This window comes from Triturus cristatus, chromosome 6 (genome assembly GCF_964204655.1).
Source record: "Triturus cristatus chromosome 6, aTriCri1.1, whole genome shotgun sequence".
NCBI lineage: Eukaryota > Metazoa > Chordata > Amphibia > Caudata > Salamandridae > Triturus > Triturus cristatus.
In genome coordinates, this window is record NC_140589.1 from 1,107,180,859 (window position 1) to 1,107,325,037 (window position 144,179).

Below are 144,179 nucleotides of genomic sequence, written 5' to 3' on the forward strand. Positions count from 1 at the left end.
ATGGGTACGCTGTCACTTGGCTTGCTAAAGAGATCTTTCTATCTACCTCCTCGTATAGGTGCTAGAGTTGTGTAGAGAGTGGTAGCAAATGAGGCATAGGAGTGAGAGAAGTGTGCTAAGTTGAAATTAAAATGGAGAATAGAATTTTTAGTGAACTTTGAATTTTCACAAGATTACAGACTCTATTGTACTAATTAACGCTTTATGAAAATTATTTTATTTGGTAGTGTTTTCTTTAGTTTGGAAATGTTCAAGTTATAATAATGGACTAACGGTGGAGTTTTCCATCTGCAGATTATATTGCATGGCCAGCAGAGGCAGTGTTACAGAGGAGAATCTCTCTGCGTTGCTGAGGCATAAAGAAAAAATCAAATTCATCAGCCTTCTGCATGCCTCTATCAATTTATATGGTAAGTCAAACTCGCTTTTGATCGTTTTGCTCTCATTAAAAGAAGCTCATAACATCTGAAGGCTCTCAGGACCTTTTAGTGGGGTCTTACGCATAAATATAACTTTTCAAGACGATAGCAATATTGGTTAACAGATAGGGATGTGCTTAAATGAAGATGTTAGAATCTGTTACTCATAGTTTTGATTATTTCTACTAACTGTAGCATAAACCTTCCTCCCTTAACTTATCAGATCACTGAAGTGCTATTGGTGTCCCATAACCTAAAAGAATTCCACTGAGAAGGGTACGCTGTCACTTGGCTTGCTAAAGAGATCTTTCTATCTACCTCCTCATATAGGTGCTAGAGTTGTGTAGAGAGTGGTAGCAAATGAGGCATAGGATTGAGAGAAGTGTGCTAGGTTGAAATGAAAATGGAGAATAGAATTTTTAGTGAACTTTGAATTTTCACAAGATCACAGACTCTATTGTACTAATTAACGCTTTATGAAAATTATTTTATTTGGTAGTGTTTTCTTTAGTTTGGAAATATTCAAATTATAATAATGGACTAACGGTGGAGTTTTCCATCTGCAAATTATATTGCATGGCCAGCAGAGGCAGTGTTGCAGAGGAGAATCTCTCTGCGTAGCTGAGACAAAAAGAAAAAATCAAATTCATTAGCCTTCTGCATGACTCTATCAATTGATATGGTAAGTCAAACTCGCTTTTGATCGTTTTGTTCTCATTAAAAGAAGTTCATAACATCTGATGGCTCTCAGGACCTTTTAGTGGGGTCTTCCGCATAAATATATCTTTTCAAGACGATAGCAATATTGGTTAACAGATAGGGATGTGCTTAAATGAAGGTGTTAGAATCTGTTACTCATAGTTTTGATTATTTCTACTAACTGTAGCATAAACCTTCCTCCCTTAACTTATCAGATCACTGAATTGCTATTGGTGTCCCATAACCTAAAAGAATTCCACTGAGAAGGGTACGCTGTCAATTGGCTTGCTAAAGAGAGCTTTCTATCTACCTCCTCATATAGGTGCTAGAGTTGTGTAGAGAGTGGTAGCAAATGAGGCATAGGATTGAGAGAAGTGTGCTAGGTTGAAATTAAAATGGAGAATAGAATTTTTAGTGAACTTTGAATTTTCACAAGATTACAGACTCTATTGTACTAATTAACGCTTTATGAAAATCATTTTATTTGGAAGTTTTTTCTTTAGTTTGGAAATATTCAAGTTCTAATAATGGACTAACGGTGGAGTTTTCCATCTGCAGATTATATTGCATGGCCAGCAGAGGCAGTGTTGCAGAGGAGAATCTCTCTGCGTTGCTGAGAGAAAAAGAAAAAATCAAATTCATCAGCCTTCTGCATGCCTCTATCAAATGATATGGTAAGTCAAACTCGCTTTTGATCGTTTTGCTCTCATTAAAAGAAGTTCATAACATCTGATGGCTCTCAGGACCTTTTAGTGGGGTCTTCCGCATAAATATAATTTTTCAAGATGATAGCAATATTGGTTAACAGATAGGGATGTGCTTAAATGAAGATGTTATAATCTGTTACTCATAATTGTGATTATTTCTACTAACTGTAGCATAAACCTTCCTCCCTTAACTTATCAGATCACTGAATTGCCATTGATGTACCATAACCTAAAAGAATTCCACTGAGAAGGGTACGCTGTCACTTGGCTGATAAAGAGATCTTTCAAGCTACGTCCTCATATAGGTGCTAGAGTTGTGTAGAGAGTGGTAGCAAATGAGGCATAGGATTGAGAGAAGCGTGCTAGGTTGAAATTAAAATGGAGAATAGAATTTGTAGTGAACTTTGAATTTTCACAAGATTACAGACTCTATTGTACTAATTAACGCTTCAGGAAAATAATTTTTTTTGGTAGTTATTTCTTTAGTTTGGAAATATTCAAGTTCTAATAATGGACTAACGGTGGAGTTTTCCTTCTGCAGATTATATTGCATGGCCAGCAGAGGCAGTGTTGCAGAGGAGAATCTCTCTGCGTTGCTGAGACAAAAAGAAAAAATCAAATTCATCAGCCTTCTGCATGCGTCTATCAATTGATATGGTAAGTCAAACTCGCTTTTGATCGTTTAGCTCTCATTAAAAGAAGTTCATAACATCTGATGGCTCGCAGGACCTTTTAGTGGCGTCTTCCGCATAAATATAACTTTTCAAGACGATAGCAATATTGGTTAACAGATAGGGATGTGCTTAAATGAAGATGTTAGATTCTGTTACTCATAGTTTTGATTATTTCTACTAACTGTAGCATAAACCTTCCTCCCTTAACTTATCAGATCACTGAATTGCTATTGGTGTACCATAACCTAAAAGAATTCTAGTGAGATGGGTACGCTGTCACTTGGCTTGCTAAAGAGATCTTTCTATCTACCTCCTCATATAGGTGCTAGAGTTGTGTAGAGAGTGGTAGCAAATGAGGCATAGGATTGAGAGAAGTGTGCTAGGTTGAAATGAAAATGAAGAATAGAATTTTTAGTGAACTTTGAATTTTCACAAGATCACAGACTCTATTGTACTAATTAACGCTTTATGAAAATTATTTTATTTGGTAGTGTTTTCTTTAGTTTGGAAATATTCAAGTTATAATAATGGACTAACGGTGGAGTTTTCCATCTGCAAATTATATTGCATGGCCAGCAGAGGCAGTGTTGCAGAGGAGAATCTCTCTGCGTTGCTGAGACAAAAAGAAAAAATCAAATTCATTAGCCTTCTGCATTCCTCTATCAATTGATATGGTAAGTCAAACTCGCTTTTGATCATTTTGTTCTCATTAAAAGAAGTTCATAACATCTGATGGCTCTCAGGACCTTTTAGTGGGGTCTTCCGAATAAATATATCTTTTCAAGACGATAGCAATATTGGTTAACAGATAGGGATGTGCTTAAATGAAGGTGTTAGAATCTGTTACTCATAGTTTTGATTATTTCTACTAACTGTAGCATAAACCTTCCTCCCTTAACTTATCAGATCACTGAATTGCTATTGGTGTACCATAACCTAAAAGAATTCTAGTGAGATGGGTACGCTGTCACTTGGCTTGCTAAAAAGATCTTTCCATCTACCTCCTCATATAGGTGCTAGAGTTGTGTAGAGAGTGGTAGCAAATGAGGCATAGGATTGAGAGATGTGTGCTAGGTTGAAATTAAAATGGAGAATAGAATTTTTTGTGAACTTTGAATTTTCACAATATTACAGACTCTATTGTACTAATTAACACTTTATGAAAATAATTTTATTTGGTAGTATTTTCTTTAGTTTGTCAATATTCAAGTTCTAATAATGGACTAACAGTGGAGTTTTCCATCTGCAGATTATATTGCATGGCCAGCAGAGGCAGTGTTGCAGAGGAGAATCTCTCTGCGTTGCTGAGAGAAAAAGAAAAAATCAAATTCATCAGCCTTCTGCATGCCTCTATCAAATGATATGGTAAGTCAAACTCGCTTTTGATCGTTTTGCTCTCATTAAAAGAAGTTCATAACATCTGATGGCTCTCAGGACCTTTTAGTGGGGTCTTCCGCATAAATATAATTTTTCAAGATGATAGCAATATTGGTTAACAGATAGGGATGTGCTTAAATGAAGATGTTATAATCTGTTACTCATAATTGTGATTATTTCTACTAACTGTGGCATAAACCTTCCTCTCTTAACTTATCAGATCACTGAATTGCCATTGATGTACCATAACCTAAAAGAATTCCACTGAGAAGGGTACGCTGTCACTTGGCTGATAAAGAGATCTTTCAAGCTACGTCCTCATATAGGTGCTAGAGTTGTGTAGAGAGTGGTAGCAAATGAGGCATAGGATTGAGAGAAGTGTGCTAGGTTGAAATTAAAATGGAGAATAGAATTTTTAGTGAACTTTGAATTTTCGTAAGATTACAGACTCTATTGTACTAATTAACGCTTTATGAAAATTATTTTATTTGGTAGTGTTTTCTTTAGTTTGGAAATATTCAAGTTATAATAATGGACTAACGGTGGAGTTTTCCATCTGCAAATTATATTGCATGGCCAGCAGAGGCAGTGTTGCAGAGGAGAATCTCTCTGCGTTGCTGAGACAAAAAGAAAAAATCAAATTCATTAGCCTTCTGCATGCCTCTATCAATTTATATGGTGAGTCAAACTCGCTTTTGATCGTTTTGCTCTCATTAAAAGAAGTTCATAACACCTGATGGCTCTCAGGACCTTTTAGTGGGGTCTTCCGCATAAATATATCTTATCAAGACGATAGCAATATTGGTTAACAGATAGGGATGTGCTTAAATGAAGATGTTAGAATCTGTTACTCATAGTTTTGATTATTTCTACTAACTGTAGCATAAACCGTCCTCCCTTAACTTATCAGATCACTGAATTGCTATTGGTGTACCATAACCTAAAAGAATTCTATTGAGATGGGTACGCTGTCACTTGGCTTGCTAAAGAGATCTTTCTATCTACCGCCTCATATAGGTGCTAGAGTTGTGTAGAGAGTGGTAGCAAATGAGGCATAGGAGTGAGAGAAGTGTGCTAAGTTGAAATTAAAATGGAGAATAGAATTTTTAGTGAACTTTGAATTTTCACAAGATTACAGACTCTATTGTACTAATTAACGCTTTATGAAAATTATTTTATTTGGTAGTGTTTTCTTTAGTTTGGAAATGTTCAAGTTATAATAATGGACTAACGGTGGAGTTTTCCATCTGCAGATTATATTGCATGGCCAGCAGAGGCAGTGTTACAGAGGAGAATCTCTCTGCGTTGCTGAGGCATAAAGAAAAAATCAAATTCATCAGCCTTCTGCATGCCTCTATCAATTTATATGGTAAGTCAAACTCGCTTTTGATCGTTTTGCTCTCATTAAAAGAAGCTCATAACATCTGAAGGCTCTCAGGACCTTTTAGTGGGGTCTTACGCATAAATATAACTTTTCAAGACGATAGCAATATTGGTTAACAGATAGGGATGTGCTTAAATGAAGATGTTAGAATCTGTTACTCATAGTTTTGATTATTTCTACTAACTGTAGCATAAACCTTCCTCCCTTAACTTATCAGATCACTGAAGTGCTATTGGTGTCCCATAACCTAAAAGAATTCCACTGAGAAGGGTACGCTGTCACTTGGCTTGCTAAAGAGATCTTTCTATCTACCTCCTCATATAGGTGCTAGAGTTGTGTAGAGAGTGGTAGCAAATGAGGCATAGGATTGAGAGAAGTGTGCTAGGTTGAAATGAAAATGGAGAATAGAATTTTTAGTGAACTTTGAATTTTCACAAGATCACAGACTCTATTGTACTAATTAACGCTTTATGAAAATTATTTTATTTGGTAGTGTTTTCTTTAGTTTGGAAATATTCAAATTATAATAATGGACTAACGGTGGAGTTTTCCATCTGCAAATTATATTGCATGGCCAGCAGAGGCAGTGTTGCAGAGGAGAATCTCTCTGCGTAGCTGAGACAAAAAGAAAAAATCAAATTCATTAGCCTTCTGCATGACTCTATCAATTGATATGGTAAGTCAAACTCGCTTTTGATCGTTTTGTTCTCATTAAAAGAAGTTCATAACATCTGATGGCTCTCAGGACCTTTTAGTGGGGTCTTCCGCATAAATATATCTTTTCAAGACGATAGCAATATTGGTTAACAGATAGGGATGTGCTTAAATGAAGGTGTTAGAATCTGTTACTCATAGTTTTGATTATTTCTACTAACTGTAGCATAAACCTTCCTCCCTTAACTTATCAGATCACTGAATTGCTATTGGTGTACCATAACCTAAAAGAATTCTAGTGAGATGGGTACGCTGTCACTTGGCTTGCTAAAAAGATCTTTCCATCTACCTCCTCATATAGGTGCTAGAGTTGTGTAGAGAGTGGTAGCAAATGAGGCATAGGATTGAGAGATGTGTGCTAGGTTGAAATTAAAATGGAGAATAGAATTTTTTGTGAACTTTGAATTTTCACAATATTACAGACTCTATTGTACTAATTAACACTTTATGAAAATAATTTTATTTGGTAGTATTTTCTTTAGTTTGTCAATATTCAAGTTCTAATAATGGACTAACAGTGGAGTTTTCCATCTGCAGATTATATTGCATGGCCAGCAGAGGCAGTGTTGCAGAGGAGAATCTCTCTGCGTTGCTGAGAGAAAAAGAAAAAATCAAATTCATCAGCCTTCTGCATGCCTCTATCAAATGATATGGTAAGTCAAACTCGCTTTTGATCGTTTTGCTCTCATTAAAAGAAGTTCATAACATCTGATGGCTCTCAGGACCTTTTAGTGGGGTCTTCCGCATAAATATAATTTTTCAAGATGATAGCAATATTGGTTAACAGATAGGGATGTGCTTAAATGAAGATGTTATAATATGTTACTCATAATTGTGATTATTTCTACTAACTGTAGCATAAACCTTCCTCTCTTAACTTATCAGATCACTGAATTGCCATTGATGTACCATAACCTAAAAGAATTCCACTGAGAAGGGTACGCTGTCACTTGGCTGATAAAGAGATCTTTCAAGCTACGTCCTCATATAGGTGCTAGAGTTGTGTAGAGAGTGGTAGCAAATGAGGCATAGGATTGAGAGAAGTGTGCTAGGTTGAAATGAAAATGAAGAATAGAATTTTTAGTGAACTTTGAATTTTCACAAGATCACAGACTCTATTGTACTAATTAACGCTTTATGAAAATTATTTTATTTGGTAGTGTTTTCTTTAGTTTGGAAATATTCAAGTTATAATAATGGACTAACGGTGAAGTTTTCCATCTGCAAATTATATTGCATGGCCAGCAGAGGCAGTGTTGCAGAGGAGAATCTCTCTGCGTTGCTGAGACAAAAAGAAAAAATCAAATTCATTAGCCTTCTGCATTCCTCTAACAATTGATATGGTAAGTCAAACTCGCTTTTGATCGTTTTGTTCTCATTAAAAGAAGTTCATAACATCTGATGGCTCTCAGGACCTTTTAGTGGGGTCTTCCGAATAAATATATCTTTTCAAGACGATAGCAATATTGGTTAACAGATGGGGATGTGCTTAAATGAAGATGTTAGAATCTGTTACTCATAGTTTTGATTATTTCTACTAACTGTAGCATAAACCTTCCTCCCTTAACTTATCAGATCACTGAATTGCTATTGGTGTACCATAACCTAAAAGAATTCTATTGAGATGGGTACGCTGTCACTTGGCTTGCTAAAGAGATCTTTCTATCTACCTCCTCATATAGGTGCTAGAGTTGTGTAGAGAGTGGTAGCAAATGAGGCATAGGAGTGAGAGAAGTGTGCTAAGTTGAAATTAAAATGGAGAATAGAATTTTTAGTGAACTTTGAATTTTCACAAGATTACAGACTCTATTGTACTAATTAACGCTTTATGAAAATTATTTTATTTGGTAGTGTTTTCTTTAGTTTGGAAATGTTCAAGTTATAATAATGGACTAACGGTGGAGTTTTCCATCTGCAGATTATATTGCATGGCCAGCAGAGGCAGTGTTACAGAGGAGAATCTCTCTGCGTTGCTGAGGCATAAAGAAAAAATCAAATTCATCAGCCTTCTGCATGCCTCTATCAATTTATATGGTAAGTCAAACTCGCTTTTGATCGTTTTGCTCTCATTAAAAGAAGCTCATAACATCTGAAGGCTCTCAGGACCTTTTAGTGGGGTCTTACGCATAAATATAACTTTTCAAGACGATAGCAATATTGGTTAACAGATAGGGATGTGCTTAAATGAAGATGTTAGAATCTGTTACTCATAGTTTTGATTATTTCTACTAACTGTAGCATAAACCTTCCTCCCTTAACTTATCAGATCACTGAAGTGCTATTGGTGTCCCATAACCTAAAAGAATTCCACTGAGAAGGGTACGCTGTCACTTGGCTTGCTAAAGAGATCTTTCTATCTACCTCCTCATATAGGTGCTAGAGTTGTGTAGAGAGTGGTAGCAAATGAGGCATAGGATTGAGAGAAGTGTGCTAGGTTGAAATGAAAATGGAGAATAGAATTTTTAGTGAACTTTGAATTTTCACAAGATCACAGACTCTATTGTACTAATTAACGCTTTATGAAAATTATTTTATTTGGTAGTGTTTTCTTTAGTTTGGAAATATTCAAATTATAATAATGGACTAACGGTGGAGTTTTCCATCTGCAAATTATATTGCATGGCCAGCAGAGGCAGTGTTGCAGAGGAGAATCTCTCTGCGTAGCTGAGACAAAAAGAAAAAATCAAATTCATTAGCCTTCTGCATGACTCTATCAATTGATATGGTAAGTCAAACTCGCTTTTGATCGTTTTGTTCTCATTAAAAGAAGTTCATAACATCTGATGGCTCTCAGGACCTTTTAGTGGGGTCTTCCGCATAAATATATCTTTTCAAGACGATAGCAATATTGGTTAACAGATAGGGATGTGCTTAAATGAAGGTGTTAGAATCTGTTACTCATAGTTTTGATTATTTCTACTAACTGTAGCATAAACCTTCCTCCCTTAACTTATCAGATCACTGAATTGCTATTGGTGTCCCATAACCTAAAAGAATTCCACTGAGAAGGGTACGCTGTCAATTGGCTTGCTAAAGAGAGCTTTCTATCTACCTCCTCATATAGGTGCTAGAGTTGTGTAGAGAGTGGTAGCAAATGAGGCATAGGATTGAGAGAAGTGTGCTAGGTTGAAATTAAAATGGAGAATAGAATTTTTAGTGAACTTTGAATTTTCACAAGATTACAGACTCTATTGTACTAATTAACGCTTTATGAAAATCATTTTATTTGGAAGTTTTTTCTTTAGTTTGGAAATATTCAAGTTCTAATAATGGACTAACGGTGGAGTTTTCCATCTGCAGATTATATTGCATGGCCAGCAGAGGCAGTGTTGCAGAGGAGAATCTCTCTGCGTTGCTGAGAGAAAAAGAAAAAATCAAATTCATCAGCCTTCTGCATGCCTCTATCAAATGATATGGTAAGTCAAACTCGCTTTTGATCGTTTTGCTCTCATTAAAAGAAGTTCATAACATCTGATGGCTCTCAGGACCTTTTAGTGGGGTCTTCCGCATAAATATAATTTTTCAAGATGATAGCAATATTGGTTAACAGATAGGGATGTGCTTAAATGAAGATGTTATAATCTGTTACTCATAATTGTGATTATTTCTACTAACTGTAGCATAAACCTTCCTCCCTTAACTTATCAGATCACTGAATTGCCATTGATGTACCATAACCTAAAAGAATTCCACTGAGAAGGGTACGCTGTCACTTGGCTGATAAAGAGATCTTTCAAGCTACGTCCTCATATAGGTGCTAGAGTTGTGTAGAGAGTGGTAGCAAATGAGGCATAGGATTGAGAGAAGCGTGCTAGGTTGAAATTAAAATGGAGAATAGAATTTGTAGTGAACTTTGAATTTTCACAAGATTACAGACTCTATTGTACTAATTAACGCTTCAGGAAAATAATTTTTTTTGGTAGTTATTTCTTTAGTTTGGAAATATTCAAGTTCTAATAATGGACTAACGGTGGAGTTTTCCTTCTGCAGATTATATTGCATGGCCAGCAGAGGCAGTGTTGCAGAGGAGAATCTCTCTGCGTTGCTGAGACAAAAAGAAAAAATCAAATTCATTAGCCTTCTGCATGCGTCTATCAATTGATATGGTAAGTCAAACTCGCTTTTGATCGTTTAGCTCTCATTAAAAGAAGTTCATAACATCTGATGGCTCGCAGGACCTTTTAGTGGCGTCTTCCGCATAAATATAACTTTTCAAGACGATAGCAATATTGGTTAACAGATAGGGATGTGCTTAAATGAAGATGTTAGATTCTGTTACTCATAGTTTTGATTATTTCTACTAACTGTAGCATAAACCTTCCTCCCTTAACTTATCAGATCACTGAATTGCTATTGGTGTACCATAACCTAAAAGAATTCTAGTGAGATGGGTACGCTGTCACTTGGCTTGCTAAAGAGATCTTTCTATCTACCTCCTCATATAGGTGCTAGAGTTGTGTAGAGAGTGGTAGCAAATGAGGCATAGGATTGAGAGAAGTGTGCTAGGTTGAAATGAAAATGAAGAATAGAATTTTTAGTGAACTTTGAATTTTCACAAGATCACAGACTCTATTGTACTAATTAACGCTTTATGAAAATTATTTTATTTGGTAGTGTTTTCTTTAGTTTGGAAATATTCAAGTTATAATAATGGACTAACGGTGGAGTTTTCCATCTGCAAATTATATTGCATGGCCAGCAGAGGCAGTGTTGCAGAGGAGAATCTCTCTGCGTTGCTGAGACAAAAAGAAAAAATCAAATTCATTAGCCTTCTGCATTCCTCTATCAATTGATATGGTAAGTCAAACTCGCTTTTGATCATTTTGTTCTCATTAAAAGAAGTTCATAACATCTGATGGCTCTCAGGACCTTTTAGTGGGGTCTTCCGAATAAATATATCTTTTCAAGACGATAGCAATATTGGTTAACAGATAGGGATGTGCTTAAATGAAGGTGTTAGAATCTGTTACTCATAGTTTTGATTATTTCTACTAACTGTAGCATAAACCTTCCTCCCTTAACTTATCAGATCACTGAATTGCTATTGGTGTACCATAACCTAAAAGAATTCTAGTGAGATGGGTACGCTGTCACTTGGCTTGCTAAAAAGATCTTTCCATCTACCTCCTCATATAGGTGCTAGAGTTGTGTAGAGAGTGGTAGCAAATGAGGCATAGGATTGAGAGATGTGTGCTAGGTTGAAATTAAAATGGAGAATAGAATTTTTTGTGAACTTTGAATTTTCACAATATTACAGACTCTATTGTACTAATTAACACTTTATGAAAATAATTTTATTTGGTAGTATTTTCTTTAGTTTGTCAATATTCAATTTCTAATAATGGACTAACAGTGGAGTTTTCCATCTGCAGATTATATTGCATGGCCAGCAGAGGCAGTGTTGCAGAGGAGAATCTCTCTGCGTTGCTGAGAGAAAAAGAAAAAATCAAATTCATCAGCCTTCTGCATGCCTCTATCAAATGATATGGTAAGTCAAACTCGCTTTTGATCGTTTTGCTCTCATTAAAAGAAGTTCATAACATCTGATGGCTCTCAGGACCTTTTAGTGGGGTCTTCCGCATAAATATAATTTTTCAAGATGATAGCAATATTGGTTAACAGATAGGGATGTGCTTAAATGAAGATGTTATAATCTGTTACTCATAATTGTGATTATTTCTACTAACTGTAGCATAAACCTTCCTCTCTTAACTTATCAGATCACTGAATTGCCATTGATGTACCATAACCTAAAAGAATTCCACTGAGAAGGGTACGCTGTCACTTGGCTGATAAAGAGATCTTTCAAGCTACGTCCTCATATAGGTGCTAGAGTTGTGTAGAGAGTGGTAGCAAATGAGGCATAGGATTGAGAGAAGTGTGCTAGGTTGAAATGAAAATGAAGAATAGAATTTTTAGTGAACTTTGAATTTTCACAAGATCACAGACTCTATTGTACTAATTAACGCTTTATGAAAATTATTTTATTTGGTAGTGTTTTCTTTAGTTTGGAAATATTCAAGTTATAATAATGGACTAACGGTGGAGTTTTCCATCTGCAAATTATATTGCATGGCCAGCAGAGGCAGTGTTGCAGAGGAGAATCTCTCTGCGTTGCTGAGACAAAAAGAAAAAATCAAATTCATTAGCCTTCTGCATTCCTCTATCAATTGATATGGTAAGTCAAACTCGCTTTTGATCGTTTTGTTCTCATTAAAAGAAGTTCATAACATCTGATGGCTCTCAGGACCTTTTAGTGGGGTCTTCCGAATAAATATATCTTTTCAAGACGATAGCAATATTGGTTAACAGATAGGGATGTGCTTAAATGAAGGTGTTAGAATCTGTTACTCATAGTTTTGATTATTTCTACTAACTGTAGCATAAACCTTCCTCCCTTAACTTATCAGATCACTGAATTGCTATTGGTGTACCATAACCTAAAAGAATTCTAGTGAGATGGGTACGCTGTCACTTGGCTTGCTAAAAAGATCTTTCCATCTACCTCCTCATATAGGTGCTAGAGTTGTGTAGAGAGTGGTAGCAAATGAGGCATAGGATTGAGAGATGTGTGCTAGGTTGAAATTAAAATGGAGAATAGAATTTTTTGTGAACTTTGAATTTTCACAATATTACAGACTCTATTGTACTAATTAACACTTTATGAAAATAATTTTATTTGGTAGTATTTTCTTTAGTTTGTCAATATTCAAGTTCTAATAATGGACTAACAGTGGAGTTTTCCATCTGCAGATTATATTGCATGGCCAGCAGAGGCAGTGTTGCAGAGGAGAATCTCTCTGCGTTGCTGAGAGAAAAAGAAAAAATCAAATTCATCAGCCTTCTGCATGCCTCTATCAAATGATATGGTAAGTCAAACTCGCTTTTGATCGTTTTGCTCTCATTAAAAGAAGTTCATAACATCTGATGGCTCTCAGGACCTTTTAGTGGGGTCTTCCGCATAAATATAATTTTTCAAGATGATAGCAATATTGGTTAACAGATAGGGATGTGCTTAAATGAAGATGTTATAATCTGTTACTCATAATTGTGATTATTTCTACTAACTGTAGCATAAACCTTCCTCCCTTAACTTATCAGATCACTGAATTGCCATTGATGTACCATAACCTAAAAGAATTCCACTGAGAAGGGTACGCTGTCACTTGGCTGATAAAGAGATCTTTCAAGCTTCGTCCTCATATAGGTGCTAGAGTTGTGTAGAGAGTGGTAGCAAATGAGGCATAGGATTGAGAGAAGTGTGCTAGGTTGAAATTAAAATGGAGAATAGAATTTTTAGTGAACTTTGAATTTTCGTAAGATTACAGACTCTATTGTACTAATTAACGCTTTATGAAAATTATTTTATTTGGTAGTGTTTTCTTTAGTTTGGAAATATTCAAGTTATAATAATGGACTAACGGTGGAGTTTTCCATCTGCAAATTATATTGCATGGCCAGCAGAGGCAGTGTTGCAGAGGAGAATCTCTCTGCGTTGCTGAGACAAAAAGAAAAAATCAAATTCATTAGCCTTCTGCATGCCTCTATCAATTGATATGGTAAGTCAAACTCGCTTTTTATCGTTTTGCTCTCATTAAAAGAAGTTCATAACATCTGATGGCTCTCAGGACCTTTTAGTGGGGTCTTCCGCATAAATATAACTTTTCAAGATGATAGCAATATTGGTTAACAGATGGGGATGTGCTTAAATGAAGATGTTAGAATCTGTTACTCATAGTTTTGATTATTTCTACTAACTGTAGCATAAACCTTCCTCCCTTAACTTATCAGATCACTGAAGTGCTATTGGTGTACCATAACCTAAAAGAATTCTATTGAGATGGGTACGCTGTCACTTGGCTTGCTAAAGAGATCTTTCTATCTACCTCCTCATATAGGTGCTAGAGTTGTGTAGAGAGTGGTAGCAAATGAGGAATAGGAGTGAGAGAAGTGTGCTAGGTTGAAATTAAAATGGAGAATAGAATTTTTAGTGAACTTTGAATTTTCACAAGATTACAGACTCTATTGTACTAATTAACGCTTTATGAAAATTATTTTATTTGGTAGTGTTTTCTTTAGTTTGGAAATGTTCAAGTTATAATAATGGACTAACGGTGGAGTTTTCCATCTGCAAATTATATTGCATGGCCAGCAGAGGCAGTGTTGCAGAGGAGAATCTCTCTGCGTAGCTGAGACAAAAAGAAAAAATCAAATTCATTAGCCTTCTGCATGACTCTATCAATTGATATGGTAAGTCAAACTCGCTTTTGATCGTTTTGTTCTCATTGAAAGAAGTTCATAACATCTGATGGCTCTCAGGACCTTTTAGTGGGGTCTTCCGCATAAATATATCTTTTCAAGACGATAGCAATATTGGTTAACAGATAGGGATGTGCTTAAATGAAGGTGTTAGAATCTGTTACTCATAGTTTTGATTATTTCTACTAACTGTAGCATAAACCTTCCTCCCTTAACTTATCAGATCACTGAATTGCTATTGGTGTCCCATAACCTAAAAGAATTCCACTGAGAAGGGTACGCTGTCAATTGGCTTGCTAAAGAGAGCTTTCTATCTACCTCCTCATATAGGTGCTAGAGTTGTGTAGAGAGTGGTAGCAAATGAGGCATAGGATTGAGAGAAGTGTGCTAGGTTGAAATGAAAATGGAGAATAGAATTTTTAGTGAACTTTGAATTTTCACAAGATCACAGACTCTATTGTACTAATTAACGCTTTATGAAAATTATTTTATTTGGTAGTGTTTTCTTTAGTTTGGAAATATTCAAGTTATAATAATGGACTAACGGTGGAGTTTTCCATCTGCAAATTATATTGCATGGCCAGCAGAGGCAGTGTTGCAGAGGAGAATCTCTCTGCGTTGCTGAGACAAAAAGAAAAAATCAAATTCATTAGCCTTCTGCATTCCTCTATCAATTGATATGGTAAGTCAAACTCGCTTTTGATCATTTTGTTCTCATTGAAAGAAGTTCATAACATCTGATGGCTCTCAGGACCTTTTAGTGGGGTCTTCCGCATAAATATATCTTTTCAAGACGATAGCAATATTGGTTAACAGATAGGGATGTGCTTAAATGAAGGTGTTAGAATCTGTTACTCATAGTTTTGATTATTTCTACTAACTGTAGCATAAACCTTCCTCCCTTAACTTATCAGATCACTGAATTGCTATTGGTGTCCCATAACCTAAAAGAATTCCACTGAGAAGGGTACGCTGTCAATTGGCTTGCTAAAGAGAGCTTTCTATCTACCTCCTCATATAGGTGCTAGAGTTGTGTAGAGAGTGGTAGCAAATGAGGCATAGGATTGAGAGAAGTGTGCTAGGTTGAAATGAAAATGGAGAATAGAATTTTTAGTGAACTTTGAATTTTCACAAGATCACAGACTCTATTGTACTAATTAACGCTTTATGAAAATTATTTTATTTGGTAGTGTTTTCTTTAGTTTGGAAATATTCAAGTTATAATAATGGACTAACGGTGGAGTTTTCCATCTGCAAATTATATTGCATGGCCAGCAGAGGCAGTGTTGCAGAGGAGAATCTCTCTGCGTTGCTGAGACAAAAAGAAAAAATCAAATTCATTAGCCTTCTGCATTCCTCTATCAATTGATATGGTAAGTCAAACTCGCTTTTGATCATTTTGTTCTCATTAAAAGAAGTTCATAACATCTGATGGCTCTCAGGACCTTTTAGTGGGGTCTTCCGAATAAATATATCTTTTCAAGACGATAGCAATATTGGTTAACAGATAGGGATGTGCTTAAATGAAGGTGTTAGAATCTGTTACTCATAGTTTTGATTATTTCTACTAACTGTAGCATAAACCTTCCTCCCTTAACTTATCAGATCACTGAATTGCTATTGGTGTACCATAACCTAAAAGAATTCTAGTGAGATGGGTACGCTGTCACTTGGCTTGCTAAAAAGATCTTTCCATCTACCTCCTCATATAGGTGCTAGAGTTGTGTAGAGAGTGGTAGCAAATGAGGCATAGGATTGAGAGATGTGTGCTAGGTTGAAATTAAAATGGAGAATAGAATTTTTTGTGAACTTTGAATTTTCACAATATTACAGACTCTATTGTACTAATTAACACTTTATGAAAATAATTTTATTTGGTAGTATTTTCTTTAGTTTGTCAATATTCAAGTTCTAATAATGGACTAACAGTGGAGTTTTCCATCTGCAGATTATATTGCATGGCCAGCAGAGGCAGTGTTGCAGAGGAGAATCTCTCTGCGTTGCTGAGAGAAAAAGAAAAAATCAAATTCATCAGCCTTCTGCATGCCTCTATCAAATGATATGGTAAGTCAAACTCGCTTTTGATCGTTTTGCTCTCATTAAAAGAAGTTCATAACATCTGATGGCTCTCAGGACCTTTTAGTGGGGTCTTCCGCATAAATATAATTTTTCAAGATGATAGCAATATTGGTTAACAGATAGGGATGTGCTTAAATGAAGATGTTATAATCTGTTACTCATAATTGTGATTATTTCTACTAACTGTGGCATAAACCTTCCTCTCTTAACTTATCAGATCACTGAATTGCCATTGATGTACCATAACCTAAAAGAATTCCACTGAGAAGGGTACGCTGTCACTTGGCTGATAAAGAGATCTTTCAAGCTACGTCCTCATATAGGTGCTAGAGTTGTGTAGAGAGTGGTAGCAAATGAGGCATAGGATTGAGAGAAGTGTGCTAGGTTGAAATTAAAATGGAGAATAGAATTTTTAGTGAACTTTGAATTTTCGTAAGATTACAGACTCTATTGTACTAATTAACGCTTTATGAAAATTATTTTATTTGGTAGTGTTTTCTTTAGTTTGGAAATATTCAAGTTATAATAATGGACTAACGGTGGAGTTTTCCATCTGCAAATTATATTGCATGGCCAGCAGAGGCAGTGTTGCAGAGGAGAATCTCTCTGCGTTGCTGAGACAAAAAGAAAAAATCAAATTCATTAGCCTTCTGCATGCCTCTATCAATTTATATGGTGAGTCAAACTCGCTTTTGATCGTTTTGCTCTCATTAAAAGAAGTTCATAACACCTGATGGCTCTCAGGACCTTTTAGTGGGGTCTTCCGCATAAATATATCTTATCAAGACGATAGCAATATTGGTTAACAGATAGGGATGTGCTTAAATGAAGATGTTAGAATCTGTTACTCATAGTTTTGATTATTTCTACTAACTGTAGCATAAACCGTCCTCCCTTAACTTATCAGATCACTGAATTGCTATTGGTGTCCCATAACCTAAAAGAATTCCACTGAGAAGGGAACGCTGTCAATTGGCTTGCTAAAGAGATCTTTCTATCTACCTCCTCATATAGGTGCTAGAGTTGTGTAGAGAGTGGTAGCAAATGAGGCATAGGATTGAGAGAAGTGTGCTAGGTTGAAATTAAAATGGAGAATAGAATTTTTAGTGAACTTTGAATTTTCACAAGATTACAGACTCTATTGTACTAATTAACGCTTTATGAAAATAATTTTATTTGGAAGTGTTTTCTTTAGTTTGGAAATATTCAAGTTCTAATAATGGACTAACGGTGGAGTTTTCCATCTGCAGATTATATTGCATGGCCAGCAGAGGCAGTGATACAGAGGAGAATCTCTCTGCGTTGCTGAGGCATAAAGAAAAAATCAAATTCATCAGCCTTCTGCATGCCTCTATCAATTTATATGGTAAGTCAAACTCGCTTTTGATCGTTTTGCTCTCATTAAAAGAAGCTCATAACATCTGAAGGCTCTCAGGACCTTTTAGTGGGGTCTTACGCATAAATATAACTTTTCAAGACGATAGCAATATTGGTTAACAGATAGGGATGTGCTTAAATGAAGATGTTAGAATCTGTTACTCATAGTTTTGATTATTTCTACTAACTGTAGCATAAACCTTCCTCCCTTAACTTATCAGATCACTGAAGTGCTATTGGTGTCCCATAACCTAAAAGAATTCCACTGAGAAGGGTACGCTGTCACTTGGCTTGCTAAAGAGATCTTTCTATCTACCTCCTCATATAGGTGCTAGAGTTGTGTAGAGAGTGGTAGCAAATGAGGCATAGGATTGAGAGAAGTGTGCTAGGTTGAAATGAAAATGGAGAATAGAATTTTTAGTGAACTTTGAATTTTCACAAGATCACAGACTCTATTGTACTAATTAACGCTTTATGAAAATTATTTTATTTGGTAGTGTTTTCTTTAGTTTGGAAATATTCAAATTATAATAATGGACTAACGGTGGAGTTTTCCATCTGCAAATTATATTGCATGGCCAGCAGAGGCAGTGTTGCAGAGGAGAATCTCTCTGCGTAGCTGAGACAAAAAGAAAAAATCAAATTCATTAGCCTTCTGCATGACTCTATCAATTGATATGGTAAGTCAAACTCGCTTTTTATCGTTTTGCTCTCATTAAAAGAAGTTCATAACATCTGATGGCTCTCAGGACCTTTTAGTGGGGTCTTCCACATAAATATAACTTTTCAAGATGATAGCAATATTGGTTAACAGATGGGGATGTGCTTAAATGAAGATGTTAGAATCTGTTACTCATAGTTTTGATTATTTCTACTAACTGTAGCATAAACCTTCCTCCCTTAACTTATCAGATCACTGAATTGCTATTGGTGTACCATAACCTAAAAGAATTCTATTGAGATGGGTACGCTGTCACTTGGCTTGCTAAAGAGATCTTTCTATCTACCTCCTCATATAGGTGCTAGAGTTGTGTAGAGAGTGGTAGCAAATGAGGCATAGGAGTGAGAGAAGTGTGCTAAGTTGAAATTAAAATGGAGAATAGAATTTTTAGTGAACTTTGAATTTTCACAAGATTACAGACTCTATTGTACTAATTAACGCTTTATGAAAATTATTTTATTTGGTAGTGTTTTCTTTAGTTTGGAAATATTCAAATTATAATAATGGACTAACGGTGGAGTTTTCCATCTGCAAATTATATTGCATGGCCAGCAGAGGCAGTGTTGCAGAGGAGAATCTCTCTGCGTAGCTGAGACAAAAAGAAAAAATCAAATTCATTAGCCTTCTGCATGACTCTATCAATTGATATGGTAAGTCAAACTCGCTTTTTATAGTTTTGCTCTCATTAAAAGAAGTTCATAACATCTGATGGCTCTCACGACCTTTTAGTGGGGTCTTCCGCATAAATATAACTTTTCAAGACGATAGCAATATTGGTTAACAGATAGGGATGTGCTTAAATGAAGATGTTAGAATCTGTTATTCATAGTTTTGATTATTTCTACTAAATGTAGCATAAACCTTCCTCCCTTAACTTATCAGATCACTGAATTGTTATTGGTGTACCATAACCTAAAAGAATTCTAGTGAGATGGGTACGCTGTCACTTGGCTTGCTAAAGAGATCTTTCTATCTACCTCCTCATATAGGTGCTAGAGTTGTGTAGAGAGTGGTAGCAAATGAGGCATAGGATTGAGAGAAGTGTGCTAGGTTGAAATGAAAATGAAGAATAGAATTTTTAGTGAACTTTGAATTTTCACAAGATCACAGACTCTATTGTACTAATTAACGCTTTATGAAAATTATTTTATTTGGTAGTGTTTTCTTTAGTTTGGAAATATTCAAGTTATAATAATGGACTAACGGTGGAGTTTTCCATCTGCAAATTATATTGCATGGCCAGCAGAGGCAGTGTTGCAGAGGAGAATCTCTCTGCGTTGCTGAGACAAAAAGAAAAAATCAAATTCATTAGCCTTCTGCATTCCTCTATCAATTGATATGGTAAGTCAAACTCGCTTTTGATCATTTTGTTCTCATTAAAAGAAGTTCATAACATCTGATGGCTCTCAGGACCTTTTAGTGGGGTCTTCCGAATAAATATATCTTTTCAAGACGATAGCAATATTGGTTAACAGATAGGGATGTGCTTAAATGAAGGTGTTAGAATCTGTTACTCATAGTTTTGATTATTTCTACTAACTGTAGCATAAACCTTCCTCCCTTAACTTATCAGATCACTGAATTGCTATTGGTGTACCATAACCTAAAAGAATTCTAGTGAGATGGGTACGCTGTCACTTGGCTTGCTAAAAAGATCTTTCCATCTACCTCCTCATATAGGTGCTAGAGTTGTGTAGAGAGTGGTAGCAAATGAGGCATAGGATTGAGAGATGTGTGCTAGGTTGAAATTAAAATGGAGAATAGAATTTTTAGTGAACTTTGAATTTTCACAAGATTACAGACTCTATTGTACTAATTAACGCTTTATGAAAATAATTTTATTTGGAAGTGTTTTCTTTAGTTTGGAAATATTCAAGTTCTAATAATGGACTAACGGTGGAGTTTTCCATCTGCAGATTATATTGCATGGCCAGCAGAGGCAGTGTTGCAGAGGAGAATCTCTCTGCGTTGCTGAGATAAAAAGAAAAAATCTAATTTATCAGCCTTCTGCATGCCTCTATCAAATGATATGGTAAGTCAAACTCGCTTTTGATCGTTTTGCTCTCATTAAAAGAAGTTCATAACATCTGATGGCTCTCAGGACCTTTTAGTGGGGTCTTCCGCATAAATATAATTTTTCAAGATGATAGCAATATTGGTTAACAGATAGGGATGTGCTTAAATGAAGATGTTATAATCTGTTACTCATAATTGTGATTATTTCTACTAACTGTAGCATAAACCTTCCTCTCTTAACTTATCAGATCACTGAATTGCCATTGATGTACCATAACCTAAAAGAATTCCACTGAGAAGGGTACGCTGTCACTTGGCTGATAAAGAGATCTTTCAAGCTACGTCCTCATATAGGTGCTAGAGTTGTGTAGAGAGTGGTAGCAAATGAGGCATAGGATTGAGAGATGTGTGCTAGGTTGAAATTAAAATGGAGAATAGAATTTTTAGTGAACTTTGAATTTTCACAAGATTACAGACTCTATTGTACTAATTAACGCTTTATGAAAATAATTTTATTTGGAAGTGTTTTCTTTAGTTTGGAAATATTCAAGTTCTAATAATGGACTAACGGTGGAGTTTTCCATCTGCAGATTATATTGCATGGCCAGCAGAGGCAGTGTTGCAGAGGAGAATCTCTCTGCGTTGCTGAGATAAAAAGAAAAAATCTAATTTATCAGCCTTCTGCATGCCTCTATCAATTGATATGGTAAGTCAAACTCGCTTTTTATCGTTTTGCTCTCATTAAAAGAAGTTCATAACATCTGATGGCTCTCAGGACCTTTTAGTGGGGTCTTCCACATAAATATAACTTTTCAAGATGATAGCAATATTGGTTAACAGATGGGGATGTGCTTAAATGAAGATGTTAGAATCTGTTACTCATAGTTTTGATTATTTCTACTAACTGTAGCATAAACCTTCCTCCCTTAACTTATCAGATCACTGAATTGCTATTGGTGTACCATAACCTAAAAGAATTCTATTGAGATGGGTACGCTGTCACTTGGCTTGCTAAAGAGATCTTTCTATCTACCTCCTCATATAGGTGCTAGAGTTGTGTAGAGAGTGGTAGCAAATGAGGCATAGGAGTGAGAGAAGTGTGCTAAGTTGAAATTAAAATGGAGAATAGAATTTTTAGTGAACTTTGAATTTTCACAAGATTACAGACTCTATTGTACTAATTAACGCTTTATGAAAATTATTTTATTTGGTAGTGTTTTCTTTAGTTTGGAAATGTTCAAGTTATAATAATGGACTAACGGTGGAGTTTTCCATCTGCAGATTATATTGCATGGCCAGCAGAGGCAGTGATACAGAGGAGAATCTCTCTGCGTTGCTGAGGCATAAAGAAAAAATCAAATTCATCAGCCTTCTGCATGCCTCTATCAATTTATATGGTAAGTCAAACTCGCTTTTGATAGTTTTGCTCTCATTAAAAGAAGCTCATAACATCTGAAGGCTCTCAGGACCTTTTAGTGGGGTCTTACGCATAAATATAACTTTTCAAGACGATAGCAATATTGGTTAACAGATAGGGATGTGCTTAAATGAAGATGTTAGAATCTGTTACTCATAGTTTTGATTATTTCTACTAACTGTAGCATAAACCTTCCTCCCTTAACTTATCAGATCACTGAATTGCTATTGGTGTCCCATAACCTAAAAGAATTCCACTGAGAAGGGTACGCTGTCAATTGGCTTGCTAAAGAGAGCTTTCTATCTACCTCCTCATATAGGTGCTAGAGTTGTGTAGAGAGTGGTAGCAAATGAGGCATAGGATTGAGAGAAGTGTGCTAGGTTGAAATTAAAATGGAGAATAGAATTTTTAGTGAACTTTGAATTTTCACAAGATTACAGACTCTATTGTACTAATTAACGCTTTATGAAAATCATTTTATTTGGAAGTGTTTTCTTTAGTTTGGAAATATTCAAGTTCTAATAATGGACTAACGGTGGAGTTTTCCATCTGCAGATTATATTGCATGGCCAGCAGAGGCAGTGTTGCAGAGGAGAATCTCTCTGCGTTGCTGAGATAAAAAGAAAAAATCTAATTTATCAGCCTTCTGCATGCCTCTATCAATTGATATGGTAAGTCAAACTCGCTTTTTATCGTTTTGCTCTCATTAAAAGAAGTTCATAACATCTGATGGCTCTAAGGACCTTTTAGTGGGGTCTTCCGCATAAATATAACTTTTCAAGATGATAGCAATATTGGTTAACAGATGGGGATGTGCTTAAATGAAGATGTTAGAATCTGTTACTCATAGTTTTGATTATTTCTACTAACTGTAGCATAAACCTTCCTCCCTTAACTTATCAGATCACTGAAGTGCTATTGGTGTACCATAACCTAAAAGAATTCTATTGAGATGGGTACGCTGTCACTTGGCTTGCTAAAGAGATCTTTCTATCTACCTCCTCATATAGGTGCTAGAGTTGTGTAGAGAGTGGTAGCAAATGAGGAATAGGAGTGAGAGAAGTGTGCTAGGTTGAAATTAAAATGGAGAATAGAATTTTTAGTGAACTTTGAATTTTCACAAGATTACAGACTCTATTGTACTAATTAACGCTTTATGAAAATTATTTTATTTGGTAGTGTTTTCTTTAGTTTGGAAATGTTCAAGTTATAATAATGGACTAACGGTGGAGTTTTCCATCTGCAGATTATATTGCATGGCCAGCAGAGGCAGTGTTACAGAGGAGAATCTCTCTGCGTTGCTGAGGCATAAAGAAAAAATCAAATTCATCAGCCTTCTGCATGCCTCTATCAATTTATATGGTAAGTCAAACTCGCTTTTGATCGTTTTGCTCTCATTAAAAGAAGCTCATAACATCTGAACGCTCTCAGGACCTTTTAGTGGGGTCTTACGCATAAATATAACTTTTCAAGACGATAGCAATATTGGTTAACAGATAGGGATGTGCTTAATGAAGATGTTAGAATCTGTTACTCATAGTTTTGATTATTTCTACTAACTGTAGCATAAACCTTCCTCCCTTAACTTATCAGATCACTGAATTGCTATTGGTGTCCCATAACCTAAAAGAATTCCACTGAGAAGGGTACGCTGTCAATTGGCTTGCTAAAGAGAGCTTTCTATCTACCTCCTCATATAGGTGCTAGAGTTGTGTAGAGAGTGGTAGCAAATGAGGCATAGGATTGAGAGAAGTGTGCTAGGTTGAAATGAAAATGGAGAATAGAATTTTTAGTGAACTTTGAATTTTCACAAGATCACAGACTCTATTGTACTAATTAACGCTTTATGAAAATTATTTTATTTGGTAGTGTTTTCTTTAGTTTGGAAATATTCAAGTTATAATAATGGACTAACGGTGGAGTTTTCCATCTGCAAATTATATTGCATGGCCAGCAGAGGCAGTGTTGCAGAGGAGAATCTCTCTGCGTTGCTGAGACAAAAAGAAAAAATCAAATTCATTAGCCTTCTGCATTCCTCTATCAATTGATATGGTAAGTCAAACTCGCTTTTGATCATTTTGTTCTCATTAAAAGAAGTTCATAACATCTGATGGCTCTCAGGACCTTTTAGTGGGGTCTTCCGAATAAATATATCTTTTCAAGACGATAGCAATATTGGTTAACAGATAGGGATGTGCTTAAATGAAGGTGTTAGAATCTGTTACTCATAGTTTTGATTATTTCTACTAACTGTAGCATAAACCTTCCTCCCTTAACTTATCAGATCACTGAATTGCTATTGGTGTACCATAACCTAAAAGAATTCTAGTGAGATGGGTACGCTGTCACTTGGCTTGCTAAAAAGATCTTTCCATCTACCTCCTCATATAGGTGCTAGAGTTGTGTAGAGAGTGGTAGCAAATGAGGCATAGGATTGAGAGATGTGTGCTAGGTTGAAATTAAAATGGAGAATAGAATTTTTTGTGAACTTTGAATTTTCACAATATTACAGACTCTATTGTACTAATTAACACTTTATGAAAATAATTTTATTTGGTAGTATTTTCTTTAGTTTGTCAATATTCAAGTTCTAATAATGGACTAACAGTGGAGTTTTCCATCTGCAGATTATATTGCATGGCCAGCAGAGGCAGTGTTGCAGAGGAGAATCTCTCTGCGTTGCTGAGAGAAAAAGAAAAAATCAAATTCATCAGCCTTCTGCATGCCTCTATCAAATGATATGGTAAGTCAAACTCGCTTTTGATCGTTTTGCTCTCATTAAAAGAAGTTCATAACATCTGATGGCTCTCAGGACCTTTTAGTGGGGTCTTCCGCATAAATATAATTTTTCAAGATGATAGCAATATTGGTTAACAGATAGGGATGTGCTTAAATGAAGATGTTATAATCTGTTACTCATAATTGTGATTATTTCTACTAACTGTGGCATAAACCTTCCTCTCTTAACTTATCAGATCACTGAATTGCCATTGATGTACCATAACCTAAAAGAATTCCACTGAGAAGGGTACGCTGTCACTTGGCTGATAAAGAGATCTTTCAAGCTACGTCCTCATATAGGTGCTAGAGTTGTGTAGAGAGTGGTAGCAAATGAGGCATAGGATTGAGAGAAGTGTGCTAGGTTGAAATTAAAATGGAGAATAGAATTTTTAGTGAACTTTGAATTTTCGTAAGATTACAGACTCTATTGTACTAATTAACGCTTTATGAAAATTATTTTATTTGGTAGTGTTTTCTTTAGTTTGGAAATATTCAAGTTATAATAATGGACTAACGGTGGAGTTTTCCATCTGCAAATTATATTGCATGGCCAGCAGAGGCAGTGTTGCAGAGGAGAATCTCTCTGCGTTGCTGAGACAAAAAGAAAAAATCAAATTCATTAGCCTTCTGCATGCCTCTATCAATTTATATGGTGAGTCAAACTCGCTTTTGATCGTTTTGCTCTCATTAAAAGAAGTTCATAACACCTGATGGCTCTCAGGACCTTTTAGTGGGGTCTTCCGCATAAATATATCTTATCAAGACGATAGCAATATTGGTTAACAGATAGGGATGTGCTAAAATGAAGATGTTAGAATCTGTTACTCATAGTTTTGATTATTTCTACTAACTGTAGCATAAACCTTCCTCCCTTAACTTATCAGATCACTGAATTGCTATTGGTGTACCATAACCTAAAAGAATTCTATTGAGATGGGTACGCTGTCACTTGGCTTGCTAAAGAGATCTTTCTATCTACCTCCTCATATAGGTGCTAGAGTTGTGTAGAGAGTGGTAGCAAATGAGGCATAGGAGTGAGAGAAGTGTGCTAAGTTGAAATTAAAATGGAGAATAGAATTTTTAGTGAACTTTGAATTTTCACAAGATTACAGACTCTATTGTACTAATTAACGCTTTATGAAAATTATTTTATTTGGTAGTGTTTTCTTTAGTTTGGAAATGTTCAAGTTATAATAATGGACTAACGGTGGAGTTTTCCATCTGCAGATTATATTGCATGGCCACCAGAGGCAGTGATACAGAGGAGAATCTCTCTGCGTTGCTGAGGCATAAAGAAAAAATCAAATTCATCAGCCTTCTGCATGCCTCTATCAATTTATATGGTAAGTCAAACTCGCTTTTGATCGTTTTGCTCTCATTAAAAGAAGCTCATAACATCTGAAGGCTCTCAGGACCTTTTAGTGGGGTCTTACGCATAAATATAACTTTTCAAGACGATAGCAATATTGGTTAACAGATAGGGATGTGCTTAAATGAAGATGTTAGAATCTGTTACTCATAGTTTTGATTATTTCTACTAACTGTAGCATAAACCTTCCTCCCTTAACTTATCAGATCACTGAAGTGCTATTGGTGTCCCATAACCTAAAAGAATTCCACTGAGAAGGGTACGCTGTCACTTGGCTTGCTAAAGAGATCTTTCTATCTACCTCCTCATATAGGTGCTAGAGTTGTGTAGAGAGTGGTAGCAAATGAGGCATAGGATTGAGAGAAGTGTGCTAGGTTGAAATGAAAATGGAGAATAGAATTTTTAGTGAACTTTGAATTTTCACAAGATCACAGACTCTATTGTACTAATTAACGCTTTATGAAAATTATTTTATTTGGTAGTGTTTTCTTTAGTTTGGAAATATTCAAATTATAATAATGGACTAACGGTGGAGTTTTCCATCTGCAAATTATATTGCATGGCCAGCAGAGGCAGTGTTGCAGAGGAGAATCTCTCTGCGTAGCTGAGACAAAAAGAAAAAATCAAATTCATTAGCCTTCTGCATGACTCTATCAATTGATATGGTAAGTCAAACTCGCTTTTTATAGTTTTGCTCTCATTAAAAGAAGTTCATAACATCTGATGGCTCTCAGGACCTTTTAGTGGGGTCTTCCGCATAAATATAACTTTTCAAGACGATAGCAATATTGGTTAACAGATAGGGATGTGCTTAAATGAAGATGTTAGAATCTGTTATTCATAGTTTTGATTATTTCTACTAACTGTAGCATAAACCTTCCTCCCTTAACTTATCAGATCACTGAATTGCTATTGGTGTACCATAACCTAAAAGAATTCTAGTGAGATGGGTACGCTGTCACTTGGCTTGCTAAAGAGATCTTTCTATCTACCTCCTCATATAGGTGCTAGAGTTGTGTAGAGAGTGGTAGCAAATGAGGCATAGGATTGAGAGAAGTGTGCTAGGTTGAAATGAAAATGAAGAATAGAATTTTTAGTGAACTTTGAATTTTCACAAGATCACAGACTCTATTGTACTAATTAACGCTTTATGAAAATTATTTTATTTGGTAGTGTTTTCTTTAGTTTGGAAATATTCAAGTTATAATAATGGACTAACGGTGGAGTTTTCCATCTGCAAATTATATTGCATGGCCAGCAGAGGCAGTGTTGCAGAGGAGAATCTCTCTGCGTTGCTGAGACAAAAAGAAAAAATCTATTCATTAGCCTTCTGCATTCCTCTATCAATTGATATGGTAAGTCAAACTCGCTTTTGATCATTTTGTTCTCATTAAAAGAAGTTCATAACATCTGATGGCTCTCAGGACCTTTTAGTGGGGTCTTCCGAATAAATATATCTTTTCAAGACGATAGCAATATTGGTTAACAGATAGGGATGTGCTTAAATGAAGGTGTTAGAATCTGTTACTCATAGTTTTGATTATTTCTACTAACTGTAGCATAAACCTTCCTCCCTTAACTTATCAGATCACTGAATTGCTATTGGTGTACCATAACCTAAAAGAATTCTAGTGAGATGGGTACGCTGTCACTTGGCTTGCTAAAAAGATCTTTCCATCTACCTCCTCATATAGGTGCTAGAGTTGTGTAGAGAGTGGTAGCAAATGAGGCATAGGATTGAGAGATGTGTGCTAGGTTGAAATTAAAATGGAGAATAGAATTTTTTGTGAACTTTGAATTTTCACAATATTACAGACTCTATTGTACTAATTAACACTTTATGAAAATAATTTTATTTGGTAGTATTTTCTTTAGTTTGTCAATATTCAAGTTCTAATAATGGACTAACAGTGGAGTTTTCCATCTGCAGATTATATTGCATGGCCAGCAGAGGCAGTGTTGCAGAGGAGAATCTCTCTGCGTTGCTGAGAGAAAAAGAAAAAATCAAATTCATCAGCCTTCTGCATGCCTCTATCAAATGATATGGTAAGTCAAACTCGCTTTTGATCGTTTTGCTCTCATTAAAAGAAGTTCATAACATCTGATGGCTCTCAGGACCTTTTAGTGGGGTCTTCCGCATAAATATAATTTTTCAAGATGATAGCAATATTGGTTAACAGATAGGGATGTGCTTAAATGAAGATGTTATAATCTGTTACTCATAATTGTGATTATTTCTACTAACTGTAGCATAAACCTTCCTCTCTTAACTTATCAGATCACTGAATTGCCATTGATGTACCATAACCTAAAAGAATTCCACTGAGAAGGGTACGCTGTCACTTGGCTGATAAAGAGATCTTTCAAGCTACGTCCTCATATAGGTGCTAGAGTTGTGTAGAGAGTGGTAGCAAATGAGGCATAGGATTGAGAGATGTGTGCTAGGTTGAAATTAAAATGGAGAATAGAATTTTTAGTGAACTTTGAATTTTCACAAGATTACAGACTCTATTGTACTAATTAACGCTTTATGAAAATAATTTTATTTGGAAGTGTTTTCTTTAGTTTGGAAATATTCAAGTTCTAATAATGGACTAACGGTGGAGTTTTCCATCTGCAGATTATATTGCATGGCCAGCAGAGGCAGTGTTGCAGAGGAGAATCTCTCTGCGTTGCTGAGATAAAAAGAAAAAATCTAATTTATCAGCCTTCTGCATGCCTCTATCAATTGATATGGTAAGTCAAACTCGCTTTTTATCGTTTTGCTCTCATTAAAAGAAGTTCATAACATCTGATGGCTCTCAGGACCTTTTAGTGGGGTCTTCCACATAAATATAACTTTTCAAGATGATAGCAATATTGGTTAACAGATGGGGATGTGCTTAAATGAAGATGTTAGAATCTGTTACTCATAGTTTTGATTATTTCTACTAACTGTAGCATAAACCTTCCTCCCTTAACTTATCAGATCACTGAATTGCTATTGGTGTACCATAACCTAAAAGAATTCTATTGAGATGGGTACGCTGTCACTTGGCTTGCTAAAGAGATCTTTCTATCTACCTCCTCATATAGGTGCTAGAGTTGTGTAGAGAGTGGTAGCAAATGAGGCATAGGAGTGAGAGAAGTGTGCTAAGTTGAAATTAAAATGGAGAATAGAATTTTTAGTGAACTTTGAATTTTCACAAGATTACAGACTCTATTGTACTAATTAACGCTTTATGAAAATTATTTTATTTGGTAGTGTTTTCTTTAGTTTGGAAATGTTCAAGTTATAATAATGGACTAACGGTGGAGTTTTCCATCTGCAGATTATATTGCATGGCCAGCAGAGGCAGTGATACAGAGGAGAATCTCTCTGCGTTGCTGAGGCATAAAGAAAAAATCAAATTCATCAGCCTTCTGCATGCCTCTATCAATTTATATGGTAAGTCAAACTCGCTTTTGATAGTTTTGCTCTCATTAAAAGAAGCTCATAACATCTGAAGGCTCTCAGGACCTTTTAGTGGGGTCTTACGCATAAATATAACTTTTCAAGACGATAGCAATATTGGTTAACAGATAGGGATGTGCTTAAATGAAGATGTTAGAATCTGTTACTCATAGTTTTGATTATTTCTACTAACTGTAGCATAAACCTTCCTCCCTTAACTTATCAGATCACTGAAGTGCTATTGGTGTCCCATAACCTAAAAGAATTCCACTGAGAAGGGTACGCTGTCACTTGGCTTGCTAAAGAGATCTTTCTATCTACCTCCTCATATAGGTGCTAGAGTTGTGTAGAGAGTGGTAGCAAATGAGGCCTAGGATTGAGAGAAGTGTGCTAGGTTGAAATGAAAATGGAGAATAGAATTTTTAGTGAACTTTGAATTTTCACAAGATCACAGACTCTATTGTACTAATTAACGCTTTATGAAAATTATTTTATTTGGTAGTGTTTTCTTTAGTTTGGAAATATTCAAATTATAATAATGGACTAACGGTGGAGTTTTCCATCTGCAAATTATATTGCATGGCCAGCAGAGGCAGTGTTGCAGAGGAGAATCTCTCTGCGTAGCTGAGACAAAAAGAAAAAATCAAATTCATTAGCCTTCTGCATGACTCTATCAATTGATATGGTAAGTCAAACTCGCTTTTGATCGTTTTGTTCTCATTGAAAGAAGTTCATAACATCTGATGGCTCTCAGGACCTTTTAGTGGGGTCTTCCGCATAAATATATCTTTTCAAGACGATAGCAATATTGGTTAACAGATAGGGATGTGCTTAAATGAAGGTGTTAGAATCTGTTACTCATAGTTTTGATTATTTCTACTAACTGTAGCATAAACCTTCCTCCCTTAACTTATCAGATCACTGAATTGCTATTGGTGTCCCATAACCTAAAAGAATTCCACTGAGAAGGGTACGCTGTCAATTGGCTTGCTAAAGAGAGCTTTCTATCTACCTCCTCATATAGGTGCTAGAGTTGTGTAGAGAGTGGTAGCAAATGAGGCATAGGATTGAGAGAAGTGTGCTAGGTTGAAATGAAAATGGAGAATAGAATTTTTAGTGAACTTTGAATTTTCACAAGATCACAGACTCTATTGTACTAATTAACGCTTTATGAAAATTATTTTATTTGGTAGTGTTTTCTTTAGTTTGGAAATATTCAAGTTATAATAATGGACTAACGGTGGAGTTTTCCATCTGCAAATTATATTGCATGGCCAGCAGAGGCAGTGTTGCAGAGGAGAATCTCTCTGCGTTGCTGAGACAAAAAGAAAAAATCAAATTCATTAGCCTTCTGCATTCCTCTATCAATTGATATGGTAAGTCAAACTCGCTTTTGATCATTTTGTTCTCATTAAAAGAAGTTCATAACATCTGATGGCTCTCAGGACCTTTTAGTGGGGTCTTCCGAATAAATATATCTTTTCAAGACGATAGCAATATTGGTTAACAGATAGGGATGTGCTTAAATGAAGGTGTTAGAATCTGTTACTCATAGTTTTGATTATTTCTACTAACTGTAGCATAAACCTTCCTCCCTTAACTTATCAGATCACTGAATTGCTATTGGTGTACCATAACCTAAAAGAATTCTAGTGAGATGGGTACGCTGTCACTTGGCTTGCTAAAAAGATCTTTCCATCTACCTCCTCATATAGGTGCTAGAGTTGTGTAGAGAGTGGTAGCAAATGAGGCATAGGATTGAGAGATGTGTGCTAGGTTGAAATTAAAATGGAGAATAGAATTTTTTGTGAACTTTGAATTTTCACAATATTACAGACTCTATTGTACTAATTAACACTTTATGAAAATAATTTTATTTGGTAGTATTTTCTTTAGTTTGTCAATATTCAAGTTCTAATAATGGACTAACAGTGGAGTTTTCCATCTGCAGATTATATTGCATGGCCAGCAGAGGCAGTGTTGCAGAGGAGAATCTCTCTGCGTTGCTGAGAGAAAAAGAAAAAATCAAATTCATCAGCCTTCTGCATGCCTCTATCAAATGATATGGTAAGTCAAACTCGCTTTTGATCGTTTTGCTCTCATTAAAAGAAGTTCATAACATCTGATGGCTCTCAGGACCTTTTAGTGGGGTCTTCCGCATAAATATAATTTTTCAAGATGATAGCAATATTGGTTAACAGATAGGGATGTGCTTAAATGAAGATGTTATAATCTGTTACTCATAATTGTGATTATTTCTACTAACTGTGGCATAAACCTTCCTCTCTTAACTTATCAGATCACTGAATTGCCATTGATGTACCATAACCTAAAAGAATTCCACTGAGAAGGGTACGCTGTCACTTGGCTGATAAAGAGATCTTTCAAGCTACGTCCTCATATAGGTGCTAGAGTTGTGTAGAGAGTGGTAGCAAATGAGGCATAGGATTGAGAGAAGTGTGCTAGGTTGAAATTAAAATGGAGAATAGAATTTTTAGTGAACTTTGAATTTTCGTAAGATTACAGACTCTATTGTACTAATTAACGCTTTATGAAAATTATTTTATTTGGTAGTGTTTTCTTTAGTTTGGAAATATTCAAGTTATAATAATGGACTAACGGTGGAGTTTTCCATCTGCAAATTATATTGCATGGCCAGCAGAGGCAGTGTTGCAGAGGAGAATCTCTCTGCGTTGCTGAGACAAAAAGAAAAAATCAAATTCATTAGCCTTCTGCATGCCTCTATCAATTTATATGGTGAGTCAAACTCGCTTTTGATCGTTTTGCTCTCATTAAAAGAAGTTCATAACACCTGATGGCTGTCAGGACCTTTTAGTGGGGTCTTCCGCATAAATATATCTTATCAAGACGATAGCAATATTGGTTAACAGATAGGGATGTGCTTAAATGAAGATGTTAGAATCTGTTACTCATAGTTTTGATTATTTCTACTAACTGTAGCATAAACCGTCCTCCCTTAACTTATCAGATCACTGAATTGCTATTGGTGTCCCATAACCTAAAAGAATTCCACTGAGAAGGGAACGCTGTCAATTGGCTTGCTAAAGAGATCTTTCTATCTACCTCCTCATATAGGTGCTAGAGTTGTGTAGAGAGTGGTAGCAAATGAGGCATAGGATTGAGAGAAGTGTGCTAGGTTGAAATTAAAATGGAGAATAGAATTTTTAGTGAACTTTGAATTTTCACAAGATTACAGACTCTATTGTACTAATTAACGCTTTATGAAAATAATTTTATTTGGAAGTGTTTTCTTTAGTTTGGAAATATTCAAGTTCTAATAATGGACTAACGGTGGAGTTTTCCATCTGCAGATTATATTGCATGGCCAGCAGAGGCAGTGTTGCAGAGGAGAATCTCTCTGCGTTGCTGAGATAAAAAGAAAAAATCTAATTTATCAGCCTTCTGCATGCCTCTATCAATTGATATGGTAAGTCAAACTCGCTTTTTATCGTTTTGCTCTCATTAAAAGAAGTTCATAACATCTGATGGCTCTCAGGACCTTTTAGTGGGGTCTTCCACATAAATATAACTTTTCAAGATGATAGCAATATTGGTTAACAGATGGGGATGTGCTAAAATGAAGATGTTAGAATCTGTTACTCATAGTTTTGATTATTTCTACTAACTGTAGCATAAACCTTCCTCCCTTAACTTATCAGATCACTGAATTGCTATTGGTGTACCATAACCTAAAAGAATTCTATTGAGATGGGTACGCTGTCACTTGGCTTGCTAAAGAGATCTTTCTATCTACCTCCTCATATAGGTGCTAGAGTTGTGTAGAGAGTGGTAGCAAATGAGGCATAGGAGTGAGAGAAGTGTGCTAAGTTGAAATTAAAATGGAGAATAGAATTTTTAGTGAACTTTGAATTTTCACAAGATTACAGACTCTATTGTACTAATTAACGCTTTATGAAAATTATTTTATTTGGTAGTGTTTTCTTTAGTTTGGAAATGTTCAAGTTATAATAATGGACTAACGGTGGAGTTTTCCATCTGCAGATTATATTGCATGGCCACCAGAGGCAGTGATACAGAGGAGAATCTCTCTGCGTTGCTGAGGCATAAAGAAAAAATCAAATTCATCAGCCTTCTGCATGCCTCTATCAATTTATATGGTAAGTCAAACTCGCTTTTGATCGTTTTGCTCTCATTAAAAGAAGTTCATAACACCTGATGGCTCTCAGGACCTTTTAGTGGGGTCTTCCGCATAAATATATCTTATCAAGACGATAGCAATATTGGTTAACAGATAGGGATGTGCTTAAATGAAGATGTTAGAATCTGTTACTCATAGTTTTGATTATTTCTACTAACTGTAGCATAAACCGTCCTCCCTTAACTTATCAGATCACTGAATTGCTATTGGTGTCCCATAACCTAAAAGAATTCCACTGAGAAGGGAACGCTGTCAATTGGCTTGCTAAAGAGATCTTTCTATCTACCTCCTCATATAGGTGCTAGAGTTGTGTAGAGAGTGGTAGCAAATGAGGCATAGGATTGAGAGAAGTGTGCTAGGTTGAAATTAAAATGGAGAATAGAATTTTTAGTGAACTTTGAATTTTCGTAAGATTACAGACTCTATTGTACTAATTAACGCTTTATGAAAATTATTTTATTTGGTAGTGTTTTCTTTAGTTTGGAAATATTCAAGTTATAATAATGGACTAACGGTGGAGTTTTCCATCTGCAAATTATATTGCATGGCCAGCAGAGGCAGTGTTGCAGAGGAGAATCTCTCTGCGTTGCTGAGACAAAAAGAAAAAATCAAATTCATTAGCCTTCTGCATGCCTCTATCAATTTATATGGTGAGTCAAACTCGCTTTTGATCGTTTTGCTCTCATTAAAAGAAGTTCATAACACCTGATGGCTCTCAGGACCTTTTAGTGGGGTCTTCCGCATAAATATATCTTATCAAGACGATAGCAATATTGGTTAACAGATAGGGATGTGCTTAAATGAAGATGTTAGAATCTGTTACTCATAGTTTTGATTATTTCTACTAACTGTAGCATAAACCGTCCTCCCTTAACTTATCAGATCACTGAATTGCTATTGGTGTCCCATAACCTAAAAGAATTCCACTGAGAAGGGAACGCTGTCAATTGGCTTGCTAAAGAGATCTTTCTATCTACCTCCTCATATAGGTGCTAGAGTTGTGTAGAGAGTGGTAGCAAATGAGGCATAGGATTGAGAGAAGTGTGCTAGGTTGAAATTAAAATGGAGAATAGAATTTTTAGTGAACTTTGAATTTTCACAAGATTACAGACTCTATTGTACTAATTAACGCTTTATGAAAATAATTTTATTTGGAAGTGTTTTCTTTAGTTTGGAAATATTCAAGTTCTAATAATGGACTAACGGTGGAGTTTTCCATCTGCAGATTATATTGCATGGCCAGCAGAGGCAGTGTTGCAGAGGAGAATCTCTCTGCGTTGCTGAGATAAAAAGAAAAAATCTAATTTATCAGCCTTCTGCATGCCTCTATCAATTGATATGGTAAGTCAAACTCGCTTTTTATCGTTTTGCTCTCATTAAAAGAAGTTCATAACATCTGATGGCTCTCAGGACCTTTTAGTGGGGTCTTCCACATAAATATAACTTTTCAAGATGATAGCAATATTGGTTAACAGATGGGGATGTGCTAAAATGAAGATGTTAGAATCTGTTACTCATAGTTTTGATTATTTCTACTAACTGTAGCATAAACCTTCCTCCCTTAACTTATCAGATCACTGAATTGCTATTGGTGTACCATAACCTAAAAGAATTCTATTGAGATGGGTACGCTGTCACTTGGCTTGCTAAAGAGATCTTTCTATCTACCTCCTCATATAGGTGCTAGAGTTGTGTAGAGAGTGGTAGCAAATGAGGCATAGGAGTGAGAGAAGTGTGCTAAGTTGAAATTAAAATGGAGAATAGAATTTTTAGTGAACTTTGAATTTTCACAAGATTACAGACTCTATTGTACTAATTAACGCTTTATGAAAATTATTTTATTTGGTAGTGTTTTCTTTAGTTTGGAAATGTTCAAGTTATAATAATGGACTAACGGTGGAGTTTTCCATCTGCAGATTATATTGCATGGCCACCAGAGGCAGTGATACAGAGGAGAATCTCTCTGCGTTGCTGAGGCATAAAGAAAAAATCAAATTCATCAGCCTTCTGCATGCCTCTATCAATTTATATGGTAAGTCAAACTCGCTTTTGATCGTTTTGCTCTCATTAAAAGAAGCTCATAACATCTGAAGGCTCTCAGGACCTTTTAGTGGGGTCTTACGCATAAATATAACTTTTCAAGACGATAGCAATATTGGTTAACAGATAGGGATGTGCTTAAATGAAGATGTTAGAATCTGTTACTCATAGTTTTGATTATTTCTACTAACTGTAGCATAAACCTTCCTCCCTTAACTTATCAGATCACTGAAGTGCTATTGGTGTCCCATAACCTAAAAGAATTCCACTGAGAAGGGTACGCTGTCACTTGGCTTGCTAAAGAGATCTTTCTATCTACCTCCTCATATAGGTGCTAGAGTTGTGTAGAGAGTGGTAGCAAATGAGGCATAGGATTGAGAGAAGTGTGCTAGGTTGAAATGAAAATGGAGAATAGAATTTTTAGTGAACTTTGAATTTTCACAAGATCACAGACTCTATTGTACTAATTAACGCTTTATGAAAATTATTTTATTTGGTAGTGTTTTCTTTAGTTTGGAAATATTCAAATTATAATAATGGACTAACGGTGGAGTTTTCCATCTGCAAATTATATTGCATGGCCAGCAGAGGCAGTGTTGCAGAGGAGAATCTCTCTGCGTAGCTGAGACAAAAAGAAAAAATCAAATTCATTAGCCTTCTGCATGACTCTATCAATTGATATGGTAAGTCAAACTCGCTTTTTATAGTTTTGCTCTCATTAAAAGAAGTTCATAACATCTGATGGCTCTCAGGACCTTTTAGTGGGGTCTTCCGCATAAATATAACTTTTCAAGACGATAGCAATATTGGTTAACAGATAGGGATGTGCTTAAATGAAGATGTTAGAATCTGTTATTCATAGTTTTGATTATTTCTACTAACTGTAGCATAAACCTTCCTCCCTTAACTTATCAGATCACTGAATTGCTATTGGTGTACCATAACCTAAAAGAATTCTAGTGAGATGGGTACGCTGTCACTTGGCTTGCTAAAGAGATCTTTCTATCTACCTCCTCATATAGGTGCTAGAGTTGTGTAGAGAGTGGTAGCAAATGAGGCATAGGATTGAGAGAAGTGTGCTAGGTTGAAATGAAAATGAAGAATAGAATTTTTAGTGAACTTTGAATTTTCACAAGATCACAGACTCTATTGTACTAATTAACGCTTTATGAAAATTATTTTATTTGGTAGTGTTTTCTTTAGTTTGGAAATATTCAAGTTATAATAATGGACTAACGGTGGAGTTTTCCATCTGCAAATTATATTGCATGGCCAGCAGAGGCAGTGTTGCAGAGGAGAATCTCTCTGCGTTGCTGAGACAAAAAGAAAAAATCTATTCATTAGCCTTCTGCATTCCTCTATCAATTGATATGGTAAGTCAAACTCGCTTTTGATCATTTTGTTCTCATTAAAAGAAGTTCATAACATCTGATGGCTCTCAGGACCTTTTAGTGGGGTCTTCCGAATAAATATATCTTTTCAAGACGATAGCAATATTGGTTAACAGATAGGGATGTGCTTAAATGAAGGTGTTAGAATCTGTTACTCATAGTTTTGATTATTTCTACTAACTGTAGCATAAACCTTCCTCCCTTAACTTATCAGATCACTGAATTGCTATTGGTGTACCATAACCTAAAAGAATTCTAGTGAGATGGGTACGCTGTCACTTGGCTTGCTAAAAAGATCTTTCCATCTACCTCCTCATATAGGTGCTAGAGTTGTGTAGAGAGTGGTAGCAAATGAGGCATAGGATTGAGAGATGTGTGCTAGGTTGAAATTAAAATGGAGAATAGAATTTTTTGTGAACTTTGAATTTTCACAATATTACAGACTCTATTGTACTAATTAACACTTTATGAAAATAATTTTATTTGGTAGTATTTTCTTTAGTTTGTCAATATTCAAGTTCTAATAATGGACTAACAGTGGAGTTTTCCATCTGCAGATTATATTGCATGGCCAGCAGAGGCAGTGTTGCAGAGGAGAATCTCTCTGCGTTGCTGAGAGAAAAAGAAAAAATCAAATTCATCAGCCTTCTGCATGCCTCTATCAAATGATATGGTAAGTCAAACTCGCTTTTGATCGTTTTGCTCTCATTAAAAGAAGTTCATAACATCTGATGGCTCTCAGGACCTTTTAGTGGGGTCTTCCGCATAAATATAATTTTTCAAGATGATAGCAATATTGGTTAACAGATAGGGATGTGCTTAAATGAAGATGTTATAATCTGTTACTCATAATTGTGATTATTTCTACTAACTGTAGCATAAACCTTCCTCTCTTAACTTATCAGATCACTGAATTGCCATTGATGTACCATAACCTAAAAGAATTCCACTGAGAAGGGTACGCTGTCACTTGGCTGATAAAGAGATCTTTCAAGCTACGTCCTCATATAGGTGCTAGAGTTGTGTAGAGAGTGGTAGCAAATGAGGCATAGGATTGAGAGATGTGTGCTAGGTTGAAATTAAAATGGAGAATAGAATTTTTAGTGAACTTTGAATTTTCACAAGATTACAGACTCTATTGTACTAATTAACGCTTTATGAAAATAATTTTATTTGGAAGTGTTTTCTTTAGTTTGGAAATATTCAAGTTCTAATAATGGACTAACGGTGGAGTTTTCCATCTGCAGATTATATTGCATGGCCAGCAGAGGCAGTGTTGCAGAGGAGAATCTCTCTGCGTTGCTGAGATAAAAAGAAAAAATCTAATTTATCAGCCTTCTGCATGCCTCTATCAATTGATATGGTAAGTCAAACTCGCTTTTTATCGTTTTGCTCTCATTAAAAGAAGTTCATAACATCTGATGGCTCTCAGGACCTTTTAGTGGGGTCTTCCACATAAATATAACTTTTCAAGATGATAGCAATATTGGTTAACAGATGGGGATGTGCTTAAATGAAGATGTTAGAATCTGTTACTCATAGTTTTGATTGTTTCTACTAACTGTAGCATAAACCTTCCTCCCTTAACTTATCAGATCACTGAATTGCTATTGGTGTACCATAACCTAAAAGAATTCTATTGAGATGGGTACGCTGTCACTTGGCTTGCTAAAGAGATCTTTCTATCTACCTCCTCATATAGGTGCTAGAGTTGTGTAGAGAGTGGTAGCAAATGAGGCATAGGAGTGAGAGAAGTGTGCTAAGTTGAAATTAAAATGGAGAATAGAATTTTTAGTGAACTTTGAATTTTCACAAGATTACAGACTCTATTGTACTAATTAACGCTTTATGAAAATTATTTTATTTGGTAGTGTTTTCTTTAGTTTGGAAATGTTCAAGTTATAATAATGGACTAACGGTGGAGTTTTCCATCTGCAGATTATATTGCATGGCCAGCAGAGGCAGTGATACAGAGGAGAATCTCTCTGCGTTGCTGAGGCATAAAGAAAAAATCAAATTCATCAGCCTTCTGCATGCCTCTATCAATTTATATGGTAAGTCAAACTCGCTTTTGATAGTTTTGCTCTCATTAAAAGAAGCTCATAACATCTGAAGGCTCTCAGGACCTTTTAGTGGGGTCTTACGCATAAATATAACTTTTCAAGACGATAGCAATATTGGTTAACAGATAGGGATGTGCTTAAATGAAGATGTTAGAATCTGTTACTCATAGTTTTGATTATTTCTACTAACTGTAGCATAAACCTTCCTCCCTTAACTTATCAGATCACTGAAGTGCTATTGGTGTCCCATAACCTAAAAGAATTCCACTGAGAAGGGTACGCTGTCACTTGGCTTGCTAAAGAGATCTTTCTATCTACCTCCTCATATAGGTGCTAGAGTTGTGTAGAGAGTGGTAGCAAATGAGGCATAGGATTGAGAGAAGTGTGCTAGGTTGAAATGAAAATGGAGAATAGAATTTTTAGTGAACTTTGAATTTTCACAAGATCACAGACTCTATTGTACTAATTAACGCTTTATGAAAATTATTTTATTTGGTAGTGTTTTCTTTAGTTTGGAAATATTCAAATTATAATAATGGACTAACGGTGGAGTTTTCCATCTGCAAATTATATTGCATGGCCAGCAGAGGCAGTGTTGCAGAGGAGAATCTCTCTGCGTAGCTGAGACAAAAAGAAAAAATCAAATTCATTAGCCTTCTGCATTCCTCTATCAATTGATATGGTAAGTCAAACTCGCTTTTGATCATTTTGTTCTCATTAAAAGAAGTTCATAACATCTGATGGCTCTCAGGACCTTTTAGTGGGGTCTTCCGAATAAATATATCTTTTCAAGACGATAGCAATATTGGTTAACAGATAGGGATGTGCTTAAATGAAGATGTTAGAATCTGTTACTCATAGTTTTGATTATTTCTACTAACTGTAGCATAAACCTTCCTCCCTTAACTTATCAGATCACTGAAGTGCTATTGGTGTCCCATAACCTAAAAGAATTCCACTGAGAAGGGTACGCTGTCACTTGGCTTGCTAAAGAGATCTTTCTATCTACCTCCTCATATAGGTGCTAGAGTTGTGTAGAGAGTGGTAGCAAATGAGGCATAGGATTGAGAGAAGTGTGCTAGGTTGAAATGAAAATGGAGAATAGAATTTTTAGTGAACTTTGAATTTTCACAAGATCACAGACTCTATTGTACTAATTAACGCTTTATGAAAATTATTTTATTTGGTAGTGTTTTCTTTAGTTTGGAAATATTCAAATTATAATAATGGACTAACGGTGGAGTTTTCCATCTGCAAATTATATTGCATGGCCAGCAGAGGCAGTGTTGCAGAGGAGAATCTCTCTGCGTAGCTGAGACAAAAAGAAAAAATCTAATTCATTAGCCTTCTGCATGACTCTATCAATTGATATGGTAAGTCAAACTCGCTTTTGATCGTTTTGTTCTCATTAAAAGAAGTTCATAACATCTGATGGCTCTCAGGACCTTTTAGTGGGGTCTTCCGCATAAATATATCTTTTCAAGACGATAGCAATATTGGTTAACAGATAGGGATGTGCTTAAATGAAGGTGTTAGAATCTGTTACTCATAGTTTTGATTATTTCTACTAACTGTAGCATAAACCTTCCTCCCTTAACTTATCAGATCACTGAATTGCTATTGGTGTACCATAACCTAAAAGAATTCTAGTGAGATGGGTACGCTGTCACTTGGCTTGCTAAAAAGATCTTTCCATCTACCTCCTCATATAGGTGCTAGAGTTGTGTAGAGAGTGGTAGCAAATGAGGCATAGGATTGAGAGATGTGTGCTAGGTTGAAATTAAAATGGAGAATAGAATTTTTTGTGAACTTTGAATTTTCACAATATTACAGACTCTATTGTACTAATTAACACTTTATGAAAATAATTTTATTTGGTAGTATTTTCTTTAGTTTGTCAATATTCAAGTTCTAATAATGGACTAACAGTGGAGTTTTCCATCTGCAGATTATATTGCATGGCCAGCAGAGGCAGTGTTGCAGAGGAGAATCTCTCTGCGTTGCTGAGAGAAAAAGAAAAAATCAAATTCATCAGCCTTCTGCATGCCTCTATCAAATGATATGGTAAGTCAAACTCGCTTTTGATCGTTTTGCTCTCATTAAAAGAAGTTCATAACATCTGATGGCTCTCAGGACCTTTTAGTGGGGTCTTCCGCATAAATATATCTTTTCAAGACGATAGCAATATTGGTTAACAGATAGGGATGTGCTTAAATGAAGGTGTTAGAATCTGTTACTCATAGTTTTGATTATTTCTACTAACTGTAGCATAAACCTTCCTCCCTTAACTTATCAGATCACTGAATTGCTATTGGTGTCCCATAACCTAAAAGAATTCCACTGAGAAGGGTACGCTGTCAATTGGCTTGCTAAAGAGAGCTTTCTATCTACCTCCTCATATAGGTGCTAGAGTTGTGTAGAGAGTGGTAGCAAATGAGGCATAGGATTGAGAGAAGTGTGCTAGGTTGAAATGAAAATGGAGAATAGAATTTTTAGTGAACTTTGAATTTTCACAAGATCACAGACTCTATTGTACTAATTAACGCTTTATGAAAATTATTTTATTTGGTAGTGTTTTCTTTAGTTTGGAAATATTCAAGTTATAATAATGGACTAACGGTGGAGTTTTCCATCTGCAAATTATATTGCATGGCCAGCAGAGGCAGTGTTGCAGAGGAGAATCTCTCTGCGTTGCTGAGACAAAAAGAAAAAATCAAATTCATTAGCCTTCTGCATTCCTCTATCAATTGATATGGTAAGTCAAACTCGCTTTTGATCATTTTGTTCTCATTAAAAGAAGTTCATAACATCTGATGGCTCTCAGGACCTTTTAGTGGGGTCTTCCGAATAAATATATCTTTTCAAGACGATAGCAATATTGGTTAACAGATAGGGATGTGCTTAAATGAAGGTGTTAGAATCTGTTACTCATAGTTTTGATTATTTCTACTAACTGTAGCATAAACCTTCCTCCCTTAACTTATCAGATCACTGAATTGCTATTGGTGTACCATAACCTAAAAGAATTCTAGTGAGATGGGTACGCTGTCACTTGGCTTGCTAAAAAGATCTTTCCATCTACCTCCTCATATAGGTGCTAGAGTTGTGTAGAGAGTGGTAGCAAATGAGGCATAGGATTGAGAGAAGTGTGCTAGGTTGAAATGAAAATGGAGAATAGAATTTTTAGTGAACTTTGAATTTTCACAAGATCACAGACTCTATTGTACTAATTAACGCTTTATGAAAATTATTTTATTTGGTAGTGTTTTCTTTAGTTTGGAAATATTCAAATTATAATAATGGACTAACGGTGGAGTTTTCCATCTGCAAATTATATTGCATGGCCAGCAGAGGCAGTGTTGCAGAGGAGAATCTCTCTGCGTAGCTGAGACAAAAAGAAAAAATCAAATTCATTAGCCTTCTGCATGACTCTATCAATTGATATGGTAAGTCAAACTCGCTTTTTATAGTTTTGCTCTCATTAAAAGAAGTTCATAACATCTGATGGCTCTCAGGACCTTTTAGTGGGGTCTTCCGCATAAATATATCTTTTCAAGACGATAGCAATATTGGTTAACAGATAGGGATGTGCTTAAATGAAGATGTTAGAATCTGTTACTCATAGTTTTGATTATTTCTACTAACTGTAGCATAAACCTTCCTCCCTTAACTTATCAGATCACTGAATTGCTATTGGTGTCTCATAACCTAAAAGAATTCCACTGAGAAGGGTACGCTGTCAATTGGCTTGCTAAAGAGAGCTTTCTATCTACCTCCTCATATAGGTGCTAGAGTTGTGTAGAGAGTGGTAGCAAATGAGGCATAGGATTGAGAGAAGTGTGCTAGGTTGAAATTAAAATGGAGAATAGAATTTTTAGTGAACTTTGAATTTTCACAAGATTACAGACTCTATTGTACTAATTAACGCTTTATGAAAATCATTTTATTTGGAAGTGTTTTCTTTAGTTTGGAAATATTCAAGTTCTAATAATGGACTAACGGTGGAGTTTTCCATCTGCAAATTATATTGCATGGCCAGCAGAGGCAGTGTTGCAGAGGAGAATCTCTCTGCGTTGCTGAGACAAAAAGAAAAAATCAAATTCATTAGCCTTCTGCATTCCTCTATCAATTGATATGGTAAGTCAAACTCGCTTTTGATCATTTTGTTCTCATTAAAAGAAGTTCATAACATCTGATGGCTCTCAGGACCTTTTAGTGGGGTCTTCCGAATAAATATATCTTTTCAAGACGATAGCAATATTGGTTAACAGATAGGGATGTGCTTAAATGAAGGTGTTAGAATCTGTTACTCATAGTTTTGATTATTTCTACTAACTGTAGCATAAACCTTCCTCCCTTAACTTATCAGATCACTGAATTGCTATTGGTGTACCATAACCTAAAAGAATTCTAGTGAGATGGGTACGCTGTCACTTGGCTTGCTAAAAAGATCTTTCCATCTACCTCCTCATATAGGTGCTAGAGTTGTGTAGAGAGTGGTAGCAAATGAGGCATAGGATTGAGAGATGTGTGCTAGGTTGAAATTAAAATGGAGAATAGAATTTTTTGTGAACTTTGAATTTTCACAATATTACAGACTCTGTTGTACTAATTAACACTTTATGAAAATAATTTTATTTGGTAGTATTTTCTTTAGTTTGTCAATATTCAAGTTCTAATAATGGACTAACAGTGGAGTTTTCCATCTGCAGATTATATTGCATGGCCAGCAGAGGCAGTGTTGCAGAGGAGAATCTCTCTGCGTTGCTGAGAGAAAAAGAAAAAATCAAATTCATCAGCCTTCTGCATGCCTCTATCAAATGATATGGTAAGTCAAACTCGCTTTTGATCGTTTTGCTCTCATTAAAAGAAGTTCATAACATCTGATGGCTCTCAGGACCTTTTAGTGGGGTCTTCCGCATAAATATAATTTTTCAAGATGATAGCAATATTGGTTAACAGATAGGGATGTGCTTAAATGAAGATGTTATAATCTGTTACTCATAATTGTGAATATTTCTACTAACTGTAGCATAAACCTTCCTCCCTTAACTTATCAGATCACTGAATTGCCATTGATGTACCATAACCTAAAAGAATTCCACTGAGAAGGGTACGCTGTCACTTGGCTGATAAAGAGATCTTTCAAGCTACGTCCTCATATAGGTGCTAGAGTTGTGTAGAGAGTGGTAGCAAATGAGGCATAGGATTGAGAGAAGTGTGCTAGGTTGAAATTAAAATGGAGAATAGAATTTTTAGTGAACTTTGAATTTTCGTAAGATTACAGACTCTATTGTACTAATTAACGCTTTATGAAAATTATTTTATTTGGTAGTGTTTTCTTTAGTTTGGAAATATTCAAGTTATAATAATGGACTAACGGTGGAGTTTTCCATCTGCAAATTATATTGCATGGCCAGCAGAGGCAGTGTTGCAGAGGAGAATCTCTCTGCGTTGCTGAGACAAAAAGAAAAAATCAAATTCATTAGCCTTCTGCATGCCTCTATCAATTGATATGGTAAGTCAAACTCACTTTTGATCGTTTTGCTCTCATTAAAAGAAGTTCATAACATCTGATGGCTCTCAGGACCTTTTAGTGGGGTCTTCCGCATAAATATATCTTTTCAAGACGATAGCAATATTGGTTAACAGATAGGGATGTGCTTAAATGAAGATGTTAGAATCTGTTACTCATAGTTTTGATTATTTCTACTAACTGTAGCATAAACCTTCCTCCCTTAACTTATCAGATCACTGAATTGCTATTGGTGTCCCATAACCTAAAAGAATTCCACTGAGAAGGGTACGCTGTCAATTGGCTTGCTAAAGAGAGCTTTCTATCTACCTCCTCATATAGGTGCTAGAGTTGTGTAGAGAGTGGTAGCAAATGAGGCATAGGATTGAGAGAAGTGTGCTAGGTTGAAATTAAAATGGAGAATAGAATTTTTAGTGAACTTTGAATTTTCACAAGATTACAGACTCTATTGTACTAATTAACGCTTTATGAAAATCATTTTATTTGGAAGTGTTTTCTTTAGTTTGGAAATATTCAAGTTCTAATAATGGACTAACGGTGGAGTTTTCCATCTGCAAATTATATTGCATGGCCAGCAGAGGCAGTGTTGCAGAGGAGAATCTCTCTGCGTTGCTGAGACAAAAAGAAAAAATCAAATTCATTAGCCTTCTGCATTCCTCTATCAATTGATATGGTAAGTCAAACTCGCTTTTGATCATTTTGTTCTCATTAAAAGAAGTTCATAACATCTGATGGCTCTCAGGACCTTTTAGTGGGGTCTTCCGAATAAATATATCTTTTCAAGACGATAGCAATATTGGTTAACAGATAGGGATGTGCTTAAATGAAGGTGTTAGAATCTGTTACTCATAGTTTTGATTATTTCTACTAACTGTAGCATAAACCTTCCTCCCTTAACTTATCAGATCACTGAAGTGCTATTGGTGTCCCATAACCTAAAAGAATTCCACTGAGAAGGTACGCTGTCACTTGGCTTGCTAAAGAGATCTTTCTATCTACCTCCTCATATAGGTGCTAGAGTTGTGTAGAGAGTGGTAGCAAATGAGGCATAGGATTGAGAGAAGTGTGCTAGGTTGAAATTAAAATGGAGAATAGAATTTTTTGTGAACTTTGAATTTTCACAAGATTACAGACTCTATTGTACTAATTAACGCTTTATGAAAATCATTTTATTTGGAAGTGTTTTCTTTAGTTTGGAAATATTCAAGTTCTAATAATGGACTAACGGTGGAGTTTTCCATCTGCAGATTATATTGCATGGCCAGCAGAGGCAGTGTTACAGAGGAGAATCTCTCTGCGTTGCTGAGACAAAAAGAAAAAATCAAATTCATCAGCCTTCTGCATGCCTCTATCAATTGATATGGTAAGTCAAACTCGCTTTTGATCATTTTGCTCTCATTAAAAGAAGTTCATAACATCTGATGGCTCTCAGGACCTTTTAGTGGGGTCTTCCGCATAAATATATTTTTTCAAGATGATAGCAATATTGGTTAACAGATGGGGATGTGCTTAAATGAAGATGTTAGAATCTGTTACTCATAGTTTTGATTATTTCTACTAACTGTAGCATAAACCTTCCTCCCTTAACTTATCAGATCACTGAATTGCTATTGGTGTACCATAACCTAAAATAATTCTAGTGAGATGGGGACGCTGTCACTTGGCTTGCTAAAGAGATCTTTCTATCTACCTCCTCATATAGGTGCTAGAGTTGTGTAGAGAGTGGTAGCAAATGAGGCATAGGATTGAGAGAAGTGTGCTAGGTTGAAATTAAAATGGAGAATAGAATTTTTAGTGAACTTTGAATTTTCACAAGATTACAGACTCTATTGTACTAATTAACGCTTTATGAAAATTATTTTATTTGGTAGTGTTTTCTTTAGTTTGGAAATATTCAAGTTATAATAATGGACTAACGGTGGAGTTTTCCATCTGCAGATTATATTGCATGGCCAGCAGAGGCAGTGTTACAGAGGAGAATCTCTCTGCGTTGCTGAGGCAAAAAGAAAAAATCAAATTCATTAGCCTTCTGCATGCCTCTATCAATTGATATGGTAAGTCAAACTCGCTTTTGATCATTTTGTTCTCATTAAAAGAAGTTCATAACATCTGATGGCTCTCAGGACCTTTTAGTGGGGTCTTCCGAATAAATATATCTTTTCAAGACGATAGCAATATTGGTTAACAGATAGGGATGTGCTTAAATGAAGGTGTTAGAATCTGTTACTCATAGTTTTGATTATTTATACTAACTGTAGCATAAACCTTCCTCCCTTAACTTATCAGATCACTGAATTGCTATTGGTGTACCATAACCTAAAAGAATTCTAGTGAGATGGGTACGCTGTCACTTGGCTTGCTAAAAAGATCTTTCCATCTACCTCCTCATATAGGTGCTAGAGTTGTGTAGAGAGTGGTAGCAAATGAGGCATAGGATTGAGAGATGTGTGCTAGGTTGAAATTAAAATGGAGAATAGAATTTTTTGTGAACTTTGAATTTTCACAATATTACAGACTCTATTGTACTAATTAACACTTTATGAAAATAATTTTATTTGGTAGTATTTTCTTTAGTTTGTCAATATTCAAGTTCTAATAATGGACTAACAGCGGAGTTTTCCATCTGCAGATTATATTGCATGGCCAGCAGAGGCAGTGTTGCAGAGGAGAATCTCTCTGCGTTGCTGAGAGAAAAAGAAAAAATCAAATTCATCAGCCTTCTGCATGCCTCTATCAAATGATATGGTAAGTCAAACTCGCTTTTGATCGTTTTGCTCTCATTAAAAGAAGTTCATAACATCTGATGGCTCTCAGGACCTTTTAGTGGGGTCTTCCGCATAAATATAATTTTTCAAGATGATAGCAATATTGGTTAACAGATAGGGATGTGCTTAAATGAAGATGTTATAATCTGTTACTCATAATTGTGATTATTTCTACTAACTGTAGCATAAACCTTCCTCCCTTAACTTATCAGATCACTGAATTGCCATTGATGTACCATAACCTAAAAGAATTCCACTGAGAAGGGTACGCTGTCACTTGGCTGATAAAGAGATCTTTCAAGCTACGTCCTCATATAGGTGCTAGAGTTGTGTAGAGAGTGGTAGCAAATGAGGCATAGGATTGAGAGAAGTGTGCTAGGTTGAAATTAAAATGGAGAATAGAATTTTTAGTGAACTTTGAATTTTCGTAAGATTACAGACTCTATTGTACTAATTAACGCTTTATGAAAATTATTTTATTTGGTAGTGTTTTCTTTAGTTTGGAAATATTCAAGTTATAATAATGGACTAACGGTGGAGTTTTCCATCTGCAAATTATATTGCATGGCCAGCAGAGGCAGTGTTGCAGAGGAGAATCTCTCTGCGTTGCTGAGACAAAAAGAAAAAATCAAATTCATTAGCCTTCTGCATGCCTCTATCAATTGATATGGTAAGTCAAACTCGCTTTTGATCGTTTTGCTCTCATTAAAAGAAGTTCATAACATCTGATGGCTCTCAGGACCTTTTAGTGGGGTCTTCCGCATAAATATATCTTTTCAAGACGATAGCAATATTGGTTAACAGATAGGGATGTGCTTAAATGAAGATGTTAGAATCTGTTACTCATAGTTTTGATTATTTCTACTAACTGTAGCATAAACCTTCCTCCCTTAACTTATCAGATCACTGAATTGCTATTGGTGTCCCATAACCTAAAAGAATTCCACTGAGAAGGGTACGCTGTCAATTGGCTTGCTAAAGAGAGCTTTCTATCTACCTCCTCATATAGGTGCTAGAGTTGTGTAGAGAGTGGTAGCAAATGAGGCATAGGATTGAGAGAAGTGTGTTAGGTTGAAATTAAAATGGAGAATAGAATTTTTAGTGAACTTTGAATTTTCACAAGATTACAGACTATATTGTACTAATTAACGCTTTATGAAAATTATTTTATTTGGTAGTGTTTTCTTTAGTTTGGAAATATTCAAGTTATAATAATGGACTAACGGTGGAGTTTTCCATCTGCAGATTATATTGCATGGCCAGCAGAGGCAGTGTTACAGAGGAGAATCTCTCTGCGTTGCTGAGGCAAAAAGAAAAAATCAAATTCATCAGCCTTCTGCATGCCTCTATCAATTTATATGGTAAGTCAAACTCGCTTTTGATCGTTTTGCTCTCATTAAAAGAAGCTCATAACATCTGAAGGCTCTCAGGACCTTTTAGTGGGGTCTTACGCATAAATATAACTTTTCAAGACGATAGCAATATTGGTTAACAGATAGGGATGTGCTTAAATGAAGATGTTAGAATCTGTTACTCATAGTTTTGATTATTTCTACTAACTGTAGCATAAACCTTCCTCCCTTAACTTATCAGATCACTGAAGTGCTATTGGTGTCCCATAACCTAAAAGAATTCCACTGAGAAGGGTACGCTGTCACTTGGCTTGCTAAAGAGATCTTTCTATCTACCTCCTCATATAGGTGCTAGAGTTGTGTAGAGAGTGGTAGCAAATGAGGCATAGGATTGAGAGAAGTGTGCTAGGTTGAAATGAAAATGGAGAATAGAATTTTTAGTGAACTTTGAATTTTCACAAGATCACAGACTCTATTGTACTAATTAACGCTTTATGAAAATTATTTTATTTGGAAGTGTTTTCTTTAGTTTGGAAATATTCAAGTTCTAATAATGGACTAACGGTGGAGTTTTCCATCTGCAAATTATATTGCATGGCCAGTAGAGGCAGTGTTGCAGAGGAGAATCTCTCTGCGTTGCTGAGACAAAAAGAAAAAATCAAATTCATCAGCCTTCTGCATGCCTCTATCAATTGATATGGTAAGTCAAACTCGCTTTTGATCATTTTGCTCTCATTAAAAGAAGTTCATAACATCTGATAGCTCTCAGGACCTTTTAGTGGGGTCTTCCGCATAAATATAACTTTTCAAGATGATAGCAATATTGGTTAACAGATAGGGATGTGCTTAAATGAAGATGTTAGAATCTGTTATTCATAGTTTTGATTATTTCTACTAACTGTAGCATAAACCTTCCTCCCTTAACTTATCAGATCACTGAATTGCTATTGGTGTACCATAACCTAAAAGAATTCTAGTGAGATGGGTACGCTGTCACTTGGCTTGCTAAAGAGATCTTTCTATCTACCTCCTCATATAGGTGCTAGAGTTGTGTAGAGAGTGGTAGCAAATGAGGCATAGGATTGAGAGAAGTGTGCTAGGTTGAAATGAAAATGAAGAATAGAATTTTTAGTGAACTTTGAATTTTCACAAGATCACAGACTCTATTGTACTAATTAACGCTTTATGAAAATTATTTTATTTGGTAGTGTTTTCTTTAGTTTGGAAATATTCAAGTTATAATAATGGACTAACGGTGGAGTTTTCCATCTGCAAATTATATTGCATGGCCAGCAGAGGCAGTGTTGCAGAGGAGAATCTCTCTGCGTTGCTGAGACAAAAAGAAAAAATCAAATTCATTAGCCTTCTGCATTCCTCTATCAATTGATATGGTAAGTCAAACTCGCTTTTGATCATTTTGTTCTCATTAAAAGAAGTTCATAACATCTGATGGCTCTCAGGACCTTTTAGTGGGGTCTTCCGAATAAATATATCTTTTCAAGACGATAGCAATATTGGTTAACAGATAGGGATGTGCTTAAATGAAGGTGTTAGAATCTGTTACTCATAGTTTTGATTATTTCTACTAACTGTAGCATAAACCTTCCTCCCTTAACTTATCAGATCACTGAATTGCTATTGGTGTACCATAACCTAAAAGAATTCTAGTGAGATGGGTACGCTGTCACTTGGCTTGCTAAAAAGATCTTTCCATCTACCTCCTCATATAGGTGCTAGAGTTGTGTAGAGAGTGGTAGCAAATGAGGCATAGGATTGAGAGATGTGTGCTAGGTTGAAATTAAAATGGAGAATAGAATTTTTTGTGAACTTTGAATTTTCACAATATTACAGACTCTATTGTACTAATTAACACTTTATGAAAATAATTTTATTTGGTAGTATTTTCTTTAGTTTGTCAATATTCAAGTTCTAATAATGGACTAACAGTGGAGTTTTCCATCTGCAGATTATATTGCATGGCCAGCAGAGGCAGTGTTGCAGAGGAGAATCTCTCTGCGTTGCTGAGAGAAAAAGAAAAAATCAAATTCATCAGCCTTCTGCATGCCTCTATCAAATGATATGGTAAGTCAAACTCGCTTTTGATCATTTTGCTCTCATTAAAAGAAGTTCATAACATCTGATGGCTCTCAGGACCTTTTAGTGGGGTCTTCCGCATAAATATAATTTTTCAAGATGATAGCAATATTGGTTAACAGATAGGGATGTGCTTAAATGAAGATGTTATAATCTGTTACTCATAATTGAGATTTTTCTACTAACTGTAGCATAAACCTTCCTCCCTTAACTTATCAGATCACTGAATTGCCATTGATGTACCATAACCTAAAAGAATTCCACTGAGAAGGGTACGCTGTCACTTGGCTGATAAAGAGATCTTTCAAGCTACGTCCTCATATAGGTGCTAGAGTTGTGTAGAGAGTGGTAGCAAATGAGGCATAGGATTGAGAGAAGTGTGCTAGGTTGAAATTAAAATGGAGAATAGAATTTTTAGTGAACTTTGAATTTTCGTAAGATTACAGACTCTATTGTACTAATTAACGCTTTATGAAAATTATTTTATTTGGTAGTGTTTTCTTTAGTTTGGGAATATATTCAAGTTATAATAATGGACTAACGGTGGAGTTTTCCATCTGCAAATTATATTGAATGGCCAGCAGAGGCAGTGTTGCAGAGGAGAATCTCTCTGCGTTGCTGAGACAAAAAGAAAAAATCAAATTCATTAGCCTTCTGCATGCCTCTATCAATTGATATGGTAAGTCAAACTCGCTTTTGATCGTTTTGCTCTCATTAAAAGAAGTTCATAACATCTGATGGCTCTCAGGACCTTTTAGTGGGGTCTTCCGCATAAATATATCTTTTCAAGCCGATAGCAATATTGGTTAACAGATAGGGATGTGCTTAAATGAAGATGTTAGAATCTGTTACTCATAGTTTTGATTATTTCTACTAACTGTAGCATAAACCTTCCTCCCTTAACTTATCAGATCACTGAATTGCTATTGGTGTCCCATAACCTAAAAGAATTCCACTGAGAAGGGTACGCTGTCAATTGGCTTGCTAAAGAGAGCTTTCTATCTACCTCCTCATATAGGTGCTAGAGTTGTGTAGAGAGTGGTAGCAAATGAGGCATAGGATTGAGAGAAGTGTGCTAGGTTGAAATTAAAATGGAGAATAGAATTTTTAGTGAACTTTGAATTTTCACAAGATTACAGACTCTATTGTACTAATTAACGCTTTATGAAAATCATTTTATTTGGAAGTGTTTTCTTTAGTTTGGAAATATTCAAGTTCTAATAATGGACTAACAGTGGAGTTTTCCATCTGCAGATTATATTGCATGGCCAGCAGAGGCAGTGTTGCAGAGGAGAATCTCTCTGCGTTGCTGAGACAAAAAGAAAAAATCAAATTCATTAGCCTTCTGCATGCCTCTATCAATTGATATGGTAAGTCAAACTCGCTTTTGATCGTTTTGCTCTCATTAAAAGAAGTTCATAACATCTGATGGCTCTCAGGACCTTTTAGTGGGGTCTTCCGCATAAATATATCTTTTCAAGACGATAGCAATATTGGTTAACAGATAGGGATGTGCTTAAATGAAGATGTTAGAATCTGTTACTCATAGTTTTGATTATTTCTACTAACTGTAGCATAAACCTTCCTCCCTTAACTTATCAGATCACTGAATTGCTATTGGTGTACCATAACCTAAAAGAATTCTAGTGAGATGGGTACGCTGTCACTTGGCTTGCTAAAAAGATCTTTCCATCTACCTCCTCATATAGGTGCTAGAGTTGTGTAGAGAGTGGTAGCAAATGAGGCATAGGATTGAGAGATGTGTGCTAGGTTGAAATTAAAATGGAGAATAGAATTTTTTGTGAACTTTGAATTTTCACAATATTACAGACTCTATTGTACTAATTAACACTTTATGAAAATAATTTTATTTGGTAGTATTTTCTTTAGTTTGTCAATATTCAAGTTCTAATAATGGACTAACAGTGGAGTTTTCCATCTGCAGATTATATTGCATGGCCAGCAGAGGCAGTGTTGCAGAGGAGAATCTCTCTGCGTTGCTGAGAGAAAAAGAAAAAATCAAATTCATCAGCCTTCTGCATGCCTCTATCAAATGATATGGTAAGTCAAACTCGCTTTTGATCGTTTTGCTCTCATTAAAAGAAGTTCATAACATCTGATGGCTCTCAGGACCTTTTAGTGGGGTCTTCCGCATAAATATAATTTTTCAAGATGATAGCAATATTGGTTAACAGATAGGGATGTGCTTAAATGAAGATGTTATAATCTGTTACTCATAATTGTGATTATTTCTACTAACTGTAGCATAAACCTTCCTCCCTTAACTTATCAGATCACTGAATTGCCATTGATGTACCATAACCTAAAAGAATTCCACTGAGAAGGGTACGCTGTCACTTGGCTGATAAAGAGATCTTTCAAGCTACGTCCTCATATAGGTGCTAGAGTTGTGTAGAGAGTGGTAGCAAATGAGGCATAGGATTGAGAGAAGTGTGCTAGGTTGAAATTAAAATGGAGAATAGAATTTTTAGTGAACTTTGAATTTTCGTAAGATTACAGACTCTATTGTACTAATTAACGCTTTATGAAAATTATTTTATTTGGTAGTGTTTTCTTTAGTTTGGAAATATTCAAGTTATAATAATGGACTAACGGTGGAGTTTTCCATCTGCAAATTATATTGCATGGCCAGCAGAGGCAGTGTTGCAGAGGAGAATCTCTCTGCGTTGCTGAGACAAAAAGAAAAAATCAAATTCATTAGCCTTCTGCATGCCTCTATCAATTGATATGGTAAGTCAAACTCGCTTTTGATCGTTTTGCTCTCATTAAAAGAAGTTCATAACATCTGATGGCTCTCAGGACCTTTTAGTGGGGTCTTCCGCATAAATATATATTTTCAAGACGATAGCAATATTGGTTAACAGATAGGGATGTGCTTAAATGAAGATGTTAGAATCTGTTACTCATAGTTTTGATTATTTCTACTAACTGTAGCATAAACCTTCCTCCCTTAACTTATCAGATCACTGAATTGCTATTGGTGTCCCATAACCTAAAAGAATTCCACTGAGAAGGGTACGCTGTCAATTGGCTTGCTAAAGAGAGCTTTCTATCTACCTCCTCATATAGGTGCTAGAGTTGTGTAGAGAGTGGTAGCAAATGAGGCATAGGATTGAGAGAAGTGTGCTAGGTTGAAATTAAAATGGAGAATAGAATTTTTAGTGAACTTTGAATTTTCACAAGATTACAGACTCTATTGTACTAATTAACGCTTTATGAAAATCATTTTATTTGGAAGTGTTTTCTTTAGTTTGGAAATATTCAAGTTCTAATAATGGACTAACGGTGGAGTTTTCCATCTGCAGATTATATTGCATGGCCAGCAGAGGCAGTGTTGCAGAGGAGAATCTCTCTGCGTTGCTGAGACAAAAAGAAAAAATCAAATTCATCAGCCTTCTGCATGCCTCTATCAATTGATATGGTAAGTCAAACTCGCTTTTGATCATTTTGCTCTCATTAAAAGAAGTTCATAACATCTGATGGCTCTCAGGACCTTTTAGTGGGGTCTTCCGCATAAATATAATTTTTCAAGATGATAGCAATATTGGTTAACAGATGGGGATGTGCTTAAATGAAGATGTTAGAATCTGTTACTCATAGTTTTGATTATTTCTACTAACTGTAGCATAAACCTTCCTCCCTTAACTTATCAGGTCACTGAATTGCTATTGGTGTACCATAACCTAAAATAATTCTAGTGAGATGGGGACGCTGTCACTTGGCTTGCTAAAGAGATCTTTCTATCTACCTCCTCATATAGGTGCTAGAGTTGTGTAGAGAGTGGTAGCAAATGAGGCATAGGATTGAGAGAAGTGTGCTAGGTTGAAATTAAAATGGAGAATAGAATTTTTAGTGAACTTTGAATTTTCACAAGAATACAGACTCTATTGTACTAATTAACGCTTTATGAAAATTATTTTATTTGGTAGTGTTTTCTTTAGTTTGGAAATATTCAAGTTCTAATAATGGACTAACAGTGGAGTTTTCCATCTGCAGATTATATTGCATGGGCAGCAGAGGCAGTGTTGCAGAGGAGAATCTCTCTGCGTTGCTGAGAGAAAAAGAAAAAATCAAATTCATCAGACTTCTGCATGCCTCTATCAAATGATATGGTAAGTCAAACTCGCTTTTGATCGTTTTGCTCTCATTAAAAGAAGTTCATAACATCTGATGGCTCTCAGGACCTTTTAGTGGGGTCTTCCGCATAAATATAATTTTTCAAGATGATAGCAATATTGGTTAACAGATAGGGATGTGCTTAAATGAAGATGTTATAATCTGTTACTCATAATTGTGATTATTTCTACTAACTGTAGCATAAACCTTCCTCCCTTAACTTATCAGATCACTGAATTGCCATTGATGTACCATAACCTAAAAGAATTCCACTGAGAAGGGTACGCTGTCACTTGGCTGATAAAGAGATCTTTCAAGCTACGTCCTCATATAGGTGCTAGAGTTGTGTAGAGAGTGGTAGCAAATGAGGCATAGGATTGAGAGAAGTGTGCTAGGTTGAAATTAAAATGGAGAATAGAATTTTTAGTGAACTTTGAATTTTCGTAAGATTACAGACTCTATTGTACTAATTAACGCTTTATGAAAATTATTTTATTTGGTAGTGTTTTCTTTAGTTTGGAAATATTCAAGTTATAATAATGGACTAACGGTGGAGTTTTCCATCTGCAAATTATATTGCATGGCCAGCAGAGGCAGTGTTGCAGAGGAGAATCTCTCTGCGTTGCTGAGACAAAAAGAAAAAATCAAATTCATTAGCCTTCTGCATTCCTCTATCAATTGATATGGTAAGTCAAACTCGCTTTTGATCGTTTTGCTCTCATTAAAAGAAGTTCATAACATCTGATGGCTCTCAGGACCTTTTAGTGGGGTCTTCCGCATAAATATATCTTTTCAAGACGATAGCAATATTGGTTAACAGATAGGGATGTGCTTAAATGAAGATGTTAGAATCTGTTACTCATAGTTTTGATTATTTCTACTAACTGTAGCATAAACCTTCCTCCCTTAACTTATCAGATCACGGAATTGCTATTGGTGTCCCATAACCTAAAAGAATTCCACTGAGAAGGGTACGCTGTCAATTGGCTTGCTAAAGAGAGCTTTCTATCTACCTCCTCATATAGGTGCTAGAGTTGTGTAGAGAGTGGTAGCAAATGAGGCATAGGATTGAGAGAAGTGTGCTAGGTTGAAATTAAAATGGAGAATAGAATTTTTAGTGAACTTTGAATTTTCACAAGATTACAGACTCTATTGTACTAATTAACGCTTTATGAAAATCATTTTATTTGGAAGTGTTTTCTTTAGTTTGGAAATATTCAAGTTCTAATAATGGACTAACAGTGGAGTTTTCCATCTGCAGATTATATTGCATGGCCAGCAGAGGCAGTGTTGCAGAGGAGAATCTCTCTGCGTTGCTGAGACAAAAAGAAAAAATCAAATTCATCAGCCTTCTGCATGCCTCTATCAAATGATATGGTAAGTCAAACTCGCTTTTGATCGTTTTGCTCTCATTAAAAGAAGTTCATAACATCTGATGGCTCTCAGGACCTTTTAGTGGGGTCTTCCGCATAAATATAATTTTTCAAGATGATAGCAATATTGGTTAACAGATAGGGATGTGCTTAAATGAAGATGTTATAATCTGTTACTCATAATTGTGATTATTTCTACTAACTGTAGCATAAACCTTCCTCCCTTAACTTATCAGATCACTGAATTGCCATTGATGTACCATAACCTAAAAGAATTCCACTGAGAAGGGTACGCTGTCACTTGGCTGATAAAGAGATCTTTCAAGCTACGTCCTCATATAGGTGCTAGAGTTGTGTAGAGAGTGGTAGCAAATGAGGCATAGGATTGAGAGAAGTGTGCTAGGTTGAAATTAAAATGGAGAATAGAATTTTTAGTGAACTTTGAATTTTCGTAAGATTACAGACTCTATTGTACTAATTAACGCTTTATGAAAATTATTTTATTTGGTAGTGTTTTCTTTAGTTTGGAAATATTCAAGTTATAATAATGGACTAACGGTGGAGTTTTCCATCTGCAAATTATATTGCATGGCCAGCAGAGGCAGTGTTGCAGAGGAGAATCTCTCTGCGTTGCTGAGACAAAAAGAAAAAATCAAATTCATTAGCCTTCTGCATGCCTCTATCAATTGATATGGTAAGTCAAACTCGCTTTTGATCGTTTTGCTCTCATTAAAAGAAGTTCATAACATCTGATGGCTCTCAGGACCTTTTAGTGGGGTCTTCCGCATAAATATATCTTTTCAAGACGATAGCAATATTGGTTAACAGATAGGGATGTGCTTAAATGAAGATGTTAGAATCTGTTACTCATAGTTTTGATTATTTCTACTAACTGTAGCATAAACCTTCCTCCCTTAACTTATCAGATCACTGAATTGCTATTGGTGTCCCATAACCTAAAAGAATTCCACTGAGAAGGGTACGCTGTCAATTGGCTTGCTAAAGAGAGCTTTCTATCTACCTCCTCATATAGGTGCTAGAGTTGTGTAGAGAGTGGTAGCAAATGAGGCATAGGATTGAGAGAAGTGTGCTAGGTTGAAATTAAAATGGAGAATAGAATTTTTAGTGAACTTTGAATTTTCACAAGATTACAGACTCTATTGTACTAATTAACGCTTTATGAAAATCACTTTATTTGGAAGTGTTTTCTTTAGTTTGGAAATATTCAAGTTCTAATAATGGACTAACGGTGGAGTTTTCCATCTGCAAATTATATTGCATGGCCAGCAGAGGCAGTGTTGCAGAGGAGAATCTCTCTGCGTTGCTGAGACAAAAAGAAAAAATCAAATTCATCAGCCTTCTGCATGCCTCTATCAATTGATATGGTAAGTCAAACTCGCTTTTGATCATTTTGCTCTCATTAAAAGAAGTTCATAACATCTGATGGCTCTCAGGACCTTTTAGTGGGGTCTTCCGCATAAATATAACTTTTCAAGATGATAGCAATATTGGTTAACAGATGGGGATGTGCTTAAATGAAGATGTTAGAATCTGTTACTCATAGTTTTGATTATTTCTACTAACTGTAGCATAAACCTTCCTCCCTTAACTTATCAGGTCACTGAATTGCTATTGGTGTACCATAACCTAAAATAATTCTAGTGAGATGGGGACGCTGTCACTTGGCTTGCTAAAGAGATCTTTCTATCTACCTCCTCATATAGGTGCTAGAGTTGTGTAGAGAGTGGTAGCAAATGAGGCATAGGATTGAGAGAAGTGTGCTAGGTTGAAATTAAAATGGAGAATAGAATTTTTAGTGAACTTTGAATTTTCACAAGAATACAGACTCTATTGTACTAATTAACGCTTTATGAAAATTATTTTATTTGGTAGTGTTTTCTTTAGTTTGGAAATATTCAAGTTCTAATAATGGACTAACAGTGGAGTTTTCCATCTGCAGATTATATTGCATGGGCAGCAGAGGCAGTGTTGCAGAGGAGAATCTCTCTGCGTTGCTGAGAGAAAAAGAAAAAATCAAATTCATCAGACTTCTGCATGCCTCTATCAAATGATATGGTAAGTCAAACTCGCTTTTGATCGTTTTGCTCTCATTAAAAGAAGTTCATAACATCTGATGGCTCTCAGGACCTTTTAGTGGGGTCTTCCGCATAAATATAATTTTTCAAGATGATAGCAATATTGGTTAACAGATAGGGATGTGCTTAAATGAAGATGTTATAATCTGTTACTCATAATTGTGATTATTTCTACTAACTGTAGCATAAACCTTCCTCCCTTAACTTATCAGATCACTGAATTGCCATTGATGTACCATAACCTAAAAGAATTCCACTGAGAAGGGTACGCTGTCACTTGGCTGATAAAGAGATCTTTCAAGCTACGTCCTCATATAGGTGCTAGAGTTGTGTAGAGAGTGGTAGCAAATGAGGCATAGGATTGAGAGAAGTGTGCTAGGTTGAAATTAAAATGGAGAATAGAATTTTTAGTGAACTTTGAATTTTCGTAAGATTACAGACTCTATTGTACTAATTAACGCTTTATGAAAATTATTTTATTTGGTAGTGTTTTCTTTAGTTTGGAAATATTCAAGTTATAATAATGGACTAACGGTGGAGTTTTCCATCTGCAAATTATATTGCATGGCCAGCAGAGGCAGTGTTGCAGAGGAGAATCTCTCTGCGTTGCTGAGACAAAAAGAAAAAATCAAATTCATCAGCCTTCTGCATGCCTCTATCAAATGATATGGTAAGTCAAACTCGCTTTTGATCGTTTTGCTCTCATTAAAAGAAGTTCATAACATCTGATGGCTCTCAGGACCTTTTAGTGGGGTCTTCCGCATAAATATAATTTTTCAAGATGATAGCAATATTGGTTAACAGATAGGGATGTGCTTAAATGAAGATGTTATAATCTGTTACTCATAATTGTGATTATTTCTACTAACTGTAGCATAAACCTTCCTCCCTTAACTTATCAGATCACTGAATTGCCATTGATGTACCATAACCTAAAAGAATTCCACTGAGAAGGGTACGCTGTCACTTGGCTGATAAAGAGATCTTTCAAGCTACGTCCTCATATAGGTGCTAGAGTTGTGTAGAGAGTGGTAGCAAATGAGGCATAGGATTGAGAGAAGTGTGCTAGGTTGAAATTAAAATGGAGAATAGAATTTTTAGTGAACTTTGAATTTTCGTAAGATTACAGACTCTATTGTACTAATTAACGCTTTATGAAAATTATTTTATTTGGTAGTGTTTTCTTTAGTTTGGAAATATTCAAGTTATAATAATGGACTAACGGTGGAGTTTTCCATCTGCAAATTATATTGCATGGCCAGCAGAGGCAGTGTTGCAGAGGAGAATCTCTCTGCGTTGCTGAGACAAAAAGAAAAAATCAAATTCATTAGCCTTCTGCATGCCTCTATCAATTGATATGGTAAGTCAAACTCGCTTTTGATCGTTTTGCTCTCATTAAAAGAAGTTCATAACATCTGATGGCTCTCAGGACCTTTTAGTGGGGTCTTCCGCATAAATATATCTTTTCAAGACGATAGCAATATTGGTTAACAGATAGGGATGTGCTTAAATGAAGATGTTAGAATCTGTTACTCATAGTTTTGATTATTTCTACTAACTGTAGCATAAACCTTCCTCCCTTAACTTATCAGATCACTGAATTGCTATTGGTGTCCCATAACCTAAAAGAATTCCACTGAGAAGGGTACGCTGTCAATTGGCTTGCTAAAGAGAGCTTTCTATCTACCTCCTCATATAGGTGCTAGAGTTGTGTAGAGAGTGGTAGCAAATGAGGCATAGGATTGAGAGAAGTGTGCTAGGTTGAAATTAAAATGGAGAATAGAATTTTTAGTGAACTTTGAATTTTCACAAGATTACAGACTCTATTGTACTAATTAACGCTTTATGAAAATCACTTTATTTGGAAGTGTTTTCTTTAGTTTGGAAATATTCAAGTTCTAATAATGGACTAACGGTGGAGTTTTCCATCTGCAAATTATATTGCATGGCCAGCAGAGGCAGTGTTGCAGAGGAGAATCTCTCTGCGTTGCTGAGACAAAAAGAAAAAATCAAATTCATCAGCCTTCTGCATGCCTCTATCAATTGATATGGTAAGTCAAACTCGCTTTTGATCATTTTGCTCTCATTAAAAGAAGTTCATAACATCTGATGGCTCTCAGGACCTTTTAGTGGGGTCTTCCGCATAAATATAACTTTTCAAGATGATAGCAATATTGGTTAACAGATGGGGATGTGCTTAAATGAAGATGTTAGAATCTGTTACTCATAGTTTTGATTATTTCTACTAACTGTAGCATAAACCTTCCTCCCTTAACTTATCAGGTCACTGAATTGCTATTGGTGTACCATAACCTAAAATAATTCTAGTGAGATGGGGACGCTGTCACTTGGCTTGCTAAAGAGATCTTTCTATCTACCTCCTCATATAGGTGCTAGAGTTGTGTAGAGAGTGGTAGCAAATGAGGCATAGGATTGAGAGAAGTGTGCTAGGTTGAAATTAAAATGGAGAATAGAATTTTTAGTGAACTTTGAATTTTCACAAGAATACAGACTCTATTGTACTAATTAACGCTTTATGAAAATTATTTTATTTGGTAGTGTTTTCTTTAGTTTGGAAATATTCAAGTTATAATAATGGACTAACGGTGGAGTTTTCCATCTGCAGATTATATTGCATGGCCAGCAGAGGCAGTGTTGCAGAGGAGAATCTCTCTGCGTTGCTGAGAGAAAAAGAAAAAATCAAATTCATCAGACTTCTGCATGCCTCTATCAAATGATATGGGAAGTCAAACTCGCTTTTGATCGTTTTGCTCTCATTAAAAGAAGTTCATAACATCTGATGGCTCTCAGGACCTTTTAGTGGGGTCTTCCGCATAAATATAATTTTTCAAGATGATAGCAATATTGGTTAACAGATAGGGATGTGCTTAAATGAAGATGTTATAATCTGTTACTCATAATTGTGATTATTTCTACTAACTGTAGCATAAACCTTCCTCCCTTAACTTATCAGATCACTGAATTGCCATTGATGTACCATAACCTAAAAGAATTCCACTGAGAAGGGTACGCTGTCACTTGGCTGATAAAGAGATCTTTCAAGCTACGTCCTCATATAGGTGCTAGAGTTGTGTAGAGAGTGGTAGCAAATGAGGCATAGGATTGAGAGAAGTGTGCTAGGTTGAAATTAAAATGGAGAATAGAATTTTTAGTGAACTTTGAATTTTCGTAAGATTACAGACTCTATTGTACTAATTAACGCTTTATGAAAATTATTTTATTTGGTAGTGTTTTCTTTAGTTTGGAAATATTCAAGTTATAATAATGGACTAACGGTGGAGTTTTCCATCTGCAAATTATATTGCATGGCCAGCAGAGGCAGTGTTGCAGAGGAGAATCTCTCTGCGTTGCTGAGACAAAAAGAAAAAATCAAATTCATTAGCCTTCTGCATGCCTCTATCAATTGATATGGTAAGTCAAACTCACTTTTGATCGTTTTGCTCTCATTAAAAGAAGTTCATAACATCTGATGGCTCTCAGGACCTTTTAGTGGGGTCTTCCGCATAAATATATCTTTTCAAGACGATAGCAATATTGGTTAACAGATAGGGATGTGCTTAAATGAAGATGTTAGAATCTGTTACTCATAGTTTTGATTATTTCTACTAACTGTAGCATAAACCTTCCTCCCTTAACTTATCAGATCACTGAATTGCTATTGGTGTCCCATAACCTAAAAGAATTCCACTGAGAAGGGTACGCTGTCAATTGGCTTGCTAAAGAGAGCTTTCTATCTACCTCCTCATATAGGTGCTAGAGTTGTGTAGAGAGTGGTAGCAAATGAGGCATAGGATTGAGAGAAGTGTGCTAGGTTGAAATTAAAATGGAGAATAGAATTTTTAGTGAACTTTGAATTTTCACAAGATTACAGACTCTATTGTACTAATTAACGCTTTATGAAAATTATTTTATTTGGTAGTGTTTTCTTTAGTTTGGAAATATTCAAGTTATAATAATGGACTAACGGTGGAGTTTTCCATCTGCAGATTATATTGCATGGCCAGCAGAGGCAGTGTTACAGAGGAGAATCTCTCTGCGTTGCTGAGGCAAAAAGAAAAAATCAAATTCATCAGCCTTCTGCATGCCTCTATCAATTTATATGGTAAGTCAAACTCGCTTTTGATCGTTTTGCTCTCATTAAAAGAAGCTCATAACATCTGAAGTCTCTCAGGACCTTTTAGTGGGGTCTTACGCATAAATATAACTTTTCAAGACGATAGCAATATTGGTTAACAGATAGGGATGTGCTTAAATGAAGATGTTAGAATCTGTTACTCATAGTTTTGATTATTTCTACTAACTGTAGCATAAACCTTCCTCCCTTAACTTATCAGATCACTGAAGTGCTATTGGTGTCCCATAACCTAAAAGAATTCCACTGAGAAGGGTACGCTGTCACTTGGCTTGCTAAAGAGATCTTTCTATCTACCTCCTCATATAGGTGCTAGAGTTGTGTAGAGAGTGGTAGCAAATGAGGCATAGGATTGAGAGAAGTGTGCTAGGTTGAAATGAAAATGGAGAATAGAATTTTTAGTGAACTTTGAATTTTCACAAGATCACAGACTCTATTGTACTAATTAACGCTTTATGAAAATTATTTTATTTTGTAGTGTTTTCTTTAGTTTGGAAATATTCAAATTATAATAATGGACTAACGGTGGAGTTTTCCATCTGCAAATTATATTGCATGGCCAGCAGAGGCAGTGTTGCAGAGGAGAATCTCTCTGCGTAGCTGAGACAAAAAGAAAAAATCAAATTCATTAGCCTTCTGCATGACTCTATCAATTGATATGGTAAGTCAAACTCGCTTTTGATCGTTTTGTTCTCATTAAAAGAAGTTCATAACATCTGATGGCTCTCAGGACCTTTTAGTGGGGTCTTCCGCATAAATATATCTTTTCAAGACGATAGCAATATTGGTTAACAGATAGGGATGTGCTTAAATGAAGGTGTTAGAATCTGTTACTCATAGTTTTGATTATTTCTACTAACTGTTGCATAAACCTTCCTCCCTTAACTTATCAGATCACTGAATTGCTATTGGTGTACCATAACCTAAAAGAATTCTAGTGAGATGGGTACGCTGTCACTTGGCTTGCTAAAAAGATCTTTCCATCTACCTCCTCATATAGGTGCTAGAGTTGTGTAGAGAGTGGTAGCAAATGAGGCATAGGAGTGAGAGAAGTGTGCTAGGTTGAAATTAAAATGGAGAATAGAATTTTTAGTGAACTTTGAATTTTCACAAGATTACAGACTCTATTGTACTAATTAACGCTTTATGAAAATTATTTTATTTGGTAGTGTTTTCTTTAGTTTGGAAATATTCAAGTTATAATAATGGACTAACGGTGGAGTTTTCCATCTGCAAATTATATTGCATGGCCAGCAGAGGCAGTGTTGCAGAGGAGAATCTCTCTGCGTTGCTGAGACAAAAAGAAAAAATCAAATTCATTAGCCTTCTGCATGCCTCTATCAATTTATATGGTGAGTCAAACTCGCTTTTGATCGTTTTGCTCTCATTAAAAGAAGTTCATAACATCTGATGGCTCTCAGGACCTTTTAGTGGGGTCTTCCGCATAAATATATCTTATCAAGACGATAGCAATATTGGTTAACAGATAGGGATGTGCTTAAATGAAGATGTTAGAATCTGTTACTCATAGTTTTGATTATTTCTACTAACTGTAGCATAAACCTTCCTCCCTTAACTTATCAGATCACTGAATTGCTATTGGTGTCCCATAACCTAAAAGAATTCCACTGAGAAGGGAACGCTGTCAATTGGCTTGCTAAAGAGATCTTTCTATCTACCTCCTCATATAGGTGCTAGAGTTGTGTAGAGAGTGGTAGCAAATGAGGCATAGGATTGAGAGAAGTGTGCTAGGTTGAAATTAAAATGGAGAATAGAATTTTTAGTGAACTTTGAATTTTCACAAGATTACAGACTCTATTGTACTAATTAACGCTTTATGAAAATAATTTTATTTGGAAGTGTTTTCTTTAGTTTGGAAATATTCAAGTTCTATTAATGGACTAACGGTGGAGTTTTCCATCTGCAGATTATATTGCATGGCCAGCAGAGGCAGTGTTGCAGAGGAGAATCTCTCTGCGTTGCTGAGATAAAAAGAAAAAATCAAATTTATCAGCCTTCTGCATGCCTTTATCAATTGATATGGTAAGTCAAACTCGCTTTTTATTGTTTTGCTCTCATTAAAAGAAGTTCATAATATCTGATGGCTCTCAGGACCTTTTAGTGGGGTCTTCCGCATAAATATAACTTTTCAAGACGATAGCAATATTGGTTAACAGATGGGGATGTGCTTAAATGAAGATGTTAGAATCTGTTACTCATAGTTTTGATTATTTCTACTAACTGTAGCATAAACCTTCCTCCCTTAACTTATCAGATCACTGAATTGCTATTGGTGTACCATAACCTAAAAGAATTCTAGTGAGATGGGTACGCTGTCACTTGGCTTGCTAAAGAGATCTTTCTATCTACCTCCTCATATAGGTGCTAGAGTTGTGTAGAGAGTGGTAGCAAATGAGGCATAGGAGTGAGAGAAGTGTGCTAGGTTGAAATTAAAATGGAGAATAGAATTTTTAGTGAACTTTGAATTTTCACAAGATTACAGACTCTATTGTACTAATTAACGCTTTATGAAAATAATTTTATTTGGAAGTGTTTTCTTTAGTTTGGAAATATTCAAGTTCTAATAATGGACTAACGGTGGAGTTTTCCATCTGCAAATTATATTGCATGGCCAGCAGAGGCAGTGTTGCAGAGGAGAATCTCTCTGCGTTGCTGAGATAAAAAGAAAAAATCAAATTTATCAGCCTTCTGCATGCCTCTATCAATTGATATGGTAAGTCAAACTCGCTTTTTATTGTTTTGCTCTCATTAAAAGAAGCTCATAACATCTGAAGGCTCTCAGGACCTTTTAGTGGGGTCTTACGCATAAATATAACTTTTCAAGACGATAGCAATATTGGTTAACAGATAGGGATGTGCTTAAATGAAGATGTTAGAATCTGTTACTCATAGTTTTGATTATTTCTACTAACTGTAGCATAAACCTTCCTCCCTTAACTTATCAGATCACTGAAGTGCTATTGGTGTCCCATAACCTAAAAGAATTCCACTGAGAAGGGTACGCTGTCACTTGGCTTGCTAAAGAGATCTTTCTATCTACCTCCTCATATAGGTGCTAGAGTTGTGTAGAGAGTGGTAGCAAATGAGGCATAGGATTGAGAGAAGTGTGCTAGGTTGAAATGAAAATGGAGAATAGAATTTTTAGTGAACTTTGAATTTTCACAAGATCACAGACTCTATTGTACTAATTAACGCTTTATGAAAATTATTTTATTTTGTAGTGTTTTCTTTAGTTTGGAAATATTCAAATTATAATAATGGACTAACGGTGGAGTTTTCCATCTGCAAATTATATTGCATGGCCAGCAGAGGCAGTGTTGCAGAGGAGAATCTCTCTGCGTAGCTGAGACAAAAAGAAAAAATCAAATTCATTAGCCTTCTGCATGACTCTATCAATTGATATGGTAAGTCAAACTCGCTTTTGATCGTTTTGTTCTCATTAAAAGAAGTTCATAACATCTGATGGCTCTCAGGACCTTTTAGTGGGGTCTTCCGCATAAATATATCTTTTCAAGACGATAGCAATATTGGTTAACAGATAGGGATGTGCTTAAATGAAGGTGTTAGAATCTGTTACTCATAGTTTTGATTATTTCTACTAACTGTAGCATAAACCTTCCTCCCTTAACTTATCAGATCACTGAATTGCTATTGGTGTACCATAACCTAAAAGAATTCTAGTGAGATGGGTACGCTGTCACTTGGCTTGCTAAAAAGATCTTTCCATCTACCTCCTCATATAGGTGCTAGAGTTGTGTAGAGAGTGGTAGCAAATGAGGCATAGGAGTGAGAGAAGTGTGCTAGGTTGAAATTAAAATGGAGAATAGAATTTTTAGTGAACTTTGAATTTTCACAAGATTACAGACTCTATTGTACTAATTAACGCTTTATGAAAATTATTTTATTTGGTAGTGTTTTCTTTAGTTTGGAAATATTCAAGTTATAATAATGGACTAACGGTGGAGTTTTCCATCTGCAAATTATATTGCATGGCCAGCAGAGGCAGTGTTGCAGAGGAGAATCTCTCTGCGTTGCTGAGACAAAAAGAAAAAATCAAATTCATTAGCCTTCTGCATGCCTCTATCAATTTATATGGTGAGTCAAACTCGCTTTTGATCGTTTTGCTCTCATTAAAAGAAGTTCATAACATCTGATGGCTCTCAGGACCTTTTAGTGGGGTCTTCCGCATAAATATATCTTATCAAGACGATAGCAATATTGGTTAACAGATAGGGATGTGCTTAAATGAAGATGTTAGAATCTGTTACTCATAGTTTTGATTATTTCTACTAACTGTAGCATAAACCTTCCTCCCTTAACTTATCAGATCACTGAATTGCTATTGGTGTCCCATAACCTAAAAGAATTCCACTGAGAAGGGAACGCTGTCAATTGGCTTGCTAAAGAGATCTTTCTATCTACCTCCTCATATAGGTGCTAGAGTTGTGTAGAGAGTGGTAGCAAATGAGGCATAGGATTGAGAGAAGTGTGCTAGGTTGAAATTAAAATGGAGAATAGAATTTTTAGTGAACTTTGAATTTTCACAAGATTACAGACTCTATTGTACTAATTAACGCTTTATGAAAATAATTTTATTTGGAAGTGTTTTCTTTAGTTTGGAAATATTCAAGTTCTAATAATGGACTAACGGTGGAGTTTTCCATCTGCAGATTATATTGCATGGCCAGCAGAGGCAGTGTTGCAGAGGAGAATCTCTCTGCGTTGCTGAGATAAAAAGAAAAAATCAAATTTATCAGCCTTCTGCATGCCTTTATCAATTGATATGGTAAGTCAAACTCGCTTTTTATTGTTTTGCTCTCATTAAAAGAAGTTCATAACATCTGATGGCTCTCAGGACCTTTTAGTGGGGTCTTCCGCATAAATATAACTTTTCAAGACGATAGCAATATTGGTTAACAGATGGGGATGTGCTTAAATGAAGATGTTAGAATCTGTTACTCATAGTTTTGAATATTTCTACTAACTGTAGCATAAACCTTCCTCCCTTAACTTATCAGATCACTGAATTGCTATTGGTGTACCATAACCTAAAAGAATTCTAGTGAGATGGGTACGCTGTCACTTGGCTTGCTAAAAAGATCTTTCCATCTACCTCCTCATATAGGTGCTAGAGTTGTGTAGAGAGTGGTAGCAAATGAGGCATAGGAGTGAGAGAAGTGTGCTAGGTTGAAATTAAAATGGAGAATAGAATTTTTAGTGAACTTTGAATTTTCACAAGATTACAGACTCTATTGTACTAATTAACGCTTTATGAAAATTATTTTATTTGGTAGTGTTTTCTTTAGTTTGGAAATATTCAAGTTATAATAATGGACTAACGGTGGAGTTTTCCATCTGCAAATTATATTGCATGGCCAGCAGAGGCAGTGTTGCAGAGGAGAATCTCTCTGCGTTGCTGAGACAAAAAGAAAAAATCAAATTCATTAGCCTTCTGCATGCCTCTATCAATTTATATGGTGAGTCAAACTCGCTTTTGATCGTTTTGCTCTCATTAAAAGAAGTTCATAACATCTGATGGCTCTCAGGACCTTTTAGTGGGGTCTTCCGCATAAATATATCTTATCAAGACGATAGCAATATTGGTTAACAGATAGGGATGTGCTTAAATGAAGATGTTAGAATCTGTTACTCATAGTTTTGATTATTTCTACTAACTGTAGCATAAACCTTCCTCCCTTAACTTATCAGATCACTGAATTGCTATTGGTGTCCCATAACCTAAAAGAATTCCACTGAGAAGGGAACGCTGTCAATTGGCTTGCTAAAGAGATCTTTCTATCTACCTCCTCATATAGGTGCTAGAGTTGTGTAGAGAGTGGTAGCAAATGAGGCATAGGATTGAGAGAAGTGTGCTAGGTTGAAATTAAAATGGAGAATAGAATTTTTAGTGAACTTTGAATTTTCACAAGATTACAGACTCTATTGTACTAATTAACGCTTTATGAAAATAATTTTATTTGGAAGTGTTTTCTTTAGTTTGGAAATATTCAAGTTCTATTAATGGACTAACGGTGGAGTTTTCCATCTGCAGATTATATTGCATGGCCAGCAGAGGCAGTGTTGCAGAGGAGAATCTCTCTGCGTTGCTGAGATAAAAAGAAAAAATCAAATTTATCAGCCTTCTGCATGCCTTTATCAATTGATATGGTAAGTCAAACTCGCTTTTTATTGTTTTGCTCTCATTAAAAGAAGTTCATAATATCTGATGGCTCTCAGGACCTTTTAGTGGGGTCTTCCGCATAAATATAACTTTTCAAGACGATAGCAATATTGGTTAACAGATGGGGATGTGCTTAAATGAAGATGTTAGAATCTGTTACTCATAGTTTTGATTATTTCTACTAACTGTAGCATAAACCTTCCTCCCTTAACTTATCAGATCACTGAATTGCTATTGGTGTACCATAACCTAAAAGAATTCTAGTGAGATGGGTACGCTGTCACTTGGCTTGCTAAAGAGATCTTTCTATCTACCTCCTCATATAGGTGCTAGAGTTGTGTAGAGAGTGGTAGCAAATGAGGCATAGGAGTGAGAGAAGTGTGCTAGGTTGAAATTAAAATGGAGAATAGAATTTTTAGTGAACTTTGAATTTTCACAAGATTACAGACTCTATTGTACTAATTAACGCTTTATGAAAATAATTTTATTTGGAAGTGTTTTCTTTAGTTTGGAAATATTCAAGTTCTAATAATGGACTAACGGTGGAGTTTTCCATCTGCAAATTATATTGCATGGCCAGCAGAGGCAGTGTTGCAGAGGAGAATCTCTCTGCGTTGCTGAGATAAAAAGAAAAAATCAAATTTATCAGCCTTCTGCATGCCTCTATCAATTGATATGGTAAGTCAAACTCGCTTTTTATTGTTTTGCTCTCATTAAAAGAAGCTCATAACATCTGAAGGCTCTCAGGACCTTTTAGTGGGGTCTTACGCATAAATATAACTTTTCAAGACGATAGCAATATTGGTTAACAGATAGGGATGTGCTTAAATGAAGATGTTAGAATCTGTTACTCATAGTTTTGATTATTTCTACTAACTGTAGCATAAACCTTCCTCCCTTAACTTATCAGATCACTGAAGTGCTATTGGTGTCCCATAACCTAAAAGAATTCCACTGAGAAGGGTACGCTGTCACTTGGCTTGCTAAAGAGATCTTTCTATCTACCTCCTCATATAGGTGCTAGAGTTGTGTAGAGAGTGGTAGCAAATGAGGCATAGGATTGAGAGAAGTGTGCTAGGTTGAAATGAAAATGGAGAATAGAATTTTTAGTGAACTTTGAATTTTCACAAGATCACAGACTCTATTGTACTAATTAACGCTTTATGAAAATTATTTTATTTTGTAGTGTTTTCTTTAGTTTGGAAATATTCAAATTATAATAATGGACTAACGGTGGAGTTTTCCATCTGCAAATTATATTGCATGGCCAGCAGAGGCAGTGTTGCAGAGGAGAATCTCTCTGCGTAGCTGAGACAAAAAGAAAAAATCAAATTCATTAGCCTTCTGCATGACTCTATCAATTGATATGGTAAGTCAAACTCGCTTTTGATCGTTTTGTTCTCATTAAAAGAAGTTCATAACATCTGATGGCTCTCAGGACCTTTTAGTGGGGTCTTCCGCATAAATATATCTTTTCAAGACGATAGCAATATTGGTTAACAGATAGGGATGTGCTTAAATGAAGGTGTTAGAATCTGTTACTCATAGTTTTGATTATTTCTACTAACTGTAGCATAAACCTTCCTCCCTTAACTTATCAGATCACTGAATTGCTATTGGTGTACCATAACCTAAAAGAATTCTAGTGAGATGGGTACGCTGTCACTTGGCTTGCTAAAAAGATCTTTCCATCTACCTCCTCATATAGGTGCTAGAGTTGTGTAGAGAGTGGTAGCAAATGAGGCATAGGAGTGAGAGAAGTGTGCTAGGTTGAAATTAAAATGGAGAATAGAATTTTTAGTGAACTTTGAATTTTCACAAGATTACAGACTCTATTGTACTAATTAACGCTTTATGAAAATTATTTTATTTGGTAGTGTTTTCTTTAGTTTGGAAATATTCAAGTTATAATAATGGACTAACGGTGGAGTTTTCCATCTGCAAATTATATTGCATGGCCAGCAGAGGCAGTGTTGCAGAGGAGAATCTCTCTGCGTTGCTGAGACAAAAAGAAAAAATCAAATTCATTAGCCTTCTGCATGCCTCTATCAATTTATATGGTGAGTCAAACTCGCTTTTGATCGTTTTGCTCTCATTAAAAGAAGTTCATAACATCTGATGGCTCTCAGGACCTTTTAGTGGGGTCTTCCGCATAAATATATCTTATCAAGACGATAGCAATATTGGTTAACAGATAGGGATGTGCTTAAATGAAGATGTTAGAATCTGTTACTCATAGTTTTGATTATTTCTACTAACTGTAGCATAAACCTTCCTCCCTTAACTTATCAGATCACTGAATTGCTATTGGTGTCCCATAACCTAAAAGAATTCCACTGAGAAGGGAACGCTGTCAATTGGCTTGCTAAAGAGATCTTTCTATCTACCTCCTCATATAGGTGCTAGAGTTGTGTAGAGAGTGGTAGCAAATGAGGCATAGGATTGAGAGAAGTGTGCTAGGTTGAAATTAAAATGGAGAATAGAATTTTTAGTGAACTTTGAATTTTCACAAGATTACAGACTCTATTGTACTAATTAACGCTTTATGAAAATAATTTTATTTGGAAGTGTTTTCTTTAGTTTGGAAATATTCAAGTTCTAATAATGGACTAACGGTGGAGTTTTCCATCTGCAGATTATATTGCATGGCCAGCAGAGGCAGTGTTGCAGAGGAGAATCTCTCTGCGTTGCTGAGATAAAAAGAAAAAATCAAATTTATCAGCCTTCTGCATGCCTTTATCAATTGATATGGTAAGTCAAACTCGCTTTTTATTGTTTTGCTCTCATTAAAAGAAGTTCATAACATCTGATGGCTCTCAGGACCTTTTAGTGGGGTCTTCCGCATAAATATAACTTTTCAAGACGATAGCAATATTGGTTAACAGATGGGGATGTGCTTAAATGAAGATGTTAGAATCTGTTACTCATAGTTTTGAATATTTCTACTAACTGTAGCATAAACCTTCCTCCCTTAACTTATCAGATCACTGAATTGCTATTGGTGTACCATAACCTAAAAGAATTCTAGTGAGATGGGTACGCTGTCACTTGGCTTGCTAAAAAGATCTTTCCATCTACCTCCTCATATAGGTGCTAGAGTTGTGTAGAGAGTGGTAGCAAATGAGGCATAGGAGTGAGAGAAGTGTGCTAGGTTGAAATTAAAATGGAGAATAGAATTTTTAGTGAACTTTGAATTTTCACAAGATTACAGACTCTATTGTACTAATTAACGCTTTATGAAAATTATTTTATTTGGTAGTGTTTTCTTTAGTTTGGAAATATTCAAGTTATAATAATGGACTAACGGTGGAGTTTTCCATCTGCAAATTATATTGCATGGCCAGCAGAGGCAGTGTTGCAGAGGAGAATCTCTCTGCGTTGCTGAGACAAAAAGAAAAAATCAAATTCATTAGCCTTCTGCATGCCTCTATCAATTTATATGGTGAGTCAAACTCGCTTTTGATCGTTTTGCTCTCATTAAAAGAAGTTCATAACATCTGATGGCTCTCAGGACCTTTTAGTGGGGTCTTCCGCATAAATATATCTTATCAAGACGATAGCAATATTGGTTAACAGATAGGGATGTGCTTAAATGAAGATGTTAGAATCTGTTACTCATAGTTTTGATTATTTCTACTAACTGTAGCATAAACCTTCCTCCCTTAACTTATCAGATCACTGAATTGCTATTGGTGTCCCATAACCTAAAAGAATTCCACTGAGAAGGGAACGCTGTCAATTGGCTTGCTAAAGAGATCTTTCTATTTACCTCCTCATATAGGTGCTAGAGTTGTGTAGAGAGTGGTAGCAAATGAGGCATAGGATTGAGAGAAGTGTGCTAGGTTGAAATTAAAATGGAGAATAGAATTTTTAGTGAACTTTGAATTTTCACAAGATCACAGACTCTATTGTACTAATTAACGCTTTATGAAAATTATTTTATTTTGTAGTGTTTTCTTTAGTTTGGAAATATTCAAATTATAATAATGGACTAACGGTGGAGTTTTCCATCTGCAAATTATATTGCATGGCCAGCAGAGGCAGTGTTGCAGAGGAGAATCTCTCTGCGTAGCTGAGACAAAAAGAAAAAATCAAATTCATTAGCCTTCTGCATGACTCTATCAATTGATATGGTAAGTCAAACTCGCTTTTGATCGTTTTGTTCTCATTAAAAGAAGTTCATAACATCTGATGGCTCTCAGGACCTTTTAGTGGGGTCTTCCGCATAAATATATCTTTTCAAGACGATAGCAATATTGGTTAACAGATAGGGATGTGCTTAAATGAAGGTGTTAGAATCTGTTACTCATAGTTTTGATTATTTCTACTAACTGTAGCATAAACCTTCCTCCCTTAACTTATCAGATCACTGAATTGCTATTGGTGTACCATAACCTAAAAGAATTCTAGTGAGATGGGTACGCTGTCACTTGGCTTGCTAAAAAGATCTTTCCATCTACCTCCTCATATAGGTGCTAGAGTTGTGTAGAGAGTGGTAGCAAATGAGGCATAGGAGTGAGAGAAGTGTGCTAGGTTGAAATTAAAATGGAGAATAGAATTTTTAGTGAACTTTGAATTTTCACAAGATTACAGACTCTATTGTACTAATTAACGCTTTATGAAAATTATTTTATTTGGTAGTGTTTTCTTTAGTTTGGAAATATTCAAGTTATAATAATGGACTAACGGTGGAGTTTTCCATCTGCAAATTATATTGCATGGCCAGCAGAGGCAGTGTTGCAGAGGAGAATCTCTCTGCGTTGCTGAGACAAAAAGAAAAAATCAAATTCATTAGCCTTCTGCATGCCTCTATCAATTTATATGGTGAGTCAAACTCGCTTTTGATCGTTTTGCTCTCATTAAAAGAAGTTCATAACATCTGATGGCTCTCAGGACCTTTTAGTGGGGTCTTCCGCATAAATATATCTTATCAAGACGATAGCAATATTGGTTAACAGATAGGGATGTGCTTAAATGAAGATGTTAGAATCTGTTACTCATAGTTTTGATTATTTCTACTAACTGTAGCATAAACCTTCCTCCCTTAACTTATCAGATCACTGAATTGCTATTGGTGTCCCATAACCTAAAAGAATTCCACTGAGAAGGGAACGCTGTCAATTGGCTTGCTAAAGAGATCTTTCTATCTACCTCCTCATATAGGTGCTAGAGTTGTGTAGAGAGTGGTAGCAAATGAGGCATAGGATTGAGAGAAGTGTGCTAGGTTGAAATTAAAATGGAGAATAGAATTTTTAGTGAACTTTGAATTTTCACAAGATTACAGACTCTATTGTACTAATTAACGCTTTATGAAAATAATTTTATTTGGAAGTGTTTTCTTTAGTTTGGAAATATTCAAGTTCTAATAATGGACTAACGGTGGAGTTTTCCATCTGCAGATTATATTGCATGGCCAGCAGAGGCAGTGTTGCAGAGGAGAATCTCTCTGCGTTGCTGAGATAAAAAGAAAAAATCAAATTTATCAGCCTTCTGCATGCCTTTATCAATTGATATGGTAAGTCAAACTCGCTTTTTATTGTTTTGCTCTCATTAAAAGAAGTTCATAACATCTGATGGCTCTCAGGACCTTTTAGTGGGGTCTTCCGCATAAATATAACTTTTCAAGACGATAGCAATATTGGTTAACAGATGGGGATGTGCTTAAATGAAGATGTTAGAATCTGTTACTCATAGTTTTGAATATTTCTACTAACTGTAGCATAAACCTTCCTCCCTTAACTTATCAGATCACTGAATTGCTATTGGTGTACCATAACCTAAAAGAATTCTAGTGAGATGGGTACGCTGTCACTTGGCTTGCTAAAAAGATCTTTCCATCTACCTCCTCATATAGGTGCTAGAGTTGTGTAGAGAGTGGTAGCAAATGAGGCATAGGAGTGAGAGAAGTGTGCTAGGTTGAAATTAAAATGGAGAATAGAATTTTTAGTGAACTTTGAATTTTCACAAGATTACAGACTCTATTGTACTAATTAACGCTTTATGAAAATTATTTTATTTGGTAGTGTTTTCTTTAGTTTGGAAATATTCAAGTTATAATAATGGACTAACGGTGGAGTTTTCCATCTGCAAATTATATTGCATGGCCAGCAGAGGCAGTGTTGCAGAGGAGAATCTCTCTGCGTTGCTGAGACAAAAAGAAAAAATCAAATTCATTAGCCTTCTGCATGCCTCTATCAATTTATATGGTGAGACAAACTCGCTTTTGATCGTTTTGCTCTCATTAAAAGAAGTTCATAACATCTGATGGCTCTCAGGACCTTTTAGTGGGGTCTTCCGCATAAATATATCTTATCAAGACGATAGCAATATTGGTTAACAGATAGGGATGTGCTTAAATGAAGATGTTAGAATCTGTTACTCATAGTTTTGATTATTTCTACTAACTGTAGCATAAACCTTCCTCCCTTAACTTATCAGATCACTGAATTGCTATTGGTGTCCCATAACCTAAAAGAATTCCACTGAGAAGGGAACGCTGTCAATTGGCTTGCTAAAGAGATCTTTCTATCTACCTCCTCATATAGGTGCTAGAGTTGTGTAGAGAGTGGTAGCAAATGAGGCATAGGATTGAGAGAAGTGTGCTAGGTTGAAATTAAAATGGAGAATAGAATTTTTAGTGAACTTTGAATTTTCACAAGATTACAGACTCTATTGTACTAATTAACGCTTTATGAAAATAATTTTATTTGGAAGTGTTTTCTTTAGTTTGGAAATATTCAAGTTATAATAATGGACTAACGGTGGAGTTTTCCATCTGCAGATTATATTGCATGGCCAGCAGAGGCAGTGTTGCAGAGGAGAATCTCTCTGCGTTGCTGAGATAAAAAGAAAAAATCAAATTTATCAGCCTTCTGCATGCCTTTATCAATTGATATGGTAAGTCAAACTCGCTTTTTATTGTTTTGCTCTCATTAAAAGAAGTTCATAACATCTGATGGCTCTCAGGACCTTTTAGTGGGGTCTTCCGCATAAATATAACTTTTCAAGACGATAGCAATATTGGTTAACAGATGGGGATGTGCTTAAATGAAGATGTTAGAATCTGTTACTCATAGTTTTGATTATTTCTACTAACTGTAGCATAAACCTTCCTCCCTTAACTTATCAGATCACTGAATTGCTATTGGTGTACCATAACCTAAAAGAATTCTAGTGAGATGGGTACGCTGTCACTTGGCTTGCTAAAGAGATCTTTCTATCTACCTCCTCATATAGGTGCTAGAGTTGTGTAGAGAGTGGTAGCAAATGAGGCATAGGAGTGAGAGAAGTGTGCTAGGTTGAAATTAAAATGGAGAATAGAATTTTTAGTGAACTTTGAATTTTCACAAGATTACAGACTCTATTGTACTAATTAACGCTTTATGAAAATAATTTTATTTGGAAGTGTTTTCTTTAGTTTGGAAATATTCAAGTTCTAATAATGGACTAACGGTGGAGTTTTCCATCTGCAGATTATATTGCATGGCCAGCAGAGGCAGTGTTGCAGAGGAGAATCTCTCTGCGTTGCTGAGATAAAAAGAAAAAATCAAATTTATCAGCCTTCTGCATGCCTCTATCAATTGATATGGTAAGTCAAACTCGCTTTTTATTGTTTTGCTCTCATTAAAAGAAGTTCAGAACATCTGATGGCTCTCAGGACCTTTTAGTGGGGTCTTCCGCATAATTATAACTTTTCAAGACGATAGCAATATTGGTTAACAGATGGGGATGTGCTTAAATGAAGATGTTAGAATCTGTTACTCATAGTTTTGATTATTTCTACTAACTGTAGCATAAACCTTCCTCCCTTAACTTATCAGATCACTGAATTGCTATTGGTGTACCATAACCTAAAAGAATTCTAGTGAGATGGGTACGATGTCACTTGGCTTGCTAAAGAGATCTTTCTATCTACCTCCTCATATAGGTGCTAGAGTTGTGTAGAGAGTGGTAGCAAATGAGGCATAGGAGTGAGAGAAGTGTGCTAGGTTGAAATTAAAATGGAGAATAGAATTTTTAGTGAACTTTGAATTTTCACAAGATTACAGACTCTATTGTACTAATTAACGCTTTATGAAAATTATTTTATTTGGTAGTGTTTTCTTTAGTTTGGAAATGTTCAAGTTATAATAATGGACTAACGGTGGAGTTTTCCATCTGCAGATTATATTGCATGGCCAGCAGAGGCAGTGTTACATGAGGAGAATCTCTCTGCGTTGCTGAGGCAAAAAGAAAAAATCAAATTCATCAGCCTTCTGCATGCCTCTATCAATTTATATGGTAAGTCAAACTCGCTTTTGATCGTTTTGCTCTCATTAAAAGAAGCTCATAACATCTGAAGGCTCTCAGGACCTTTTAGTGGGGTCTTACGCATAAATATAACTTTTCAAGACGATAGCAATATTGGTTAACAGATAGGGATGTGCTTAAATGAAGATGTTAGAATCTGTTACTCATAGTTTTGATTATTTCTACTAACTGTAGCATAAACCTTCCTCCCTTAACTTATCAGATCACTGAAGTGCTATTGGTGTCCCATAACCTAAAAGAATTCCACTGAGAAGGGTACGCTGTCACTTGCCTTGCTAAAGAGATCTTTCTATCTACCTCCTCATATAGGTGCTAGAGTTGTGTAGAGAGTGGTAGCAAATGAGGCATAGGATTGAGAGAAGTGTGCTAGGTTGAAATTAAAATGGAGAATAGAATTTTTAGTGAACTTTGAATTTTCACAAGATTACAGACTCTATTGTACTAATTAACGCTTTATGAAAATAATTTTATTTGGAAGTGTTTTCTTTAGTTTGGAAATATTCAAGTTCTAATAATGGACTAACGGTGGAGTTTTCCATCTGCAGATTATATTGCATGGCCAGCAGAGGCAGTGTTGCAGAGGAGAATCTCTCTGCGTTGCTGAGATAAAAAGAAAAAATCAAATTTATCAGCCTTCTGCATGCCTTTATCAATTGATATGGTAAGTCAAACTCGCTTTTTATTGTTTTGCTCTCATTAAAAGAAGTTCATAACATCTGATGGCTCTCAGGACCTTTTAGTGGGGTCTTCCGCATAAATATAACTTTTCAAGACGATAGCAATATTGGTTAACAGATGGGGATGTGCTTAAATGAAGATGTTAGAATCTGTTACTCATAGTTTTGAATATTTCTACTAACTGTAGCATAAACCTTCCTCCCTTAACTTATCAGATCACTGAATTGCTATTGGTGTACCATAACCTAAAAGAATTCTAGTGAGATGGGTACGCTGTCACTTGGCTTGCTAAAAAGATCTTTCCATCTACCTCCTCATATAGGTGCTAGAGTTGTGTAGAGAGTGGTAGCAAATGAGGCATAGGAGTGAGAGAAGTGTGCTAGGTTGAAATTAAAATGGAGAATAGAATTTTTAGTGAACTTTGAATTTTCACAAGATTACAGACTCTATTGTACTAATTAACGCTTTATGAAAATTATTTTATTTGGTAGTGTTTTCTTTAGTTTGGAAATATTCAAGTTATAATAATGGACTAACGGTGGAGTTTTCCATCTGCAAATTATATTGCATGGCCAGCAGAGGCAGTGTTGCAGAGGAGAATCTCTCTGCGTTGCTGAGACAAAAAGAAAAAATCAAATTCATTAGCCTTCTGCATGCCTCTATCAATTTATATGGTGAGTCAAACTCGCTTTTGATCGTTTTGCTCTCATTAAAAGAAGTTCATAACATCTGATGGCTCTCAGGACCTTTTAGTGGGGTCTTCCGCATAAATATATCTTATCAAGACGATAGCAATATTGGTTAACAGATAGGGATGTGCTTAAATGAAGATGTTAGAATCTGTTACTCATAGTTTTGATTATTTCTACTAACTGTAGCATAAACCTTCCTCCCTTAACTTATCAGATCACTGAATTGCTATTGGTGTCCCATAACCTAAAAGAATTCCACTGAGAAGGGAACGCTGTCAATTGGCTTGCTAAAGAGATCTTTCTATCTACCTCCTCATATAGGTGCTAGAGTTGTGTAGAGAGTGGTAGCAAATGAGGCATAGGATTGAGAGAAGTGTGCTAGGTTGAAATTAAAATGGAGAATAGAATTTTTAGTGAACTTAGAATTTTCACAAGATCACAGACTCTATTGTACTAATTAACGCTTTATGAAAATTATTTTATTTTGTAGTGTTTTCTTTAGTTTGGAAATATTCAAATTATAATAATGGACTAACGGTGGAGTTTTCCATCTGCAAATTATATTGCATGGCCAGCAGAGGCAGTGTTGCAGAGGAGAATCTCTCTGCGTAGCTGAGACAAAAAGAAAAAATCAAATTCATTAGCCTTCTGCATGACTCTATCAATTGATATGGTAAGTCAAACTCGCTTTTGATCGTTTTGTTCTCATTAAAAGAAGTTCATAACATCTGATGGCTCTCAGGACCTTTTAGTGGGGTCTTCCGCATAAATATATCTTTTCAAGACGATAGCAATATTGGTTAACAGATAGGGATGTGCTTAAATGAAGGTGTTAGAATCTGTTACTCATAGTTTTGATTATTTCTACTAACTGTAGCATAAACCTTCCTCCCTTAACTTATCAGATCACTGAATTGCTATTGGTGTACCATAACCTAAAAGAATTCTAGTGAGATGGGTACGCTGTCACTTGGCTTGCTAAAAAGATCTTTCCATCTACCTCCTCATATAGGTGCTAGAGTTGTGTAGAGAGTGGTAGCAAATGAGGCATAGGAGTGAGAGAAGTGTGCTAGGTTGAAATTAAAATGGAGAATAGAATTTTTAGTGAACTTTGAATTTTCACAAGATTACAGACTCTATTGTACTAATTAACGCTTTATGAAAATTATTTTATTTGGTAGTGTTTTCTTTAGTTTGGAAATATTCAAGTTATAATAATGGACTAACGGTGGAGTTTTCCATCTGCAAATTATATTGCATGGCCAGCAGAGGCAGTGTTGCAGAGGAGAATCTCTCTGCGTTGCTGAGACAAAAAGAAAAAATCAAATTCATTAGCCTTCTGCATGCCTCTATCAATTTATATGGTGAGTCAAACTCGCTTTTGATCGTTTTGCTCTCATTAAAAGAAGTTCATAACATCTGATGGCTCTCAGGACCTTTTAGTGGGGTCTTCCGCATAAATATATCTTATCAAGACGATAGCAATATTGGTTAACAGATAGGGATGTGCTTAAATGAAGATGTTAGAATCTGTTACTCATAGTTTTGATTATTTCTACTAACTGTAGCATAAACCTTCCTCCCTTAACTTATCAGATCACTGAATTGCTATTGGTGTCCCATAACCTAAAAGAATTCCACTGAGAAGGGAACGCTGTCAATTGGCTTGCTAAAGAGATCTTTCTATCTACCTCCTCATATAGGTGCTAGAGTTGTGTAGAGAGTGGTAGCAAATGAGGCATAGGATTGAGAGAAGTGTGCTAGGTTGAAATTAAAATGGAGAATAGAATTTTTAGTGAACTTTGAATTTTCACAAGATTACAGACTCTATTGTACTAATTAACGCTTTATGAAAATAATTTTATTTGGAAGTGTTTTCTTTAGTTTGGAAATATTCAAGTTCTAATAATGGACTAACGGTGGAGTTTTCCATCTGCAGATTATATTGCATGGCCAGCAGAGGCAGTGTTGCAGAGGAGAATCTCTCTGCGTTGCTGAGATAAAAAGAAAAAATCAAATTTATCAGCCTTCTGCATGCCTTTATCAATTGATATGGTAAGTCAAACTCGCTTTTTATTGTTTTGCTCTCATTAAAAGAAGTTCATAACATCTGATGGCTCTCAGGACCTTTTAGTGGGGTCTTCCGCATAAATATAACTTTTCAAGACGATAGCAATATTGGTTAACAGATGGGGATGTGCTTAAATGAAGATGTTAGAATCTGTTACTCATAGTTTTGAATATTTCTACTAACTGTAGCATAAACCTTCCTCCCTTAACTTATCAGATCACTGAATTGCTATTGGTGTACCATAACCTAAAAGAATTCTAGTGAGATGGGTACGCTGTCACTTGGCTTGCTAAAAAGATCTTTCCATCTACCTCCTCATATAGGTGCTAGAGTTGTGTAGAGAGTGGTAGCAAATGAGGCATAGGAGTGAGAGAAGTGTGCTAGGTTGAAATTAAAATGGAGAATAGAATTTTTAGTGAACTTTGAATTTTCACAAGATTACAGACTCTATTGTACTAATTAACGCTTTATGAAAATTATTTTATTTGGTAGTGTTTTCTTTAGTTTGGAAATATTCAAGTTATAATAATGGACTAACGGTGGAGTTTTCCATCTGCAAATTATATTGCATGGCCAGCAGAGGCAGTGTTGCAGAGGAGAATCTCTCTGCGTTGCTGAGACAAAAAGAATAAATCAAATTCATTAGCCTTCTGCATGCCTCTATCAATTTATATGGTGAGTCAAACTCGCTTTTGATCGTTTTGCTCTCATTAAAAGAAGTTCATAACATCTGATGGCTCTCAGGACCTTTTAGTGGGGTCTTCCGCATAAATATATCTTATCAAGACGATAGCAATATTGGTTAACAGATAGGGATGTGCTTAAATGAAGATGTTAGAATCTGTTACTCATAGTTTTGAATATTTCTACTAACTGTAGCATAAACCTTCCTCCCTTAACTTATCAGATCACTGAATTGCTATTGGTGTCCCATAACCTAAAAGAATTCCACTGAGAAGGGAACGCTGTCAATTGGCTTGCTAAAGAGATCTTTCTATCTACCTCCTCATATAGGTGCTAGAGTTGTGTAGAGAGTGGTAGCAAATGAGGCATAGGATTGAGAGAAGTGTGCTAGGTTGAAATTAAAATGGAGAATAGAATTTTTAGTGAACTTTGAATTTTCACAAGATTACAGACTCTATTGTACTAATTAACGCTTTATGAAAATAATTTTATTTGGAAGTGTTTTCTTTAGTTTGGAAATATTCAAGTTCTAATAATGGACTAACGGTGGAGTTTTCCATCTGCAGATTATATTGCATGGCCAGCAGAGGCAGTGTTGCAGAGGAGAATCTCTCTGCGTTGCTGAGATAAAAAGAAAAAATCAAATTTATCAGCCTTCTGCATGCCTTTATCAATTGATATGGTAAGTCAAACTCGCTTTTTATTGTTTTGCTCTCATTAAAAGAAGTTCATAACATCTGATGGCTCTCAGGACCTTTTAGTGGGGTCTTCCGCATAAATATAACTTTTCAAGACGATAGCAATATTGGTTAACAGATGGGGATGTGCTTAAATGAAGATGTTAGAATCTGTTACTCATAGTTTTGATTATTTCTACTAACTGTAGCATAAACCTTCCTCCCTTAACTTATCAGATCACTGAATTGCTATTGGTGTACCATAACCTAAAAGAATTCTAGTGAGATGGGTACGCTGTCACTTGGCTTGCTAAAGAGATCTTTCTATCTACCTCCTCATATAGGTGCTAGAGTTGTGTAGAGAGTGGTAGCAAATGAGGCATAGGAGTGAGAGAAGTGTGCTAGGTTGAAATTAAAATGGAGAATAGAATTTTTAGTGAACTTTGAATTTTCACAAGATTACAGACTCTATTGTACTAATTAACGCTTTATGAAAATAATTTTATTTGGAAGTGTTTTCTTTAGTTTGGAAATATTCAAGTTCTAATAATGGACTAACGGTGGAGTTTTCCATCTGCAAATTATATTGCATGGCCAGCAGAGGCAGTGTTGCAGAGGAGAATCTCTCTGCGTTGCTGAGATAAAAAGAAAAAATCAAATTTATCAGCCTTCTGCATGCCTCTATCAATTGATATGGTAAGTCAAACTCGCTTTTTATTGTTTTGCTCTCATTAAAAGAAGCTCATAACATCTGAAGGCTCTCAGGACCTTTTAGTGGGGTCTTACGCATAAATATAACTTTTCAAGACGATAGCAATATTGGTTAACAGATAGGGATGTGCTTAAATGAAGATGTTAGAATCTGTTACTCATAGTTTTGATTATTTCTACTAACTGTAGCATAAACCTTCCTCCCTTAACTTATCAGATCACTGAAGTGCTATTGGTGTCCCATAACCTAAAAGAATTCCACTGAGAAGGGTACGCTGTCACTTGGCTTGCTAAAGAGATCTTTCTATCTACCTCCTCATATAGGTGCTAGAGTTGTGTAGAGAGTGGTAGCAAATGAGGCATAGGATTGAGAGAAGTGTGCTAGGTTGAAATGAAAATGGAGAATAGAATTTTTAGTGAACTTTGAATTTTCACAAGATCACAGACTCTATTGTACTAATTAACGCTTTATGAAAATTATTTTATTTTGTAGTGTTTTCTTTAGTTTGGAAATATTCAAATTATAATAATGGACTAACGGTGGAGTTTTCCATCTGCAAATTATATTGCATGGCCAGCAGAGGCAGTGTTGCAGAGGAGAATCTCTCTGCGTAGCTGAGACAAAAAGAAAAAATCAAATTCATTAGCCTTCTGCATGACTCTATCAATTGATATGGTAAGTCAAACTCGCTTTTGATCGTTTTGTTCTCATTAAAAGAAGTTCATAACATCTGATGGCTCCCAGGACCTTTTAGTGGGGTCTTCCGCATAAATATATCTTTTCAAGACGATAGCAATATTGGTTAACAGATAGGGATGTGCTTAAATGAAGGTGTTAGAATCTGTTACTCATAGTTTTGATTATTTCTACTAACTGTAGCATAAACCTTCCTCCCGTAACTTATCAGATCACTGAATTGCTATTGGTGTACCATAACCTAAAAGAATTCTAGTGAGATGGGTACGCTGTCACTTGGCTTGCTAAAAAGATCTTTCCATCTACCTCCTCATATAGGTGCTAGAGTTGTGTAGAGAGTGGTAGCAAATGAGGCATAGGAGTGAGAGAAGTGTGCTAGGTTGAAATTAAAATGGAGAATAGAATTTTTAGTGAACTTTGAATTTTCACAAGATTACAGACTCTATTGTACTAATTAACGCTTTATGAAAATTATTTTATTTGGTAGTGTTTTCTTTAGTTTGGAAATATTCAAGTTATAATAATGGACTAACGGTGGAGTTTTCCATCTGCAAATTATATTGCATGGCCAGCAGAGGCAGTGTTGCAGAGGAGAATCTCTCTGCGTTGCTGAGACAAAAAGAAAAAATCAAATTCATTAGCCTTCTGCATGCCTCTATCAATTTATATGGTGAGTCAAACTCGCTTTTGATCGTTTTGCTCTCATTAAAAGAAGTTCATAACATCTGATGGCTCTCAGGACCTTTTAGTGGGGTCTTCCGCATAAATATATCTTATCAAGACGATAGCAATATTGGTTAACAGATAGGGATGTGCTTAAATGAAGATGTTAGAATCTGTTACTCATAGTTTTGATTATTTCTACTAACTGTAGCATAAACCTTCCTCCCTTAACTTATCAGATCACTGAATTGCTATTGGTGTCCCATAACCTAAAAGAATTCCACTGAGAAGGGAACGCTGTCAATTGGCTTGCTAAAGAGATCTTTCTATCTACCTCCTCATATAGGTGCTAGAGTTGTGTAGAGAGTGGTAGCAAATGAGGCATAGGATTGAGAGAAGTGTGCTAGGTTGAAATTAAAATGGAGAATAGAATTTTTAGTGAACTTTGAATTTTCACAAGATTACAGACTCTATTGTACTAATTAACGCTTTATGAAAATAATTTTATTTGGAAGTGTTTTCTTTAGTTTGGAAATATTCAAGTTCTAATAATGGACTAACGGTGGAGTTTTCCATCTGCAGATTATATTGCATGGCCAGCAGAGGCAGTGTTGCAGAGGAGAATCTCTCTGCGTTGCTGAGATAAAAAGAAAAAATCAAATTTATCAGCCTTCTGCATGCCTTTATCAATTGATATGGTAAGTCAAACTCGCTTTTTATTGTTTTGCTCTCATTAAAAGAAGTTCATAACATCTGATGGCTCTCAGGACCTTTTAGTGGGGTCTTCCGCATAAATATAACTTTTCAAGACGATAGCAATATTGGTTAACAGATGGGGATGTGCTTAAATGAAGATGTTAGAATCTGTTACTCATAGTTTTGAATATTTCTACTAACTGTAGCATAAACCTTCCTCCCTTAACTTATCAGATCACTGAATTGCTATTGGTGTACCATAACCTAAAAGAATTCTAGTGAGATGGGTACGCTGTCACTTGGCTTGCTAAAAAGATCTTTCCATCTACCTCCTCATATAGGTGCTAGAGTTGTGTAGAGAGTGGTAGCAAATGAGGCATAGGAGTGAGAGAAGTGTGCTAGGTTGAAATTAAAATGGAGAATAGAATTTTTAGTGAACTTTGAATTTTCACAAGATTACAGACTCTATTGTACTAATTAACGCTTTATGAAAATTATTTTATTTGGTAGTGTTTTCTTTAGTTTGGAAATATTCAAGTTATAATAATGGACTAACGGTGGAGTTTTCCATCTGCAAATTATATTGCATGGCCAGCAGAGGCAGTGTTGCAGAGGAGAATCTCTCTGCGTTGCTGAGACAAAAAGAAAAAATCAAATTCATTAGCCTTCTGCATGCCTCTATCAATTTATATGGTGAGTCAAACTCGCTTTTGATCGTTTTGCTCTCATTAAAAGAAGTTCATAACATCTGATGGCTCTCAGGACCTTTTAGTGGGGTCTTCCGCATAAATATATCTTATCAAGACGATAGCAATATTGGTTAACAGATAGGGATGTGCTTAAATGAAGATGTTAGAATCTGTTACTCATAGTTTTGATTATTTCTACTAACTGTAGCATAAACCTTCCTCCCTTAACTTATCAGATCACTGAATTGCTATTGGTGTCCCATAACCTAAAAGAATTCCACTGAGAAGGGAACGCTGTCAATTGGCTTGCTAAAGAGATCTTTCTATCTACCTCCTCATATAGGTGCTAGAGTTGTGTAGAGAGTGGTAGCAAATGAGGCATAGGATTGAGAGAAGTGTGCTAGGTTGAAATTAAAATGGAGAATAGAATTTTTAGTGAACTTTGAATTTTCACAAGATTACAGACTCTATTGTACTAATTAACGCTTTATGAAAATAATTTTATTTGGAAGTGTTTTCTTTAGTTTGGAAATATTCAAGTTATAATAATGGACTAACGGTGGAGTTTTCCATCTGCGGATTATATTGCATGGCCAGCAGAGGCAGTGTTGCAGAGGAGAATCTCTCTGCGTTGCTGAGATAAAAAGAAAAAATCAAATTTATCAGCCTTCTGCATGCCTTTATCAATTGATATGGTAAGTCAAACTCGCTTTTTATTGTTTTGCTCTCATTAAAAGAAGTTCATAACATCTGATGGCTCTCAGGACCTTTTAGTGGGGTCTTCCGCATAAATATAACTTTTCAAGACGATAGCAATATTGGTTAACAGATGGGGATGTGCTTAAATGAAGATGTTAGAATCTGTTACTCATAGTTTTGATTATTTCTACTAACTGTAGCATAAACCTTCCTCCCTTAACTTATCAGATCACTGAATTGCTATTGGTGTACCATAACCTAAAAGAATTCTAGTGAGATGGGTACGCTGTCACTTGGCTTGCTAAAGAGATCTTTCTATCTACCTCCTCATATAGGTGCTAGAGTTGTGTAGAGAGTGGTAGCAAATGAGGCATAGGAGTGAGAGAAGTGTGCTAGGTTGAAATTAAAATGGAGAATAGAATTTTTAGTGAACTTTGAATTTTCACAAGATTACAGACTCTATTGTACTAATTAACGCTTTATGAAAATAATTTTATTTGGAAGTGTTTTCTTTAGTTTGGAAATATTCAAGTTCTAATAATGGACTAACGGTGGAGTTTTCCATCTGCAGATTATATTGCATGGCCAGCAGAGGCAGTGTTGCAGAGGAGAATCTCTCTGCGTTGCTGAGATAAAAAGAAAAAATCAAATTTATCAGCCTTCTGCATGCCTCTATCAATTGATATGGTAAGTCAAACTCGCTTTTTATTGTTTTGCTCTCATTAAAAGAAGTTCAGAACATCTGATGGCTCTCAGGACCTTTTAGTGGGGTCTTCCGCATAATTATAACTTTTCAAGACGATAGCAATATTGGTTAACAGATGGGGATGTGCTTAAATGAAGATGTTAGAATCTGTTACTCATAGTTTTGATTATTTCTACTAACTGTAGCATAAACCTTCCTCCCTTAACTTATCAGATCACTGAATTGCTATTGGTGTACCATAACCTAAAAGAATTCTAGTGAGATGGGTACGATGTCACTTGGCTTGCTAAAGAGATCTTTCTATCTACCTCCTCATATAGGTGCTAGAGTTGTGTAGAGAGTGGTAGCAAATGAGGCATAGGAGTGAGAGAAGTGTGCTAGGTTGAAATTAAAATGGAGAATAGAATTTTTAGTGAACTTTGAATTTTCACAAGATTACAGACTCTATTGTACTAATTAACGCTTTATGAAAATTATTTTATTTGGTAGTGTTTTCTTTAGTTTGGAAATGTTCAAGTTATAATAATGGACTAACGGTGGAGTTTTCCATCTGCAGATTATATTGCATGGCCAGCAGAGGCAGTGTTACAGAGGAGAATCTCTCTGCGTTGCTGAGGCAAAAAGAAAAAATCAAATTCATCAGCCTTCTGCATGCCTCTATCAATTTATATGGTAAGTCAAACTCGCTTTTGATCGTTTTGCTCTCATTAAAAGAAGCTCATAACATCTGAAGGCTCTCAGGACCTTTTAGTGGGGTCTTACGCATAAATATAACTTTTCAAGACGATAGCAATATTGGTTAACAGATAGGGATGTGCTTAAATGAAGATGTTAGAATCTGTTACTCATAGTTTTGATTATTTCTACTAACTGTAGCATAAACCTTCCTCCCTTAACTTATCAGATCACTGAAGTGCTATTGGTGTCCCATAACCTAAAAGAATTCCACTGAGAAGGGTACGCTGTCACTTGCCTTGCTAAAGAGATCTTTCTATCTACCTCCTCATATAGGTGCTAGAGTTGTGTAGAGAGTGGTAGCAAATGAGGCATAGGATTGAGAGAAGTGTGCTAGGTTGAAATGAAAATGGAGAATAGAATTTTTAGTGAACTTTGAATTTTCACAAGATCACAGACTCTATTGTACTAATTAACGCTTTATGAAAATTATTTTATTTGGTAGTGTTTTCTTTAGTTTGGAAATATTCAAATTATAATAATGGACTAACAGTGGAGTTTTCCATCTGCAAATTATATTGCATGGCCAGCAGAGGCAGTGTTGCAGAGGAGAATCTCTCTGCGTAGCTGAGACAAAAAGAAAAAATCAAATTCATTAGCCTTCTGCATGACTCTATCAATTGATATGGTAAGTCAAACTCGCTTTTTATTGTTTTGCTCTCATTAAAAGAAGTTCATAACATCTGATGGCTCTCAGGACCTTTTAGTGGGGTCTTCCGCATAAATATAACTTTTCAAGACGATAGCAATATTGGTTAACAGATAGGGATGTGCTTAAATGAAGATGTTAGAATCTGTTATTCATAGTTTTGAATATTTCTACTAACTGTAGCATAAACCTTCCTCCCTTAACTTATCAGATCACTGAATTGCTATTGGTGTACCATAACCTAAAAGAATTCTAGTGAGATGGGTACGCTGTCACTTGGCTTGCTAAAGAGATCTTTCTATCTACCTCCTCATATAGGTGCTAGAGTTGTGTAGAGAGTGGTAGCAAATGAGGCATAGGATTGAGAGAAGTGTGCTAGGTTGAAATGAAAATGAAGAATAGAATTTTTAGTGAACTTTGAAATTTCACAAGATCACAGACTCTATTGTACTAATTAACGCTTTATGAAAATTATTTTATTTGGTAGTGTTTTCTTTAGTTTGGAAATATTCAAGTTATAATAATGGACTAACGGTGGAGTTTTCCATCTGCAAATTATATTGCATGGCCAGCAGAGGCAGTGTTGCAGAGGAGAATCTCTCTGCGTTGCTGAGACAAAAAGAAAAAATCAAATTCATTAGCCTTCTGCATTCCTCTATCAATTGATATGGTAAGTCAAACTCGCTTTTGATCATTTTGTTCTTATTAAAAGAAGTTCATAACATCTGATGGCTCTCAGGACCTTTTAGTGGGGTCTTCCGAATAAATATATCTTTTCAAGACGATAGCAATATTGGTTAACAGATAGGGATGTGCTTAAATGAAGGTGTTAGAATCTGTTACTCATAGTTTTGATTATTTCTACTAACTGTAGCATAAACCTTCCTCCCTTAACTTATCAGATCACTGAATTGCTATTGGTGTACCATAACCTAAAATAATTCTAGTGAGATGGGTACGCTGTCACTTGGCTTGCTAAAAAGATCTTTCCATCTACCTCCTCATATAGGTGCTAGAGTTGTGTAGAGAGTGGTAGCAAATGAGGCATAGGATTGAGAGATGTGTGCTAGGTTGAAATTAAAATGGAGAATAGAATTTTTTGTGAACTTTGAATTTTCACAATATTACAGACTCTATTGTACTAATTAACACTTTATGAAAATAATTTTATTTGGTAGTATTTTCTTTAGTTTATCAATATTCAAGTTCTAATAATGGACTAACAGTGGAGTTTTCCATCTGCAGATTATATTGCATGGCCAGCAGAGGCAGTGTTGCAGAGGAGAATCTCTCTGCGTTGCTGAGAGAAAAAGAAAAAATCAAATTCATCAGCCTTCTGCATGCCTCTATCAAATGATATGGTAAGTCAAACTCGCTTTTGATCGTTTTGCTCTCATTAAAAGAAGTTCATAACATCTGATGGCTCTCAGGACCTTTTAGTGGGGTCTTCCGCATAAATATAATTTTTCAAGATGATAGCAATATTGGTTAACAGATAGGGATGTGCTTAAATGAAGATGTTATAATCTGTTACTCATAATTGTGATTATTTCTACTAACTGTAGCATAAACCTTCCTCCCTTAACTTATCAGATCACTGAATTGCCATTGATGTACCATAACCTAAAAGAATTCCACTGAGAAGGGTACGCTGTCACTTGGCTGATAAAGAGATCTTTCAAGCTACGTCCTCATATAGGTGCTAGAGTTGTGTAGAGAGTGGTAGCAAATGAGGCATAGGATTGAGAGAAGTGTGCTAGGTTGAAATTAAAATGGAGAATAGAATTTTTAGTGAACTTTGAATTTTCGTAAGATTACAGACTCTATTGTACTAATTAACGCTTTATGAAAATTATTTTATTTGGTAGTGTTTTCTTTAGTTTGGAAATATTCAAGTTATAATAATGGACTAACGGTGGAGTTTTCCATCTGCAAATTATATTGCATGGCCAGCAGAGGCAGTGTTGCAGAGGAGAATCTCTCTGCGTTGCTGAGACAAAAAGAAAAAATCAAATTCATTAGCCTTCTGCATGCCTCTATCAATTGATATGGTAAGTCAAACTCGCTTTTGATCGTTTTGCTCTCATTAAAAGAAGTTCATAACATCTGATGGCTCTCAGGACCTTTTAGTGGGGTCTTCCGCATAAATATATCTTTTCAAGACGATAGCAATATTGGTTAACAGATAGGGATGTGCTTAAATGAAGATGTTAGAATCTGTTACTCATAGTTTTGATTATTTCTACTAACTGTAGCATAAACCTTCCTCCCTTAACTTATCAGATCACTGAAGTGCTATTGGTGTCCCATAACCTAAAAGAATTCCACTGAGAAGGGTACGCTGTCACTTGGCTTGCTAAAGAGATCTTTCTATCTACCTCCTCATATAGGTGCTAGAGTTGTGTAGAGAGTGGTAGCAAATGAGGCATAGGATTGAGAGAAGTGTGCTAGGTTGAAATGAAAATGGAGAATAGAATTTTTAGTGAACTTTGAATTTTCACAAGATCACAGACTCTATTGTACTAATTAACGCTTTATGAAAATTATTTTATTTGGTAGTGTTTTCTTTAGTTTGGAAATATTCAAATTATAATAATGGACTAACGGTGGAGTTTTCCATCTGCAAATTATATTGCATGGCCAGCAGAGGCAGTGTTGCAGAGGAGAATCTCTCTGCGTAGCTGAGACAAAAAGAAAAAATCAAATTCATTAGCCTTCTGCATGACTCTATCAATTGATATGGTAAGTCAAACTCGCTTTTTATTGTTTTGCTCTCATTAAAAGAAGTTCATAACATCTGATGGCTCTCAGGACCTTTTAGTGGGGTCTTCCGCATAAATATAACTTTTCAAGACGATAGCAATATTGGTTAACAGATGGGGATGTGCTTAAATGAAGATGTTAGAATCTGTTACTCATAGTTTTGATTATTTCTACTAACTGTAGCATAAACCTTCCTCCCTTAACTTATCAGATCACTGAATTGCTATTGGTGTACCATAACCTAAAAGAATTCTAGTGAGATGGGTACGCTGTCACTTGGCTTGCTAAAGAGATCTTTCTATCTACCTCCTCATATAGGTGCTAGAGTTGTGTAGAGAGTGGTAGCAAATGAGGCATAGGAGTGAGAGAAGTGTGCTAGGTTGAAATTAAAATGGAGAATAGAATTTTTAGTGAACTTTGAATTTTCACAAGATTACAGACTCTATTGTACTAATTAACGCTTTATGAAAATTATTTTATTTGGTAGTGTTTTCTTTAGTTTGGAAATGTTCAAGTTATAATAATGGACTAACGGTGGAGTTTTCCATCTGCAGATTATATTGCATGGCCAGCAGAGGCAGTGTTACAGAGGAGAATCTCTCTGCGTTGCTGAGGCAAAAAGAAAAAATCAAATTCATCAGCCTTCTGCATGCCTCTATCAATTTATATGGTAAGTCAAACTCGCTTTTGATCGTTTTGCTCTCATTAAAAGAAGCTCATAACATCTGAAGGCTCTCAGGACCTTTTAGTGGGGTCTTACGCATAAATATAACTTTTCAAGACGATAGCAATATTGGTTAACAGATAGGGATGTGCTTAAATGAAGATGTTAGAATCTGTTACTCATAGTTTGATTATTTCTACTAACTGTAGCATAAACCTTCCTCCCTTAACTTATCAGATCACTGAAGTGCTATTGGTGTCCCATAACCTAAAAGAATTCCACTGAGAAGGGTACGCTGTCACTTGGCTTGCTAAAGAGATCTTTCTATCTACCTCCTCATATAGGTGCTAGAGTTGTGTAGAGAGTGGTAGCAAATGAGGCATAGGATTGAGAGAAGTGTGCTAGGTTGAAATGAAAATGGAGAATAGAATTTTTAGTGAACTTTGAATTTTCACAAGATCACAGACTCTATTGTACTAATTAACGCTTTATGAAAATTATTTTATTTGGTAGTGTTTTCTTTAGTTTGGAAATATTCAAATTATAATAATGGACTAACAGTGGAGTTTTCCATCTGCAAATTATATTGCATGGCCAGCAGAGGCAGTGTTGCAGAGGAGAATCTCTCTGCGTAGCTGAGACAAAAAGAAAAAATCAAATTCATTAGCCTTCTGCATGACTCTATCAATTGATATGGTAAGTCAAACTCGCTTTTGATCGTTTTGTTCTCATTAAAAGAAGTTCATAACATCTGATGGCTCTCAGGACCTTTTAGTGGGGTCTTCCGCATAAATATATCTTTTCAAGACGATAGCAATATTGGTTAACAGATAGGGATGTGCTTAAATGAAGGTGTTAGAATCTGTTACTCATAGTTTTGATTATTTCTACTAACTGTAGCATAAACCTTCCTCCCTTAACTTATCAGATCACTGAAGTGCTATTGGTGTCCCATAACCTAAAAGAATTCCACTGAGAAGGGTACGCTGTCACTTGGCTTGCTAAAGAGATCTTTCTATCTACCTCCTCATATAGGTGCTAGAGTTGTGTAGAGAGTGGTAGCAAATGAGGCATAGGATTTAGAGAAGTGTGCTAGGTTGAAATTAAAATGGAGAATAGAATTTTTAGTGAACTTTGAATTTTCACAAGATTACAGACTCTATTGTACTAATTAACGCTTTATGAAAATAATTTTATTTGGAAGTGTTTTCTTTAGTTTGGAAATATTCAAGTTCTAATAATGGACTAACGGTGGAGTTTTCCATCTGCAAATTATATTGCATGGCCAGCAGAGGCAGTGTTGCAGAGGAGAATCTCTCTGCGTTGCTGAGATAAAAAGAAAAAATCAAATTTATCAGCCTTCTGCATGCCTCTATCAATTGATATGGTAAGTCAAACTCGCTTTTTATTGTTTTGCTCTCATTAAAAGAAGTTCATAACATCTGATGGCTCTCAGGACCTTTTAGTGGGGTCTTCCGCATAAATATAACTTTTCAAGACGATAGCAATATTGGTTAACAGATAGGGATGTGCTTAAATGAAGATGTTAGAATCTGTTATTCATAGATTTGAATATTTCTACTAACTGTAGCATAAACCTTCCTCCCTTAACTTATCAGATCACTGAATTGCTATTGGTGTACCATAACCTAAAAGAATTCTAGTGAGATGGGTACGCTGTCACTTGGCTTGCTAAAGAGATCTTTCTATCTACCTCCTCATATAGGTGCTAGAGTTGTGTAGAGAGTGGTAGCAAATGAGGCATAGGATTGAGAGAAGTGTGCTAGGTTGAAATGAAAATGAAGAATAGAATTTTTAGTGAACTTTGAAATTTCACAAGATCACAGACTCTATTGTACTAATTAACGCTTTATGAAAATTATTTTATTTGGTAGTGTTTTCTTTAGTTTGGAAATATTCAAGTTATAATAATGGACTAACGGTGGAGTTTTCCATCTGCAAATTATATTGCATGGCCAGCAGAGGCAGTGTTGCAGAGGAGAATCTCTCTGCGTTGCTGAGACAAAAAGAAAAAATCAAATTCATTAGCCTTCTGCATTCCTCTATCAATTGATATGGTAAGTCAAACTCGCTTTTGATCATTTTGTTCTTATTAAAAGAAGTTCATAACATCTGATGGCTCTCAGGACCTTTTAGTGGGGTCTTCCGAATAAATATATCTTTTCAAGACGATAGCAATATTGGTTAACAGATAGGGATGTGCTTAAATGAAGGTGTTAGAATCTGTTACTCATAGTTTTGATTATTTCTACTAACTGTAGCATAAACCTTCCTCCCTTAACTTATCAGATCACTGAATTGCTATTGGTGTACCATAACCTAAAATAATTCTAGTGAGATGGGTACGCTGTCACTTGGCTTGCTAAAAAGATCTTTCCATCTACCTCCTCATATAGGTGCTAGAGTTGTGTAGAGAGTGGTAGCAAATGAGGCATAGGATTGAGAGATGTGTGCTAGGTTGAAATTAAAATGGAGAATAGAATTTTTTGTGAACTTTGAATTTTCACAATATTACAGACTCTATTGTACTAATTAACGCTTTATGAAAATTATTTTATTTGGTAGTGTTTTCTTTAGTTTGGAAATGTTCAAGTTATAATAATGGACTAACGGTGGAGTTTTCCATCTGCAGATTATATTGCATGGCCAGCAGAGGCAGTGTTACAGAGGAGAATCTCTCTGCGTTGCTGAGGCAAAAAGAAAAAATCAAATTCATCAGCCTTCTGCATGCCTCTATCAATTTATATGGTAAGTCAAACTCGCTTTTGATCGTTTTGCTCTCATTAAAAGAAGCTCATAACATCTGAAGGCTCTCAGGACCTTTTAGTGGGGTCTTACGCATAAATATAACTTTTCAAGACGATAGCAATATTGGTTAACAGATAGGGATGTGCTTAAATGAAGATGTTAGAATCTGTTACTCATAGTTTGATTATTTCTACTAACTGTAGCATAAACCTTCCTCCCTTAACTTATCAGATCACTGAAGTGCTATTGGTGTCCCATAACCTAAAAGAATTCCACTGAGAAGGGTACGCTGTCACTTGGCTTGCTAAAGAGATCTTTCTATCTACCTCCTCATATAGGTGCTAGAGTTGTGTAGAGAGTGGTAGCAAATGAGGCATAGGATTGAGAGAAGTGTGCAAGGTTGAAATGAAAATGGAGAATAGAATTTTTAGTGAACTTTGAATTTTCACAAGATCACAGACTCTATTGTACTAATTAACGCTTTATGAAAATTATTTTATTTGGTAGTGTTTTCTTTAGTTTGGAAATATTCAAATTATAATAATGGACTAACAGTGGAGTTTTCCATCTGCAAATTATATTGCATGGCCAGCAGAGGCAGTGTTGCAGAGGAGAATCTCTCTGCGTAGCTGAGACAAAAAGAAAAAATCAAATTCATTAGCCTTCTGCATGCCTCTATCAATTGATATGGTAAGTCAAACTCGCTTTTTATTGTTTTGCTCTCATTAAAAGAAGTTCATAACATCTGATGGCTCTCAGGACCTTTTAGTGGGGTCTTCCGCATAAATATAACTTTTCAAGACGATAGCAATATTGGTTAACAGATAGGGATGTGCTTAAATGAAGATGTTAGAATCTGTTATTCATAGTTTTGAATATTTCTACTAACTGTAGCATAAACCTTCCTCCCTTAACTTATCAGATCACTGAATTGCTATTGGTGTACCATAACCTAAAAGAATTCTAGTGAGATGGGTACGCTGTCACTTGGCTTGCTAAAGAGATCTTTCTATCTACCTCCTCATATAGGTGCTAGAGTTGTGTAGAGAGTGGTAGCAAATGAGGCATAGGATTGAGAGAAGTGTGCTAGGTTGAAATGAAAATGAAGAATAGAATTTTTAGTGAACTTTGAAATTTCACAAGATCACAGACTCTATTGTACTAATTAACGCTTTATGAAAATTATTTTATTTGGTAGTGTTTTCTTTAGTTTGGAAATATTCAAGTTATAATAATGGACTAACGGTGGAGTTTTCCATCTGCAAATTATATTGCATGGCCAGCAGAGGCAGTGTTGCAGAGGATGATCTCTCTGCGTTGCTGAGACAAAAAGAAAAAATCAAATTCATTAGCCTTCTGCATTCCTCTATCAATTGATATGGTAAGTCAAACTCGCTTTTGATCATTTTGTTCTTATTAAAAGAAGTTCATAACATCTGATGGCTCTCAGGACCTTTTAGTGGGGTCTTCCGAATAAATATATCTTTTCAAGACGATAGCAATATTGGTTAACAGATAGGGATGTGCTTAAATGAAGGTGTTAGAATCTGTTACTCATAGTTTTGATTATTTCTACTAACTGTAGCATAAACCTTCCTCCCTTAACTTATCAGATCACTGAATTGCTATTGGTGTACCATAACCTAAAATAATTCTAGTGAGATGGGTACGCTGTCACTTGGCTTGCTAAAAAGATCTTTCCATCTACCTCCTCATATAGGTGCTAGAGTTGTGTAGAGAGTGGTAGCAAATGAGGCATAGGATTGAGAGATGTGTGCTAGGTTGAAATTAAAATGGAGAATAGAATTTTTTGTGAACTTTGAATTTTCACAATATTACAGACTCTATTGTACTAATTAACACTTTATGAAAATAATTTTATTTGGTAGTATTTTCTTTAGTTTGTCAATATTCAAGTTCTAATAATGGACTAACAGTGGAGTTTTCCATCTGCAGATTATATTGCATGGCCAGCAGAGGCAGTGTTGCAGAGGAGAATCTCTCTGCGTTGCTGAGAGAAAAAGAAAAAATCAAATTCATCAGCCTTCTGCATGCCTCTATCAAATGATATGGTAAGTCAAACTCGCTTTTGATCGTTTTGCTCTCATTAAAAGAAGTTCATAACATCTGATGGCTCTCAGGACCTTTTAGTGGGGTCTTCCGCATAAATATAATTTTTCAAGATGATAGCAATATTGGTTAACAGATAGGGATGTGCTTAAATGAAGATGTTATAATCTGTTACTCATAATTGTGATTATTTCTACTAACTGTAGCATAAACCTTCCTCCCTTAACTTATCAGATCACTGAATTGCCATTGATGTACCATAACCTAAAAGAATTCCACTGAGAAGGGTACGCTGTCACTTGGCTGATAAAGAGATCTTTCAAGCTACGTCCTCATATAGGTGCTAGAGTTGTGTAGAGAGTGGTAGCAAATGAGGCATAGGATTGAGAGAAGTGTGCTAGGTTGAAATTAAAATGGAGAATAGAATTTTTAGTGAACTTTGAATTTTCGTAAGATTACAGACTCTATTGTACTAATTAACGCTTTATGAAAATTATTTTATTTGGTAGTGTTTTCTTTAGTTTGGAAATATTCAAGTTATAATAATGGACTAACGGTGGAGTTTTCCATCTGCAAATTATATTGCATGGCCAGCAGAGGCAGTGTTGCAGAGGAGAATCTCTCTGCGTTGCTGAGACAAAAAGAAAAAATCAAATTCATTAGCCTTCTGCATGCCTCTATCAATTGATATGGTAAGTCAAACTCGCTTTTGATCGTTTTGCTCTCATTAAAAGAAGTTCATAACATCTGATGGCTCTCAGGACCTTTTAGTGGGGTCTTCCGCATAAATATATCTTTTCAAGACGATAGCAATATTGGTTAACAGATAGGGATGTGCTTAAATGAAGATGTTAGAATCTGTTACTCATAGTTTTGATTATTTCTACTAACTGTAGCATAAACCTTCCTCCCTTAACTTATCAGATCACTGAATTGCTATTGGTGTCCCATAACCTAAAAGAATTCCACTGAGAAGGGTACGCTGTCAATTGGCTTGCTAAAGAGAGCTTTCTATCTACCTCCTCATATAGGTGCTAGAGTTGTGTAGAGAGTGGTAGCAAATGAGGCATAGGATTGAGAGAAGTGTGCTAGGTTGAAATTAAAATGGAGAATAGAATTTTTAGTGAACTTTGAATTTTCACAAGATTACAGACTCTATTGTACTAATTAACGCTTTATGAAAATCATTTTATTTGGAAGTGTTTTCTTTAGTTTGGAAATATTCAAGTTCTAATAATGGACTAACGGTGGAGTTTTCCATCTGCAGAATATATTGCATGGCCAGCAGAGGCAGTGTTGCAGAGGAGAATCTCTCTGCGTTGCTGAGACAAAAAGAAAAAATCAAATTCATCAGCCTTCTGCATGCCTCTATCAATTGATATGGTAAGTCAAACTCGCTTTTGATCATTTTGCTCTCATTAAAAGAAGTTCATAACATCTGATGGCTCTCAGGACCTTTTAGTGGGGTCTTCCGCATAAATATAATTTTTCAAGATGATAGCAATATTGGTTAACAGATGGGGATGTGCTTAAATGAAGATGTTAGAATCTGTTACTCATAGTTTTGATTATTTCTACTAACTGTAGCATAAACCTTCCTCCCTTAACTTATCAGATCACTGAAGTGCTATTGGTGTCCCATAACCTAAAAGAATTCCACTGAGAAGGGTACGCTGTCACTTGGCTTGCTAAAGAGATCTTTCTATCTACCTCCTCATATAGGTGCTAGAGTTGTGTAGAGAGTGGTAGCAAATGAGGCATAGGATTTAGAGAAGTGTGCTAGGTTGAAATTAAAATGGAGAATAGAATTTTTAGTGAACTTTGAATTTTCACAAGATTACAGACTCTATTGTACTAATTAACGCTTTATGAAAATAATTTTATTTGGAAGTGTTTTCTTTAGTTTGGAAATATTCAAGTTCTAATAATGGACTAACGGTGGAGTTTTCCATCTGCAAATTTTATTGCATGGCCAGCAGAGGCAGTGTTGCAGAGGAGAATCTCTCTGCGTTGCTGAGATAAAAAGAAAAAATCAAATTTATCAGCCTTCTGCATGCCTCTATCAATTGATATGGTAAGTCAAACTCGCTTTTTATTGTTTTGCTCTCATTAAAAGAAGTTCATAACATCTGATGGCTCTCAGGACCTTTTAGTGGGGTCTTCCGCATAAATATAACTTTTCAAGACGATAGCAATATTGGTTAACAGATAGGGATGTGCTTAAATGAAGATGTTAGAATCTGTTATTCATAGTTTTGAATATTTCTACTAACTGTAGCATAAACCTTCCTCCCTTAACTTATCAGATCACTGAATTGCTATTGGTGTACCATAACCTAAAAGAATTCTAGTGAGATGGGTACGCTGTCACTTGGCTTGCTAAAGAGATCTTTCTATCTACCTCCTCATATAGGTGCTAGAGTTGTGTAGAGAGTGGTAGCAAATGAGGCATAGGATTGAGAGAAGTGTGCTAGGTTGAAATGAAAATGAAGAATAGAATTTTTAGTGAACTTTGAAATTTCACCAGATCACAGACTCTATTGTACTAATTAACGCTTTATGAAAATTATTTTATTTGGTAGTGTTTTCTTTAGTTTGGAAATATTCAAGTTATAATAATGGACTAACGGTGGAGTTTTCCATCTGCAAATTATATTGCATGGCCAGCAGAGGCAGTGTTGCAGAGGAGAATCTCTCTGCGTTGCTGAGACAAAAAGAAAAAATCAAATTCATTAGCCTTCTGCATTCCTCTATCAATTGATATGGTAAGTCAAACTCGCTTTTGATCATTTTGTTCTTATTAAAAGAAGTTCATAACATCTGATGGCTCTCAGGACCTTTTAGTGGGGTCTTCCGAATAAATATATCTTTTCAAGACGATAGCAATATTGGTTAACAGATAGGGATGTGCTTAAATGAAGGTGTTAGAATCTGTTACTCATAGTTTTGATTATTTCTACTAACTGTAGCATAAACCTTCCTCCCTTAACTTATCAGATCACTGAATTGCTATTGGTGTACCATAACCTAAAATAATTCTAGTGAGATGGGTACGCTGTCACTTGGCTTGCTAAAAAGATCTTTCCATCTACCTCCTCATATAGGTGCTAGAGTTGTGTAGAGAGTGGTAGCAAATGAGGCATAGGATTGAGAGATGTGTGCTAGGTTGAAATTAAAATGGAGAATAGAATTTTTTGTGAACTTTGAATTTTCACAATATTACAGACTCTATTGTACTAATTAACACTTTATGAAAATAATTTTATTTGGTAGTATTTTCTTTAGTTTGTCAATATTCAAGTTCTAATAATGGACTAACAGTGGAGTTTTCCATCTGCAGATTATATTGCATGGCCAGCAGAGGCAGTGTTGCAGAGGAGAATCTCTCTGCGTTGCTGAGAGAAAAAGAAAAAATCAAATTCATCAGCCTTCTGCATGCCTCTATCAAATGATATGGTAAGTCAAACTCGCTTTTGATCGTTTTGCTCTCATTAAAAGAAGTTCATAACATCTGATGGCTCTCAGGACCTTTTAGTGGGGACTTCCGCATAAATATAATTTTTCAAGATGATAGCAATATTGGTTAACAGATAGGGATGTGCTTAAATGAAGATGTTATAATCTGTTACTCATAATTGTGATTATTTCTACTAACTGTAGCATAAACCTTCCTCCCTTAACTTATCAGATCACTGAATTGCCATTGATGTACCATAACCTAAAAGAATTCCACTGAGAAGGGTACGCTGTCACTTGGCTGATAAAGAGATCTTTCAAGCTACGTCCTCATATAGGTGCTAGAGTTGTGTAGAGAGTGGTAGCAAATGAGGCATAGGATTGAGAGAAGTGTGCTAGGTTGAAATTAAAATGGAGAATAGAATTTTTAGTGAACTTTGAATTTTCGTAAGATTACAGACTCTATTGTACTAATTAACGCTTTATGAAAATTATTTTATTTGGTAGTGTTTTCTTTAGTTTGGAAATATTCAAGTTATAATAATGGACTAACGGTGGAGATTTCCATCTGCAAATTATATTGCATGGCCAGCAGAGGCAGTGTTGCAGAGGAGAATCTCTCTGCGTTGCTGAGACAAAAAGAAAAAATCAAATTCATTAGCCTTCTGCATGCCTCTATCAATTGATATGGTAAGTCAAACTCGCTTTTGATCGTTTTGCTCTCATTAAAAGAAGTTCATAACATCTGATGGCTCTCAGGACCTTTTAGTGGGGTCTTCCGCATAAATATATCTTTTCAAGACGATAGCAATATTGGTTAACAGATAGGGATGTGCTTAAATGAAGATGTTAGAATCTGTTACTCATAGTTTTGATTATTTCTACTAACTGTAGCATAAACCTTCCTCCCTTAACTTATCAGATCACTGAAGTGCTATTGGTGTCCCATAACCTAAAAGAATTCCACTGAGAAGGGTACGCTGTCACTTGGCTTGCTAAAGAGATCTTTCTATCTACCTCCTCATATAGGTGCTAGAGTTGTGTAGAGAGTGGTAGCAAATGAGGCATCGGATTGAGAGAAGTGTGCTAGGTTGAAATGAAAATGGAGAATAGAATTTTTAGTGAACTTTGAATTTTCACAAGATCACAGACTCTATTGTACTAATTAACGCTTTATGAAAATTATTTTATTTGGTAGTGTTTTCTTTAGTTTGGAAATATTCAAATTATAATAATGGACTAACGGTGGAGTTTTCCATCTGCAAATTATATTGCATGGCCAGCAGAGGCAGTGTTGCAGAGGAGAATCTCTCTGCGTAGCTGAGACAAAAAGAAAAAATCAAATTCATTAGCCTTCTGCATGACTCTATCAATTGATATGGTAAGTCAAACTCGCTTTTTATTGTTTTGCTCTCATTAAAAGAAGTTCATAACATCTGATGGCTCTCAGGACCTTTTAGTGGGGTCTTCCGCATAAATATAACTTTTCAAGACAATAGCAATATTGGTTAACAGATGGGGATGTGCTTAAATGAAGATGTTAGAATCTGTTACTCATAGTTTTGATTATTTCTACTAACTGTAGCATAAACCTTCCTCCCTTAACTTATCAGATCACTGAATTGCTATTGGTGTACCATAACCTAAAAGAATTCTAGTGAGATGGGTACGCTGTCACTTGGCTTGCTAAAGAGATCTTTCTATCTACCTCCTCATATAGGTGCTAGAGTTGTGTAGAGAGTGGTAGCAAATGAGGCATAGGAGTGAGAGAAGTGTGCTAGGTTGAAATTAAAATGGAGAATAGAATTTTTAGTGAACTTTGAATTTTCACAAGATTACAGACTCTATTGTACTAATTAACGCTTTATGAAAATTATTTTATTTGGTAGTGTTTTCTTTAGTTTGGAAATGTTCAAGTTATAATAATGGACTAACGGTGGAGTTTTCCATCTGCAGATTATATTGCATGGCCAGCAGAGGCAGTGTTACAGAGGAGAATCTCTCTGCGTTGCTGAGGCAAAAAGAAAAAATCAAATTCATTAGCCTTCTGCATGACTCTATCAATTGATATGGTAAGTCAAACTCGCTTTTGATCGTTTTGTTCTCATTAAAAGAAGTTCATAACATCTGATGGCTCTCAGGACCTTTTAGTGGGGTCTTCCGCATAAATATATCTTTTCAAGACGATAGCAATATTGGTTAACAGATAGGGATGTGCTTAAATGAAGGTGTTAGAATCTGTTACTCATAGTTTTGATTATTTCTACTAACTGTAGCATAAACCTTCCTCCCTTAACTTATCAGATCACTGAAGTGCTATTGGTGTCCCATAACCTAAAAGAATTCCACTGAGAAGGTACGCTGTCACTTGGCTTGCTAAAGAGATCTTTCTATCTACCTCCTCATATAGGTGCTAGAGTTGTGTAGAGAGTGGTAGCAAATGAGGCATAGGATTTAGAGAAGTGTGCTAGGTTGAAATTAAAATGGAGAATAGAATTTTTAGTGAACTTTGAATTTTCACAAGATTACAGACTCTATTGTACTAATTAACGCTTTATGAAAATAATTTTATTTGGAAGTGTTTTCTTTAGTTTGGAAATATTCAAGTTCTAATAATGGACTAACGGTGGAGTTTTCCATCTGCAAATTATATTGCATGGCCAGCAGAGGCAGTGTTGCAGAGGAGAATCTCTCTGCGTTGCTGAGATAAAAAGAAAAAATCAAATTTATCAGCCTTCTGCATGCCTCTATCAATTGATATGGTAAGTCAAACTCGCTTTTTATTGTTTTGCTCTCATTAAAAGAAGTTCATAACATCTGATGGCTCTCAGGACCTTTTAGTGGGGTCTTCCGCATAAATATAACTTTTCAAGACGATAGCAATATTGGTTAACAGATAGGGATGTGCTTAAATGAAGATGTTAGAATCTGTTATTCATAGTTTTGAATATTTCTACTAACTGTAGCATAAACCTTCCTCCCTTAACTTATCAGATCACTGAATTGCTATTGGTGTACCATAACCTAAAAGAATTCTAGTGAGATGGGTACGCTGTCACTTGGCTTGCTAAAGAGATCTTTCTATCTACCTCCTCATATAGGTGCTAGAGTTGTGTAGAGAGTGGTAGCAAATGAGGCATAGGATTGAGAGAAGTGTGCTAGGTTGAAATGAAAATGAAGAATAGAATTTTTAGTGAACTTTGAAATTTCACAAGATCACAGACTCTATTGTACTAATTAACGCTTTATGAAAATTATTTTATTTGGTAGTGTTTTCTTTAGTTTGGAAATATTCAAGTTATAATAATGGACTAACGGTGGAGTTTTCCATCTGCAAATTATATTGCATGGCCAGCAGAGGCAGTGTTGCAGAGGAGAATCTCTCTGCGTTGCTGAGACAAAAAGAAAAAATCAAATTCATTAGCCTTCTGCATTCCTCTATCAATTGATATGGTAAGTCAAACTCGCTTTTGATCATTTTGTTCTTATTAAAAGAAGTTCATAACATCTGATGGCTCTCAGGACCTTTTAGTGGGGTCTTCCGAATAAATATATCTTTTCAAGACGATAGCAATATTGGTTAACAGATAGGGATGTGCTTAAATGAAGGTGTTAGAATCTGTTACTCATAGTTTTGATTATTTCTACTAACTGTAGCATAAACCTTCCTCCCTTAACTTATCAGATCACTGAATTGCTATTGGTGTACCATAACCTAAAATAATTCTAGTGAGATGGGTACGCTGTCACTTGGCTTGCTAAAAAGATCTTTCCATCTACCTCCTCATATAGGTGCTAGAGTTGTGTAGAGAGTGGTAGCAAATGAGGCATAGGATTGAGAGATGTGTGCTAGGTTGAAATTAAAATGGAGAATAGAATTTTTTGTGAACTTTGAATTTTCACAATATTACAGACTCTATTGTACTAATTAACACTTTATGAAAATAATTTTATTTGGTAGTATTTTCTTTAGTTTGTCAATATTCAAGTTCTAATAATGGACTAACAGTGGAGTTTTCCATCTGCAGATTATATTGCATGGCCAGCAGAGGCAGTGTTGCAGAGGAGAATCTCTCTGCGTTGCTGAGAGAAAAAGAAAAAATCAAATTCATCAGCCTTCTACATGCCTCTATCAAATGATATGGTAAGTCAAACTCGCTTTTGATCGTTTTGCTCTCATTAAAAGAAGTTCATAACATCTGATGGCTCTCAGGACCTTTTAGTGGGGTCTTCCGCATAAATATAATTTTTCAAGATGATAGCAATATTGGTTAACAGATAGGGATGTGCTTAAATGAAGATGTTATAATCTGTTACTCATAATTGTGATTATTTCTACTAACTGTAGCATAAACCTTCCTCCCTTAACTTATCAGATTACTGAATTGCCATTGATGTACCATAACCTAAAAGAATTCCACTGAGAAGGGTACGCTGTCACTTGGCTGATAAAGAGATCTTTCAAGCTACGTCCTCATATAGGTGCTAGAGTTGTGTAGAGAGTGGTAGCAAATGAGGCATAGGATTGAGAGAAGTGTGCTAGGTTGAAATTAAAATGGAGAATAGAATTTTTAGTGAACTTTGAATTTTCGTAAGATTACAGACTCTATTGTACTAATTAACGCTTTATGAAAATTATTTTATTTGGTAGTGTTTTCTTTAGTTTGGAAATATTCAAGTTATAATAATGGACTAACGGTGGAGTTTTCCATCTGCAAATTATATTGCATGGCCAGCAGAGGCAGTGTTGCAGAGGAGAATCTCTCTGCGTTGCTGAGACAAAAAGAAAAAATCAAATTCATTAGCCTTCTGCATGCCTCTATCAATTGATATGGTAAGTCAAACTCGCTTTTGATCGTTTTGCTCTCATTAAAAGAAGTTCATAACATCTGATGGCTCTCAGGACCTTTTAGTGGGGTCTTCCGCATAAATATATCTTTTCAAGACGATAGCAATATTGGTTAACAGATAGGGATGTGCTTAAATGAAGATGTTAGAATCTGTTACTCATAGTTTTGATTATTTCTACTAACTGTAGCATAAACCTTCCTCCCTTAACTTATCAGATCACTGAATTGCTATTGGTGTCCCATAACCTAAAAGAATTCCACTGAGAAGGGTACGCTGTCAATTGGCTTGCTAAAGAGAGCTTTCTATCTACCTCCTCATATAGGTGCTAGAGTTGTGTAGAGAGTGGTAGCAAATGAGGCATAGGATTGAGAGAAGTGTGCTAGGTTGAAATTAAAATGGAGAATAGAATTTTTAGTGAACTTTGAATTTTCACAAGATTACAGACTCTATTGTACTAATTAACGCTTTATGAAAATCATTTTATTTGGAAGTGTTTTCTTTAGTTTGGAAATATTCAAGTTCTAATAATGGACTAACGGTGGAGTTTTCCATCTGCAGATTATATTGCATGGCCAGCAGAGGCAGTGTTGCAGAGGAGAATCTCTCTGCGTTGCTGAGACAAAAAGAAAAAATCAAATTCATCAGCCTTCTGCATGCCTCTATCAATTGATATGGTAAGTCAAACTCGCTTTTGATCATTTTGCTCTCATTAAAAGAAGTTCATAACATCTGATGGCTCTCAGGACCTTTTAGTGGGGTCTTCCGCATAAATATAATTTTTCAAGATGATAGCAATATTGGTTAACAGATGGGGATGTGCTTAAATGAAGATGTTAGAATCTGTTACTCATAGTTTTGATTATTTCTACTAACTGTAGCATAAACCTTCCTCCCTTAACTTATCAGATCACTGAAGTGCTATTGGTGTCCCATAACCTAAAAGAATTCCACTGAGAAGGGTACGCTGTCACTTGGCATGCTAAAGAGATCTTTCTATCTACCTCCTCATATAGGTGCTAGAGTTGTGTAGAGAGTGGTAGCAAATGAGGCATAGGATTTAGAGAAGTGTGCTAGGTTGAAATTAAAATGGAGAATAGAATTTTTAGTGAACTTTGAATTTTCACAAGATTACAGACTCTATTGTACTAATTAACGCTTTATGAAAATAATTTTATTTGGAAGTGTTTTCTTTAGTTTGGAAATATTCAAGTTCTAATAATGGACTAACGGTGGAGTTTTCCATCTGCAAATTATATTGCATGGCCAGCAGAGGCAGTGTTGCAGAGGAGAATCTCTCTGCGTTGCTGAGATAAAAAGAAAAAATCAAATTTATCAGCCTTCTGCATGCCTCTATCAATTGATATGGTAAGTCAAACTCGCTTTTTATTGTTTTGCTCTCATTAAAAGAAGTTCATAACATCTGATGGCTCTCAGGACCTTTTAGTGGGGTCTTCCGCATAAATATACCTTTTCAAGACGATAGCAATATTGGTTAACAGATAGGGATGTGCTTAAATGAAGATGTTAGAATCTGTTATTCATAGTTTTGAATATTTCTACTAACTGTAGCATAAACCTTCCTCCCTTAACTTATCAGATCACTGAATTGCTATTGGTGTACCATAACCTAAAAGAATTCTAGTGAGATGGGTACGCTGTCACTTGGCTTGCTAAAGAGATCTTTCTATCTACCTCCTCATATAGGTGCTAGAGTTGTGTAGAGAGTGGTAGCAAATGAGGCATAGGATTGAGAGAAGTGTGCTAGGTTGAAATGAAAATGAAGAATAGAATTTTTAGTGAACTTTGAAATTTCACAAGATCACAGACTCTATTGTACTAATTAACGCTTTATGAAAATTATTTTATTTGGTAGTGTTTTCTTTAGTTTGGAAATATTCAAGTTATAATAATGGACTAACGGTGGAGTTTTCCATCTGCAAATTATATTGCATGGCCAGCAGATGCAGTGTTGCAGAGGAGAATCTCTCTGCGTTGCTGAGACAAAAAGAAAAAATCAAATTCATTAGCCTTCTGCATTCCTCTATCAATTGATATGGTAAGTCAAACTCGCTTTTGATCATTTTGTTCTTATTAAAAGAAGTTCATAACATCTGATGGCTCTCAGGACCTTTTAGTGGGGTCTTCCGAATAAATATATCTTTTCAAGACGATAGCAATATTGGTTAACAGATAGGGATGTGCTTAAATGAAGGTGTTAGAATCTGTTACTCATAGTTTTGATTATTTCTACTAACTGTAGCATAAACCTTCCTCCCTTAACTTATCAGATCACTGAATTGCTATTGGTGTACCATAACCTAAAATAATTCTAGTGAGATGGGTACGCTGTCACTTGGCTTGCTAAAAAGATCTTTCCATCTACCTCCTCATATAGGTGCTAGAGTTGTGTAGAGAGTGGTAGCAAATGAGGCATAGGATTGAGAGATGTGTGCTAGGTTGAAATTAAAATGGAGAATAGAATTTTTTGTGAACTTTGAATTTTCACAATATTACAGACTCTATTGTACTAATTAACACTTTATGAAAATAATTTTATTTGGTAGTATTTTCTTTAGTTTGTCAATATTCAAGTTCTAATAATGGACTAACAGTGGAGTTTTCCATCTACAGATTATATTGCATGGCCAGCAGAGGCAGTGTTGCAGAGGAGAATCTCTCTGCGTTGCTGAGAGAAAAAGAAAAAATCAAATTCATCAGCCTTCTGCATGCCTCTATCAAATGATATGGTAAGTCAAACTCGCTTTTGATCGTTTTGCTCTCATTAAAAGAAGTTCATAACATCTGATGGCTCTCAGGACCTTTTAGTGGGGTCTTCCGCATAAATATAATTTTTCAAGATGATAGCAATATTGGTTAACAGATAGGGATGTGCTTAAATGAAGATGTTATAATCTGTTACTCATAATTGTGATTATTTCTACTAACTGTAGCATAAACCTTCCTCCCTTAACTTATCAGATCACTGAATTGCCATTGATGTACCATAACCTAAAAGAATTCCACTGAGAAGGGTACGCTGTCACTTGGCTGATAAAGAGATCTTTCAAGCTACGTCCTCATATAGGTGCTAGAGTTGTGTAGAGAGTGGTAGCAAATGAGGCATAGGATTGAGAGAAGTGTGCTAGGTTGAAATTAAAATGGAGAATAGAATTTTTTGTGAACTTTGAATTTTCGTAAGATTACAGACTCTATTGTACTAATTAACGCTTTATGAAAATTATTTTATTTGGTAGTGTTTTCTTTAGTTTGGAAATATTCAAGTTATAATAATGGACTAACGGTGGAGTTTTCCATCTGCAAATTATATTGCATGGCCAGCAGAGGCAGTGTTGCAGAGGAGAATCTCTCTGCGTTGCTGAGACAAAAAGAAAAAATCAAATTCATTAGCCTTCTGCATGCCTCTATCAATTGATATGGTAAGTCAAACTCGCTTTTGATCGTTTTGCTCTCATTAAAAGAAGTTCATAACATCTGATGGCTCTCAGGACCTTTTAGTGGGGTCTTCCGCATAAATATATCTTTTCAAGACGATAGCAATATTGGTTAACAGATAGGGATGTGCTTAAATGAAGATGTTAGAATCTGTTACTCATAGTTTTGATTATTTCTACTAACTGTAGCATAAACCTTCCTCCCTTAACTTATCAGATCACTGAAGTGCTATTGGTGTCCCATAACCTAAAAGAATTCCACTGAGAAGGGTACACTGTCACTTGGCTTGCTAAAGAGATCTTTCTATCTACCTCCTCATATAGGTGCTAGAGTTGTGTAGAGAGTGGTAGCAAATGAGGCATAGGATTGAGAGAAGTGTGCTAGGTTGAAATGAAAATGGAGAATAGAATTTTTAGTGAACTTTGAATTTTCACAAGATCACAGACTCTATTGTACTAATTAACGCTTTATGAAAATTATTTTATTTGGTAGTGTTTTCTTTAGTTTGGAAATATTCAAATTATAATAATGGACTTACGGTGGAGTTTTCCATCTGCAAATTATATTGCATGGCCAGCAGAGGCAGTGTTGCAGAGGAGAATCTCTCTGCGTAGCTGAGACAAAAAGAAAAAATCAAATTCATTAGCCTTCTGCATGACTCTATCAATTGATATGGTAAGTCAAACTCGCTTTTTATTGCTTTGCTCTCATTAAAAGAAGTTCATAACATCTGATGGCTCTCAGGACCTTTTAGTGGGGTCTTCCGCATAAATATATCTTTTCAAGACAATAGCAATATTGGTTAACAGATAGGGATGTGCTTAAATGAAGGTGTTAGAATCTGTTACTCATAGTTTTGATTATTTCTACTAACTGTAGCATAAACCTTCCTCCCTTAACTTATCAGATCACTGAAGTGCTATTGGTGTCCCATAACCTAAAAGAATTCCACTGAGAAGGGTACGCTGTCACTTGGCTTGCTAAAGAGATCTTTCTATCTACCTCCTCATATAGGTGCTAGAGTTGTGTAGAGAGTGGTAGCAAATGAGGCATAGGATTTAGAGAAGTGTGCTAGGTTGAAATTAAAATGGAGAATAGAATTTTTAGTGAACTTTGAATTTTCACAAGATTACAGACTCTATTGTACTAATTAACGCTTTATGAAAATAATTTTATTTGGAAGTGTTTTCTTTAGTTTGGAAATATTCAAGTTCTAATAATGGACTAACGGTGGAGTTTTCCATCTGCAAATTATATTGCATGGCCAGCAGAGGCAGTGTTGCAGAGGAGAATCTCTCTGCGTTGCTGAGATAAAAAGAAAAAATCAAATTTATCAGCCTTCTGCATGCCTCTATCAATTGATATGGTAAGTCAAACTCGCTTTTTATTGTTTTGCTCTCATTAAAAGAAGTTCATAACATCTGATGGCTCTCAGGACCTTTTAGTGGGGTCTTCCGCATAAATATAACTTTTCAAGACGATAGCAATATTGGTTAACAGATAGGGATGTGCTTAAATGAAGATGTTAGAATCTGTTATTCATAGTTTTGAATATTTCTACTAACTGTAGCATAAACCTTCCTCCCTTAACTTATCAGATCACTGAATTGCTATTGGTGTACCATAACCTAAAAGAATTCTAGTGAGATGGGTACGCTGTCACTTGGCTTGCTAAAGAGATCTTTCTATCTACCTCCTCATATAGGTGCTAGAGTTGTGTAGAGAGTGGTAGCAAATGAGGCATAGGATTGAGAGAAGTGTGCTAGGTTGAAATGAAAATGAAGAATAGAATTTTTAGTGAACTTTGAAATTTCACAAGATCACAGACTCTATTGTACTAATTAACGCTTTATGAAAATTATTTTATTTGGTAGTGTTTTCTTTAGTTTGGAAATATTCAAGTTATAATAATGGACTAACGGTGGAGTTTTCCATCTGCAAATTATATTGCATGGCCAGCAGAGGCAGTGTTGCATAGGAGAATCTCTCTGCGTTGCTGAGACAAAAAGAAAAAATCAAATTCATTAGCCTTCTGCATTCCTCTATCAATTGATATGGTAAGTCAAACTCGCTTTTGATCATTTTGTTCTTATTAAAAGAAGTTCATAACATCTGATGGCTCTCAGGACCTTTTAGTGGGGTCTTCCGAATAAATATATCTTTTCAAGACGATAGCAATATTGGTTAACAGATAGGGATGTGCTTAAATGAAGGTGTTAGAATCTGTTACTCATAGTTTTGATTATTTCTACTAACTGTAGCATAAACCTTCCTCCCTTAACTTATCAGATCACTGAATTGCTATTGGTGTACCATAACCTAAAATAATTCTAGTGAGATGGGTACGCTGTCACTTGGCTTGCTAAAAAGATCTTTCCATCTACCTCCTCATATAGGTGCTAGAGTTGTGTAGAGAGTGGTAGCAAATGAGGCATAGGATTGAGAGATGTGTGCTAGGTTGAAATTAAAATGGAGAATAGAATTTTTAGTGAACTTTGAATTTTCGTAAGATTACAGACTCTATTGTACTAATTAACACTTTATGAAAATAATTTTATTTGGTAGTATTTTCTTTAGTTTGTCAATATTCAAGTTCTAATAATGGACTAACGGTGGAGTTTTCCATCTGCAAATTATATTGCATGGCCAGCAGAGGCAGTGTTGCAGAGGAGAATCTCTCTGCGTTGCTGAGATAAAAAGAAAAAATCTAATTTATCAGCCTTCTGCATGCCTCTATCAATTGATATGGTAAGTCAAACTCGCTTTTTATTGTTTTGCTCTCATTAAAAGAAGTTCATAACATCTGATGGCTCTCAGGACCTTTTAGTGGGGTCTTCCGCATAAATATAACTTTTCAAGACGATAGCAATATTGGTTAACAGATAGGGATGTGCTTAAATGAAGATGTTATAATCTGTTACTCATAATTGTGATTATTTCTACTAACTGTAGCATAAACCTTCCTCCCTTAACTTATCAGATCACTGAATTGCCATTGATGTACCATAACCTAAAAGAATTCCACTGAGAAGGGTACGCTGTCACTTGGCTGATAAAGAGATCTTTCAAGCTACGTCCTCATATAGGTGCTAGAGTTGTGTAGAGAGTGGTAGCAAATGAGGCATAGGATTGAGAGAAGTGTGCTAGGTTGAAATTAAAATGGAGAATAGAATTTTTAGTGAACTTTGAATTTTCGTAAGATTACAGACTCTATTGTACTAATTAACGCTTTATGAAAATTATTTTATTTGGTAGTATTTTCTTTAGTTTGTCAATATTCAAGTTCTAATAATGGACTAACGGTGGAGTTTTCCATCTGCAAATTATATTGCATGGCCAGCAGAGGCAGTGTTGCAGAGGAGAATCTCTCTGCGTTGCTGAGATAAAAAGAAAAAATCAAATTTATCAGCCTTCTGCATGCCTCTATCAATTGATATGGTAAGTCAAACTCGCTTTTTATTGTTTTGCTCTCATTAAAAGAAGTTCATAACATCTGATGGCTCTCAGGACCTTTTAGTGCGGTCTTCCGCATAAATATATCTTTTCAAGACGATAGCAATATTGGTTAACAGATAGGGATGTGCTTAAATGAAGATGTTAGAATCTGTTACTCATAGTTTTGATTATTTCTACTAACTGTAGCATAAACCTTCCTCCCTTAACTTATCAGATCACTGAATTGCTATTGGTGTCCCATAACCTAAAAGAATTCCACTGAGAAGGGTACGCTGTCAATTGGCTTGCTAAAGAGAGCTTTCTATCTACCTCCTCATATAGGTGCTAGAGTTGTGTAGAGAGTGGTAGCAAATGAGGCATAGGATTGAGAGAAGTGTGCTAGGTTGAAATTAAAATGGAGAATAGAATTTTTAGTGAACTTTGAATTTTTACAAGATTACAGACTCTATTGTACTAATTAACGCTTTATGAAAATAATTTTATTTGGAAGTGTTTTCTTTAGTTTGGAAATATTCAAGTTCTAATAATGGACTAACGGTGGAGTTTTCCATCTGCAAATTATATTGCATGGCCAGCAGAGGCAGTGTTGCAGAGGAGAATCTCTCTGCGTTGCTGAGATAAAAAGAAAAAATCAAATTTATCAGCCTTCTGCATGCCTCTATCAATTGATATGGTAAGTCAAACTCGCTTTTTATTGTTTTGCTCTCATTAAAAGAAGTTCATAACATCTGATGGCTCTCAGGACCTTTTAGTGGGGTCTTCCGCATAAATATAACTTTTCAAGACGATAGCAATATTGGTTAACAGATAGGGATGTGCTTAAATGAAGATGTTAGAATCTGTTATTCATAGTTTTGAATATTTCTACTAACTGTAGCATAAACCTTCCTCCCTTAACTTATCAGATCACTGAATTGCTATTGGTGTACCATAACCTAAAAGAATTCTAGTGAGATGGGTACGCTGTCACTTGGCTTGCTAAAGAGATCTTTCTATCTACCTCCTCATATAGGTGCTAGAGTTGTGTAGAGAGTGGTAGCAAATGAGGCATAGGATTGAGAGAAGTGTGCTAGGTTGAAATGAAAATGAAGAATAGAATTTTTAGTGAACTTTGAAATTTCACAAGATCACAGACTCTATTGTACTAATTAACGCTTTATGAAAATTATTTTATTTGGTAGTGTTTTCTTTAGTTTGGAAATATTCAAGTTATAATAATGGACTAACGGTGGAGTTTTCCATCTGCAAATTATATTGCATGGCCAGCAGAGGCAGTGTTGCAGAGGGGAATCTCTCTGCGTTGCTGAGACAAAAAGAAAAAATCAAATTCATTAGCCTTCTGCATTCCTCTATCAATTGATATGGTAAGTCAAACTCGCTTTTGATCATTTTGTTCTTATTAAAAGAAGTTCATAACATCTGATGGCTCTCAGGACCTTTTAGTGGGGTCTTCCGAATAAATATATCTTTTCAAGACGATAGCAATATTGGTTAACAGATAGGGATGTGCTTAAATGAAGGTGTTAGAATCTGTTACTCATAGTTTTGATTATTTCTACTAACTGTAGCATAAACCTTCCTCCCTTAACTTATCAGATCACTGAATTGCTATTGGTGTACCATAACCTAAAATAATTCTAGTGAGATGGGTACGCTGTCACTTGGCTTGCTAAAAAGATCTTTCCATCTACCTCCTCATATAGGTGCTAGAGTTGTGTAGAGAGTGGTAGCAAATGAGGCATAGGATTGAGAGATGTGTGCTAGGTTGAAATTAAAATGGAGAATAGAATTTTTGGTGAACTTTGAATTTTCACAATATTACAGACTCTATTGTACTAATTAACACTTTATGAAAATAATTTTATTTGGTAGTATTTTCTTTAGTTTGTCAATATTCAAGTTCTAATAATGGACTAACAGTGGAGTTTTCCATCTGCAGATTATATTGCATGGCCAGCAGAGGCAGTGTTGCAGAGGAGAATCTCTCTGCGTTGCTGAGAGAAAAAGAAAAAATCAAATTCATCAGCCTTCTGCATGCCTCTATCAAATGATATGGTAAGTCAAACTCGCTTTTGATCGTTTTGCTCTCATTAAAAGAAGTTCATAACATCTGATGGCTCTCAGGACCTTTTAGTGGGGTCTTCCGCATAAATATAATTTTTCAAGATGATAGCAATATTGGTTAACAGATAGGGATGTGCTTAAATGAAGATGTTATAATCTGTTACTCATAATTGTGATTATTTCTACTAACTGTAGCATAAACCTTCCTCCCTTAACTTATCAGATCACTGAATTGCCATTGATGTACCATAACCTAAAATAATTCCACTGAGAAGGGTACGCTGTCACTTGGCTGATAAAGAGATCTTTCAAGCTACGTCCTCATATAGGTGCTAGAGTTGTGTAGAGAGTGGTAGCAAATGAGGCATAGGATTGAGAGAAGTGTGCTAGGTTGAAATTAAAATGGAGAATAGAATTTTTAGTGAACTTTGAATTTTCGTAAGATTACAGACTCTATTGTACTAATTAACGCTTTATGAAAATTATTTTATTTGGTAGTGTTTTCTTTAGTTTGGAAATATTCAAGTTATAATAATGGACTAACGGTGGAGTTTTCCATCTGCAAATTATATTGCATGGCCAGCAGAGGCAGTGTTGCAGAGGAGAATCTCTCTGCGTAGCTGAGACAAAAAGAAAAAATCAAATTCATTAGCCTTCTGCATGACTCTATCAATTGATATGGTAAGTCAAACTCGCTTTTTATTGTTTTGCTCTCATTAAAAGAAGTTCATAACATCTGATGGCTCTCAGGACCTTTTAGTGGGGTCTTCCGCATAAATATATCTTTTCAAGACGATAGCAATATTGGTTAACAGATAGGGATGTGCTTAAATGAAGGTGTTAGAATCTGTTACTCATAGTTTTGATTATTTCTACTAACTGTAGCATAAACCTTCCTCCCTTAACTTATCAGATCACTGAAGTGCTATTGGTGTCCCATAACCTAAAAGAATTCCACTGAGAAGGGTACGCTGTCACTTGGCTTGCTAAAGAGATCTTTCTATCTACCTCCTCATATAGGTGCTAGAGTTGTGTAGAGAGTGGTAGCAAATGAGGCATAGGATTTAGAGAAGTGTGCTAGGTTGAAATTAAAATGGAGAATAGAATTTTTAGTGAACTTTGAATTTTCACAAGATTACAGACTCTATTGTACTAATTAACGCTTTATGAAAATAATTTTATTTGGAAGTGTTTTCTTTAGTTTGGAAATATTCAAGTTCTAATAATGGACTAACGGTGGAGTTTTCCATCTGCAAATTATATTGCATGGCCAGCAGAGGCAGTGTTGCAGAGGAGAATCTCTCTGCGTTGCTGAGATAAAAAGAAAAAATCAAATTTATCAGCCTTCTGCATGCCTCTATCAATTGATATGGTAAGTCAAACTCGCTTTTTATTGTTTTGCTCTCATTAAAAGAAGTTCATAACATCTGATGGCTCTCAGGACCTTTTAGTGGGGTCTTCCGCATAAATATAACTTTTCAAGACGATAGCAATATTGGTTAACAGATAGGGATGTGCTTAAATGAAGATGTTAGAATCTGTTATTCATAGTTTTGAATATTTCTACTAACTGTAGCATAAACCTTCCTCCCTTAACTTATCAGATCACTGAATTGCTATTGGTGTACCATAACCTAAAAGAATTCTAGTGAGATGGGTACGCTGTCACTTGGCTTGCTAAAGAGATCTTTCTATCTACCTCCTCATATAGGTGCTAGAGTTGTGTAGAGAGTGGTAGCAAATGAGGCATAGGATTGAGAGAAGTGTGCTAGGTTGAAATGAAAATGAAGAATAGAATTTTTAGTGAACTTTGAAATTTCACAAGATCACAGACTCTATTGTACTAATTAACGCTTTATGAAAATTATTTTATTTGGTAGTGTTTTCTTTAGTTTGGAAATATTCAAGTTATAATAATGGACTAACGGTGGAGTTTTCCATCTGCAAATTATATTGCATGGCCAGCAGAGGCAGTGTTGCAGAGGAGAATCTCTCTGCGTTGCTGAGACAAAAAGAAAAAATCAAATTCATTAGCCTTCTGCATTCCTCTATCAATTGATATGGTAAGTCAAACTCGCTTTTGATCATTTTGTTCTTATTAAAAGAAGTTCATAACATCTGATGGCTCTCAGGACCTTTTAGTGGGGTCTTCCGAATAAATATATCTTTTCAAGACGATAGCAATATTGGTTAACAGATAGGGATGTGCTTAAATGAAGGTGTTAGAATCTGTTACTCATAGTTTTGATTATTTCTACTAACTGTAGCATAAACCTTCCTCCCTTAACTTATCAGATCACTGAATTGCTATTGGTGTACCATAACCTAAAATAATTCTAGTGAGATGGGTACGCTGTCACTTGGCTTGCTAAAAAGATCTTTCCATCTACCTCCTCATATAGGTGCTAGAGTTGTGTAGAGAGTGGTAGCAAATGAGGCATAGGATTGAGAGATGTGTGCTAGGTTGAAATTAAAATGGAGAATAGAATTTTTAGTGAACTTTGAATTTTCGTAAGATTACAGACTCTATTGTACTAATTAACACTTTATGAAAATAATTTTATTTGGTAGTATTTTCTTTAGTTTGTCAATATTCAAGTTCTAATAATGGACTAACGGTGGAGTTTTCCATCTGCAAATTATATTGCATGGCCAGCAGAGGCAGTGTTGCAGAGGAGAATCTCTCTGCGTTGCTGAGATAAAAAGAAAAAATCAAATTTATCAGCCTTCTGCATGCCTCTATCAATTGATATGGTAAGTCAAACTCGCTTTTTATTGTTTTGCTCTCATTAAAAGAAGTTCATAACATCTGATGGCTCTCAGGACCTTTTAGTGGGGTCTTCCGCATAAATATAACTTTTCAAGACGATAGCAATATTGGTTAACAGATAGGGATGTGCTTAAATGAAGATGTTATAATCTGTTACTCATAATTGTGATTATTTCTACTAACTGTAGCATAAACCTTCCTCCCTTAACTTATCAGATCACTGAATTGCCATTGATGTACCATAACCTAAAAGAATTCCACTGAGAAGGGTACGCTGTCACTTGGCTGATAAAGAGATCTTTCAAGCTACGTCCTCATATAGGTGCTAGAGTTGTGTAGAGAGTGGTAGCAAATGAGGCATAGGATTGAGAGAAGTGTGCTAGGTTGAAATTAAAATGGAGAATAGAATTTTTAGTGAACTTTGAATTTTCGTAAGATTACAGACTCTATTGTACTAATTAACGCTTTATGAAAATTATTTTATTTGGTAGTATTTTCTTTAGTTTGTCAATATTCAAGTTCTAATAATGGACTAACGGTGGAGTTTTCCATCTGCAAATTATATTGCATGGCCAGCAGAGGCAGTGTTGCAGAGGAGAATCTCTCTGCGTTGCTGAGATAAAAAGAAAAAATCAAATTTATGAGCCTTCTGCATGCCTCTATCAATTGATATGGTAAGTCAAACTCGCTTTTTATTGTTTTGCTCTCATTAAAAGAAGTTCATAACATCTGATGGCTCTCAGGACCTTTTAGTGCGGTCTTCCGCATAAATATATCTTTTCAAGACGATAGCAATATTGGTTAACAGATAGGGATGTGCTTAAATGAAGATGTTAGAATCTGTTACTCATAGTTTTGATTATTTCTACTAACTGTAGCATAAACCTTCCTCCCTTAACTTATCAGATCACTGAATTGCTATTGGTGTCCCATAACCTAAAAGAATTCCACTGAGAAGGGTACGCTGTCAATTGGCTTGCTAAAGAGAGCTTTCTATCTACCTCCTCATATAGGTGCTAGAGTTGTGTAGAGAGTGGTAGCAAATGAGGCATAGGATTGAGAGAAGTGTGCTAGGTTGAAATTAAAATGGAGAATAGAATTTTTAGTGAACTTTGAATTTTTACAAGATTACAGACTCTATTGTACTAATTAACGCTTTATGAAAATAATTTTATTTGGAAGTGTTTTCTTTAGTTTGGAAATATTCAAGTTCTAATAATGGACTAACGGTGGAGTTTTCCATCTGCAAATTATATTGCATGGCCAGCAGAGGCAGTGTTGCAGAGGAGAATCTCTCTGCGTTGCTGAGATAAAAAGAAAAAATCAAATTTATCAGCCTTCTGCATGCCTCTATCAATTGATATGGTAAGTCAAACTCGCTTTTTATTGTTTTGCTCTCATTAAAAGAAGTTCATAACATCTGATGGCTCTCAGGACCTTTTAGTGGGGTCTTCCGCATAAATATAACTTTTCAAGACGATAGCAATATTGGTTAACAGATAGGGATGTGCTTAAATGAAGATGTTAGAATCTGTTATTCATAGTTTTGAATATTTCTACTAACTGTAGCATAAACCTTCCTCCCTTAACTTATCAGATCACTGAATTGCTATTGGTGTACCATAACCTAAAAGAATTCTAGTGAGATGGGTACGCTGTCACTTGGCTTGCTAAAGAGATCTTTCTATCTACCTCCTCATATAGGTGCTAGAGTTGTGTAGAGAGTGGTAGCAAATGAGGCATAGGAGTGAGAGAAGTGTGCTAGGTTGAAATTAAAATGGAGAATAGAATTTCTAGTGAACTTTGAAATTTCACAAGATCACAGACTCTATTGTACTAATTAACGCTTTATGAAAATTATTTTATTTGGTAGTGTTTTCTTTAGTTTGGAAATATTCAAGTTATAATAATGGACTAACGGTGGAGTTTTCCATCTGCAAATTATATTGCATGGCCAGCAGAGGCAGTGTTGCAGAGGAGAATCTCTCTGCGTTGCTGAGACAAAAAGAAAAAATCAAATTCATTAGCCTTCTGCATTCCTCTATCAATTGATATGGTAAGTCAAACTCGCTTTTGATCATTTTGTTCTTATTAAAAGAAGTTCATAACATCTGATGGCTCTCAGGACCTTTTAGTGGGGTCTTCCGAATAAATATATCTTTTCAAGACGATAGCAATATTGGTTAACAGATAGGGATGTGCTTAAATGAAGGTGTTAGAATCTGTTACTCATAGTTTTGATTATTTCTACTAACTGTAGCATAAACCTTCCTCCCTTAACTTATCAGATCACTGAATTGCTATTGGTGTACCATAACCTAAAATAATTCTAGTGAGATGGGTACGCTGTCACTTGGCTTGCTAAAAAGATCTTTCCATCTACCTCCTCATATAGGTGCTAGAGTTGTGTAGAGAGTGGTAGCAAATGAGGCATAGGATTGAGAGATGTGTGCTAGGTTGAAATTAAAATGGAGAATAGAATTTTTTGTGAACTTTGAATTTTCACAATATTACAGACTCTATTGTACTAATTAACACTTTATGAAAATAATTTTATTTGGTAGTATTTTCTTTAGTTTGTCAATATTCAAGTTCTAATAATGGACTAACAGTGGAGTTTTCCATCTGCAGATTATATTGCATGGCCAGCAGAGGCAGTGTTGCAGAGGAGAATCTCTCTGCGTTGCTGAGAGAAAAAGAAAAAATCAAATTCATCAGCCTTCTGCATGCCTCTATCAAATGATATGGTAAGTCAAACTCGCTTTTGATCGTTTTGCTCTCATTAAAAGAAGTTCATAACATCTGATGGCTCTCAGGACCTTTTAGTGGGGTCTTCCGCATAAATATAATTTTTCAAGATGATAGCAATATTGGTTAACAGATAGGGATGTGCTTAAATGAAGATGTTATAATCTGTTACTCATAATTGTGATTATTTCTACTAACTGTAGCATAAACCTTCCTCCCTTAACTTATCAGATCACTGAATTGCCATTGATGTACCATAACCTAAAAGAATTCCACTGAGAAGGGTACGCTGTCACTTGGCTGATAAAGAGATCTTTCAAGCTACGTCCTCATATAGGTGCTAGAGTTGTGTAGAGAGTGGTAGCAAATGAGGCATAGGATTGAGAGAAGTGTGCTAGGTTGAAATTAAAATGGAGAATAGAATTTTTAGTGAACTTTGAATTTTCGTAAGATTACAGACTCTATTGTACTAATTAACGCTTTATAAAAATTATTTTATTTGGTAGTGTTTTCTTTAGTTTGGAAATATTCAAGTTATAATAATGGACTAACGGTGGAGTTTTCCATCTGCAAATTATATTGCATGGCCAGCAGAGGCAGTGTTGCAGAGGAGAATCTCTCTGCGTTGCTGAGACAAAAAGAAAAAATCTAATTCATTAGCCTTCTGCACGCCTCTATCAATTGATATGGTAAGTCAAACTCGCTTTTGATCGTTTTGCTCTCATTAAAAGAAGTTCATAACATCTGATGGCTCTCAGGACCTTTTAGTGGGGTCTTCCGCATAAATATATCTTTTCAAGACGATAGCAATATTGGTTAACAGATAGGGATGTGCTTAAATGAAGATGTTAGAATCTGTTACTCATAGTTTTGATTATTTCTACTAACTGTAGCATAAACCTTCCTCCCTTAACTTATCAGATCACTGAATTGCTATTGGTGTCCCATAACCTAAAAGAATTCCACTGAGAAGGGTACGCTGTCAATTGACTTGCTAAAGAGAGCTTTCTATCTACCTCCTCATATAGGTGCTAGAGTTGTGTAGAGAGTGGTAGCAAATGAGGCATAGGATTGAGAGAAGTGTGCTAGGTTGAAATTAAAATGGAGAATAGAATTTTTAGTGAACTTTGAATTTTCACAAGATTACAGACTCTATTGTACTAATTAACGCTTTATGAAAATCATTTTATTTGGAAGTGTTTTCTTTAGTTTGGAAATATTCAAGTTCTAATAATGGACTAACGGTGGAGTTTTCCATCTGCAGATTATATTGCATGGCCAGCAGAGGCAGTGTTGCAGAGGAGAATCTCTCTGCGTTGCTGAGACAAAAAGAAAAAATCAAATTCATCAGCCTTCTGCATGCCTCTATCAATTGATATGGTAAGTCAAACTCGCTTTTGATCATTTTGCTCTCATTAAAAGAAGTTCATAACATCTGATGGCTCTCAGGACCTTTTAGTGGGGTCTTCCGCATAAATATAATTTTTCAAGATGATAGCAATATTGGTTAACAGATGGGGATGTGCTTAAATGAAGATGTTAGAATCTGTTACTCATAGTTTTGATTATTTCTACTAACTGTAGCATAAACCTTCCTCCCTTAACTTATCAGATCACTGAATTGCTATTGGTGTACCATAACCTAAAAGAATTCCACTGAGAAGGGAACGCTGTCAATTGGCTTGCTAAAGAGATCTTTCTATCTACCTCCTCATATAGGTGCTAGAGTTGTGTAGAGAGTGGTAGCAAATGAGGCATAGGATTGAGAGAAGTGTGCTAGGTTGAAATGAAAATGAAGAATAGAATTTTTAGTGAACTTTGAAATTTCACAAGATCACAGACTCTATTGTACTAATTAACGCTTTATGAAAATTATTTTATTTGGTAGTGTTTTCTTTAGTTTGGAAATATTCAAGTTATAATAATGGACTAACGGTGGAGTTTTCCATCTGCAAATTATATTGCATGGCCAGCAGAGGCAGTGTTGCAGAGGAGAATCTCTCTGCGTTGCTGAGACAAAAAGAAAAAATCAAATTCATTAGCCTTCTGCATTCCTCTATCAATTGATATGGTAAGTCAAACTCGCTTTTTATTGTTTTGCTCTCATTAAAAGAAGTTCATAACATCTGATGGCTCTCAGGACCTTTTAGTGGGGGCTTCCGCATAAATATAACTTTTCAGGACGATAGCAATATTGGTTAACAGATAGGGATGTGCTTAAATGAAGATGTTAGAATCTGTTATTCATAGTTTTGAATATTTCTACTAACTGTAGCATAAACCTTCCTCCCTTAACTTATCAGATCACTGAATTGCTATTGGTGTACCATAACCTAAAATAATTCTAGTGAGATGGGTACGCTGTCACTTGGCTTGCTAAAAAGATCTTTCCATCTACCTCCTCATATAGGTGCTAGAGTTGTGTAGAGAGTGGTAGCAAATGAGGCATAGGATTGAGAGATGTGTGCTAGGTTGAAATTAAAATGGAGAATAGAATTTTTAGTGAACTTTGAATTTTCGTAAGATTACAGACTCTATTGTACTAATTAACACTTTATGAAAATAATTTTATTTGGTAGTATTTTCTTTAGTTTGTCAATATTCAAGTTCTAATAATGGACTAACGGTGGAGTTTTCCATCTGCAAATTATATTGCATGGCCAGCAGAGGCAGTGTTGCAGAGGAGAATCTCTCTGCGTTGCTGAGATAAAAAGAAAAAATCAAATTTATCAGCCTTCTGCATGCCTCTATCAATTGATATGGTAAGTCAAACTCGCTTTTTATTGTTTTGCTCTCATTAAAAGAAGTTCATAACATCTGATGGCTCTCAGGACCTTTTAGTGGGGTCTTCCGCATAAATATAACTTTTCAAGACGATAGCAATATTGGTTAACAGATAGGGATGTGCTTAAATGAAGATGTTATAATCTGTTACTCATAATTGTGATTATTTCTACTAACTGTAGCATAAACCTTCCTCCCTTAACTTATCAGATCACTGAATTGCCATTGATGTACCATAACCTAAAAGAATTCCACTGAGAAGGGTACGCTGTCACTTGGCTGATAAAGAGATCTTTCAAGCTACGTCCTCATATAGGTGCTAGAGTTGTGTAGAGAGTGGTAGCAAATGAGGCATAGGATTGAGAGAAGTGTGCTAGGTTGAAATTAAAATGGAGAATAGAATTTTTAGTGAACTTTGAATTTTCGTAAGATTACAGACTCTATTGTACTAATTAACGCTTTATGAAAATTATTTTATTTGGTAGTATTTTCTTTAGTTTGTCAATATTCAAGTTCTAATAATGGACTAACGGTGGAGTTTTCCATCTGCAAATTATATTGCATGGCCAGCAGAGGCAGTGTTGCAGAGGAGAATCTCTCTGCGTTGCTGAGATAAAAAGAAAAAATCAAATTTATCAGCCTTCTGCATGCCTCTATCAATTGATATGGTAAGTCAAACTCGCTTTTTATTGTTTTGCTCTCATTAAAAGAAGTTCATAACATCTGATGGCTCTCAGGACCTTTTAGTGCGGTCTTCCGCATAAATATATCTTTTCAAGACGATAGCAATATTGGTTAACAGATAGGGATGTGCTTAAATGAAGATGTTAGAATCTGTTACTCATAGTTTTGATTATTTCTACTAACTGTAGCATAAACCTTCCTCCCTTAACTTATCAGATCACTGAATTGCTATTGGTGTCCCATAACCTAAAAGAATTCCACTGAGAAGGGTACGCTGTCAATAGGCTTGCTAAAGAGAGCTTTCTATCTACCTCCTCATATAGGTGCTAGAGTTGTGTAGAGAGTGGTAGCAAATGAGGCATAGGATTGAGAGAAGTGTGCTAGGTTGAAATTAAAATGGAGAATAGAATTTTTAGTGAACTTTGAATTTTTACAAGATTACAGACTCTATTGTACTAATTAACGCTTTATGAAAATAATTTTATTTGGAAGTGTTTTCTTTAGTTTGGAAATATTCAAGTTCTAATAATGGACTAACGGTGGAGTTTTCCATCTGCAAATTATATTGCATGGCCAGCAGAGGCAGTGTTGCAGAGGAGAATCTCTCTGCGTTGCTGAGATAAAAAGAAAAAATCAAATTTATCAGCCTTCTGCATGCCTCTATCAATTGATATGGTAAGTCAAACTCGCTTTTTATTGTTTTGCTCTCATTAAAAGAAGTTCATAACATCTGATGGCTCTCAGGACCTTTTAGTGGGGTCTTCCGCATAAATATAACTTTTCAAGACGATAGCAATATTGGTTAACAGATAGGGATGTGCTTAAATGAAGATGTTAGAATCTGTTATTCATAGTTTTGAATATTTCTACTAACTGTAGCATAAACCTTCCTCCCTTAACTTATCAGATCACTGAATTGCTATTGGTGTACCATAACCTAAAAGAATTCTAGTGAGATGGGTACGCTGTCACTTGGCTTGCTAAAGAGATCTTTCTATCTACCTCCTCATATAGGTGCTAGAGTTGTGTAGAGAGTGGTAGCAAATGAGGCATAGGAGTGAGAGAAGTGTGCTAGGTTGAAATTAAAATGGAGAATAGAATTTCTAGTGAACTTTGAAATTTCACAAGATCACAGACTCTATTGTACTAATTAACGCTTTATGAAAATTATTTTATTTGGTAGTGTTTTCTTTAGTTTGGAAATATTCAAGTTATAATAATGGACTAACGGTGGAGTTTTCCATCTGCAAATTATATTGCATGGCCAGCAGAGGCAGTGTTGCAGAGGAGAATCTCTCTGCGTAGCTGAGACAAAAAGAAAAAATCAAATTCATTAGCCTTCTGCATTCCTCTATCAATTGATATGGTAAGTCAAACTCGCTTTTGATCATTTTGTTCTTATTAAAAGAAGTTCATAACATCTGATGGCTCTCAGGACCTTTTAGTGGGGTCTTCCGAATAAATATATCTTTTCAAGACGATAGCAATATTGGTTAACAGATAGGGATGTGCTTAAATGAAGGTGTTAGAATCTGTTACTCATAGTTTTGATTATTTCTACTAACTGTAGCATAAACCTTCCTCCCTTAACTTATCAGATCACTGAATTGCTATTGGTGTACCATAACCTAAAATAATTCTAGTGAGATGGGTACGCTGTCACTTGGCTTGCTAAAAAGATCTTTCCATCTACCTCCTCATATAGGTGCTAGAGTTGTGTAGAGAGTGGTAGCAAATGAGGCATAGGATTGAGAGATGTGTGCTAGGTTGAAATTAAAATGGAGAATAGAATTTTTTGTGAACTTTGAATTTTCACAATATTACAGACTCTATTGTACTAATTAACACTTTATGAAAATAATTTTATTTGGTAGTATTTTCTTTAGTTTGTCAATATTCAAGTTCTAATAATGGACTAACAGTGGAGTTTTCCATCTGCAGATTATATTGCATGGCCAGCAGAGGCAGTGTTGCAGAGGAGAATCTCTCTGCGTTGCTGAGAGAAAAAGAAAAAATCAAATTCATCAGCCTTCTGCATGCCTCTATCAAATGATATGGTAAGTCAAACTCGCTTTTGATCGTTTTGCTCTCATTAAAAGAAGTTCATAACATCTGATGGCTCTCAGGACCTTTTAGTGGGGTCTTCCGCATAAATATAATTTTTCAAGATGATAGCAATATTGGTTAACAGATAGGGATGTGCTTAAATGAAGATGTTATAATCTGTTACTCATAATTGTGATTATTTCTACTAACTGTAGCATAAACCTTCCTCCCTTAACTTATCAGATCACTGAATTGCCATTGATGTACCATAACCTAAAAGAATTCCACTGAGAAGGGTACGCTGTCACTTGGCTGATAAAGAGATCTTTCAAGCTACGTCCTCATATAGGTGCTAGAGTTGTGTAGAGAGTGGTAGCAAATGAGGCATAGGATTGAGAGAAGTGTGCTAGGTTGAAATTAAAATGGAGAATAGAATTTTTAGTGAACTTTGAATTTTCGTAAGATTACAGACTCTATTGTACTAATTAACGCTTTATGAAAATTATTTTATTTGGTAGTGTTTTCTTTAGTTTGGAAATATTCAAGTTATAATAATGGACTAACGGTGGAGTTTTCCATCTGCAAATTATATTGCATGGCCAGCAGAGGCAGTGTTGCAGAGGAGAATCTCTCTGCGTTGCTGAGACAAAAAGAAAAAATCTAATTCATTAGCCTTCTGCATGCCTCTATCAATTGATATGGTAAGTCAAACTCGCTTTTGATCGTTTTGCTCTCATTAAAAGAAGTTCATAACATCTGATGGCTCTCAGGACCTTTTAGTGGGGTCTTCCGCATAAATATATCTTTTCAAGACGATAGCAATATTGGTTAACAGATAGGGATGTGCTTAAATGAAGATGTTAGAATCTGTTACTCATAGTTTTGATTATTTCTACTAACTGTAGCATAAACCTTCCTCCCTTAACTTATCAGATCACTGAATTGCTATTGGTGTCCCATAACCTAAAAGAATTCCACTGAGAAGGGTACGCTGTCAATTGACTTGCTAAAGAGAGCTTTCTATCTACCTCCTCATATAGGTGCTAGAGTTGTGTAGAGAGTGGTAGCAAATGAGGCATAGGATTGAGAGAAGTGTGCTAGGTTGAAATTAAAATGGAGAATAGAATTTTTAGTGAACTTTGAATTTTCACAAGATTACAGACTCTATTGTACTAATTAACGCTTTATGAAAATCATTTTATTTGGAAGTGTTTTCTTTAGTTTGGAAATATTCAAGTTCTAATAATGGACTAACGGTGGAGTTTTCCATCTGCAGATTATATTGCATGGCCAGCAGAGGCAGTGTTGCAGAGGAGAATCTCTCTGCGTTGCTGAGACAAAAAGAAAAAATCAAATTCATCAGCCTTCTGCATGCCTCTATCAATTGATATGGTAAGTCAAACTCGCTTTTGATCATTTTGCTCTCATTAAAAGAAGTTCATAACATCTGATGGCTCTCAGGACCTTTTAGTGGGGTCTTCCGCATAAATATAATTTTTCAAGATGATAGCAATATTGGTTAACAGATGGGGATGTGCTTAAATGAAGATGTTAGAATCTGTTACTCATAGTTTTGATTATTTCTACTAACTGTAGCATAAACCTTCCTCCCTTAACTTATCAGATCACTGAATTGCTATTGGTGTACCATAACCTAAAAGAATTCCACTGAGAAGGGAACGCTGTCAATTGGCTTGCTAAAGAGATCTTTCTATCTACCTCCTCATATAGGTGCTAGAGTTGTGTAGAGAGTGGTAGCAAATGAGGCATAGGATTGAGAGAAGTGTGCTAGGTTGAAATGAAAATGAAGAATAGAATTTTTAGTGAACTTTGAAATTTCACAAGATCACAGACTCTATTGTACTAATTAACGCTTTATGAAAATTATTTTATTTGGTAGTGTTTTCTTTAGTTTGGAAATATTCAAGTTATAATAATGGACTAACGGTGGAGTTTTCCATCTGCAAATTATATTGCATGGCCAGCAGAGGCAGTGTTGCAGAGGAGAATCTCTCTGCGTTGCTGAGACAAAAAGAAAAAATCAAATTCATTAGCCTTCTGCATTCCTCTATCAATTGATATGGTAAGTCAAACTCGCTTTTGATCATTTTGTTCTTATTAAAAGAAGTTCATAACATCTGATGGCTCTCAGGACCTTTTAGTGGGGTCTTCCGCATAAATATAACTTTTCAAGACGATAGCAATATTGGTTAACAGATGGGGATGTGCTTAAATGAAGATGTTAGAATCTGTTACTCATAGTTTTGATTATTTCTACTAACTGTAGCATAAACCTTCCTCCCTTAACTTATCAGATCACTGAATTGCTATTGGTGTACCATAACCTAAAAGAATTCTAGTGAGATGGGTACGCTGTCACTTGGCTTGCTAAAGAGATCTTTCTATCTACCTCCTCATATAGGTGCTAGAGTTGTGTAGAGAGTGGTAGCAAATGAGGCATAGGAGTGAGAGAAGTGTGCTAGGTTGAAATTAAAATGGAGAATAGAATTTTTAGTGAACTTTGAATTTTCACAAGATTACAGACTGTATTGTACTAATTAACGCTTTATGAAAATAATTTTATTTGGAAGTGTTTTCTTTAGTTTGGAAATATTCAAGTTCTAATAATGGACTAACGGTGGAGTTTTCCATCTGCAGATTATATTGCATGGCCAGCAGAGGCAGTGTTGCAGAGGAGAATCTCTCTGCGTTGCTGAGATAAAAAGAAAAAATCAAATTTATCAGCCTTCTGCATGCCTCTATCAATTGATATGGTAAGTCAAACTCGCTTTTTATTGTTTTGCTCTCATTAAAAGAAGTTCAGAACATCTGATGGCACTCAGGACCTTTTAGTGGGGTCTTCCGCATAATTATAACTTTTCAAGACGATAGCAATATTGGTTAACAGATGGGGATGTGCTTAAATGAAGATGTTAGAATCTGTTACTCATAGTTTTGATTATTTCTACTAACTGTAGCATAAACCTTCCTCCCTTAACTTATCAGATCACTGAATTGCTATTGGTGTACCATAACCTAAAAGAATTCTAGTGAGATGGGTACGCTGTCACTTGGCTTGCTAAAGAGATCTTTCTATCTACCTCCTCATATAGGTGCTAGAGTTGTGTAGAGAGTGGTAGCAAATAAGGCATAGGAGTGAGAGAAGTGTGCTAGGTTGAAATTAAAATGGAGAATAGAATTTTTAGTGAACTTTGAATTTTCACAAGATCACAGACTCTATTGTACTAATTAACGCTTTATGAAAATTATTTTATTTGGTAGTGTTTTCTTTAGTTTGGAAATATTCAAATTATAATAATGGACTAACGGTGGAGTTTTCCATCTGCAAATTATATTGCATGGCCAGCAGAGGCAGTGTTGCAGAGGAGAATCTCTCTGCGTAGCTGAGACAAAAAGAAAAAATCAAATTCATTAGCCTTCTGCATGACTCTATCAATTGATATGGTAAGTCAAACTCGCTTTTTATTGTTTTGCTCTCATTAAAAGAAGTTCATAACATCTGATGGCTCTCAGGACCTTTTAGTGGGGTCTTCCGCATAAATATAACTTTTCAAGACGATAGCAATATTGGTTAACAGATGGGGATGTGCTTAAATGAAGATGTTAGAATCTGTTACTCATAGTTTTGATTATTTCTACTAACTGTAGCATAAACCTTCCTCCCTTAACTTATCAGATCACTGAATTGCTATTGGTGTACCATAACCTAAAAGAATTCTAGTGAGATGGGTACGCTGTCATTTGGCTTGCTAAAGAGATCTTTCTATCTACCTCCTCATATAGGTGCTAGAGTTGTGTAGAGAGTGGTAGCAAATGAAGCATAGGAGTGAGAGAAGTGTGCTAGGTTGAAATTAAAATGGAGAATAGAATTTTTAGTGAACTTTGAATTTTCACAAGATTACAGACTCTATTGTACTAATTAACGCTTTATGAAAAAATTTTTATTTGGTAGTGTTTTCTTTAGTTTGGAAATGTTCAAGTTATAATAATGGACTAACGGTGGAGTTTTCCATCTGCAGATTATATTGCATGGCCAGCAGAGGCAGTGTTACAGAGGAGAATCTCTCTGCGTTGCTGAGGCAAAAAGAAAAAATCAAATTCATCAGCCTTCTGCATGCCTCTATCAATTTATATGGTAAGTCAAACTCGCTTTTGATCGTTTTGCTCTCATTAAAAGAAGCTCATAACATCTGAAGGCTCTCAGGACCTTTTAGTGGGGTCTTACGCGTAAATATAACTTTTCAAGACGATAGCAATATTGGTTAACAGATAGGGATGTGCTTAAATGAAGATGTTAGAATCTGTTACTCATAGTTTTGATTATTTCTACTAACTGTAGCATAAACCTTCCTCCCTTAACTTATCAGATCACTGAAGTGCTATTGGTGTCCCATAACCTAAAAGAATTCCACTGAGAAGGGTACGCTGTCACTTGGCTTGCTAAAGAGATCTTTCTATCTACCTCCTCATATAGGTGCTAGAGTTGTGTAGAGAGTGGTAGCAAATGAGGCATAGGATTGAGAGAAGTGTGCTAGGTTGAAATGAAAATGGAGAATAGAATTTTTAGTGAACTTTGAATTTTCACAAGATCACAGACTCTATTGTACTAATTAACGCTTTATGAAAATTATTTTATTTGGTAGTGTTTTCTTTAGTTTGGAAATATTCAAATTATAATAATGGACTAACGGTGGAGTTTTCCATCTGCAAATTATATTGCATGGCCAGCAGAGGCAGTGTTGCAGAGGAGAATCTCTCTGCGTAGCTGAGACAAAAAGAAAAAATCAAATTCATTAGCCTTCTGCATGCCTCTATCAATTTATATGGTGAGTCAAACTCGCTTTTGATCGTTTTGCTCTCATTAAAACAAGTTCATAACATCTGATGGCTCTCAGGACCTTTTAGTGGGGTCTTCCGCATAAATATATCTTATCAAGACGATAGCAATATTGGTTAACAGATAGGGATGTGCTTAAATGAAGATGTTAGAATCTGTTACTCATAGTTTTGATTATTTCTACTAACTGTAGCATAAACCTTCCTCCCTTAACTTATCAGATCACTGAATTGCTATTGGTGTCCCATAACCTAAAAGAATTCCACTGAGAAGGGAACGCTGTCAATTGGCTTGCTAAAGAGATCTTTCTATCTACCTCCTCATATAGGTGCTAGAGTTGTGTAGAGAGTGGTAGCAAATGAGGCATAGGATTGAGAGAAGTGTGCTAGGTTGAAATTAAAATGGAGAATAGAATTTTTAGTGAACTTTGAATTTTCACAAGATTACAGACTCTATTGTTCTAATTAACGCTTTATGAAAATAATTTTATTTGGAAGTGTTTTATTTAGTTTGGAAATATTCAAGTTCTAATAATGGACTAACGGTGGAGTTTTCCATCTGCAGATTATATTGCATGGCCAGCAGAGGCAGTGTTGCAGAGGAGAATCTCTCTGCGTTGCTGAGATAAAAAGAAAAAATCAAATTTATCAGCCTTCTGCATGCCTCTATCAATTGATATGGTAAGTCAAACTCGCTTTTTATTGTTTTGCTCTCATTAAAAGAAGTTCATAACATCTGATGGCTCTCAGGACCTTTTAGTGGGGTCTTCCGCATAAATATAACTTTTCAAGACGATAGCAATATTGGTTAACAGATGGGGATGTGCTTAAATGAAGATGTTAGAATCTGTTACTCATAGTTTTGATTATTTCTACTAACTGTAGCATAAACCTTCCTCCCTTAACTTATCAGATCACTGAAGTGCTATTGGTGTCCCATAACCTAAAAGAATTCCACTGAGAAGGGTACGCTGTCACTTGGCTTGCTAAAGAGATCTTTCTATCTACCTCCTCAGATAGGTGCTAGAGTTGTGTAGAGAGTGGTAGCAAATGAGGCATAGGATTGAGAGAAGTGTGCTAGGTTGAAATGAAAATGGAGAATAGAATTTTTAGTGAACTTTGAATTTTCACAAGATCACAGACTCTATTGTACTAATTAACGCTTTATGAAAATTATTTTATTTGGTAGTGTTTTCTTTAGTTTGGAAATATTCAAATTATAATAATGGACTAACGGTGGAGTTTTCCATCTGCAAATTATATTGCATGGCCAGCAGAGGCAGTGTTGCAGAGGAGAATCTCTCTGCGTAGCTGAGACAAAAAGAAAAAATCAAATTCATTAGCCTTCTGCATGACTCTATCAATTGATATGGTAAGTCAAACTCGCTTTTGATCGTTTTGTTCTCATTAAAAGAAGTTCATAACATCTGATGGCTCTCAGGACCTTTTAGTGGGGTCTTCCGCATAAATATATCTTTTCAAGACGATAGCAATATTGGTTAACAGATAGGGATGTGCTTAAATGAAGGTGTTAGAATCTGTTACTCATAGTTTTGATTATTTCTACTAACTGTAGCATAAACCTTCCTCCCTTAACTTATCAGATCACTGAATTGCTATTGGTGTCCCATAACCTAAAAGAATTCCACTGAGAAGGGAACGCTGTCAATTGGCTTGCTAAAGAGATCTTTCTATCTACCTCCTCATATAGGTGCTAGAGTTGTGTAGAGAGTGGTAGCAAATGAGGCATAGGATTGAGAGAAGTGTGCTAGGTTGAAATTAAAATGGAGAATAGAATTTTTAGTGAACTTTGAATTTTCACAAGATTACAGACTCTATTGTACTAATTAACGCTTTATGAAAATAATTTTATTTGGAAGTGTTTTCTTTAGTTTGGAAATATTCAAGTTCTAATAATGGACTAACGGTGGAGTTTTCCATCTGCAGATTATATTGCATGGCCAGCAGAGGCAGTGTTGCAGAGGAGAATCTCTCTGCGTTGCTGAGATAAAAAGAAAAAATCAAATTTATCAGCCTTCTGCATGCCTCTATCAATTGATATGGTAAGTCAAACTCGCTTTTTATTGTTTTGCTCTCATTAAAAGAAGTTCATAACATCTGATGGCTCTCAGGACCTTTTAGTGGGGTCTTACGCATAAATATAACTTTTCAAGACGATAGCAATATTGGTTAACAGATAGGGATGTGCTTAAATGAAGATGTTAGAATCTGTTACTCATAGTTTTGATTATTTCTACTAACTGTAGCATAAACCTTCCTCCCTTAACTTATCAGATCACTGAATTGCTATTGGTGTACCATAACCTAAAAGAATTCTAGTGAGATGGGTACGCTGTCACTTGGCTTGCTAAAGAGATCTTTCTATCTACCTCCTCATATAGGTGCTAGAGTTGTGTAGAGAGTGACAGCAAATGAGGCATAGGAGTGAGAGAAGTGTGCTAGGTTGAAATTAAAATGGAGAATAGAATTTTTAGTGAACTTTGAATTTTCACAAGATTACAGACTCTATTGTACTAATTAACGCTTTATGAAAATTATTTTATTTGGTAGTGTTTTCTTTAGTTTGGAAATGTTCAAGTTATAATAATGGACTAACGGTGGAGTTTTCCATCTGCAGATTATATTGCATGGCCAGCAGAGGCAGTGTTACAGAGGAGAATCTCTCTGCGTTGCTGAGGCAAAAAGAAAAAATCAAATTCATCAGCCTTCTGCATGCCTCTATCAATTTATATGGTAAGTCAAACTCGCTTTTGATCGTTTTGCTCTCATTAAAAGAAGCTCATAACATCTGAAGGCTCTCAGGACCTTTTAGTGGGGTCTTACGCATAAATATAACTTTTCAAGACGATAGCAATATTGGTTAACAGATAGGGATGTGCTTAAATGAAGATGTTAGAATCTGTTACTCATAGTTTTGATTATTTCTACTAACTGTAGCATAAACCTTCCTCCCTTAACTTATCAGATCACTGAAGTGCTATTGGTGTCCCATAACCTAAAAGAATTCCACTGAGAAGGGTACGCTGTCACTTGGCTTGCTAAAGAGATCTTTCTATCTACCTCCTCATATAGGTGCTAGAGTTGTGTAGAGAGTGGTAGCAAATGAGGCATAGGATTGAGAGAAGTGTGCTAGGTTGAAATGAAAATGGAGAATAGAATTTTTTGTGAACTTTGAATTTTCACAAGATCACAGACTCTATTGTACTAATTAACGCTTTATGAAAATTATTTTATTTGGTAGTGTTTTCTTTAGTTTGGAAATATTCAAATTATAATAATGGACTAACGGTGGAGTTTTCCATCTGCAAATTATATTGCATGGCCAGCAGAGGCAGTGTTGCAGAGGAGAATCTCTCTGCGTAGCTGAGACAAAAAGAAAAAATCAAATTCATTAGCCTTCTGCATGACTCTATCAATTGATATGGTAAGTCAAACTCGCTTTTGATCGTTTTGTTCTCATTAAAAGAAGTTCATAACATCTGATGGCTCTCAGGACCTTTTAGTGGGGTCTTCCGCATAAATATATCTTTTCAAGACGATAGCAATATTGGTTAACAGATAGGGATGTGCTTAAATGAAGGTGTTAGAATCTGTTACTCATAGTTTTGATTATTTCTACTAACTGTAGCATAAACCTTCCTCCCTTAACTTATCAGATCACTGAATTGCTATTGGTGTACCATAACCTAAAAGAATTCTAGTGAGATGGGTACGCTGTCACTTGGCTTGCTAAAAAGATCTTTCCATCTACCTCCTCATATAGGTGCTAGAGTTGTGTAGAGAGTGGTAGCAAATGAGGCATAGGAGTGAGAGAAGTGTGCTAGGTTGAAATTAAAATGGAGAATAGAATTTTTAGTGAACTTTGAATTTTCACAAGATTACAGACTCTATTGTACTAATTAACGCTTTATGAAAATTATTTTATTTGGTAGTGTTTTCTTTAGTTTGGAAATAATCAAGTTATAATAATGGACTAACGGTGGAGTTTTCCATCTGCAAATTATATTGCATGGCCAGCAGAGGCAGTGTTGCAGAGGAGAATCTCTCTGCGTTGCTGAGACAAAAAGAAAAAATCAAATTCATTAGCCTTCTGCATGCCTCTATCAATTTATATGGTGAGTCAAACTCGCTTTTGATCGTTTTGCTCTCATTAAAAGAAGTTCATAACATCTGATGGCTCTCAGGACCTTTTAGTGGGGTCTTCCGCATAAATATATCTTATCAAGACGATAGCAATATTGGTTAACAGATAGGGATGTGCTTAAATGAAGATGTTAGAATCTGTTACTCATAGTTTTGATTATTTCTACTAACTGTAGCATAAACCTTCCTCCCTTAACTTATCAGATCACTGAATTGCTATTGGTGTCCCATAACCTAAAAGAATTCCACTGAGAAGGGAACGCTGTCAATTGGCTTGCTAAAGAGATCTTTCTATCTACCTCCTCATATAGGTGCTAGAGTTGTGTAGAGAGTGGTAGCAAATGAGGCATAGGAGTGAGAGAAGTGTGCTAGGTTGAAATTAAAATGGAGAATAGAATTTTTAGTGAACTTTGAATTTTCACAAGATTACAGACTCTATTGTACTAATTAACGCTTTATGAAAATATTTTATTTGGTAGTGTTTTCTTTAGTTTGGAAATATTCAAGTTATAATAATGGACTAACGGTGGAGTTTTCCATCTGCAAATTATATTGCATGGCCAACAGAGGCAGTGTTGCAGAGGAGAATCTCTCTGCGTTGCTGAGACAAAAAGAAAAAATCAAATTCATTAGCCTTCTGCATGCCTCTATCAATTTATATGGTGAGTCAAACTCGCTTTTGATCGTTTTGCTCTCATTAAAAGAAGTTCATAACATCTGATGGCTCTCAGGACCTTTTAGTGGGGTCTTCCGCATAAATATATCTTATCAAGACGATAGCAATATTGGTTAACAGATAGGGATGTGCTTAAATGAAGATGTTAGAATCTGTTACTCATAGTTTTGATTATTTCTACTAACTGTAGCATAAACCTTCCTCCCTTAACTTATCAGATCACTGAATTGCTATTGGTGTCCCATAACCTAAAAGAATTCCACTGAGAAGGGAACGCTGTCAATTGGCTTGCTAAAGAGATCTTTCTATCTACCTCCTCATATAGGTGCTAGAGTTGTGTAGAGAGTGGTAGCAAATGAGGCATAGGATTGAGAGAAGTGTGCTAGGTTGAAATTAAAATGGAGAATAGAATTTTTAGTGAACTTTGAATTTTCACAAGATTACAGACTCTATTGTACTAATTAACGCTTTATGAAAATAATTTTATTTGGAAGTGTTTTCTTTAGTTTGGAAATATTCAAGTTCTAATAATGGACTAACGGTGGAGTTTTCCATCTGCAGATTATATTGCATGGCCAGCAGAGGCAGTGTTGCAGAGGAGAATCTCTCTGCGTTGCTGAGATAAAAAGAAAAAATCAAATTTATCAGCCTTCTGCATGCCTCTATCAATTGATATGGTAAGTCAAACTCGCTTTTTATTGTTTTGCTCTCATTAAAAGAAGTTCATAACATCTGATGGCTCTCAGGACCTTTTAGTGGGGTCTTACGCATAAATATAACTTTTCAAGACGATAGCAATATTGGTTAACAGATAGGGATGTGCTTAAATGAAGATGTTAGAATCTGTTACTCATAGTTTTGATTATTTCTACTAACTGTAGCATAAACCTTCCTCCCTTAACTTATCAGATCACTGAATTGCTATTGGTGTACCATAACCTAAAAGAATTCTAGTGAGATGGGTACGCTGTCACTTGGCTTGCTAAAGAGATCTTTCTATGTACCTCCTCATATAGGTGCTAGAGTTGTGTAGAGAGTGGTAGCAAATGAGGCATAGGAGTGAGAGAAGTGTGCTAGGTTGAAATTAAAATGGAGAATAGAATTTTTAGTGAACTTAGAATTTTCACAAGATTACAGACTCTATTGTACTAATTAACGCTTTATGAAAATTATTTTATTTGGTAGTGTTTTCTTTAGTTTGGAAATGTTCAAGTTATAATAATGGACTAACGGTGGAGTTTTCCATCTGCAGATTATATTGCATGGCCAGCAGAGGCAGTGTTACAGAGGAGAATCTCTCTGCGTTGCTGAGGCAAAAAGAAAAAATCAAATTCATCAGCCTTCTGCATGCCTCTATCAATTTATATGGTAAGTCAAACTCGCTTTTGATCGTTTTGCTCTCATTAAAAGAAGCTCATAACATCTGAAGGCTCTCAGGACCTTTTAGTGGGGTCTTACGCATAAATATAACTTTTCAAGACGATAGCAATATTGGTTAACAGATAGGGATGTGCTTAAATGAAGATGTTAGAATCTGTTACTCATAGTTTTGATTATTTCTACTAACTGTAGCATAAACCTTCCTCCCTTAACTTATCAGATCACTGAAGTGCTATTGGTGTCCCATAACCTAAAAGAATTCCACTGAGAAGGGTACGCTGTCACTTGGCTTGCTAAAGAGATCTTTCTATCTACCTCCTCATATAGGTGCTAGAGTTGTGTAGAGAGTGGTAGCAAATGAGGCATAGGATTGAGAGAAGTGTGCTAGGTTGAAATGAAAATGGAGAATAGAATTTTTAGTGAACTTTGAATTTTCACAAGATCACAGACTCTATTGTACTAATTAACGCTTTATGAAAATTATTTTATTTGGTAGTGTTTTCTTTAGTTTGGAAATATTCAAATTATAATAATGGACTAACGGTGGAGTTTTCCATCTGCAAATTATATTGCATGGCCAGCAGAGGCAGTGTTGCAGAGGAGAATCTCTCTGCGTAGCTGAGACAAAAAGAAAAAATCAAATTCATTAGCCTTCTGCATGACTCTATCAATTGATATGGTAAGTCAAACTCGCTTTTGATCGTTTTGTTCTCATTAAAAGAAGTTCATAACATCTGATGGCTCTCAGGACCTTTTAGTGGGGTCTTCCGCATAAATATATCTTTTCAAGACGATAGCAATATTGGTTAACAGATAGGGATGTGCTTAAATGAAGGTGTTAGAATCTGTTACTCATAGTTTTGATTATTTCTACTAACTGTAGCATAAACCTTCCTCCCTTAACTTATCAGATCACTGAATTGCTATTGGTGTACCATAACCTAAAAGAATTCTAGTGAGATGGGTACGCTGTCACTTGGCTTGCTAAAAAGATCTTTCCATCTACCTCCTCATATAGGTGCTAGAGTTGTGTAGAGAGTGGTAGCAAATGAGGCATAGGAGTGAGAGAAGTGTGCTAGGTTGAAATTAAAATGGAGAATAGAATTTTTAGTGAACTTTGAATTTTCACAAGATTACAGACTCTATTGTACTAATTAACGCTTTATGAAAATTATTTTATTTGGTAGTGTTTTCTTTAGTTTGGAAATATTCAAGTTATAATAATGGACTAACGGTGGAGTTTTCCATCTGCAAATTATATTGCATGGCCAGCAGAGGCAGTGTTGCAGAGGAGAATCTCTCTGCGTTGCTGAGACAAAAAGAAAAAATCAAATTCATTAGCCTTCTGCATGCCTCTATCAATTTATATGGTGAGTCAAACTCGCTTTTGATCGTTTTGCTCTCATTAAAAGAAGTTCATAACATCTGATGGCTCTCAGGACCTTTTAGTGGGGTCTTCCGCATAAATATATCTTATCAAGACGATAGCAATATTGGTTAACAGATAGGGATGTGCTTAAATGAAGATGTTAGAATCTGTTACTCATAGTTTTGATTATTTCTACTAACTGTAGCATAAACCTTCCTCCCTTAACTTATCAGATCACTGAATTGCTATTGGTGTCCCATAACCTAAAAGAATTCCACTGAGAAGGGAACGCTGTCAATTGGCTTGCTAAAGAGATCTTTCTATCTACCTCCTCATATAGGTGCTAGAGTTGTGTAGAGAGTGGTAGCAAATGAGGCATAGGATTGAGAGAAGTGTGCTAGGTTGAAATTAAAATGGAGAATAGAATTTTTAGTGAACTTTGAATTTTCACAAGATTACAGACTCTATTGTACTAATTAACGCTTTATGAAAATAATTTTATTTGGAAGTGTTTTCTTTAGTTTGGAAATATTCAAGTTCTAATAATGGACTAACGGTGGAGTTTTCCATCTGCAGATTATATTGCATGACCAGCAGAGGCAGTGTTGCAGAGGAGAATCTCTCTGCGTTGCTGAGATAAAAAGAAAAAATCAAATTTATCAGCCTTCTGCATGCCTCTATCAATTGATATGGTAAGTCAAACTCGCTTTTTATTGTTTTGCTCTCATTAAAAGAAGTTCATAACATCTGATGGCTCTCAGGACCTTTTAGTGGGGTCTTCCGCATAAATATAACTTTTCAAGACGATAGCAATATTGGTTAACAGATGGGGATGTGCTTAAATGAAGATGTTAGAATCTGTTACTCATAGTTTTGATTATTTCTACTAACTGTAGCATAAACCTTCCTCCCTTAACTTATCAGATCACTGAATTGCTATTGGTGTACCATAACCTAAAAGAATTCTAGTGAGATGGGTACGCTGTCACTTGGCTTGCTAAAGAGATCTTTCTATCTACCTCCTCATATAGGTGCTAGAGTTGTGTAGAGAGTGGTAGCAAATGAGGCATAGGAGTGAGAGAAGTGTGCTAGGTTGAAATTAAAATGGAGAATAGAATTTTTAGTGAACTTTGAATTTTCACAAGATTACAGACTCTATTGTACTAATTAACGCTTTATGAAAATTATTTTATTTGGTAGTGTTTTCTTTAGTTTGGAAATGTTCAAGTTATAATAATGGACTAACGGTGGAGTTTTCCATCTGCAGATTATATTGCATGGCCAGCAGAGGCAGTGTTACAGAGGAGAATCTCTCTGCGTTGCTGAGGCAAAAAGAAAAAATCAAATTCATCAGCCTTCTGCATGCCTCTATCAATTTATATGGTAAGTCAAACTCGCTTTTGATCGTTTTGCTCTCATTAAAAGAAGCTCATAACATCTGAAGGCTCTCAGGACCTTTTAGTGGGGTCTTACGCATAAATATAACTTTTCAAGACGATAGCAATATTGGTTAACAGATAGGGATGTGCTTAAATGAAGATGTTAGAATCTGTTACTCATAGTTTTGATTATTTCTACTAACTGTAGCATAAGCCTTCCTCCCTTAACTTATCAGATCACTGAAGTGCTATTGGTGTCCCATAACCTAAAAGAATTCCACTGAGAAGGGTACGCTGTCACTTGGCTTGCTAAAGAGATCTTTCTATCTACCTCCTCATAGAGGTGCTAGAGTTGTGTAGAGAGTGGTAGCAAATGAGGCATAGGATTGAGAGAAGTGTGCTAGGTTGAAATGAAAATGGAGAATAGAATTTTTAGTGAACTTTGAATTTTCACAAGATCACAGACTCTATTGTACTAATTAACGCTTTATGAAAATTATTTTATTTGGTAGTGTTTTCTTTAGTTTGGAAATATTCAAATTATAATAATGGACTAACGGTGGAGTTTTCCATCTGCAAATTATATTGCATGGCCAGCAGAGGCAGTGTTGCAGAGGAGAATCTCTCTGCGTAGCTGAGACAAAAAGAAAAAATCAAATTCATTAGCCTTCTGCATGACTCTATCAATTGATATGGTAAGTCAAACTCGCTTTTGATCGTTTTGTTCTCATTAAAAGAAGTTCATAACATCTGATGGCTCTCAGGACCTTTTAGTGGGGTCTTCCGCATAAATATATCTTTTCAAGACGATAGCAATATTGGTTAACAGATAGGGATGTGCTTAAATGAAGGTGTTAGAATCTGTTACTCATACTTTTGATTATTTCTACTAACTGTAGCATAAACCTTCCTCCCTTAACTTATCAGATCACTGAATTGCTATTGGTGTACCATAACCTAAAAGAATTCTAGTGAGATGGGTACGCTGTCACTTGGCTTGCTAAAAAGATCTTTCCATCTACCTCCTCATATAGGTGCTAGAGTTGTGTAGAGAGTGGTAGCAAATGAGGCATAGGAGTGAGAGAAGTGTGCTAGGTTGAAATTAAAATGGAGAATAGAATTTTTAGTGAACTTTGAATTTTCACAAGATTACAGACTCTATTGTACTAATTAACGCTTTATGAAAATATTTTATTTGGTAGTGTTTTCTTTAGTTTGGAAATATTCAAGTTATAATAATGGACTAACGGTGGAGTTTTCCATCTGCAAATTATATTGCATGGCCAACAGAGGCAGTGTTGCAGAGGAGAATCTCTCTGCGTTGCTGAGACAAAAAGAAAAAATCAAATTCATTAGCCTTCTGCATGCCTCTATCAATTTATATGGTGAGTCAAACTCGCTTTTGATCGTTTTGCTCTCATTAAAAGAAGTTCATAACATCTGATGGCTCTCAGGACCTTTTAGTGGGGTCTTCCGCATAAATATATCTTATCAAGACGATAGCAATATTGGTTAACAGATAGGGATGTGCTTAAATGAAGATGTTAGAATCTGTTACTCATAGTTTTGATTATTTCTACTAACTGTAGCATAAACCTTCCTCCCTTAACTTATCAGATCACTGAATTGCTATTGGTGTCCCATAACCTAAAAGAATTCCACTGAGAAGGGAACGCTGTCAATTGGCTTGCTAAAGAGATCTTTCTATCTACCTCCTCATATAGGTGCTAGAGTTGTGTAGAGAGTGGTAGCAAATGAGGCATAGGATTGAGAGAAGTGTGCTAGGTTGAAATTAAAATGGAGAATAGAATTTTTAGTGAACTTTGAATTTTCACAAGATTACAGACTCTATTGTACTAATTAACGCTTTATGAAAATAATTTTATTTGGAAGTGTTTTCTTTAGTTTGGAAATATTCAAGTTCTAATAATGGACTAACGGTGGAGTTTTCCATCTGCAGATTATATTGCATGGCCAGCAGAGGCAGTGTTGCAGAGGAGAATCTCTCTGCGTTGCTGAGATAAAAAGAAAAAATCAAATTTATCAGCCTTCTGCATGCCTCTATCAATTGATATGGTAAGTCAAACTCGCTTTTTATTGTTTTGCTCTCATTAAAAGAAGTTCATAACATCTGATGGCTCTCAGGACCTTTTAGTGGGGTCTTACGCATAAATATAACTTTTCAAGACGATAGCAATATTGGTTAACAGATAGGGATGTGCTTAAATGAAGATGTTAGAATCTGTTACTCATAGTTTTGATTATTTCTACTAACTGTAGCATAAACCTTCCTCCCTTAACTTATCAGATCACTGAATTGCTATTGGTGTACCATAACCTAAAAGAATTCTAGTGAGATGGGTACGCTGTCACTTGGCTTGCTAAAGAGATCTTTCTATGTACCTCCTCATATAGGTGCTAGAGTTGTGTAGAGAGTGGTAGCAAATGAGGCATAGGAGTGAGAGAAGTGTGCTAGGTTGAAATTAAAATGGAGAATAGAATTTTTAGTGAACTTAGAATTTTCACAAGATTACAGACTCTATTGTACTAATTAACGCTTTATGAAAATTATTTTATTTGGTACTGTTTTCTTTAGTTTGGAAATGTTCAAGTTATAATAATGGACTAACGGTGGAGTTTTCCATCTGCAGATTATATTGCATGGCCAGCAGAGGCAGTGTTACAGAGGAGAATCTCTCTGCGTTGCTGAGGCAAAAAGAAAAAATCAAATTCATCAGCCTTCTGCATGCCTCTATCAATTTATATGGTAAGTCAAACTCGCTTTTGATCGTTTTGCTCTCATTAAAAGAAGCTCATAACATCTGAAGGCTCTCAGGACCTTTTAGTGGGGTCTTACGCATAAATATAACTTTTCAAGACGATAGCAATATTGGTTAACAGATAGGGATGTGCTTAAATGAAGATGTTAGAATCTGTTACTCATAGTTTTGATTATTTCTACTAACTGTAGCATAAACCTTCCTCCCTTAACTTATCAGATCACTGAAGTGCTATTGGTGTCCCATAACCTAAAAGAATTCCACTGAGAAGGGTACGCTGTCACTTGGCTTGCTAAAGAGATCTTTCTATCTACCTCCTCATATAGGTGCTAGAGTTGTGTAGAGAGTGGTAGCAAATGAGGCATAGGATTGAGAGAAGTGTGCTAGGTTGAAATGAAAATGGAGAATAGAATTTTTAGTGAACTTTGAATTTTCACAAGATCACAGACTCTATTGTACTAATTAACGCTTTATGAAAATTATTTTATTTGGTAGTGTTTTCTTTAGTTTGGAAATATTCAAATTATAATAATGGACTAACGGTGGAGTTTTCCATCTGCAAATTATATTGCATGGCCAGCAGAGGCAGTGTTGCAGAGGAGAATCTCTCTGCGTAGCTGAGACAAAAAGAAAAAATCAAATTCATTAGCCTTCTGCATGACTCTATCAATTGATATGGTAAGTCAAACTCGCTTTTGATCGTTTTGTTCTCATTAAAAGAAGTTCATAACATCTGATGGCTCTCAGGACCTTTTAGTGGGGTCTTCCGCATAAATATATCTTTTCAAGACGATAGCAATATTGGTTAACAGATAGGGATGTGCTTAAATGAAGGTGTTAGAATCTGTTACTCATAGTTTTGATTATTTCTACTAACTGTAGCATAAACCTTCCTCCCTTAACTTATCAGATCACTGAATTGCTATTGGTGTACCATAACCTAAAAGAATTCTAGTGAGATGGGTACGCTGTCACTTGGCTTGCTAAAAAGATCTTTCCATCTACCTCCTCATATAGGTGCTAGAGTTGTGTAGAGAGTGGTAGCAAATGAGGCATAGGAGTGAGAGAAGTGTGCTAGGTTGAAATTAAAATGGAGAATAGAATTTTTAGTGAACTTTGAATTTTCACAAGATTACAGACTCTATTGTACTAATTAACGCTTTATGAAAATTATTTTATTTGGTAGTGTTTTCTTTAGTTTGGAAATATTCAAGTTATAATAATGGACTAACGGTGGAGTTTTCCATCTGCAAATTATATTGCATGGCCAGCAGAGGCAGTGTTGCAGAGGAGAATCTCTCTGCGTTGCTGAGACAAAAAGAAAAAATCAAATTCATTAGCCTTCTGCATGCCTCTATCAATTTATATGGTGAGTCAAACTCGCTTTTGATCGTTTTGCTCTCATTAAAAGAAGTTCATAACATCTGATGGCTCTCAGGACCTTTTAGTGGGGTCTTCCGCATAAATATATCTTATCAAGACGATAGCAATATTGGTTAACAGATAGGGATGTGCTTAAATGAAGATGTTAGAATCTGTTACTCATAGTTTTGATTATTTCTACTAACTGTAGCATAAACCTTCCTCCCTTAACTTATCAGATCACTGAATTGCTATTGGTGTCCCATAACCTAAAAGAATTCCACTGAGAAGGGAACGCTGTCAATTGGCTTGCTAAAGAGATCTTTCTATCTACCTCCTCATATAGGTGCTAGAGTTGTGTAGAGAGTGGTAGCAAATGAGGCATAGGATTGAGAGAAGTGTGCTAGGTTGAAATTAAAATGGAGAATAGAATTTTTAGTGAACTTTGAATTTTCACAAGATTACAGACTCTATTGTACTAATTAACGCTTTATGAAAATAATTTTATTTGGAAGTGTTTTCTTTAGTTTGGAAATATTCAAGTTCTAATAATGGACTAACGGTGGAGTTTTCCATCTGCAGATTATATTGCATGACCAGCAGAGGCAGTGTTGCAGAGGAGAATCTCTCTGCGTTGCTGAGATAAAAAGAAAAAATCAAATTTATCAGCCTTCTGCATGCCTCTATCAATTGATATGGTAAGTCAAACTCGCTTTTTATTGTTTTGCTCTCATTAAAAGAAGTTCATAACATCTGATGGCTCTCAGGACCTTTTAGTGGGGTCTTCCGCATAAATATAACTTTTCAAGACGATAGCAATATTGGTTAACAGATGGGGATGTGCTTAAATGAAGATGTTAGAATCTGTTACTCATAGTTTTGATTATTTCTACTAACTGTAGCATAAACCTTCCTCCCTTAACTTATCAGATCACTGAATTGCTATTGGTGTACCATAACCTAAAAGAATTCTAGTGAGATGGGTACGCTGTCACTTGGCTTGCTAAAGAGATCTTTCTATCTACCTCCTCATATAGGTGCTAGAGTTGTGTAGAGAGTGGTAGCAAATGAGGCATAGGAGTGAGAGAAGTGTGCTAGGTTGAAATTAAAATGGAGAATAGAATTTTTAGTGAACTTTGAATTTTCACAAGATTACAGACTCTATTGTACTAATTAACGCTTTATGAAAATTATTTTATTTGGTAGTGTTTTCTTTAGTTTGGAAATGTTCAAGTTATAATAATGGACTAACGGTGGAGTTTTCCATCTGCAGATTATATTGCATGGCCAGCAGAGGCAGTGTTACAGAGGAGAATCTCTCTGCGTTGCTGAGGCAAAAAGAAAAAATCAAATTCATCAGCCTTCTGCATGCCTCTATCAATTTATATGGTAAGTCAAACTCGCTTTTGATCGTTTTGCTCTCATTAAAAGAAGCTCATAACATCTGAAGGCTCTCAGGACCTTTTAGT